This window comes from Perna viridis, chromosome 2, assembly GCF_037379345.1.
Source record: "Perna viridis isolate PV_CMFRI_1.1 ecotype Kerala chromosome 2, ASM3737934v1, whole genome shotgun sequence".
NCBI lineage: Eukaryota > Metazoa > Mollusca > Bivalvia > Mytilida > Mytilidae > Perna > Perna viridis.
Genome location: NC_142446.1, coordinates 33,996,058 through 34,124,284, shown reverse-complemented (window position 1 = coordinate 34,124,284; position 128,227 = coordinate 33,996,058). Strand labels below are relative to the sequence as shown.

The following is a 128,227-nucleotide window of genomic DNA, read 5'->3' as shown; positions in this document are numbered from 1 at the left end:
TTGGCCGTGGACTAAGTCTAAAATTATTACAATGTAGTTGTTTAGTCTTTATATATTTGGTTTTCATTGTATTCTGAGCTTGGTTTATTTAACCGAATGAATGAACGTGGTCACGTAACTACTATGATTTCCCCGAAAACACCACGACCCACATTCACAGGTATATGACTATGCCCGGGGACTGTGTAAACGCTTCGATGCTTTACACCGTCCGTGAGAGACACCAAATGATAGCAAAGGGCGTTAAGAAACCCCTCAGTCCGTCATGTATACAAGTACCACATTTGAGTGTAAACCGGGTCTAACAGTATTGAGTATATATGTTGGCACGAAAACAAAAATTAAACCAAGTATAGAAATAGTCAGCTGATGGTCAGCGTCTCTCATATCGTGCAAATGATTGGCTAAAACTTTGTTACGAAAGATTTTTTGGGGGATTTTAGTGGTTTATATCCACAAAGACAGTCGAATTATCAACTCAATTATCTGCTAGAAGTAACGATGTTCTAGCTTTATAATGCACGAAATGAAGGGTGCAACGGATATACGGAAAGTGCTATCGTTTTCAACTTTATTGTTATAGTGTTATTTAATTACATGTAAACTATGTACGATCGTTTTAATATTCATTAGCAAATGAGATTCCTCACTTTTCGAGTTTTTTCTCCTGCTACAAAATACATTTTTAGTGATGCATTAAAATCTAGACTGCTTGTTGGAACCATATACTAATAAGCTTGTTTCCACATTTCATACTCTTTTAATGTTTGATATTCATTAACAACAGAGTTTACTCGTGTTTTTTTTTTTTTTTTTGTTTTTTTTTTTAGATTTTTCCTCTATATATTTTGTGCAGTGGCAGTATTATCATTTCCTCTGGATAGTATCTCGCTCAAAGTAACTGTCGTGTTCGACAATAAAAAAAAAATAAATGAATAATAAAAAATAGATAAAAAAAACTTATATGATAATAATTCAAATTAAGACCTAACTAAGAGTACCACAAGTCTGTTTGAATCTTGTAGATGCTAAACCCTGAAAATATCGATTTTATTCGATTTTATTATTTTATCTTCTTAATGTACATATTAGATAATCCCCATAAACAGTCTGGCAATATGTGTGTATAATTAAACATGCGATAAAATTAATATTCTTTATGCGTCATTATAATGTTCTTCAACTTCATACATCTTGCATCTACATAAAGAAGATTCGACCATACAAGAATAGCAATGGACTGTCTAGCCTTGTAAGAACTCAACAAACTAATCAATACCTTTTAACTGTTTAATACTGGATAAAAGGAGAAATTCACTGACTCTAAACACGTGCAAAAGAAATACAACAGAAATGTGGGTTTCAAGTGATAAGTACATCTTGGCTTTGTGTTGTACCGTACGCACAACTGACCCCTCTAAAAATGTGTGGGCGAAACGCTTAAAGTAGTTGATTTTATACATTGCATTGTACTTTTCCTGATGTGATGCATCTAATTGTAAATAATTGTAATTCAAGGTTAAAGACCACATATTGCATCAATTTGGAACGTACGCTAAAAAAGTCCCAATCCAAGGTACAAAGTAGTCCCTTCAGCATGCTATCATAAAAAAAGTTGACAATATTTTTAAATGAATGAACTTTCAAAAAGGGAATTTTATTCTGATAATTTTGAGCCCAAAGTATGCTGCCTCAAACTTAAATAAACTAATTTGGAGGATCTATAAATAAAGATGGTCTAAATAAAGAATTTTTAGGTTTCCTCAGGCTATTTTTAAGTTAGATGAATTTCGAGTGTCAGTGCTGCACTGCAAGGTAGTAAACCCCTTGTGAAATTTTGAGTGACATACAGTACATGTTTATGTTTCAGGTGATATATGGTTTTGGTTAGGTTAAACTTAATGTAAACTACTGAGGATCCCCTGAAAATTAGCAAATTACTCCTTCATCACTTGTCTCCAAAAACACATTCCTTAACTACATAAAATAAATCCAATCTCACGTTCAGTTTGCAACCGTATATTCCTAAACATCAAATCTCCAATCTTCCCTTCGCTTCTTTTCTTCTTTCCTTTTTCCTCCCTCCTTTTTGGCCACCTATCCGATTTTATTCCACTACTAAATTTCAATCTCCAATCTTTTTTTTTAAAACTGAAAATCAAAGCCCTTATATACTTTTCAACACAAATTTTACACTAACTATTTAAATTATCATATCGTACATAACTGACCTAAATTAAGCACCAATTCAACACCAACTTAGCACCAATTTCCAATAAATCAAAAACTTTGACAACTACTTAGAACAACATCCAACATGGGTAACATGATACTGTACTTCATCACCTTTCCTATAGTAAACCACTTAAAATCATAATAAAGATAAACTTCTGGATATAAGACTAACGGTACAATTACTAAATCAAAATATGCTTATCTAGACATGCAACTAATAATCATGAAAATATACATCTCTACACTTTTAAACTTATTCTTTATTCAATACGAAGTAAATTAATACATAGTTATCAACATGTAACCCAATGTTTTCAGAAAAAACATGAAAACCCTACCCCTACTCGAATGAAAAATCGCTTAAATTGACATATTTTTCAAATGCCAAAACTCCTATAGTTCTAAAAATCACGCAAAAAATCAAGGAGTCGTCCGACAATTTCGACTCATTAGGTCTTTTACAGGCCTTCTCATAAAGATTATTTCCTTATTTTTGTATGCCACATCAGCAAAATCGAGTAAGTTTTAAAAGTAGACACTCTATCATATCTACGTTTAATACACTGCGTGGTTTAAGAGGAGATACTTATTTTTAGAAAATATTACCAACGACGACGATTTTGGATGTAGGAGAGCTGCATTTTTAAAACTTACAAAGATAAGTTACACACACACACACAAAAAAACATCCAAAAACAAACAAAAAGAACAAAACAAAACAAAACAAAAACAAACAAAAAAAAAACCCTCATGAAAAATATGAATTATACATGTACGGTAGTGCACTCTCAGTAAAATGACAATGATTGTTGACATATTTGAAAAAAGTAGGTCAAAATTGCATAACTTATTTGTGTATTTAATAGTAAAATATCGTAGTATGATTCATAGACTCGTAGTTTGCTTTGCGTGGCGCTATTGTTCGTGTGAGGTAAATAAAACAAAAACAAATACAAACATGCACACAAAACTTACTGTGCATACTGATGAGACGACTTTTATTGGCAGCTTGAATAACGGGACAAAAAAGGAAAATACCCATTTCTTTTTCTGACGATTTCTTGTATTATATTCTCACAAACCCTCGAAAATACAACATGTTTGACAAACGTATGTGGAGACATTCGGTTTATCGTACCTAACTATTCCAAATAACGCTGTGATAGAATGACTATGTTAGAGTCATTTGAACTAAAGGCGAAAATTTCGTCTGCCTAAACCACTGTTAAAGCACTTTTTTATTTTTGGGCGTGAAGCTTTTCTCTGTGAAATAACAATTACTCTCCTCTCTTACAGATGACGCGTAGTGTAAAAAAAAGCCCGGGAAATGGCTGTTTCGCGTATGTTTGCTTGATTCCGTATGTTTCTGTAGCATGTTTCTTAGGTAATTTTCTTCGAAAATATCTTTAAACGTTAAATAGGTGTTGTTTTTAGAATTGACACCGGGCATTCATGCGAGGCTAACGATATACGTCCAGCAAACCGGAATAGGTATCAGATAGTTCCGCAGAAATAGGTCAGAGAATTGAATTCAAAGTGAAAGCAACTTTTGAATTGATTTTAAATGTAAAATATGCAGTTTTAAACATTTAAAAAAAATATTTTGCAGTATCTTCATCCGGTACACTTAATTATTTTTTTTGTCTAGGAAGGCTATTTGTAGCCTGAACTTGACTTAGAGATCGTCGGCAAGTGGGATTCAACCGGAAATGGATATTGCCACATGGAACTGCCTAAATATTCCGCGGTCTGTTCTCTTTACCCTCCCACTTTTCCACCTTGCAAATTTACGTTAGTATATCGCTCCGCCGCCGATCATTATGTGATGCTTTATTTTTCGTGAGAGATGGAAATATTATGATATCAAAGCTTTTGTAATATTTGTTAAAATGCAAAATTTCTATGATTATGTGCCTATCTTTACTATTTGAATTTTGTCTAAGCGAGCAGGACTATTTTTTCTAATTGATCTGACGCAGGTCAAACACGGTACCTCCAATAACCGAAAACAATATAGCGTCGGAAGGCGGGTGACTAATTTCAAAGTACTGACGCCATATTGATTATTACAGACTTTCGTTAGGTATCTAGAAAGTGCTGGAATACTAATAAAAAACTTATTTGCAAGTGTGTTTAAATAAATAACGCAGTGAGCAATTATACCACCCAAAAACGTGTTTTATTGAGATTTTCGGATTTTCAATCTGGTTTTCGACATTTTTGGTTATTCGAGCAACCCGGTCAAACATTCACAAGAAGATGTCGGAAGTTTTTAATGACGGATTTTTTTCCCTGCAAGTCGCACTCTTTGAGTTGTTAGTATATTGTTAATGTCTACCATTACAAGATGGACCCTGTAGGTTTGAAAGTGTTAATTGTTTGTCAATCTTACCAATGAGTTAAATATAGACTACCATCATGACTGTAAAAATCTATTGGGAATGTCGGGAGCTTCTAATAATGGATTTTCGGAGCTGCAATGTACGTTTTATTTGTGATGTATAAAAAACGTAAGTGTAGTTCTTAATGTTTATGATTACAGTGAGGGTGCGGGGGGGGAGGGGGGGTTGGCATCTCTCCTTTTTATGGGAAAATTATAATTTTCATGTGTAAAATTGACAAAAATGGCAAATAATCTCCTAGCACCCCCTTTTTCTGAGGAACCCAAGCTGCCATCCCTCATTTTCAAGTGTGTGGATCCGCCTCTGCCAGATGGGTCCTGAAGGTTTGAGAAAGTCTTCTAGTGTTTGTAAATTACAGATATTTTTGTGAACAATTTTGATAAAAAAAAATATTTTTACATATGCTAAGAGTTTTCAAGTTGTTCTATATTTTATACACATTGTACTGTTAAATACATGTAAATCCTACATATATCACGTGTGTTTGATTTGATGCCAGGAATTTAAAATGCAAGCAATGTGTACATGTACATGAATAAACATACAAATGTACATGTAGCAAACAATATGAAATATTTAAACAAGAAAATAAACATTTGAATCATGAAATTGTTAAATTAATATGATTTCGAAAGCAGAAACATAAGCAATGTCTGTTTCAAAGGTAAGATTGAAAGGCAATGTAATTAAAATTAGATCTTAATTGCTCCCCCTTTTTTTCTATGTCACATGAAGTAATGCGACAAAGGAAAAGGGGGGAGCAATTAAAATCTAATCTGAATTAGATTGGGATGAAATGAAGCCATGTGGCATATGTATCACATTCAGTAGTTGATCTTGATCTATCAAAAAGGGGGATATCTAGTAAAAATTAGGTATTTATATGCAGTCAAACAAACTTTTAGAGCATAAAGAGTCCCCGCTTATGAAATTACTGCTGAAAATTTCCCTAAATACGTTAAAAACGATTTGATTACATTTTTATTGTATTAAAAATTGCCCCATTCTCAAATTTTCAATCAAGTATATATCATACACCTAGACCTATATGGCATACTGTATATCTCACCCTTAGACCTACATGTATATTGCATACCCTATATCACACCGCTGGTCTATATCGTACCCTTAGTCATACATAATATGCACATCATATAATGCATATCACCCCCTAGACCTACATATATATGGCATACCATATATCACACCCCTAGACCTATATGGCATACCATATATCACACCCCTAGACCTATTTGGCATACCATATACCACACCCTTAAACCTACCAGGTATATGGCATACCATATATCACACCCCTAGACCTATATGGCATACCATATATCACACCCCTAGAATTATACGGCATACCCTGTATTACACCCCTAGACCTATACGCATACCCTGTTTCACACCCCTAGACCTATATTGCATACCTTATATCACACCCTACACAGAACACACTTGAAGTATAATAATTAAAATATATGTATTGATGAACATGACATGCCAAAATCTGTATCTGATGTGGTATCAATCCTCGACCTATATCACCCCACGACCATTAGCCCTAAGTGGGTTGACAAAGGAGTCTTGTGTTGATATTGCATGTGATACAGATTTTGGCATGTAATATTCAGTATGGAATGTACATGTGTATTATATCAATATACATGTAAGTCAGAATTGATTATTAATGTGGTTCTTTTTTAGCGCATTGTCAAGATATAACATTTAGAATGCAGATCTTAAAGTTAGATACAGGATTTTCATAACACATGAAGGACACAGTCAATTAGGTTAGAAATTCTATGTCCATGAAAGTGGATTGAAAATATGATGGATATCAAGGCACCCAAAAGTAGACCTTTTCTAAGAGCTGATTTTCAGGGACATTCATAAATGTATAATGTATTAGGTAAGTGAAGGTATACGTAAGTTTGTTCATATACTTCCAATGTACACAATGATTTAAAATTTTCAGAACTGGTGATAGGTCTACTGTAAACATTGCCAGTATAGAACAGTTGTCATATCTCTTAGCAAAATTTGCAGTTTACATTTGTTTGTCTGTGAAGAGAAAATTTATACTGAAAACTTCAAAAATACATGTGCATGTACTATAACTATGGTTACTGGCATGTGCAGTACAGTATTCGTTAAAGATTTCATACATGAAATTTTGATATTTGTAATGTAATAATACATGTATCAAATTTGTTATTTACTTTACATCTTTTCCTTGATTTCTTTTCAGTGATAACCCTTTTAAAGTTTCACTAGATGTAGTGAGAAGAAAGCAAAAGCAAAATGGACTATTTTTGTGCTGGGACACTATTTAGGCATGAAACACAGTTCATGATTCTCAAGTGCTGGTACATGTCAACATCTCTTAATAAAAACTAGTAATATGAAGTCTGATTTGTTAGCACTAATTTGTTGGCAAAACATAAGAGTTACTTTTATTTTAATATAATACATATCGGTGAAACAATCATGCAGAAAGAAATAAAAGAAATGCACATACATTATTGAAGGCAGACAGGTATAAAACACTCTGCTTAAGCGCAATAATCATTTATCATAAAAAGTGGTACTCATGGGACATGGTTCTTTCCTGTATTTACTACATCCCTTTATCCTTGACTTTCCATCCTGATTGCAATCTTAAATTGCTAAAATATATATGGTACAACCAAAGTTTTTCTTTAGTTTAAAGATTTTTAAACTACATAGTAGTTTTGATAACAAGATCTTGTATCCTTGTTTGAATTGAAAAATTCCTAGAGAGTGGTATTTATTGGACCACCCGACCAGCTAGGCTATATAAGATCCTCATGAAAATCCCTGAATGTGTTTTTCTATCAGATTTACATCTTTGACGGTTTTATAGTCTTTGATAAGCACCATTAAAGCAAGCTTTTTTTCACGTTTAATATAATTTCTTGTTTTGTGCCACAATTTATCCAAGTAAGTTGTTGTGTGCAACATGAACTGTAAGTCCCTATGCTTAATGCGTCAAAACTATCATTGTATCCACATTTGCTCCAGGTGAATATAGTTCATTTGCCGTCGTGTCATGCTGTGCTGTGCTTAGCTCTTTATTTTACAAATGTATGATTTATAGGACATACTAGTCGTTTGCAATTGTTTTGCAATTTTAAAATTTAAAACTTGAATAATTGATTGATTGTTGAGGTTTAACGCCCGAGCAGCAATATTTTAGCTATATTCAGGCGATGATCATGAAATGGGTGATAAAATGAATATGAAATGATGAAGATATAATGAAAAAAGGGATGGGACACAAGGATAATAGGGACGACAAATTTTGAATGCCACAAGAAAAAGGGAGGAGTGGGTAGGTTCGGGCAATTTAGCCTCCTGTGGCGGAGCGCAAAGGTTCCTACTCCTATCGAATACCACGGCAGGGTTTTTAACGAGCGAGGGACGTGGCATCTTTCCCAACACGGTGCACCATTATGGTTTGCGGTCATGTTTTGCGTATTATAGCCTGACAACCCCTGCATGTAATACGCCAGGGGTACCCCATTCCATCACCTGGGGCACATAACCCAGTTGCTTTGTGGGCAGAGCGCCTAGCCCCCGGCTAGATTTCTGAGCACTATTTAGTCGCCTATTACGACAAGCTTAGCGCTGCTGCAGGCCTATTCTTTTGACAACCGGACCTGCACGGGGCAAAACAAACTTAAATGGTTAGAAATTAGAAATCATGGGTTAAGTAAAAAGTTATTATGATAGGCATAAAAACAGGGACTCATCGGGTAAAATGTGCTGCTAGGAGTGAAGTTAAAGTATGTTAATAAAGTTACAATAGTAAAGGCACTTTAACTTTGCATGGATTTATTTGGAACGTTTATTCTGTTCATATTCTATTCAAAGTTCTTATTATCAAGTTTTTTTTTACAGATCCAGTAGATTGCCGGTGGTTTTGACATTTCGTTATAAAAAGAGGTTACTTTCTTGCTTTTTGGGAAAAAACCCTTAAAATTTCCCAAAGTATACATATTGACCCGTAAATTTTACGTTTTGGTTGATTGGTCATATTTAACTCATAAATGTTGATAACAATTTCGCTAAAGGAATAGATAGTCAATCTCCCAATTGAATCATTTGATTTTCCGTATGCAGTCGTTCGACCGATATTCTATATAAAGTTTCTTTAAGCTTGGTAACAGAAAAATTTGTTATCTTACGGCAGTAAATTCTATGATGAACGTCCTAATAAATGTTTATAAAGATAACAAATAAATTGGTCTCTACATTTAAGAGTAGTCAAGATAAAGCATACACAAGTAGTTTGTTCTTTAAGAAAAAGGATTGTTATATACAAAGGCAGGAAACTATCATTTGTTTCATGAACTTCATGCACAGTTGATTATTGTAAGTATACAACTAGCATTATTGCAATCATATGTATAGTGTCAATCGGTGATTGAAAAAATGTTAAAAACAATTTGATAGACGTATAATATGTAGTCTCGTAAACTTCTGGCCTCAACGTTATCCCCGCAAGCAATTGATGTTTCTAAAATACCGAACATACTATATAGCTGTGTGAGATGACGATGGTTGCAGGATTGAAAACACATTGAAATCAAAGCAAGTTCTTAAATAATGAAAATCCCAACACTTTCAGCAGAACTAGAACACCATAGTAAATATCTAAATTTTCAATTGATTATAAAATATAATACCTATTTTTTCGGATTCAATTTTCATTGGTCTCATCTAAGTAAACTGAAGTTTCGTAATGCCAATTAGTAAAACGTCTTGTTAAATGAGGTTTGGGGTTCATTTATTTATTTTTGTTCCTCGTATTTATGTTTTTTCTCTTTGATCTGTTTCTTTTCAGATCTTGTTTTTTGTCACTTTTTGCTTTGCCTCTTTGTTTGTCTGTTTCTTTCTTCCTTTTCTTTCTTTTTTAATGCGTTCCAATTAAAAACTCTATTCTAAACTTTATGTTAATGAATTAAGTCTAATCTTGAATGTTATTATCACAAAGCATGCAATACCACACTTAATCAGTCTGTTTCATGCGTTTTGGTTGTAAATAGAAAAGACAGCTGAATTATACACATGCAATATGTGATTCATATACCCAATCTAATAATTCCATAACATCAGAGTGAGTATCAGGCTCATTAAGGATCATGCAGGGCTAATTAGTTTATGCTCAGATATTTACATGTACACGCAAGAGCTAAGAAATGGAAGCAAATATATCAATTATAGGTACATGTAGTTTGCAAATGTGTATTCCTGATTTGCATCCATATCCAATAGAAAATAGAAAAATGTTAATATAAAAGCGATTCGTAATTTGACTGATTAAACTGATAAATATAATTATGATGAAAAACCTGGCGTTTTCTGACTCCTCTAATCTAAGAGGCAATGCTACATGTGCATGTTTAGAAATGTGAAGGGGTATTTCCAACCATCATCAACATATGCAGGTCACTCAGGTTTTATTAATTATCATGTAGACATACATGCATTGTATGTCCTTTATGTAATCATCGTAAACATTGTTTGTTATCTAGATACCCGTCAATGACCCCATGATTTGAATGTAGCTTCTTCTTTTACTTCTTGTAGTATAACCTTGTCAATTGTCTATAAAGGTCACGATTTTGTTTAACCTTTACCCTTGAAATAGATCATTTAGAAAAAACTTTCTGTTTCTGTTAATACTAACAGGTCATGCGATCTCTAACGTAGATTTTCTGCATGATTTATAGGAAGCGTGATGTCAATAACTTGTTCACTTATATACCAAATCTTATATATATGTAAATCATTATACATGCGCCCATTTTTCTTATAGGGAGAGAGATGATGGTCATTGTATTGACTATTGTTTATCTTGGAATATTTTCAGCTGTCTCCGGTAAGTCAAATATGCTATTCACATTCCATAATTGTTATGATCCGCTAAGCTAAAAAGTAACGCGGAAGGGTAAACATCACTGAACTCTAGCTCTTTCGGCTAAAAGGTTTCGACCTATTCATTTACAAGTAACAGATTTTACACTGGTTTTACCGCATTTTATCTTCAGATAGTTCAAAAACAAATTAACTGCAATCATTGCCAAAATAAGGATATGGACTGCATAATGCGTAATTGAACTCCTTTTGTTTTGATATTAGTTCTGCAAGATATCTTCTAAAAGTAAAGTAACCATATTAAGGATCAACATATATTGATATTATATTCTAGTGTCGCTTAAATCAAACTGGATATACATTTTTCCCAAGTTTTGATTAATCGAAACAATTAAACATCTATGATAGCGGTTATTCAAATTGTCCATTATACAGCAATGCGTTTATACATTAAAATCATTTTTAATAATATTTTTCTTCACTTTAACATACAGATGAGATCAGTTCTAACCTCTCTGTGGAACTGTCAGAAGAGCCAGCTCTAGGACAGTTCTACTAGCAGAACCGGCTCTACGAGACCAGTTCTAGTATAATAGTAGAACCAGCTCTGTGAGAACAGTTCTAGTCTAGTAGAACCAACTGTGTGTGAACAGTTCTAATAGGTAGATTTTTACACACTGTTCTGATATTGCACTAGTTCAAGTAAAGTGTGCAATATGAAAATCAACGTTCGGAACGTCGAGCAAGAAATGATGTTAAAAATCGGCGCATATTGTATGTTGAAATTAAGTAGGCTAAAATGTATATAACTATATGATTAAATCTAATCAATCGCATATTTAATATTGGATAAGAATTGTAATGTTAACAAATCAAATTGTCATTAATGGTGCTTATTTTCAAGTATTGCTTGTATTGGTCCACAGGAACGAGAGAAACAGACCTTGATGTGCTGCAGCAGGACTTTTTCAATTGGTTTATGTTGGAAAACCCACAGTACGCCACTTCTATAAATATTCACAAATACGACGACCGCCTGGATGACTATTCTACGTATACATTTGATAGATGGAAAGTATGTTGTGTCTAGAAATTTTACAAATATATCAAATTTATTTAAACAAAAAACAGATTGGGTCAACCTTTCAATAGACAATCCTAATTTCGGGGATTTGATACATCGCATCTACCCCAAGTAACTTGAGATAAACGATACTACAGACACTGTGAAGTCAGCTTCATATCTTGACATACACTTAGAAATCAATGGTTAAGGAAACTATTGACCAAACGTGATGACTTTTCATTAAGAATTGTCAACTTTCCTTTCATTTGTGGCAACATCCCTTTATCACCTACGTATGGAATGTTCATATCACAACTCATACGTTATGCCAGAGCTTACAGAAACTACGCAGACTTTTTGAATCGTGCTAGAATTCTAACAAATAGGCTTCTGTAACAGGATTATGTTGCTTCAAGATTAAAGTCATCACTACACAAGTTTTATTGTCGTCATCATGAATTGTGGATCATTACGGTGTACATTTTTGTATCCATCTGCGCCATGAAAACTGATTTGTTCAACGTAACGTGTCATATTTTTCTTTTTCTCTTTCGTTCTTTTCCGACTTGACTTTATATGAGCAACTCGGGGAGTGTTTCTAGAAAAGCAGAGGACGCTTACCCTACAGGTGCGTCTGGTCCATGCTCCCAGTTTTAGCGAGTCCGGGTTGTTCATTTGCTTGTGTTACTTCGTATGAAATGTATGATTTTAGTTACTTTATGTTCTTTTTGTGTATGTATGTTTTCCATGTCTGGTCTGTCCCTGGATTACATTCTTTTGATTACCGCTATAACCTTGGTAACCTTGATTATTCTTTCATTTAGTTTGAGTCAGTCCAGGATGTTCCATTTTCCTATATATTCGAAATAAAATTTAAAAACTTAATATATGTGAACTGAAATTTGATTTCAAAATTCGAAATTAAAATCATTTCGAAGTCTAAAAAAACTTAGCAGATTTTGATAAACATTGAAGCGTAGCCTCGTTTTGTATAATGTCCATTACTGATATTTAATGTTTATACGAGAAAGGGAGATAAAAATGTGAAATACATTTACAATGTGACAGATAAGTGTAAGTTTTAAAAACCGTTCATATGTGTGAATAGCCAGGATCATGGACATACGGACAGTCGATCTACATTTACGATGATGTAAATGAATAGGCCTTTATTGTTCAAACAACAACAAAAACATCTAACAATCTGATAATTCGAACTAATATATAATATCTTTAATAACATCAAACTTAATGGAACGGGGATAGGTTTACATTAAAGTATAATGACCTACTTAATCCTCAATCAAAAAAAAATGTAGTACATGTATTTCGTGAATAGTTTTGTAGGACTTTGGAAAGGTTACGTTCGTCTTTCCTTGTTCTGTCACCAGGTAGTTGATTTGTGTTGAAAGGACAACTGAAAATTTAAAGTTTTAAATTTGATGGTAAAGTTTATCTTTTGTTGACAATTTATTGTCATTAAACTTATACACCAGAAGTTAAAGGTCATTCGAGCACAAACCGGTGCATGTAGTTACAGAAACATTCAGTACACGTAGTTTGCTTCTCTGTAAAGAACTTAATATAATTAACATAAGGTAGATTGTGTATGCGAGCAGTTTCGATGTAAATAGTGTACCCTATTCGTAGTCCACGACGTCTGTCTTCTTGTGACGACCATTTACAGTTGCACGTGAGCCGAACAGGCTAGTTGACCTTGAACATCCTGTTAATTCAATTTCAGAAACAATGTTCAATAACAACTTATGTTAGGAAACATTACTACGAATGTACACATTTTTTATTTTTTTATTTTTTTCAAATTAAAGGAGAATAGTTTAACTATTTTCAATAAATTAGAAGTTTACTATTTAAATAAACAACTAAAAATTATTCTGGACAAATATACATACAGTATATGCTCCTATTATTCTAGGCTGCAGTTGACAACTTTCTGAAACAGTTGAGAGCCATACCAAGAGATTTACTATCTGATAAGTACAAAGTGGACTATGATGTTTTTGAAAATTTTCTAATGACATACCACATTGGTTATGAATGGAAAGAGTAAGTAAAAGCTTAACACGAGTGAAATTGTGATGACGTCATAGAACTTAAAATACAACGGTAACAAATCTAAAAAAAAAAAAAAAAATCAGCAACGCTACACATAGCCTGTGCTTAAATACACCTACAATCAATTCAATCAATCAATCTTCATTGACGGAAAAAAATAGAACAGTCATTCCTAAATGCTTTACATACTTTCATGTTTCCACAGTAAGACAGTAAGATGTTAACACGTCTTTCTTGGGAACTTTACCAATACAAATGAATTGTTTTTGGAAATTTATGTTATTTTATAATGTTAAGGGAAACGGTAAATTTGGGATTTTTGAGGACATATATTCCTTGCAATTTTTTTCCATTTGCGCATGTAGATTATGGCACAATTGTTATCCTTTTAGGCGCATTTAAACTTCGGAGAAAATAAGTTTGGCGCAATAAACTTTATTGTATTTCTATTATTCAATTGGTGCAAAAGGACGAGACCCGTTCTTAAATTGAACAGTTTTCTTTAACGGATCAAATTGAATTAAGGAAGGATCCCATTTTTTGAATAAAATACATCCTCTCGGTAATGTTGTTTTCTGTCACACGCAAATCATGACCATTAATCCAAGAATAAATCCTCTGAATTCTTATTTCAGTTTCAACTCTTTGAATCCTCTCAACTTTCTAGAGGGACCCCATATTGACCCTGATTATCTTGTTGGCATCACACCCAAAAATACAAGAGGAGATTTTGAAAATTTTCTTGCCCGACTTGAAGGCTTTCCACAGCAGGTGAGATTGAACCTACTCAATTCATATAACAGCTGTGTTTTAAACTACATTATTATATAACATGGAATAATTTGTAAACTGTAGTACGATAGGCTTTCAAACAAATTATGTACCAAATACATTCTGTCCTGCGCACTTACGTTGAGAATAATGTCCAATTGTATTCATGTCTTCTACCGTGGTAAGATTTGCCGTGCTTTATAATATAGACAGGCGGAAAAAGAAATGACGAATGCAATTCAAAATGTTGACACATGCATAACAATCATGACTGTGAGTGGAATGCCTGTTGCTATCGGCTCATGGTGTCAGTATTGATAGTATTTAAGCGACTGGAGTGTTTAAAAAGTCCTTGAATTCAAGTGTATCTAAAAACATACTTAATCTTTTATCATATCTTTATCAATAAGGCAAATAATTTTGGGATGGGTTAGCTTTTCATCGTTCTACTAAAAGCGATTGATGTTTTATACGTTTGATCAAATTGGGTTTTTAAGAGTAATCAAGGGAACCAAGATTATAGCGGTAATCAAAGAGTAATCAAGGGAACCAAGGTTATAGCGGTAATCAAAAGAATGTAATCCAGGGACAAAGACAAGTTCTGGAAAACAGACATACACAACAAAGAACATAAAGTAACTAAAATCATACATACAAAGTAACAAAAGCAAATGAGCAACTCGGACTCCACTAAAAACTGGGAGCATGGACCAGGTGCATCGGGGAAAAGTTATATAGTACTATTAAACCTCTACAACATTTTCTTCAGAAAATTCCTATTTGACATTTATATAATCCTCATTGTATTTCCTTGAAGGCACCTCATCATGAAGTAACAATAAATAATTAATCAAATTCATTGTTTGTCAGAATATCTTTTTGGTACAATAAATTATGCATTTCCAACCGAACTCACCCTTTTTAATTACCATTTTTTTCTTCTTCATACACCATTCCTACATCTGTTATTCTTGTACAAAATTCCCTATTCTCAATTCAATATTCACCACAACCCCCTCCGCATACCGTGTGAACATAATTAAAATTATGCCCTATTTCATGAGTGTACCTCTTATCGAGACATTTAATGTCATAACCAGTTCATGCAAAATACTGTCGACAGGTTTTGTTAGAAGGGCAAAATTCTAAAGTAAACGGCAGATCTGTATCCTACACCCAAAGTTGGAAGGTATTTACAGAAAAAAAAATCTGACTATATAGTTCGATACTAGTTTTTACTTTCCATCTATGTTTAAATTGTTCAGTTAAACTGTGAACATTTGGATTTTGAATTACTGAAAGATAAATGATATTTCTTTTAAATTCCAGATCAGTCAGATAAAATCCCGATTCCAGAAAGCAGTAGAAGTGGGTAGAACCTATCACAATGTTTCCATTGTAAGTATAATGAAAAAGTAACTGGTAAAAAGTGTGACTTAAATTATTTAATTTGCACGACGAGTCGTACCAAGCTGCTTCTTTTCAATCATTGAAGTGATTTTTGTTTAATTATGCTACGTTGGTAGTGCCTATTTAATAAGACACTCCTCATTTTAAAGATAATGGTTAAGCCTATTCGCTACATTTGAAATACTTTTACATGTGAAAATATTAATTTTTATCAGATATGATAATGAATTCTCTTTGTTAAGTACTTTCTTTCAAAAAGAACTAACAATCTACACAAATCATGGTTACATTCATATTTAAATTACACGAAGACATAACAGTATGAAGTTCAATCCAATACGGTCCCAAGTCTGTTAGCATTCTTCCTATGACAAATAATGTCTTTTATATTTTGTGAATTTGTCACAGTTTGTCAGATTGGCGACTTTTGTTTTTATTACATTTTAAGATCTTCTCATAAATCTACAATGGATTCGTTAAAAATGACGCTCTGAAATATATCATAATAATATATGTTTTCTATACCAAGTTCAAGGTACAAAGCCAAATTGCTGGAAGTATACCATCGAATCTAGAAAACCACAGTTTTTATGGACCTTTCAAGGAATATCTTGATAACGCCACAACTATTACAGAAAACGTCAAGTAATAAGTTAAAAGTTACTCAAAGAAACAATAATCTGTTATTTCTCAGGTTGTGTTTTGCGTTGATACAGTGTGGTGTTCCCCTGTTTTTTTTTAATTTGTTTTATTCTTTTTGTTATATGTTTTGTTTTGTTTGTTTTTTTTTTGCATAATTTTGTTCATTTCTGTACATTAACGACAAAACAATAAACTACACATTTTTAGCCCTTCTAGGCAATTACAGCAACACCAGCATTCTTAAAGTAAAACACACACACACAAAACTGATAATATAACATCATCATTGAATGTAACGTTTATTTTATAGTCTGCAACATTTAAGAATTTCATGTATCATTTTTGATATTTCATGGGTGTGTAGAAACTTGAACCAAGATAGAGCAAAACCATTTCACTTTCTTTTTGATAAAATCGTGTCAGTGCTATCATCTAGATTTAATGAGTTATTTTCCTTTTAGAACTGAACTGCGGAATCAGGCAAAATCTTACGTTGAAGGCTATTTAAGTTCTTTGCAAAACTTAAGCTCCTACCTGCATAATGTAAGTTGTATTTGTTAAGAAGTGATTCGTTTATATGAATATGCATGTTAAGAAAACGAAGTGAAGAAAACACATGCTATTATTTTCCCCTTTAATGCGTATGATAACAATTAATAATGACACAACATTGCAAACAACTTTTAAATTAGTTTTACTATAACTACTAAAAACATTTTAGAACTATTCCTACCACCTTCGACAAGGATATGGTGTAAGCGCCTGGGACAACGGTTCAGATTTCTACCAAGCTGTGCTCCAGTGGCATATATCATTACCTTTAACACCTGATGAGGTTCATCAGAAAGGATTAGATGAAGTAGAAAGAATCTCAAAACAAATGAAAAAGGTAGTGCTCGATGTTGAATGTTTTACTTCTTTGTTTTTCCAATTTATATGTTTTTGTCTTTTACATACTATTAGTTATGCAGTCAGTTACTGGGCGATATAGAAATTTTGTATATAGCGAGCTTGAGTCGTACGAGGTCCAACACAATTTTTTTCGGGCCTCCTATATAATCGTTTATTGAATGAATTTATCACGGCAACAAAATATTCGAATATAGTGTACTTCTTGCAGCGGCCATTGTTGTCTTTCGTCAGTGGTGGCGTTAAACGAATCGGCGCTTGTTGTACATCACGTATTTCAGGAAAAGGACAATTGTTGTTGCTATGCACTGTAAAGTTTATTTTGTTTTTTCCTTACTGATTGTCCTAATGCTCGTGCCATTATATATATATATATATATATATATATATATATATATATATATATATATATATATATATATATATATATATATCTGTGTGTGTGTGTGTGTGTGTGTTCTTTAAAATAATAACTAGGCAACATGTTTTCCGTTTAAAACATCCAATCAAACGTTGTTATTCAATGAAGTAATTCTCATAAGTATTCATTGGGGTAAATGGTGAACGAAAATTCGGGTAAGAATATTTTTCTGAAATAAAGTTGTCTATTCAAGTTATTCAACAAAATAAATATGGCAAATAGTCATTCATACATGCTTGGTATTTGAAGCGGGAGAATATGGCTAAAATGTATGAATAATGAGAAATTACAACGTAAAAATATCGATCGGGATGACCGTAACGAAGAGTCTTCTTTTTCTAAGCATGACCGTAACATACGACTAGAGATGTCCATAACACGAGAAACATAAATTTATATAAGAGAAATGACACAAAGGTTAACATTTGTTCATATAAAATAATATGAAAATATTAAGTGGTAGAATTTTAGGTGATTCAACAGATTCAAATGATTTTACCTACATATCAATTTTTTTTCATCTTTTAAAAAACCTTAAACAGACGTGTTTTTTTTCTTGGCCTTAAAACAGAATAATATATATGACAGTGATCGGGAAGGGGGCAGTTAAGGTTTCTATGAATCGTGAGCCATTTACTTGACTAAGCCCCCAACGACATTAGATATATTAAGCACCAGTGAAATACAGCTTAAGAGTAATCAACGAAAATAATACATACAAAGTAACAAAAGCAAATGAGCAACTCGACTCCACTAAAAAACTGGGACCATTGCCCAGGTGCACCGATAGGTTAAGCATCCTTTGCTTTTCTAGAAACACCCGCCGAGTTGCTCATGAAAAATCAAGTCCGAGGTAGACGAAAAAGGAAATGGAAACTATAACACGTTGAACAAATCAGTTTTCATGACGCATATGGATACACCGTAACGATTCACGAGTTCGTGATGACGATCATAAAACTTCTGTAGTGTTGTCTCCAATCTTGTAGCAACATAACCCTGTTCCAGAAGCCTACTTGTTAAGCATATATTATTGTAATACATCTTCTCTATTTTATGACATAAATTATTACAAAATTATAATATGCATTAATATCTTCAGTTTTATTTTATGTAGACCTATTGTCTACATTAACTGTATTTTATTGTATATAGACCTATTGTCTACACTAACTGTATTTTATTTTATTAGCTAAAGTGAATATGTACAAAATGTATGTCTCTATTTCCTGCTTTTACAGTGGCGGATCCAGGAGGAGAATGCATGGTGTTGGCACTCCTATTTTTTATTTGAAAATTTGTCATTTCCATGTGAAAAATCGACAAAAACGGCAAATAATGTCCTAATACCCCCTTTTTCTGTGGAACCTTATGTGGCACCTCTCCTTTTCAAAGAGTAATCAAGGGAACCAAGGTTATAGCGGTAATCAAAAGAATGTAATCCAGGGACAAAGACCAGACATGGAAAACAGACATACACAACAAAGAACATAAAGTAACTGAAATCATACATACAAAGTAGCGAAAGTAAATGAGCAACTCCACTAAAAACTGGGAGCATGGACCCGGTGCCCCGGTTAGGTAAGCGTCCTCTGCTTTTCTAGAAACACCCGCCGAGTTGCTCATAAAAAGTCAAGTCCGGGGTAGACAAACGAGGAAAGGAAAACTATGATCCGTTGAATAAATCAGTTTTCTTGTCAGGATCAGCCCCTGTTTTACGTTATAGCCATGAATTTGATTTTGATATATTTGAATTGTCTTTCTATGTTGATGCTTCGGTATATTGTTTGCCAACATTTCGTATTTCTGGTATTTCGTATTAAATAAACCCGTTACGGTCATCCCGATCTTTAGTCTCTTGTTCTGTTACAGTCATCCAAACATTCTTCGGTACGGTCATCCCGACCGATATTTCTACGTTATAATTTCTCATCATTCATACATTTTGCCCATATGCCTCCCGCTTCAAATATCAAGCATTGATAAATAACTAACTATTCGTCATATTTATTTTGTTGAATAACTTGAATAGACAACTTTGTTAAAGATAAATATTCTTTTTCAGAATTTCCATTCTCCATCTTGGGATGACCGTGACGGCCGTGACGGTCATCCACTTTACCCCTGTGAATATTGTATATGTGGCAATATTGTCGGTAATCTAATGTTCGTATTATTTCGTGGTTACTAAGAGGTCTTGAAAATAGAAATTGTAAAGTATACTTCCAATTTATCTACTTCCGTTGATAACCAAATTGCAAAAAACATCGTATCATAAATACCCAGTTAAACAACAAAACATAACATGCATATTAATGATTAAATATTTGTGTCGTTATTTCCAGATAATGAGAGGCTTAGGACTCAATGGAACTGTAAAGGAAGCGTTCGATGTCATTAGGAATGATTCTGGATTTTATTATGATACTGGGGTAAAGTATGGTAAAATGTTTATACGAAAATGACAGTATAGGAAAATAAATGATACAAATACAACATACATGATTTATAATATAATGATGTAATACTATTGTTTTCTGTTCCTCACACAAACATAACATAAAAGATTTATAATATAATGATGTAATACTATTGTTTTCTGTTCCGCACTTGAAAAAAAATATTTTAGCCGAGAGTTAGCTTTATTTAATTTGAATAAATTTCACAATTTTTGCAACTTTGATTGAAGACGACAGAAATACGATTTAAAATAAATCAAAACGACAAACATTAATTCGGGAACACATTAATTAAGACTACTGTAGAAAATACACACAAAAAAGAATAAGATGAAAAAAAGATCTTAAGATTCTTTAAGGTTTTACTAGAATCAGCAGTACAAATCTTCATATTATTAATTCTTTTTGACATTTTATAAAAAGTAGTAAAGGAGAAACACATTCGTATTGAAATCTTAACCAAATCACAGCATGTTTTAAAATTTCATTTAGAGTTAGTCATCACAGTTTCATTCATGTTTAGTATTTCTAATGTTTTGTTTTAAAACTGTGCATTTGTTAAAACATTGCATATTATCATTATAATTGAGTTTTCGTCTGATCAGGTCTACTGCTTTTATTTAAACATATTACAGGAAAAGATTTTACGAAGATTCAACGAGATAATTCATCAAGAAATAGAACCAAAACTACCCTTGGTCTTCAAAAACTTACCAAATCTTCCTGTTGAGTAAGTGATGACATATTTAAACATTTTGCCCCAACATCTCTTACTCGCTGATGTTTGTTTTGTCATGATAAATATGAAACATTTTTTCCAATAACTGTTACTCGCTGATATATTTTATCAAAAACGTAGGACAAGAAGCTTAAAATTAACTAAAAGCTCTTGCATTAAATATTATGGAATATACTTGAAAACAAATTACAACCTCTTCATCATGTACATATTTCATAAATTCTCCCTAAGAACAAATAGAATAATAAGACACATTTTGGACTTTCATATAAAAACAGTTAGTTTTTCTATTTGAATAAATTCATTTGTACCCTCTACTTTTAAAATTAATAAATTTTGAAACCAAAGTAAATTGGTAGCAAACGAGGATTACAATAGTAAGAATCAAAATTCTTTTCGTTCAGAGTACAGCCAATGCCGAACGACGGACCTGGTGGCCAATACTTGAACGGTGCTGCAGATGGATCCAGACCTGGCATCTTCCAAGTTAATCTAAAGCATCCTAACGAAATGTAAGGTTATAACCCTTTCATTTTGACTGCTCTTTTTCTATGCGTCTGTTTTATTGTTTATGTTCTAGAAGTGTGTTAAACGAAGGATCTCTCCTTGCTTGTCAGTTTAATTTCAAAATGAATGATGGTGACGTAAATGAGTGCTAGAAGCTTTCAGTAAACAAAGAGTTATTTCTCATAAGAAAAATCTAAATTTATCAATTTGAAAACATTATATAAATCATCGCTATCTATGTAATAAATGTACATAACTTTATATCTAATTTTCTGTAGGTTGTCAATTGATTTTATTGCCTTAGCTCTCCATGAAACAAACCCTGGTCATCACTTACAAGTATGTTACACATATAAGCATTAACATTTTGACGATTTTTATGTTTATTATTAAATTTCAAATCTAGTACATGTAGTAATAACACTTTTATAAAAAGCAATAAAGGAGAAACACATTGAATAAAACATAAATAGTAAAATTAAACGTAAATATCATTCATTGATGGGAAAAATGTCTGGTTGTTAATTTAAAAAAATCAAACTTTACTTTAACTTCAAATTCAATATTTATTTGTATTAATTCTACCATGATCCTGGAGACACTTGTATAAACAATATTATGGTATTGTTGAAAAATACAGCCGTTTGTGTTTGAGGAAAAGAAGGATATATCAAAGAAGTTCTTCTGAAGATGATGAAAACTTATCAGTATATCTACCAAAAACTAGCCGCAGTAATGTCGAGATATGTTTACTAACAATATAACATGTATACATCGTTTTAAAATCAAAGGATTAAAACAATTTTAGCGCATATCAATGAGTATGCTTTGTATAGCAACGAATCTTCCCTTAAAAAATATGCATTCCATTTACATATATCAACAAAACCCAAGAATTTTAGATTTCTATCACCAACAATTTAAAAATATATTGTTTTTCTTCGAAATAGATAAGCATACAACAGTTAGCCAAACTTCCAGAGTTTCGGAAGAATGGAATTCTAGAGAAGTATTTCCAAGCACCAGCTCTTTTCCCTTTCTTTACAGCATACGTAGAGGTAATTGATGTAATATATTTTATTTTACTATGAACAACAAGTTAGGGTTTTGGATAACTAAAAGTATTTAAGGACTGATAAACACATAATGATACAGTTGTTAGAAAAAATGTGATGACAAAACTATTTATCAATAGCTATGGAAATTTCTGATAAAGTGTTTAAGTAAGACTATAATTCATAAAATTGACAAATTTCAGAATGATGACAAAGCTATCATAGTCAAAAAGTTAAGATGCAGAAAAATTGAGAATAACATTTACGAAATTGTGGGAAATAACGAAGTAATAAAGTTTGTAACGAGAAAGTCAATGAATATTGAGCATTTATATAAACACAAAAACAATACATCAATTACAAACTCACAGAAAACATATAAAACGTTTTGAAAATGGTGCAGATTGGACCCACAAAGAATAATGGACGTAAAGCACGTGCAGCTGAATCGTAAGCCTGTCCATGTTTTATCAGAATATCAACGAAGATTATAATTTCAATAACACGGTACATAAGTACAAGAAGAACATTAGCCCTTTTTATTTTACATTACAACCATATACTAGTAGATTGATAGCTTTAACATTAGATTGTAGATAAGGAAGCATTATTAAATAAATAAACAACTTACAGAAGAAAATGGACCTTGTATTAATTTGTAACCTACTAGGGTGAATATGAAATGAAATGAATAACAAAGTGCTATCATATACTTAGTGTTGCCAACATTTTGCCAAATTAACGAACTTTGCCAGCTTAGGGGATTTCAACACCCGTAACATCATTCCTTGATTGCTCTACTGACTTGATAATGATATTATAGCATAATCTTTCGTTTTCAAGATGACTGTATCAAATGCTTTAAAACTCAACTTAAGGTATTATTGTTTTCCAAGCACTCACTATCTTGGTAAGCTTATTAATGTTGTTCTTTGACAAATGTATATTAAACATTGGATTTCATCTACGCTCCATGTTTTTTCTTCTCTTCTGAACTTCGTCTTTTGACCTTCAAAATGCGACTTGCGTTCACAACATAGTACTGTGGTTTTAGTTATGTCATAGTCAATATAAATATCCTTTTTCTGCAGGGATGGGCATTGTATGCTGAGTCCCTGGGTGAAGAAATGGGTGTGTACAAGACGCAATATGACTTGTAGGTGCATTGTATTTCACAGTGACTAAAAAGTTTAAAATTATCATATCTGTTATCAATTTGATAAAAAAAACAACATAAAAACCGTGTCATAATTTAATAATGAAATACTTTTAAATTAAGCCAAGTTGGATAATTGACTTTTTACTTTTTACTGAATTGTAAGTAGCAATTTCTGAAATATATTTAAGATTAAAGACAATTTTTTACAGGCTTGGAAGATATGCATCAGAAATATTTCGTGCCTGCAGACTTGTTGTCGATACAGGACTTCATTATAAAAAGTAAGCATTGTTGCTGCTATATTATGACAGTTTGTTCATATAACATTTAATATCAATGACATTCATTGGCATAGTGTATGTAGCATACAGTTGTAGCATTTATAAACTTGGCTTTTCCCATTAAACTAAGTAAACCTTTTTTGGTTCAGTGCTAAAGTATTAAATCCAAACCATTGTCAAACTGTTGTTATTCACAGCTTATCATTCATAAATATATCATTTATGGATTTATTAAATTTCAAATGAAAATAAAGATTCAATGATAAATTGTTAAAGTGATACAATAGTTGCATTCAAATCATTTTCTTTTATTTATGTTTGTTTATTTATGTCACATTTAACTGCAATGGCCTATTGTGTTATAGTTGGACAAGGGAACGAGCAATTAACTTTATGCAAAATTATACAGCATTAGGAGAAAGTGACATCGCTACTGAAATTGACAGGTATATCACATGGCCTGGCCAAGCATGTGCATATAAAATTGGTGAACTAAAAATAAGAGAACTGAGGAACAAAGCAAACTTGGAACTTGGTGCGTAATTCATATCTGTTATGGCTTCAGTAATTTTTGCAAAAAGTGTCAAGATTCGAGAATTATATCCCAAGACAATACTTAAGCAATAAATTAAACAGATGTAAAATGAATTTAAGAGGAACCAAAACCCTTATTTTACCCCCAGAAAAGCGGGAGGTATGTAGAGTAGTCATGCTGTCCGTCCGTTTGCCCGTCCCATGATCTAAGTCCTAATGTGTATAATTAAACAAGGGTGTCACCGTTAATGCGCGACTTCCCTTAAACTAATGAATGTAATTTGATGAAACTTACAATTTGTATATAATATAATGCCATTGTGTATCTCTTATTTTTTCGATCTGAATAATTTTGGGGGTTTCCTATATTGCTTTTATTGTGCTGGTATCACCAACTGAGCTATGCTCACAGTTTTTTTTCTATTCTATTCCCTGAATATTTAGGATGTGATATTTGGGAGATAAATACTGCATGTTTTGTTTGTCAGAACTATGCTTCTGGTCATGAATAAGGGACTTATAACACGAATAAAATACCGACTAGATAAACTTTTATCCCTTGAAATACAAGCTGTGTCTGTGGATAATAAATATCATAACAAAATCTGAAAAGTAAATGCTGTTCGGTTTTAATAAAAGTTTTTGTTAAATGTTTATCTTTTTCCTTTTGTAGGAGATAAATTCGATTTGAAAGATTTTCATTCCGTCGTGCTAGAGAATGGTCCAGTACCCCTATCTACTCTGGAAACAATAGTTGATGCTTGGATAGAAAAAACGAAAACATCAAACGCTAGGACGTCAGGTTTTAAGCAATTTTATCAATAAGAACATATGTACATGTATTATATCATTTTATTGCATAATTTCAATGCAACCTTTTGTTTTTTTATGGTTAAAGTTTTGAATGTTTTTATACAGCTGTAAATTCGGTGCAGTTAGAAAGTCTATTACTATTGTATGGCAAGATGGCTACCTGTTTTCATGGAGATTTAAATCATAATTTTAATGCATGTTCTGATTCTTTTTCTCAATGTACAAAATGCTTCATACTGATTAAAAACATTTTTCTCTTCTTTTTGCATTTGAAACTGATCAATTTCAGAATATCCTGAAGATGATCTAAAGAATCTTCAAAGCGACTATGCAGATTGGTTACTTTCAAAGAACCCAGAATCTGCTCGATACATGAATATCCGTACATACGACACAGAGATTGAAGACTTTTCCTTGGGTTATTTTGATGATTTGAAGGTAATAGAGTATAATATCCAAGTTATAACACTTACCTACAAATCGAATACATGGGCAACAGTATATACACATTTTGCGCAAGTCGTTTTTTTTGCATTAAAAACACTAATACTGGAACAATGTTTAAGTTAAACGAGAAATGATTAATTATATATAGTACGTAAAAAAGAATTCATTTGATATTCTTTGAGATAAAAGCAAAGTATAACGGTTATTTTGATTCGTATTCTTACAGGCTTGGGTTTTGTTTATTTTGTGTTGTTTGAGAGCGATAAAAGCAGTTTCTATCAAGTAATAGTTATTTAATTAATAAAATCCAATGACGTGAACATCATGTGAACTTGTATGAAATTCACAATGATTAATTTGTTATTTATCTTTTTGTAATTTGTAATTTGTAATTTATGATGTAGGATGGGGTTGACGACTTCCTTATTAAACTAGATAATATACCCAGAAGTTTGCTAAACGCCAAAAGCAAGGTTGACTTTGATATTTTTAAAGATACTCTAACGACGTATAGAGATGGTTATCAATGGCGATGGTAAGTCGAAACATCAGTAAGTTAATTTTTGAATTGTTGAAAAATGTTCGGAATGTTTGGTGTTATTGAAAGAGTATTTAGAGGCACAAATATTCTAGCGGAAAGGAAAGGAACGTAAGATGACAAAGACCATGCATAGAAAAAAGCAAAGAACATTGTAATAATAATAATAATTACAAAGTAACAAACCTAAATAACTCAACTAAAACTGGGAGCATTTACCAAAGGCACCGGTAGGGTAAGCTGCCTATGCTTTTCTAGAAACACCCGCCGACTTTCTCATAAAAATTCGATACCGCGAAAGAGGAAAAGAAAACTATGACACGTTCAACAAATCAGTTTTCATGGTCCAGATGGATACACCGGAACGATGCACGAATTAATGATGACGGCCATAAAACTTCTGTAGAGATGACTTTAATCTTGTAGCAACATAACCCTGTTCCAGTAACTTAATTGTAAGAATTATAACGGGATACAAATAGTTTGCCTAGTTAGCTACGGCAAGCTCTGTCATAACATATGATTTCTGATATGAAAAGTTCAGGTGCTGAAGGGATGTTGCCACTGATGAAAGGAAAATTGACAATACGGAATGAAAAGTAATTGCGTTTGTCGTATACTCTAGTCAGTAGTTTTCCTTTACAATCGAAATCTAAGTATAGGTCAAGATATATTAACATTAACAACAGATTTTAATCAAGTGAAGGAAAAGAATCTGTGCAAAGTAGGTAGACGTAAATTTTGCAGAAATAATATTTTTCTCTTGTTAATATAAACAGAAGGCTTTATGTTAAAAAATCACTGTACATTGTTGACTATTTGGTAGCCTTGCGTAGAGGGTAAAAAATTAAGGCTATACCTAATTTAAAAGTTGATCATGTACAAAATTAAAAAGTAATATTCCCGTAATAGTAGAACTAACCGTTAGTTTACGGGCAGACATGTTTTATTAGGATAGATAATTTTTAAATTGTTATATTCCATTTAAATTATGTACAAACCTATTTGTAAATAGAGTATTATCTGCCTCGTTGTACTTGCACGATTGGTATACGTCTCCAAAGTGTGACAAGTCCAGTCATATCACTTTCCATATGCTAATGCTATGACCAACATTTAAGTGTCAGTCTCTGTAAGAATCAGGCAAAATGGGGGAAAATAGACAGATGCAGGTCATTAAAAAATGCTTTCTCTATTTGAAAAGACCACTATTTGATCTATGAATCTCTGGAATTTTCAATTGAATATTGGAAACTTGGGGGTTTTGACAGAGATATCTGCCCTTGAAATGTTCATTGTCAGTGTATTTCAATGAATTGTAACCCGCTTCAGTATAATTATATAGAAAATCTTTTTTTTTCTTGATTGTGATGGTGCAAATAGTCAGATTAAACATTCAAAATGGTGTTTTTTTATACCATGTTTCCCCCTCTGCATGATCTTACAGATACTGACACTTAATTACAATAAAACAGTTACGGACGAAATAGGTTTCACTTAACATTTAACAATGGCAATTTTTGTTTGATTTTGAAATATACATATAGACGGGTTTCCTGGAATATTGTAACTTGGTTAAATGTAATCATAAATAAAATGTAAAAAAATGTCTTTAATGGTCTTGTTAAGGGAGGTTTTGTCAGTGAACATATTTGTAAATGTTTATGATACAGAATGAGGTAGAAGCAATACCACTATAAAACAAATGAATTAATTTGTCAAACACTACTTACTATTTTATACACGAATGATATCACGCTGCGTGAATACAACATGTACATTTACCGACTTGATAGATTCTACTAGATGATATGCTTTTTAAACAGGTATACACCTTTAAACCCAGTAAATTTTCTGGATGGTCCACAAATCGATCCAGGAAGTCTTCTGTCCGTCTTACCGAGAAATATGACGCTAAAAGATTTTGAGAATTATGTTGTCAGGCTGGAAAAACGTCCAAAACAGGTAAATCTACATAACAATCAAATCAAAATATAATAAAGAAATAATTCAACGACTTGATGAAACCATTTTGACATGTTTGTAATAAATATGATGAGACTTCAATATACTCCATTTTAGCTCATCTGGAACAAACGTCTATAAAAATTTAAAAGACTTTGCTTGAAGAGCCCTACAAAGCCTCAGATAGGTCGAAGATGTAAAACGCCTCCTTTTTCAAACAATTGCAATTGAATGCATCGGCTCTAACAATGGCGATTTTTTAGACTCTTTGCCAATGTTTTTGAATTCAAAATGAATAGAGGAACCTTGCAATTGATATAAATATCATCATGATCACTTATATAAACGATTCAACTGAGTCGTGGTGATTTTTAATTTCTTGAATATTCTTGACATCAAATATTCAAATGACAAAATAGTGAGATTCAAGTAAGCAATGCAGGCGCTCTTCAGACTTCAGTTTTACGGTTCATACTCAATGATTTTATTGTTGTTTGTGTATACTTGTTAAGATACCTATCGTCTGTAGTTTCGTATGCATGGGGTAAAACCTTTTGTTGGGTTCAGGTCAAAGGAATAGAATAGCACTTTCAATATGAGTATCCCTCGAGTTAAAACGGAAAATGCATGTCTAATGTTTTGTTCACCATACTGAAATTTATACGGTTTAGTGTAAATCTTTGCCTTTAGAATAAAATTAGAAAGTACATGTAGATATATTTTGCTATATTTTAGATCTATCAATATATAGCATTGATGGAAAAAGCTATTGACGAAGGACATACAAACCATAATGTTTCTATGGTAAGTTCAATGATTATGCTGATTTTATAATAAACAAACAGTGTAACTTACTATCAAAAGAAATTCGAAAATTACAAGTACAACTTTTCAATGGAATAACTTCCCATTTAAACCAAATGCCACATCCACATTATTCTCTTCCCCATTTTCCCCATTTCAGTATCCAACAGAAATTTTCCCCATTACACAACATCAAATCTTGCCTCTTTAGTTCTTGACGTTACTTCTCCAATCTTGTCACCTGGAATTGTAGTGACCGATAATTTCTTATACTGGAAGTCATTCTTTAATGTGTTCTGCGCTAGCTTTCAGTAACTGTGAGCACCCTTAAAGGGATTACTTTTTTATGTCTATATGTTGTTTGTTGAGGTTTTCAAAGGAGAGAATTTGATGTCCTTTTGAGTGAATAAAGGTGTGTTTGTGTGTTGTTTCGATTCATGCGGTATGATTAAGGCCTTTAAAAACTAGTTTAAACCCAACCTCGGTTTTTTTATGCGCGTACCCACAGATAGGAGATGTTGATCAATATTGCGTTTTTTTTTGTCGATATATTACCCTTTAGTTTGTTATTGAAGAACGTGGTTTTTATTAACTTTTTGTCATAGCTTTTCAGGGCCTACTTAAATGTGTTTTTAAACTTGTTGAATGCTTTATTGGTCATCTCTGAAAGTATCTACTATTTTGACTTCAGGTTACACGCTTATTCATTTGTTGCTTTTCACTATATCCTTTCATTTTTTACCATTGACAATAGAATATCCCCATACCACACAAAAGCCCAGTACCGTATTCTACATTCCCCCATTTAAAAAATGAAACGTTTTACCACAAACAAATATTTTATAAAAAAGGGTGAGTTTCTAAGAATAATCAAGGGAACCAAGGTTATAGCGGTAATCAAAATAATGTAATCCAGTGACAAAGACCAGACATGGAAAACAGACATACACAACAAAGAACATAAAGTAACTAAAATTACACATACAAAGTAACAAAAGCAAATGAGCAACTCAGACTCCACTAAAAGCTGGGAGCATGGACCAGGTGCACCGGTAGGGTAAGCGTCCTCTGCTTTTCTAGAAACACCCGCCGAGTTGCTCATAAAAAGTCAAGTCCGGGGTAGACAAACGAGGAAAGGAAAACTATGACCCATTGAATAAATCAGTTTTCAGTTTTCTAACGATATCCTTTTACAAAACTTATTTGTTTTTTTCATGAGGCAGGGCTAGGTTTCACATTTCATCTCATAGATATTTGTTTCAAAATGTGAATAAATTCAAATTATATAATCTAATGATGTTTTGTATTAAATGGATTTAGTTTGCAGTTTACTGGAATCTTGGTGAATCCAATTCGTTATAACCACGAGCTCAAATGTTCATTTGATGATGATGGTTCTGTCATATACAGTTCATCAAAATTTCATAAACCATCACTTCGTCGACAATTTAACAATATTAGAGTATCAGTATTTTACCAAATCTACGATGAATGTCTTTATATCGGAATGATTCTCACAAAAGCAGCAAATGCTGTTTAAAATTTGCATTAAGTGGAAATGCGTTTTTTTTTGTCTTCAACGTCGCTCAGGAAACAGTAAAAAAAAATAAAAAAGATTGAAAATCAAATTCAAATTAACTCTTATATGCTCTACCCTCTATAAATGTGTGAAATAATGTTTCTTAGCACTGGAACATTTAACAGCTGATTTTGAGGTTTATTACTATTTATTTTAACGAAATAGAGAATTATTGTTGTGACGTGCTTTTATTTCTTTTTCTATTCAAAGAGTAGAGTGACTGGGCGATTTGACCAAATTATAACTAACACACCAGAAGAATTTCCATGGTACAAACCATTCAACGGAACATTGGATAATGCCACTGATATATCTGATCAAAAGAAGTAAGTGGATTTGATATCTTGACCATAGATTTTTATTTATATGTTGAACACATAACACTTTTAAATGACAAAAATGAAGCTCAGTTTGTTTTAATCTGTCACTGTATATTCTCATATTTACACAGGGGTTATGAACAGCTCTTATATCTTAAAATTTCAATGCAAGGTATATTTGTCACTTTTTGGAAGAAAGTGTAGAACAAGAACGCAATCGTTTAGGTTGTCGTCATAATGTAACTGCAAAATTCAACAATAAGACAGATATGTACATTTACAGATCAGATATAATGGAAAAAATAGTTCACACATGTCGGACATAACACAAAAAATACAACTACATATAGTGAGTCGTAGCATACCTTCATAATTTTAATCTATATTTTGAAAAAAAATCGCTTTTCTGTCAGCAAATAGAATGAGCCTCTGGTACACAATCAAATTTTCTTCACGTGAAGTTTATGTGAAATTAACGTGCAATTATTGCACGTGAAGTACACGTAAAAGATTTATACCAACTTCAATGCAACTTCTTTAATATGAATTTCACGTGAAGGCTTCTTTCACCCGAAGTTCACGTGAACTTCATGTGAATTTCACGTAAGACCTCGATTCAGACGAAATTCACGGGAAGAAAATTTGGCTGTGTATGCATAACAGCCAGTGGACTGACATCCATAAAACACCCACAATTGTCGAATCAATATCAAAACTTTCTTGTAGTTAAACATATGATAGACGGAATATGATATTGGTTTTTATATCTCAGTTATCACATCTCGAACAAGTTCACAGGTTAATACAGGTATATCAGGATTATTATTTGAGGTGATATTTCATATGTATCCTTATTTCATATATTTTTTATTTCTTTAAAGAGGAGACCTACGAACAAAAGCAAAGAACGCAATTGAAAATTACTTAAAATCATTAACGGACCTGAGAGACTACATTCAAAATGTATGTTGTTTTCTTATTTTTGATATTCCAGTCCTTGAATTTGTCACAACTTTAATCAAAATAATGCATAAATGTAAAAGAAAACACGATCTGAATACAGAAGAAATGTTATTATTACATTCATCTCTGTATTTCATTATTTCTGTATTGCCTTTTGTATTGTTGTATTGACCTTATAGATCAGCCATCTGATTTAATGGGGTTAAGGATGACATTTTTATTTCGGGGCAAAGATATATATATATATATTGACAATAAGAGATCTTCCTTTTTCATTTTTGTTTTGCCTCTCCTGCCATTTCTTTCTCAGGAATGATTGCATCTTTTTTATATAAGCTTTCTATACAAATTAAATGTTGATTAATATTCATATTATTGATGTTAGTTAGGTGAAGGTCATATACTTAGATTATCATCCACTAACAATTTAAGTTTCAGCAGGTCACCATCTACAACCTTCGTAACTAATGCGTATCTTTGCATTCTTTGTAGCAATATTCTAAACATTTGAGAACAGAGTTTGGAGTTAGTTCGTGGAACCGAGGACAAGAATTTTACAAAGCTTGTCTTAAGTGGCATCTTAGTCTTGACATAACGCCAGAGGAAGTTCATAGTAAGGGATTAAGCGAGGTCAAGCGAATTTCAACAGAAATACAAAAGGTTTGAGTTACTAATACTTCCTGTAGTGGCTATTTTGTCTGTTGATCACAGTCTTGCTGGACTGGCAAACGGGAACAACCATATGATCTTTTGTAATTGTACTTATTTCGCGAGTACATAGTCTCGCTATTATTTTCTATGAACATATTCGCGATACGTGATTAATGGTTGAAATTTTGCTTTCTTCTTTACTTATTTTCGCAGATAGTACATGTCTGCGACACTCATGAAAATAAATATTATGCAAAATAGGTACAATTACAGTATATGGAGCGATAAGGATGATTTATGACCTGCCTTTTTTCTAGGGTCAAAGAAGGAATAAGGGCAATAAGATATACTGCTTTTCCACTTCGAACTCCTTGAAATACAAGTGGATATCCATCTTGCAGAACTCTCCTATCTGAAGGAAGATCATAGCCAGATTTTATTGATTTTTACCGATAGCTTCCGATTGGCTCCTAACGTCACTAAGTCGGTTTGATACTGATACAAGTACTACAGATAATATGTAAACAAAGAATATTCCGTAAATATTTCTACGATCATGTTTATCTAATCACCAAAACACGATGACTTACGATTGCACGAATGATAAAAGAGAAATGTTTTAAAAGTTTTTTTTTACCAGGAACACGAACATTCTTCGGAAGTAGTCATAAGATTTTCCTTACAAATACTAGTCATCTGGCAGCAAATCCCGTTGTTCGTCCATGATATCTGACATTTGCTTACATGTTGTGCCTCAATCTCTTCTTCTTTTAATTTTGGGTTGAAATTATAGGGGAAAAGTCCCAAACTTGTCCCAAATTTGCGATTTCTTCGGACATTGTAATCAATTACCTATTTACTTTCACTTTACAAACCGACTTCGTGACGTCACAATTCAACCGATCATGGTGGCGCCCATAGGCGCGGGAAATTCAAATTTCCAAATTATAAATCTCGATTAATTAATTAAGAAAGGAAATTATTTTGTTTCAATTTAATTTTCGTGAACATTTAGCAGATTAGTTTCGATATTTATGACTTGCGCAATAACATGATCTTCTCCTTTAATCATTTTTTTCTAGATATCTTCGAGAATGCTTATTAGTCATCAAACTGATGGAAAAATCGATTTTATGTTAATACTTGAACCGGAAAGCACACATTTATGTTGCGGAAATTCATTTTAATTGCATATATAGTTCCAACTAACAAAATTATGGAATTAGTGCATCGTGTGCATCGTTTAAAGTAATATTTTATTAGATATGCTTCAGAGTGCCTATTAGGCAGTGTTTTTGTGTAAACTGAAAGCGTCAAAGGAAGTTGGATTTTGTAGATAATTGCAGCGAAACTTTAGTAAAACTCTACCATGAAAGGTACAAGGAAAGCTACGGTATTATGTACCTGATTTTACTCTAAAGTAAGTCTAGTATTATATTGCAGCTTTTCTATGGAAACAAATATGCCAGGGATTATAAAGCGCTTTTTAATTACATTTAAGCTACTTTAAGGATTACTTAGATGAATCAATACATGCATGAAACTTAATCAACACAATGAATTAACCAACTAATCGACGAGCCCTTCTTGATAAATCGAAACTTTTGTTTGTTTAAGTGTTTTACATTTGTATTTCAATTCGTTTGTTTTAGATTTTCAAAAAGTTAAACTTGACAGGAACAACAAAAGAGGTTTTCGATAAACTCAAACATGATCCACAGTTTCTGTTTAATGATAGCGTAAGTAGTAGCATTATGTCATGTTGTATTATTTTGAAAGGTGGAGACTTAGCTTTATGTGCAAATGCGGATAAAAGCTGTTTCAAATAAATTCGCAATATCTGTGCATCTTTTTTAAGTAATGTAGTAAGAGTAACATTGAGGCATTTGGTAATATTAAATGGGAAGAAGGAGACTGAATCGCTCACATAATTTCGAAGACAATACATTTAACCAGGAGTTGTCCAACGATTTTTTGCTCAACACGATTTTAGTAGGACTTATCTTAAAGATCATTTCAGCATTAAAAGTTTCTTTGTATCTGTTATAGTTTGCAAGATATTAGCTGAAAACTGTAAAAAAAAAAACCGTAATTTTCTATCTTTCAAGTGCAATAACTCTTACAAGAAGTCATCTGACAACTTTGATCCATTTGAGGCTTTTGTAAGTCTTGTAATAGGGATCATTGCAGCAATTAGAAGAATTTAGTTAAACCTAACGGTTTTGAAGATATAATATGCGAAAAAATACTGTCTGATCCCTTTGTTATATTTTAGTAGAGGCAGCCATGTTTTTCGACGGATACAAATTCCCCACATTAATTCTATGCGGAATTCTACTAATTTTGGAAAAATGGGACGATATTAATTTTGATGCAGTTTATTTCATAAATAAATACAATACAGACTTATTGTTTCTATTTGCATCCGGGTTCAAGTTTACATGTTAAGTGTTGTTTTTTAACAGATATCAGACAATTCTTGCATGAAGTATTACCGATTCATGTTAACAGATGTCAAAATATTTTGAACTATTATCAATTTTTCAGAGCAAAATATTGGACAAATATAAAGAAATAATATTTGGAAGAATCAAACCTAAGCTGCCAATGCTTTTCAAGGAACTTCCTGACTTGCCGTTAGAGTGAGTTTTTTTATGATAATGATAAATACACAAGTAAATTGCTAATGACCAATGTCGAATTTTACATCGAATGTATCGTCTCAATGTCAACATTAAAAGAAATAAAGTAGACATTTCATCTTTTACACACTCTTATCAATATTATTTCCTCTGTTGATTTGTGTTAAATAATCAAGTACTTACAAATGAATAATCAATCCCATCTAGTTCTCGTTGCTACCTGTATGATTAATTCAAATGTTTTACTTATACTTTCAATTCAAATGTTTTTACTTATATTATCAATTCAAATTAACCTTGGGTTGAGTTATTTTGTGGGGCGACATCGTTAAGGTATCTTTTCTCTCAATACAATCCCCTTTCCAAACTAACCTCAAGTACGAAAAATGGTGTTTTAAACTGTTACATAAGATTTCATCTTCCAAAACGTATACGAGAATTGACAAACATGTTATTGAGGTACAAGTCAATTGCAATACAATAAATACGCAACTTGATGGTAAAATATTCATATATGTTTTTTTTTCTATTTCTAAGATATCGTCTATGTTTACATTGGCAACCAATTGAATGATTTTTGGAACATATTATCTAATCAGGTTGAATAGATATTGTCGGATTACAACTGAACCACTATAGGTTAATAAGTTTCATTTTGTCATTCAAAAAGGGGATTTATCACAAATGATCAATAAAGAAATTCACATCAACAATGTTTCAGCCATAAACCTAGAACATAGGCTAATTTGAATAGATTTGAGAATTAATATTGAAGGACCACATAGTCTTTGAAGGGGCTAAGGTTAATAGGGTTTTCATGGGTTGGTTCAGATGTGTGGTCCAAATAGGTCTACTTTTTTATGGTCAAAATATGAAAAGAGGGTTTGAATTTCAGATGTTATTTAAATAATATAGAACCTTACTTTCATCAATGATATACACATCAAATTCAGTATGACCATACTTGATTTCATATCCACAAGACATGAATGAAGTTTCTTTTTAGTCACATGGATAGTGTGCATACATGACCAATTTACATAATGCATAAGTTGAATACGGACGTAACTTTGGCATTTTCAGTATGTGATATTTCAGAGAGGTAGTTAAACAATTTCTGGGCCAATTACCTGTACCCTTAAATATTTGATTACCAACACGCTCGTGAGCCGATATTATTTAAGTTATTCACATGGCCAAAAAGTCGTGATTGATATAAGGAAACAATACTGTATGTACGTTATTCTATTACTTTATTTTAAACACTTAAAATCAACGTTTTTCAATTTATCTTTGTCCTTTAAACATATGTTATCCTGTTATATATATTCATACCTTAGGGTCAAGATCATGTTGGGCGCTTCCGTTTTGGTTTAATTTCAAAATTGCATTCATGTTTACGTGGGATGACGTCAGATTAGAGAAATTGCCATAGAAACAAATGTAAAAATCAGAATGAAACATTTAAACCAAACAAATGAAATATGAAAGTTATTTAATACAAGCTGCAGGTGTTTGTAAGGGCTTGCAAGTTGTGATTTAAGTAATTATGTATCAAATGCAGTTATCATATTATGATTTTTCAGGTACTTAGTATAATCTTTTTCAGAGTACAGCCTTCTCCGACAGATGGACCCGGTGGTATGTACATGCAGGGATCTTCTGATGGATCAAGACCAGGAATATTCTATGCTAACCTATTCCATCCGGATGAAAGGTAATCGGCTCCTGGCTAATCGATCAAAAGCATTGACATTTACTCCACGATAAAACAGTATAATGAGTTATGAGTTACGAGTTAAACATACCTTAAACTATAAGAAAAAAAATGTAGGATGTTAATTGTGTACATATAATAAAAATTCTTCAATACAAATTGATAATCTAGAATGAAATTGTTTCTGGAATGAAAATCGTGAATGATTAAAGAGTATATAAGTTGTAATAATGATAATTTCCATATATTTTAGTCCTACCTTTAATTTTGCGGATCTCGCATTACACGAGGCTCTTCCAGGACACCATCTTCAGGTAAATGTTAATAAACTGTGTAATGGGTTTAGAGGTTTTTTTAACCAGAATAATTTCTCGTCATTTGTTTTCTTCTATTATGCAATTTTACCGAACATTAACATGAATCAATATGACTATAATCGGATAACTGATTTGTACATCATATTTACCCGTTTGTTACTAATAACCGTATTTTCCTCTTTCGATTTAATGCTTAAAAAGCCGTATAGATTCTCTTCTGTGCTTTCGTTCACTTAGCAGTCACATCACGAATATTATCTTACAAATGTTTCTCATGGAATAAACCTTTATAACGTCATGTTATTATTACTACAGTAAAAAGCCCAGACAGGCGTAAAGGCATTTTTGTTTTACGTCAAACATTTTAGATTACAGTGCGCGGCAATGCCAATTTTAATCTCGGCGGTTAGCGAACGCTGTAAAAATTTGGAATAGAAATTTACTAGTTTTGTGGTACTAGTAGCTATTTCAGAAAACTTAAAGGAAGTAACAATGAAACGTTATCAAATAGAATTCATTTATTACAGTTGTATTTGCCAGAATGTTTGCATGTCTATCATGCAGTGCAGAAAGTTAATTATTTTAAATGTGGTATTAATCTAGCAACTTTTTTCCTGATCCAAATATTGATAAATCTTGTTAAATTGTCATTATTGATTCGAAAATGTACATCTTAAATATATCAACATCACCGTATCTGTCTGTTCGTCGGAGAATATTTTTGGTAAGCCCAACTCCTCAAAGGATTTTTATAAAATTTGAGAAAATGGTTCAACATAATATGTGTGTGTGTGTGTGTGTGTGTGTGTGTGTGTGTGTGTGATATAACTTTAACGTAGTTGGAGGAATCAAATAATTTTTGTAAAGTTTTTACATTTAACATAAATCTCATTTTGAAGCGGAATATTCCTTTTTGTGATATTGCGTACAGTATTTCTAATTATTCGTTGTTTTAATTTCAATTATCTCTGATCTTTCCACAGCTGAGCTATCAAATTACATCCGACATACCACTGTACAGAACCGCCTTTGTGGGTCAATTGTACATGGCCCCTGCAACTTTTCCATCGTATACAGCCTATATCGAGGTTAGATTAATACTTTGTAGGTCAAAAGTACATGGTTCCTTCTCTTTTCCCATAGTTTACAGCAAATATCTAGGTTAGATGTATTATTTTTGTCAAACATACAAAGGACCTGTCCCTTTCCCATCTTAAATTCCCTATATCGAGGCAATATGTGTACTTTGTTTGTCTAACATACATGGTACCTACCTTTACCTATCATGTACAGCCTATACCGAAGCAGTTGTATCATACAGCCTCTGTAGAAAAAAAAATATGCTTCTTCTTCAAGGCATGTGCCATTTTGTTGTCTATATGTGTGTATGACTGCTTTCATAAAATACATATATTGGTTTCTTCTCCCAAATTAAAAATAAGACGAACACTTATACTTATTATATTTGCATTAGCAAGTATTATGGATTGGCTATTTTGGATACTAGTATATGGTTTAGTTATGCTATGTTTACGAGAGAATGTTATCATATTTGTTAAGTTTAATTGAATACTTTTTTTATGATTTAATATGATGCTGTTATAACAACCATTCAATTTTAGCATTTTAGGATATTGTTTCTTTCGTAGGGTTGGGCACTTTATGCTGAAGCTTTAGGAGAAGAAATGAAAGTTTTTAATGACGATTATGAGTTGTAAGTTTTTGTTTCATAAAAAGCAGCAACTGCCATCACTTTTGTCACTTGTTTTATTTAATTTCAGTAAACACATCAGGCAACATTTTTTGTTTAGTTCTTACAGGTATCTAAGGCATATCACCATCACGACACAATACAGACCGAGTAGTCAATAGGCAGATAGCTGTTTTCTAGATTAATGAAAAATACGTTTCAGAAAAAGAAACTATTTCATACAACAGAGTAGTTAAATACGTGTCATAAAATGAAGATAAATAAGTACAATTCTTAAAAACTTAAATACTCAAGCTAAATATGTGATATATTTTGTCACACGATTACCAATATATATTATTGTTTTGACAAAAGAGACTATCGAAACAAAATTTTGGGACGAGATGTCACTTATTTTTTTATGTTTACAGGAGCGGAGGTTAAGATACACACGTGTGATCTGTTACTCTTACTTGCGTCATGAATGGTTCGCTTTTTGAAAAGCACTCTAATTAATAGTATGACTTCCTTTTTGTATTGTTAACAGGCTTGGTCGATACAGTGCTGAAATATTCAGGGCATGTCGTCTTGTCGTAGATACTGGGTTGCATTACTTTAAGTAAGTTTCTTCAGATTTTTTCTAAACTGACTTTGTAACATTACCTCTGTAGAACCATTTGTTATGGTAAAACTTTAAAGGATTATAAAAATCAAAACATTTTTTTGTAACTTTAAATTAATATGCCATTAGAAGAAGAAATGCATTGTAATGCAACGACTATAAGGCTTAACAAAATTGATTTTCTAAATGCAGTTGATTTGTATAAGAGAATAATGTCACAAGTGTGATAATCATGAAAAAACTATTAGATATTTTTTTTTCAAAAACAAAATGCTCTGGGTAGACGCATTTTATTTGTTAAGTGTTCTAAATGGGGGAAGAATGATACATGCTGCTTTTAAGCGCTTACTTCATGGAATTACTTCTTCTGATTCAATTTACATTCATATATATATATATATATATATATATATATATATATATATATATATATATATATATATATATATATATATATATATATATATATATATATTCGGGATGGGTCGCATCAATTCTGAACATTTGTTCTCAAAGTTGTATTCTTTGGTTATTATATTAAGTGCATCCGATCATGATTGATGGAAAGCTGCATTTGTTTTATTTTGTATATAATTTGATAAATATATAAATGTGTTATTTAGTTGGACTGATGAAAAGGCAATCAACTACATGCTTAATTACACTGCTTATGGCAAGAGTGATATAACAAACGAAGTACATAGATATATAACATGGCCTGGACAAGCATGTGCTTATAAAATTGGAGAATTGAAAATTAGAGAACTGAGACACAAGGCTGAAACGGAATTAGGTGTGGTATTGTTTAGATAATAATATAGTAAATATAAATCTCTATTTTCCGTAAGTGTTTCTCAGAGCAAATAAATGTATAAATAGTTCAGGAAATTGTTGAATAAAATTCTTCCCGAGAATTGCACTTTTCTGATGAAAAATGATTGTATTTCTGTTTTTTATTTATATTTTGTCATTTCGTAAATGCCTTCTCGTGAACAATAATAACTTTTGTTTCCTATCAACCTGATGTTGATATTCTCGAATGCTTATTTTACTTAGGTGATAAATTCAATATTGCCGATTTCCATCTGGTCATCCTGAAGAATGGTGCCATGCCTTTAACAACGATGGAAACAATAGTAGATACCTGGATAAATGATGTGAAAAATTCAGGAAATGAAGGAGGTATAGATATTCGTTAGAATTAAAACCCTTTGTGAATTGATTGATTTTTAATTTTCACTTTAAACAACGTCTCGAAAGCAAGGATCTGTTTCATTCCTATTTCAAAGTCATTTTGTTAACACCCTTGTCAAATTTAGTGGTAAACAACGTATCTGTTTACGAATTAAACCGTACATTTTTAACACCTCTGCTAATAGTCTTGAGCGATGTCCATGCCTTGTGGTAGATTTTACATCCTGTAAAGCAGGATTTATTATATAAGTTGGCTAAGTGATACCTAGAAATTCGAAATGGTCGTATGTCTGCGGAGGGAGTTAACTTTGAAGTAGTAAATGGTAATTCTTGTAACAGATGATAGTTATATAGTGATAAAATCGGTCTGGGGTAAAACAATCATGAAAATACAATAATGCTATTATATAATTTTCATAAATCGTTCTGTCTCCTGAAATCCCCACGCTTGTTGTCCTTAATAGTTTTAAAGGTGTAAGCAAGACAATAATAGAATTACTATCCTTACGATTAATGACATTCCAAAGGGATATGTGCTCTGGAAATAACCTAGGTTTTAAATGACGTGTTATCCTAAACAGTTTCAAAGTTGTCCGTAGGACAATTATCGAATTGCCATCATGACAATGAATATCAATTCAAAGGACAACTGCGCTATTGAAATTACCTAGGTTTTAAATGAAATAACCTTATATTCGAATTAATTTGTACTAGAACATAATTCATTTTTGATACATACATTATTGATTTATGGTATTTATGTTCTTCGGTATTTCAAATGCGATATATGTGCATTTCATGTTTTATTCTTTTTCTGATGCAAAATCAAAGACACAATATTATTCAGAAATTTAATGTTCTTGATTAACTTGTGTACATTTCTATTAACATTTATTTGTTTTAGAAACCCCTGGAGACATACTTACGAGATTACAAAACTCATTCAGCGACTGGCTTTTATATGAAAATCCCGAATTTACCACAATACTTAATGATCCTCGATATAACGACAGACTTGACGACTATTCAATTAATCTATTTGACAGATGGAAGGTAAAATTATTTTTATCCTGTAACACATCAAAAGTTTAAACATACACTGCATACTTTTAGAGAAAAACAAACATTTAATAAGGACCAATATGTAAAGAAGGGTCCTTTGAATATAAAACACATGAAAACATACAATGTATGTTTTGAAAAATTACAAAAGCGGTGCTGAAAAGGAAGCCCTATTTCAAACATATAATCTTCTTATGAATTTGCTTACATGTTTTTCTTGAATTGAATTTTTCATGTGTATTAATATGCGATGGTCCTTAACATATAAAACCGATATTGCAATTTTTATGTGCATATGCATGTCGTGGAGTAGACCTCTTTTCTCACGTACTGTTTGACAGCAAGAATTTATGCTGTTCCCCAATCTAAGAAACTTACAGATACCATAGATACCTTTGTCTGTTGAGTCATTGATCAAAATTGTAAGAAAATATAACAATCAGTAAACACATGCACGATATCTATGTCTTACTATCTGGGAAAAATAAAACAATAAGGGTTGATTTATGGTTAAAAGTTCGGTCTTTGGCATTACTTTTTGTCGTATATAGACTCAAACATGCATTGGTAGTGGTCGTTTATTATGGTGCGAGTGGAAAACGTTAGAGTTGATAGGTGAAAGGGAAAACCGTTACTGACGTTCGTTTGTGACGTAACCCGCGAAAACGTTGCATTACATATAATACACTTTTCAACGCGCTTATTTGTCATTCGGCGAATATGGTCCCTATATCCAGTATTTTGTTTCAAGGAAATTAGATGTCCTAAAATGACTGTGTTGTTGTATTCTTATTATGCTTTGTGTTTGTGTTTTACAATATGTTTTCTCCCTCTTGTGACTTGTTAGATTTTTTTTTATATTCTGGTTTTCCTATGTGTTTGATGTGTTATTCCTCTTTTTCATGTTCCTTCTTTGTATCCGTGTAATTTTTCATGCTTACTTTTGAGGTATTTTAGCACACAAAGTCATTGTTATATATGACTCGTACTCTTTGTATGTTTTATCAGTGTAAGCGTTAAAAAGAGTAATCAAGGGAATCAAGGTTTTAGCGGTAATCAAATGAATGCAATCCAGAGACAAAGACCAGCCATGGAAAACAGACACAACAAAGAACATAAAGTAACTAAAATCATACATACACAGTAACAAAAGCAAATGAGCAACTCGGACTCCACTAAAAACTGGACCAGGTGCAAGGGAAGGGTAAGCGTCCTCTGCTTTTCTAGAAGCACCCGCCGAGTTGCTCATAAAAAGTCAAGTCCGGGGTAGACGAACGAGGAAAGGAAAATTATGACCCGTTAAAAGTTGTTAATAAGATATTTGTTAGTGGATGCTTCTTAATTCTTGAATATTATCCAACGTTCATACCTTTTGCTTTTTAGAATAAAGTAGATTATTTCCTTGATGAATTAAGAAAGGTTAACAAGGACCAACTATCACAGAAGCAAAAAACGGATTTTGATATATTTGATGATTTCTTGAAGACTTATCAAGATGGATACAAATGGAGAATGTAAGAACTATTTGTTTCCTATATTGATAGAACTGTAAAACCTGCAGAAATAGCGGCGTCTTAAAGTGAAAAGGATACATACTTTAACGATGCATGTTAACCGTATTCAATGTTTTAATTCAGTCTTCTGTGTAGCTTTATGTAATACTTCCTGTCTGTAAATTTGTTAACATCATACTCAAATTTTAAATGTCTTTACTTATCTTAGTCAATATTCGGTTGGCAAGTCTTACCATTCGTTGATCTACGTAAACCAGAAGATTAAAACTGCTTGGCTTCCTGCTTCGATCAAATCATGTTACTAACGCTTATAGTTTTATGTTCCGTTTCGTTTTTTTGTTGGAAATGTTTTTGTATACTTGCATTTCAGCTGAAAAAGAAAAACTCTTCTATTAGAATAGAATTGTATTTTTAATATCCTTAGTGTTTAAGGTTTACCCAATGTTCTCGATATGTTTACTATCAGTATGAGTGTGTGGCTTTTATTGCAAACTTTACCCTCAGGTACAATGCACTGAACCCGATTAATTTCCTAGAGGGGCCACAATCTGATCCAGATGCATTTGCAAAGATAATTCCGAAAAATACAAAAGGAGATTTCGATAATTTTATCACTAGGATAGAAAATATGCCGATTCAGGTATGTACGTTATGATTAAGACAAGTCTAATAGTTGAAACGTTTTAAGTCTTTTGAAATGCAAATTGATAGTTAACCTCTGTTATGTATTTAACATGACATAAAAATCTAGTAGGCATTAAAGACAAAAAAAAATCATAATGTAAGAATTAACATTTGATAAAATTGGTATAAATCGTTTAACACAGAACCGTGTAAGATTAAATATAAAATCAAGGCTTCACATGAACAATATCCGAATTTCGAATTGATGAGAAAAGGGGGCAGCAAATTCATGCTGTTTTTATTCCTTCAAGCTTTGGAAGAACAAAACCAAATGTACTGGTAGTGTAAAAATATACTAGGCGATCATCGTTTAAAGCAAACATGGTAAAGCATAACACAAAAACCCTGTGTGTATTCAAACTTAATATATATGGAACATTTGAAAGTAAAAATGTTTTATTTGTAGTTAAAACAAATGAAGGAAAGATTCATGAAGGCAATGGAACTTAACCATACCTATAATAAAGTTTCTATAGTATGTATGAGTTTACGAATGGTCAATAACACGATCAATTTCAGAGTTATATCATACCTTCGATCTGTGCGTTCTAACTGCACAAACATCCGATCGTTTTATTCTAACTGCAAAGACACCGATCGTTTCGTTCTTATTGCACAAAAATCTGATCATTTCCTAGAATCAGGAACAGTCTGTATCACACTGAAAAAAAAGACATAATATTCCTATATCAAACTTTGATGAAGGGGCTCAATATTTATATGCATATTATTTCTGAATCGAAACAATTGCATCCCACTAGTTAAAAGTGTGATAAATCTTAGACAGTTTAGTTCGATGTTATACGGTCGATGATATTGAAATATTGTTTAGGAATTTTAGAAACATCTATGGTCAAAATGTTTGTTTATAACAGATTAGTTTACGATACAGATTTTAAAAAAGTTAAACTAACCTCTGTAGTATGCAGACAAACACAACATCTTTTTCAAAATACAATAATAGAACTTTGCAAAAAACACTACCAACAGTGGTCATGTCTATAAAATACGAATTATAGGTTCTTAATCTTACGGTCTGCATAATATATATTTTATATTCTTAAATATGCGTATAGTCTTCCCATTGTACGCACGTGGTCTGTGAAATTAACTGACCATGAAAATCAGTATCAAAGTATTCTTTAAATCCTGTAGAAAATGTCAACAGTTTAACATTTCAAAAAGAAGAATTTATGGGTATCTAAATGTACAATGTATTATATTAAACTGGGTTTGAAGCACACTAAGCATATAAACTAAATACTTTAATTAATCAACTCTCAATCTGTTATCAGGAATCAGTACCAGGAGATATACTTAAACTGTTAACCAACAGTCCTGAGGATTTTGCCTGGTATTCACCATTCAAGGATGATCTAGATAGAGTTTCTACTATAAAACACGTAGAGAAGTATGCCCAAAAATCTTTATCATGATATTTTCAATTATGAAAACAGCATTGGAATATGTTAATAGCCAAGTATCATTCGTAATAATATTTTTGCTTAATGACATTTAAAATGTTTAATGATACAAAAAAAGCTATCCATATCTCTCATGCTCTCACTATTGCTTTAACAAAAAAATCCGTACTTAGATATTTTTTGTAAACAGTTATTTGTTAATTTGCTCTTTTCTTTGTCCATTGTTATCATCATATAGTAGTTACATGTTATAAAATTTTTGTGCATACGTAAAAATAAGTTTGTTTTTTTTTTTATTGACAGGCGGAGAACGTATCCTGTTTAAATGTTTAAACAGTAAGAACATATTTTCTTCTTTTTATATTCCTTATTTGTAAAGTATTATGTAAAATATATCCTTCAATATTTTTACATATATTAATTTTCTTTTCAGAATCAACATACGTGAGAGAGCGAAAGTAGCGATTAATGATTATATGACGGCATTAAAAGATCTTAGTGACTTTATAAACGGAGTAAGAACATATATAATTTACATTAAATGGCACGGCTTATTTTTAAAACGGTTTTTTTCAGCAATGCATTTTTTCTTTATTGCTATTTTATGGGGAAAAATGATTTTCTTTTATTTTTCTATTCTATCTCACTAACGAAACAAGATTACATCATATGCATATTTACGTAGTGTGGTGTCTTCAGAAATGTATATAGCCCCGTGCAGATCCGGGTGTTAAAAGAATAGGCCTGCAGCAGCGCTAAGCTTGTCGTAAAGGCGACTAAATAGTGCTCAGAAACCTAGCCGGGGGCTAGGCGCTCTGCCCAAAGAGCAACTGGGATGTGTGCCCCAGGTGGTGGAATGGGATATCTCTGGCGTGTTACATGCTGGGGTTGTCAGTCTATAATACGGAAAACCTGACCGCAAACCATAGTGGTGCACCGTGTTGGGAAAGATGCCATGTTCCTCGCACGTTAAAGAACCCTGCTGTGGTATTCGATAGGAGTAGGAACCTTTGCGCTCCGCCACAGGAGGCTAAATTGCCCTACCTTACCCATCCCTCCCTTTTGCTAGTGGCAATCAAAATTTGTCGACCCTACTATCCTTGTGTCCCATCCCGTTTTTCATTTCATCATCATTTCATGTTCATTTTATCATCCGTTTTATGTTCATCGTCTGAATATAGCTGAAATATTGCTGCTCGGACGTTAAACCCCAACAATCAATCAATCAATCAGAAATGTATAATTTATTCTTTTGTTTAAGAGTAATCAAGGGAAGCAAGGTTATTTATAGCGGTAATCACAAGAATGTAATCCAGGGACAAAGACCAGACATGGAAAACAGACATACACAACAAAGAACACAAAGTAACTAAAATCATACATACAAAGTAACAAAAGCAAATGAGCACCTCGAACTCCACTAAAAACTGGGAGCATGGACCAGGTGCACCGGTAGGGTAAGCGTCCTCTGCTTTTCTAGAAAAAGAAGACGTAAGTAATAACTTCATCGGTTTCTTATTTTACAGTGATATCACCCGTATACATTTTAAAACGTCATGCACTACATTAGGGAAATTGTTTTAACATCATATCCTTACTTTTTGGTGCAATTGAAATTCAATTCATTTTTTCTAGACTTATTTGAATCATGCACGTACCGGATCTGGTGTTAGATCATGGGATAACGGAGTCGAGTACTATAAAGCGTGCTTAAAATGGCATACATCATTATCTATAACACCAGAGGAGGTTCACAGAAAAGGATTGGAAGAGGTGTCACGTATTTCTGGACAGATGAAAAAAGTATGGAGAAGCGAGCTATTCGTGAACACACTCGCCAAATTTGTTCTGTTGGTGATAAAGTTAAATGATCCCCTAGTCCGAAAACAGTTACAATAAAATTTATTTTTTATATCTTTCTTGGAGAGTTTGCCTGCATATTTAAGGGGCATTTTGAATAAAACATATTCAAACTTGTAACACCATGTGAGAAAACAATATTCCTTGAAAAAAGTCGAACCAATTTATTTTCTAACAGCTCTGTATCTTTAACATGTATTTATTCTTCTGAAGTCACGGACACATTCGAATATGCACTAGCTCAGGAGTTATGATCAAACACATTTACCATGAAGAGGCGCTAAAATATAGTACATAATAAAATGTACAAATTTTACCCACCGTTTTGTATATCACTAGATTCTTAGATCGCGAAAGGTACTGTATAATAATTCATTGTATACTTTCTATTTGTGTTTTAGATATTTAACAAACTTGGTATGTCTGGTAGTGTTAAAGATGGTTTTAACTCACTGAAAAATGATTCCTCGTTCTTCCTAAAATCAGGCGTAAGTGATGAATATGTAAACCAAAATGCATTGCTTTATATAGTACTAGTATTACATGTAATGCTTATATACTTAACGCCTTTATATAAATTTGTCAAAATGTATGGAACTTTAGATGAAAGAAAATAACTCGTAGTGAATATGAAGTTTCTGATGGTAAAAAAAAAATATTTCAGAATTTTCTTAGTATATTTCATTTCAGTCGGTTGCAACACTTTAAAGATAAAAATAATTGTAATGCATATAAAAGGTACACTTGTGATAAAAATGTGACATTATATGCGTTTTTATAATGTTTTAGGATGAAGTTGTTGCAACATTTGAAGACATTGTGTTTAAACAGATAACACCAAAGTTAGGAACAATGTTTAAGGATATTCCTGATTTACCATTAGTGTGAGTAGAATAATCTCATTGAAATTATATCGATATGTTTAAGTTCATAAAAGTCTCAATGCCAGTTGCTTGCAAATTACGCTATATTTCAATGCTTTAAGCTCAATGGTAGAGGAATTGATGTCATATTAAACGTGCATGAATCAGTTAATTTCACAATAGGTTGAAGTAGTAAACATAACCATACTTCTCACCGGTACATTTGATATTATGCAATCCATATTTTTTCTTACGTTTTCAAATAATATTCAAAGGTAAATACTAGTATATGGTTTAATTTCTCTAATGTTAAGAGTCACACAAAATTTTAAATTTTAAGCTGCTTTCATTCTTAACCATCTACACTTTATTTGTTCATATAAAGCAGGTTTGAATAGAAGAGGGCGAGGTTTTTTTGCTACAGTGACCCTTCTTGATCCTTCTTCTAAGCCATTTCTATCTTGATTGTTCTTCTCACTTCCCGACGCTACTTGACACTCCTTTTTGCTACTTTGTGAGACCGGTATATTACCAAGTGTTCGTAGTTCGGATAATTTTGTTTTCTGGACTACTCTTATGATATGCCTTATACCAAACCAAAGAAGTATCTGAATTTAATTAACTATTGAAGACCATATAATAAGCTCTTTTAGTGAAGAAGATACAAAGATACCGAATTATGTATGGGGAGTCCGAAAGGTGTGACTTCCTGTCAGACTGAAATCAGGCTCTCAGTTCTTCTAAGCTATGACTTTATTTCGCATCAAACACCATTATGGTGGCTTCGTCCTCTATCATTTCTTTTCTTTTTGATTCATATTTTATGAATATTTTCGATTAAAACGTTTAGTTAATTTGTTTGCACTTTCAACATTAATGTCATATGTTTCTATAGAATTGAGGCGATGTCATTTGATGGACCTGGTGGTATGTATTCGTCTGGATCTCCTGATGGTACCAAACCAGGAAGGTTCCTTGTAAATGCCATGCATCCTGATGAAATGTGAGATTATTGATTTACATCAAAACAGAGGATAAATAATATCAACGAGATCATAGCACAAAGTGGGGGAAATTAATTAGGGGGAACAGGGATTGAATCGGATATATACCCGATGAAAAAACATTTTTGCTGACATTTTTTTTTCACAATTACAGGCTGGTTTAAGTCCATTTCATTATGAATGGGAAAAATGACATCACATAAAAACAAGGACTGTTTATTAAGATTGTTTGTATTATCATGCAAACATTTAAATATTACGCTTCTTAGTTAATTGATACCGCTAGTTTGTTTCGTACTCGAATAATCATAATGGCGTTAAAATTAATATTTTCACAGTTATTTCAGTTTTTAAAAAAAACATGTCAACGAAAATAATGTTTAATTGCAGACCAAGTTTTAGCTTTAAGTCCTTAGCACTACATGAAACTGTTCCTGGACATCATCTTCAGGTATGACAATGTCTCTCATTTGAATTAATTCTAAAAATAATTGAAGTAAAACATACATACTGTTCCATTTAGTTCATCCAGTCATTATATAAATGATCTAACAACACTCCATTCATTCTACTTTCTGTTCAAATTATTTTTTTTATCAGTCGATCAAAATTCAGGCTTCATTTTTTGAGATATCATATTTTGATGGCAAAACCAAAGTAATCGTGATAGACTTTGGTATTGTAATAATTACATTTTATTTGTTTCAAAACTTTGAACTTTATGATTTGAAAAACTATTACCTCAATTTTACACACGGGAAACAATCTTTATATGCAGAACTGATTTGAATACTGAAGCGGGAAATTTCATTCAGTGGGCTGTAAAATAAGTCTCAATATTTCAAAATGAAAAACCAAAAACTGTGCAGTGGATACAAAAACAAGCCGGTATGTTTTTAACCCTGCTTGGTAAAGGTAGATAGTTATCAGGGTATCCGCTCGTCCATCTCCAATGAGTTTCGTTATTTTTGCATCAATTATCATAGCCACTTAAACTTTTGACAGAGGCTTCATATTTCTATGCTTTCTCGTAAGATGCAATTAATATTATACTGAGTATATCAAGTTAATGTTTGACGCCTTAATTAAGGTTGGGAGCGGGATTATTTTAGAAATGTCCTCAACTTTTCATCTCGCCTGCTATGAATGTTGCGATGCCGGAAATAAAGTATTACTACTCCAGCATCGGCGTCCATGTTAAGCTTTTCATGTTTTAAAAGTTTTCTGTTTTCAGCTTATGCTAGGTCAACCACTTTAAGTATGCAGTTTCATTAGTAGCAATGTTGCACAATATCTGTATAATGGGTTTGGAAATTTCAAATACAGGGTAATAACAAAATTATCGAACTGTTAAATTATAGGTATTAGTCAGAAGAAATAATCAACATAAAAGCCCGTAAAAAATGATATTATCATGGGAAAAGTTAGAAAACACCGCAATAGTCCCGACATGTTACTGGCAATTCAAAATAAAAGATGGGTTAAAGCAGGTTTTACAGGGCACTGTTCAGATTTTATGTTAAATTTTCTTCTTAGGAAAGTTTAATATGAACCACTCATGCTAGGTCAATTATATTTGGTATACAGTTGCATTGACATCACTTTATAACAATAAAGTATCTGTTTCATGCATACACACCGCAGTCACATTGTATTGACTTTAAAATGTCTTATTAAGATTTTAACATGAATCATTCGTACGAAGTCAATTGTATTTGCTATCCAGTATGAGCATCATTACTTCACAGCGCCATATCTACTTCATGCATACGCCACCATTCAGTTTATTGACTTTGAAATTTTACGTTTCTGAATCACCACTTCATCACAGTTCCGTAATGCAAACAACTAATTATTCCTGATATGTCCAGTTTGTGGTATCTAATGGTTGTATGTCCATGATACATAAAGATAAGTTTCAATGTCACCATCAATCATGTTTTGAGTAACAGCAATGTTCGACTGGCAAGACATGTTTATGCGTTAACAATTTATTAGAATGTTTTTATCATTGACATTAAGGTGTAAAAATATAAATAATTATACAAGTTGTATTTATGAACAATTCGCCGTTTCAAGTTGTTTCTTTTATAGATAAGTGTCCAATCGTTGTCAGATAATGCCGGTTTTAGAAAGTATGGGTTAGACAGTAAATACTTTCAGCCACCAACATTATTCCCGTTCTACACTGCATTTGTTGAGGTAATTTCTGTACACCTACTTTTTTTCTCTCCGTATTGCCTTGAAATGTGTTTTAATGTTTCCACATTGTATTAGTGAAGGAATAGTTTCAGTAAATTGAATGAAAGAAAATAGACCTCCCATTTGAATGAGGAGAGCAGCCTGAACTTCTACGAAACTTTGTGTGTTTTCAGGGTTACCCCATTTCAGGATAGTGGCATCAGCTTTTACGAGAAAACATATTTTTTTAATTGATATAGTTTAACCCGTGGTGTAAAGGTTCACCATTTTAGAAATGTTAATATTATCATATGGAACTGATTTCAAAAAAAGAACTCATTGTTTGCAATGTAAGATATATACGAAAAACTAAGAAAAAAAATATTTATGTACCAGTACCAACGTTCAAGATTAAATATGACTTTACTTTTACCGCATATTTTCTTGACTACTAGTATCTATCAAATTAAATGTTCATTTTAGACGATTATCGATTTATGACGTGCTTTTGTACAGTTTAAACATATCTACTTCATTTTAAACTTCACTTTCGTGAATTGTCACAAATTTCCTAAAGACCATTAATTTCTCGTACCTTATTCTCCAAGTTGTTTTTTCTATATAAATTGAGCATTTAATAACAACATCAAACAATGGTTGGTGTATATAGGAAAGGGAAATAACTGTTTAGATTGGCTGGGTATATCGAAGAAAAATAATCATTGATGTGCAAATATTCCAATTCATGTTTTTATCATGTTAAAACCTCACAAATGGGACTGCTCCTTAAATAAAGAAATAAATGTAATGATATGGGAACATTAAGCATCATACGTTTTGTATTTAGACACGTAAAAACAAATTATTTCCAGAGCAATCCAAAAAGAATAAAATTTAGGGCTTTTAATTTGTCATATACCTCTGATTGTAGCGGATATATTCTTTCTGAGCTTGCTCACAAACATAAGTATGTTAAATTTTACAGGAATAGTTATTTCTAAACAATAATTGGATACAAACAATAAAAGACGAGATTTCATAGTATGTACTTTATTGACTTTAAATTACATGTGATGGCAAGTGTAACTTTTGTAAAAGCTTTTTGCATGCATTGATATCAGACACGATGTACCTGCATACATCTCTATTAGTTTTTAATCAATTTTATAAATAGGGTTGGGCTTTGTATTCAGAATATCTCGGAGAAGAACTTGGAATTTACAAAGATGATTACCAAATGTAAGTATGAAAAAGTAATCAAGGAAACCAAAGTTCTAGTGGTAATCAAAAGAATGTAATCATAATCCAGGGACAAAGACCAGACATGAATAACAGACATAGCAAAGAACATAAAGTAACAAAAATAGTACATACTAAGTAACAAAAGCAAATGAGCAACTCGGACTCCACTAAAAACTGGGAGCATGAACCAGGGGCAGCGGTATGGTAAGAGTCCTCTACTTTTCTAGAAACACCCACCGAGTTGCTCATGAAAAGTCAAGTCCAGGGAAGACGAAAAAGGAAAAATCTTCAAAAGTTACTGATGTCAATGAAACACTTCTAGTCGTGAAGGAAGAATCTGCTTTAACATTTTAAAAAAAAATATCGGTACCCCGGTTTGACATAACAATTTTAGTTACTTGTTGTAACTGCATTTGTATTGTGTTACTGTATCTTTGTATTTTACTCCAGTTTTTATCTTTGCATTAGGTTAGGCAGATATAGTGATGAGATATTTAGAGCTTGTCGCCTTGTTGTGGATACGGGTCTGCATTACATGGGGTATGATATTTATAGATAGAACAAATTTATGTAAAACAAATAAGATTGATAAAGTGAACTAATAGTGAGAATAGTTTACAGAACCACATATGTTTTATTTATGTTTAGTATATTAAACCGTTTACATAAAACTTCTTGTAAAACTATGCTGACACGTTCAAGCCATTACTAACCAAATACAGTTATTTATTAATGGAGCAACTTTGCGCCATAGAAACAATTATGCACTTCCAGATTAAAAACACCATATTCACTTACATTTTTTCAGATGGTCTCGCGAAAGAGCTATTAATTATATGAAGAATTACACAGCCAGTGGGGATAGTGAGTTAAGCACAGAAATTGATCGATATATAACTTGGCCTGGTCAGGCTTGTGCTTATAAAATGGGTGAGCTGAAAATAAAAGAACTCCGGAAGAAAGCGACCGATTCTCTTGGTACGCAATAGGATTTTTGTCTTTACTTTATTGACTGACGCTCGTATGTGATTTGAATTGTTGAAACTGTATTTACTTTATCATCTGTAGATTTAACCCCTTTCTTTAAAGGGCGTCATTCAAAATAATTCGTTTTCGCCGCAGCATAATACTGCCTTATTCTATAACTTCCTTTGACTAAATTTTCGTGTATATGTTTATTTATTTTAAACTTTGATACAATGAGAACATTTTACTTTTTATAATTTGATAACCAACCTAACTTTTTATTCATTATCACTGTATACATGTATAAGGAAGAATCATCGGTTACCTCGAATTCTATTTGCTTAGTTACGAATGATTTACATTTTATAAAAAGTTCTCTTTCGGTTTTATAATACTGACATCAAGATGTATGTTTCTCAGAAAGAATCTATATCATTTCTAAGCTTTTTTGCTACCACCACCAACATATTAAGAAACTGTCTTTGTAAGAATCATGCAAAACTGAAAAATGTGATACACCCCAAAAAAGGCTACATATTTTTTATTTTTGTAATTAAGTTGTCTTATGGGTCTATACTATGAAATGTGTAATTATTCATTTAAATCTGCCTGCTCTTAGGAGATAATCAACATTGAAGATCCAATAGATATTATTGTATTCGGGTGTCATTTACAGAGTTACATCCCTTTATTTTGAAATCTACAGTACATTCTATTTAATTTTTATCTCCTAAGAACACGGGTTATATGAAAAACTGAATGTTAATTTCTGTTTACTATGGCAATTCAAACAAAATATCAAAAATAAAATTTATGTAGGCTTTTTACCCATGAATCACATTCTTGCATTATTCTTAGCTGGAGTGCTACTTACTTGTTGACACGTTATTTGCTTCTATTGCAGGGAGTAATTTTGATATAAAAGATTTCCATTCAGTTCTACTACAAAACGGTCCAATGCCGCTATCTACATTAGAAACTATTGTTGACCAGTGGATCCAGGAAGTACAAAGCAATATTCCTAAACCGAAACGTAACAGTAATAATACGAACTCGGGTAGCTTTACAAAACCTTCAACGCATTTATACTTGTTATCCATTTTGGTTTTTACTGTTTTCAAACTTGATCGATCTTGACAAAAATAATAAATGATGGCTTTTTATACCGAATCATTACAGTATGACAATCATCTATCAATCGTAAATGTTTTTTGATCATACTAGAATTAGTTGCATGTGCAATACAGATGTTTAAGGGATTGTATAATCTATCTCCAACAGAAAAATTCAAACGTCGACTAAAAACATTGCATCAAGATATTTTTTTTCTTGTGGATTTTGTAAAATTGTATCATTTCCTTTATTAGAGTAGAATCCTCTCAATAGATGAATATGAAAGAATTTCTGTTTTACAAATGAATTTCGTTTATACTTAACGAATCATAAGTGCATATATTCAATAAATAATTGAAACAAGAATGTGTTGTTTTTTTTTCATAAATTCTTTATCATATCATTGATATTTTAAAACGTACTTTATTAGTTCGTACGCTTGAATCGTAAAAAAATTATTAAATAAATTAATTCACATAAACAACCCGAAATAATATCAACGTACGTTAACACAGAAAAAATAACTGCCTCATATACACCCTTTAGAATTGTTTTACGCGTGTAAATCGCACATTCTTTTCGCAGCTGTAGTCATATTTGAACGATTGGGGAGATATAGGTATATAATTGATTGATTGTTGGGGTTTAACGTCAGAGCAGCTATATTTCAGCTATATTCAGACGATGAACATGAAATGGATGATAAAATGAACATGAAATGATGATGAAATGAAAAAAAAGGGATGGGACACAAGGATAATAGGGTCGAAAAATTTTGATTGCCACCAGAAAAAGGGAGGGACGGGCAAGGTCGGGCAATTTAGCCTCCCGCGGCGGAGCGCAAAGGCTCCCACTCCTATCGAATACCACAGCAGGGCTCTTTAACGAGGAGGAACGTGACATCTTTCCCAACACGGTGCACCACTATGGTTTGCGGTCAGGTTTTCCGTATTATAGCCTGACAACCCCAGCATGTAACACACCAGGGGTACCCCATTCTACCACCTGGGGTACACATCCCAGTTGCTCTGTGGGCAGAGCGCCTAGCCCCCGGCTAGGTTTCTGAGCACTATTTAGTCGCCTTTTACGACAAGCTGCAGGCCTATTGTTTTAACACCCGGACCAGCACGGGCACAAATATGTATAAGTGAAAACTTAAAAAAAAAATAGTACAACATTTTTCCGCGATTTTTATTTCTCATTGAACCAATGAATATTACCTTTCTTCTATATGCTGTCTTAAGATTAAATTTCATATAATATGGACGAAGTGTTGGCGTCCTATATACGTAGAATAAAACTACGAATGGCTAAATAATATTCTGTTACAAGTCGCAAAATTTGTCGATACGGAAGGAGACAAGTGCGGATGCGTCGATACATACAATTTTATATTTACTTAGTTATAATTTAGAAATTATTTATTGAATTTTAGAAATGTTTAAAGCTTTTCCAGAAGAAGGTTTCACACATTCTTGTCACCGAACTAGACTAAAATCATTTAAGAATACTTCAGGTGTGTTTAAATTAATTCATACCAAAAAATTCTACGTGTATGATATATCACCACCTGCATGGTTCTGATGTTGAAGTGTAATTAATTATAAAACATAACTGACCAAATACATTGTAATACACTTTAAAGTCGTGTAAGCGACTAAAAAGACATCCATGCTGCTTTCGTAGACTGTTTCGTTTTAATGACATTTTCAATGATATTCTTATAAAGTACGCTTTAAAATTAAAAAAAAAAACAGTCAATGTATATATAAAAAAGAAAATGAGGAATAAATGTAAAACTAAGAGAGGTAAAATCGATACATAGCTTCAGACAACCACTAGAACAAGGGAAATTTCAATAATTACAAATACAAATCTTTGGAGTAGCATTAAGTATTACTGTCTCAAATTAGAAGATAATGAATGATAAAATAAATTCCATAAATAGTATACCTCCATTTTCGTTGCGAAAAATACAAAACAAATGTTGGATCATACACAACAAAGAACATAAAGTAACTAAAATAATAGATAGAAAGTAACAGAAGCAAATAATCAACTCTGACTCCACTAAAAAATGTGAACATTGACCAGGTGCACCGGTAGAACAATATAAATTTATCAATAAACTAAATTAAAAAAGAGAAATCAGGGAAAATTAACAAACAAAATATAAAAAAAACATAAATTCCTCGTTCAACAAATCTTGTGTTTCATGAAATCAGCGAATCTTTATAGACAACCGGAAAGTGAATCATGTAGTTCTTCTTTAATACGTGGTATTAATTGCTCATATGAATAATTAAAATTACACTTTAACAAAACTATACTATAAAACCATACCGCATTTATTGGCAATGGGTGCATAGACGGAAGACTTACATATAGATATATGCCGCACAAAATCCTAAGGCAACATATAAAAACATCTAGATCAACAAAACTTTGTTTACGTAACAATTGTCTCTTTTAACTGGATATCGTCTACGTGCACTTGTTTAACAGCAAATTGTTCGGTTTCTTTCTGCTTGAAAATCTGTATCAAGGCATCTTTCCTTTGTATAAACAACTGTGGATTCTTGAGAAGGGTATATGCCAGTTTCCATTTAAATCTTGCAACTGTATTTATCGCTCGTGTTTGTTTTGTCATGACAGTACCTAAAAATAAGAATGCTAAATATTATTTTTGGATATTACGCTTAGAAACTATAGATCAGATAGCTTTTGTTACGTTACTTTGTATGTATGATTTTAGTTACTGTATGTTCTTTGTTGTGTATGTCTGTTTTCCATGTCGGGTTTTTGTCCCTGGATTACATTCTTTTGATTACCGCTATAACCTTGGTTCCCTTGATTACTCTTTCAAAATAATTTAAGTCTGGGAAAATTCTTTTCTGTTTGTGACGCCATCAATTTCAGAGACTTTGATTAGAGTTACCATGGACGTTAAGAATACTCTCGTGGTTAATTATTTTTTTAAAGTTTTGTGGGGCCAGGTATTTTTAAAGAGAGTTTTTATAACAATTGTGTATTTTCCTTCTCTTTCACTGGACTCGATTTAAAATAATATACAGCACTTTAGGTACTTTAAAAAGGTACAGAAGCCACCCGATTTTTAGCGGATCGTGCTATTCATCTTTCTCTGCGTTCTCATTAAGTTTATTTGCTGTTCGACGATTTTCGGTATGTTGTATTTTTGATGTTCCCAGTATTGTTTTGCCCAAGGTCTTCCCTTCGTGCGCACGAACTTCCTATTGGAATTATCTAGTTTCGATCAATTGATTAAGCTTATGTCTATAAAATGGGATAAAAATTATTGAATACTGCAGGTTAAATTGAAGAAAAAACATAGTCGTACATTTAAGTTCATGTTTGTTATTAAAACAGACAAATTAAGCTTGTCGAATGAACATTGGATCTTCTAAGTATAAACGGATATATTGTGATTATCCAAAAACCCAGAAGTTTGTCTCATTGATTGTTTTTATCTAATGGAGAAAAATGATTACCATATTCAACTGTTTCAATCTTTTTTTCCTTCACTCGCTTCTTTTCTAGAATCTCTGCTTGAACTAAACTTATGAACGTCAATACAACTGGATGGGTATGAGCGTTTTCAACATGCATAAATCCACAAAATGCATCAAATCCTGAATAGAAATAAATGTCTTAATCTAAGAGTTCTAATGTACAATGTTATATACGCTGTTAAAGGTCTTACACTTTGGCCATACACATTAAGACGCATGAGATGACCAACGAACTGCAATGTTTTAAACGTATTGTTAAGGGTAAGCACATAATCGTTCGGACTTCACCCAGCATTTGATTTACTTCCATTCATATTCATTGGTATTTATCTTGAATTTTTTAATTAGTTCCGAACGGGAATGATTGCTAACGTTCCGCCCTTAAGCTTTCGAGAACTTTCAGTAAATGTTTGCACATTAACAAAAACTTTCTCTTCCAAGTATTCGTTTGGTTGTCGTTCTTGGAAAGTAGAGATAGTTAACAGAACGAACACTCTTAATAATATACGGGTTACTTTCTGTATCTTTATTCCCATATCCAGAATACCTTTTCTGAGTTGGAAGGGGGGTTACTTTACATTCAAGATCAAAAAACTATTTACTACATGTAGTACATATTTTTTGGTATGCTAAGACTTTATATTTGAATATCCTAATTCTTATGCAGAACCTTATTAACTTTAAAAAAATGATAAGTTTTTTTAATTCTTTATGGTTCGTTTTGTTAATAAGGCTAGATTTCTCAAGAATCATAATCGGGAATGGCATAGGAAAAGTGTTCGTAAATGTTCAAATATATCTTAAAAGGTTTAAAAATCAAGATACAAACGATCTAGAGAAACACTAGAAAAACTTTGAGCAATGCTAACTAAATAAATACCATCTCCTACATTTCCCAAAATCGATAACATGTTCATATTGGCTTTCAAACTTATTTATATCAAAATCTAAAGAAAGATTCCCAATGACAATATGCAATTAAAATTCTGTGAAATTGTTTTTTTTTTTTTTTTAATTTCTGGTTGTTCTTTTACCAAGCACTTTTCCTAAATTGTTTCTTCTGCGTGCAACTTTAGTATATACCACAAACAGGTCTAGCGGATGTTTAGGAAATAAGCTTCGATTTTATAACCTTTATAAATTTTATACAAAAATAATTATCACATTCAAAAAATTTAAAAAAGAAAATGAAAGAGAAATACTTAAAACATGTATAGCAAAAGGACGGAAATGATAAAACGCAACAAAAGCACCAGAGTATAAATGCAAACATAATAGTAAGTACTTGCAGAAATCACCAGAAGTTATACAAATGTAAGCACTGGAAGGCCCTGACAACAACAGCAACAAAATCCACGGTAAAAGAACGATGAGACTTTTTCTGAATAAATTTATAAGTCAAATAACGACACAAAGACAACTAAATGACCACCATCTCTTGACGTTGGACAGGTGCATAAAGTGGGGCTTAACTAGTTTTATAATGCCGTAACTATCCAATCTTTATGTGAGGTCAAAATGATCAGAAACAACAAACGCCCACCCACACCACTAAATTTACACAATAATATTTTTTTTTCATAGAAAACGTCATTATACACCATATAGAAAAAATCAGATATTCAATTAAAACACGCTTAGTTATTGGAAGCTAGCTTATAACATATTGAAGAATGACAATACCATCAAAACTACCAGCATAAGAAACAATGATTCACTACAAGTCGTTTCGACTGGATATGGAGTAGTAACGTCAAGTACCCAATAACGTTATAAAACGTATGTATTCATGTAGTTGAAATACCTGGATCAAATTCTTGGAACTTTCTTGGGAGTGTGCTGTGATCAAGTCTGGGTAAAAACAGAGCACCAAGCACCACTGCTTTAATAATCCTCAGTAGACATGATACAAGACCAAGGAAAATGTTGTAGAAAAACATGAAATAGGCAACCACAAAGAATATCCGTCTAGGAAAAAAAGTAAAAACATTATTAAGTATTTGTTATTGTCATGAGAAAGACAGCAGGAAAATGTAATCTAAATAGTGTAGCTCTGTTAGAAAAGAACTAATGTTGGTTATATTTTTGCTTTTATATTATGTAGGTGAATTTGATAGCCACAAATTTGCTTTTTAATGGCAACAATTTAATTGTAATACTAGTTTGCAATACACATAGACGGAATAATCTTCTCAACTCGTTCATACCCTAATTCAAATAGCTAATATTTAAATCTCATCGATTTATTTCTTCATCTTAAAGAATGAAAATACCAAAATAAGAAAGTGATCGTTAGAATAGAACGTACTTAAAGCACACCCTATAAACAAATTCATGAGAGTACCTAAACTAATATATAGTTACGGTAGGAAAGTTCTAATACTTTTAAAAGACAAAATAAATTTGACAAAAAACACTGCTTACCTATTATTTAATGCTAATATACTTCCGCGTTGTTGCAAAAATACAAATACGGCCATTACTTTCTGTCCAATATTCACTGCTAATGAAATCAGTAGGATAGGCCTACAAATGTAAATATTGTGTTATGTTAGTTGTTTTATTATCTTTGTTTTGTGTGTGTTTCTGTTTTCCCTGTCCGGTCTTTGTCTCTGGATTGCACTCTTGATTTCCGCTAGACTCTTGGTTCTCTTGATTACTTTTTTAAATTATAGACGTGAAATACCTGTGTCGTTAGTACGTTCAAGGAAATATAATCAGGGTTCCTTGAACATTACTACATATAACTTAAGTTCCTTTGTGCTGTGTATGGGTTGTCCGTCGCCTGTTGTCTTTTGAATGGTTCTGTTCGATTTTTGTTCAAAGAGATCCTTTCGTTAAAAACATCAATATTTCAGCCAGTCCTTTTGAATGATAGCCAAAGACATTTACAATTAAAGACATTAAAAGCAGGGCCTAATCTAGACGTAAATGACAATGATTCGTGTGACAAACGATTCAACAAGCGATGACAACGCTGAACCGATGTTTACTTCGGCAGTACTATCAGTAACAAAAACTGACAAACTGTGCCACACTAATTATACATGTGCTTACCATACATTCTGTAAGCTGATGAGCATCCAGTCAAAAATACCGTTCATCAACAGAATGATTACTACTGCCAGCACAATCGCAATGATGAAAAGTATCAAAAATTGGATCAGATAACCTACAAATAAATGCTGAATATCAAGACTACTATTAATGCTGATTCATAATGGATGGAATTTGTTACAAAGTGCAGAGTTCTCTATTTGTTTAAAGTAAAAATAGATTCAGCATCATAATTACACAGATTGGTATAACTCAGTTTGACTGACTATATGAAACCAGAAGCTCCCAGAAGCCGTAATCGCCCACCTGGTTGAATTTTGCCTTTCTAAGGCAATGAATTTAACAAGAAGTTGTCCAACAATTTTGACTCAAGAAGTCTTTGGTAGGGCTTATCATAAGGATCATTTAAACAATTGAAAGTTTCTTTTAATCTATCAAAGCTTTCATGATATTGACTGAAAACTGTTAAAAAAGTCATTTTTCCCCTTTCAAGGGCAATAACTCTTACAAGGAGTATTCTGACAACTTTTGTAGTCCTAATAATAAGGATCATTTCAGCTATTGAAAGAATTTGGAGATATATGCGAAAAACTACTGTCTGACCGTTATGTTATATTTTTAGTAACGGCCGCCAAGTTTTTGACGGATCAAAAATCCCCACATCAGTTCTATGCAAGATATCCCAAGAAACATTCACACCAGTTTGGTTTCAATTGGTCAAGTAGTGTCAGAGGAGAGGATTTTTGAAAATAAAATAACATTAAAAATAGCAAAAATCGTTGTAAAAGTGCAATAACTACAACATTGTTTAACGGATTAAAACAAAAACTTTGACAAGAAAATAGATCTCATCATGCTAAACACTTTTACCTGTGTAAGAATTCAGCTAAACCAAACGGTTTTGGAGATATATGCAAAAATCTGCCGTCTGACCCCTATGTTCCAATTTAGTAACGGCTACCATGTTTTTCCACGAATCAAAATCCCCACACCAGTTCTATGCAGGATACCCCAAGGAACATTTATAACAAGTTTGGTTCCAATTGGTCCAGTTGTGTCAGAGGAGAAGATTTTTGAAAGAAATAACATTAAAAATAGCAAAAATCGTTGAAAAAGGGCAATAACTCCGACATGGTTTAACGGATTAAAACCAAAATTTGACTAAAGATAGATCTCATCATGATAAACACTTTAATCTTGTCAAAATTGAGCTAAACCTAGCAAATTTGGAGATATATGTGAAAAACCAATGTCTGACCCTTTGTTCTATTTTTAGTAATGGCGGCCATGTTTTTCGACAAATCAAATATTCCCACATCAGTTCTATGCAGAATACCCCAAGGAACATTTATACCAAGTTTGCTTATAATCAGTCAAGTAGTTTCAGAGGAGAAGAGTTTTGTATAATTGTTAACGACGACGACGGACCACGACGACGGACCACGATGGATTCCAAGTGATGGCAATAGCTAACATGGCCTTACAAATCCTCTTCGAAAAAAGATAACAATTAGGTTGCCATCGGTTGCAATTTTATGTATGAATAAAAATACAAGTTCTTACCCCATGCTACATAAGCAACCTGATAACCAGCATAACGTAGACTTCCAACCTACCATTTAAAATAGTAAAGAAATTGAAATAACAAAACAGAAGCTTAAAAAAATACTAAAAACGACGGTTTAATTGGCTTTTTTAATTATAAAAAGTCTTATTAAATAATTCAAACATATTCTCATTTTTTTGTTCTTTTGTGTTGTATAATATGTTCAATATGTAGTGTCCTTTTTGTGTCTTCGGTATTGATTTGCTCACTCGTTTGTCCCTTTGTCCATAAATCATTACACAATAAATAAGTGAAAACATGGCATCCACCAATAATTGCATAGAAACATCTTATAACTTTAAAGTCAAAGTTACAGAAGACAGAAACAGATATTCCCTTTTTTCTATTCGTACAAAAGATTAGCAACTAACAATTACAATAAATTAGGTTTAAGGAGGAACTAAAGTTATATCTATAATATGTAAATACCGGAAAGAGAAACATAAAGTTTCATCTTCAAATAATCCAGTTTAAAACCTATCGAAGCAGGGTGCGATAACAAGTAGCAATAACAGACTTTATTTGCAATAGATAAAACCATCTAATGAATATACAAATAAATTACTGACGTTCAAAAAAGAGCAGCTCGTATTATTTTGAATATCAATGACTTTAAAATGTGCTTTTTATTCTGTTCAAATAAAAAGGCAATATTATTATTGTGATCTGTAGTCTTTTTTTTTAAAAACCGCATACTTACAAGCAGTGCTGAGTTTGACTTTTCTTGAGTTGTTGTCAAATGTCCATTGTCACCTCTGTACAACCCAAGCAGTAAATTTCTATAAAATATTTTATGTTGCAAATGAGAGATTTTGAAAAATTTATGAAAATGACTAATAAAATGTAATTGAAATAATTAAATATCACTTTAATTTACAATGTAAAAGTTCTACTGAAAAAACATGACATGATGATTTCTATGATTTATAGAACATTTTACATGAAAGAATAATTTGAGGTTTAAAAAGTTCATGGTATTTAAGAAAATTAATACGTATCCTGCGAAAATTATCCTCCCATGTGAAATTTCGGTGATTGTTGTGATACAAAAGCAATGTAACTGACATTCACATACCGTAAGTATTTTAAGGTTTTTAATATTTATACTCGTAAATCTGTATTTTAATTAAACTCCTAATTTGACCATAAACAATCATGTGCCTTTATTCCTAATACAATACTCTTAAATTGATTTTTTAATGTAACGTGTTGATCTTTATTATTCATTTCTAAATTATATTTTATCTATACCTATATGATGTGAGGGTATGTAGGACCATGAAGATACCAGCAATAAACCCAACAGTCAATGACACAATCAAGCTTACTAAAACACAAACGAATATCTATTTTATTATATATACAACAATTAAATTACCGAACTCATAACTACAAATTAAAAAGTAAGATTTACTCCATGTGGAGTAGCAAATTCAAGGATAAACACATGAATATGAATAAGAAACTGCGTTCCAGGTTTGATACAGATATTTCAAATGAAAATAGTCGGTTGAACCAGGTTTTACGACTCGCCAAATTTCCCGCTTCGATAGTGACCAATTCATGGATTCGGTTTAAAAGTTCATTGATAGAAAGAAAATTAATAAATGGTAATGATTCAACAAAAGCAAAGTTGTATTAGAATAATTAAAGACAAGTTGCATTCTTTCTGATATATTTTATACTTCTGATGCAGACTGATACTGTGGCAAAAATGCAGTTTATTTATTACAAATCATTTGAAGATTGTTAAAATGCTCAAATTTATAATAAGATATCCATTTGTTTGGTTTAGAGTCGGAACATTATTGGAAATTCATTGCAAAATTAGTTCACTTTGTTAGTTTAACAGCAGAGAAAGATTTGAAAGAATTATTACCAAAAGAATAGATACAGTTGAAACTTAAGGAAGCCAAGAATTAAGTTAACTAAAGCCTAGAAGTTTCGGTTTAATTTTGAAGCTTGTGGTGTAACTTACAAGCAAGCAGCTTCAAGAAGCTTTCAGGAAAGTCGCAAATTGCCGGGTTGTTCGATATTGTAATTTCTCTAGTTAGGGAATGGTCGCAGTCCCTCGAACAGGTGGTTTGTAACTATCTATGGGCTTGCTTAAAACAATGTGTTTCTAAGACAACATGTCTCGTAAGCTAGGTGTTCCGAGACTAAGTGTCTGGGAAGCAATTTGCTCCAAAACTAGGTGTCTCAGAAACAAGGTGTTCGGGACTAGGTGTCCCGGGAGCTAGGTGCTCCAGGAACTTGGGTTAAGGCTAAGTGGTTAGTTGATTTGCTTGGTATATGCGTTTGCTGCTTACTAACTAACCATAGATTGAGTAAAATCCATATGTCATCAAGGCAAGGTTTGTATGCTGTTCAGGTGGTAATACTGCGTATCCAAAGTCGAGGAAGTCAAAAACAACTTTTGCAAAGATGAGTATTAACGTCATAAAGTCCACGTACACCTTCCAATAAATGCAAATGTATTAAGGTTCGTCAGTTATATATATGTGAATATATTGCTATTTTTGTAAGAAGCTTTATGTAAATAGTGTTATTTAAATTAATATGGATTTTAACAGGCTAATAAACGTTTTGTAATTCAAAATTATATTAAAAACGTTTAAAACAATGTGTTAACTTTTGAATGTTGTTTTATTTCCGTCTTTTGAATAAACATTTCAGAAAAAAAACGCCTTAAACCCAATTAGTATAATTTCAAACGCAATTCCAAACTTTGTGTTGGATGTATTAACTGTATTTTTTTGTAATTTCACTGTAATACTTTTCTTTTTTTTATTTCTTGATAAATACCTCGTATAAAAGAATAAGAGAGATAACTGTTACTGATAACATTCGGGTAGAATATCTGAAATCTAAAATGTAATAAGTTAAAGAAAGCAATCAAGAAGAGGTTAATATACAGATGAAATATTAAAAAAGTTTCTTAAAGTAATGAAACTTTTTTTAAAGTTGTGCATCCTCACTGATAACTTTCAGTCTACATGTTTTCCAGCTCGGAGATATTTATGACTGGGCATAAGAGGGGAAAACCCATATAATAGTTTACGTATGTTATATTTTTACTTATATGTACGACTTTTATCAAATATTAGTTAATTAAAATGACAGTAAAAAATTTGGTGTAATTGCATGTCCTGACCGAGTTGCTTTTGTGTTACCGATACTGACTTATGCCATGACGTTGCCGTAATATATTCAACCAAATAAAAATATTTAAGCAGCAATATTTGTAAGAATTATGCAAATCTGTAAAATGTGATACACCTCAAAATGGGCTACACATTTCATTTTTTTTGTTATTAAGCTGCTTTTAGGGGCGGATCCAGGATATTAGATAAGGGGGGGGGGAGGACAGTTAAAATTTCGAAAAAAAATTTTATGTTAATTTTTTTAAATATTTTTCTAGAGTGGGTGCAAATTAGATATCTTTTGCGGTAAAATTAGCGGGGAATTAAAGTTTCAACCTAAAACCGCCTAAATCTACCCCTGACAACCCATGCTTTGCAAATTTTTGGGGGCGCACGCCCGCCACGCCCCCGCCTGAATCCGCTCCTGGCTTTATATGTCTATATGATGACATGTATTTTTATTCATTCCAATCTGTCTGCTCTTAAGAGACAATCCACATGGAAAATCCAATAGTTTCTATTGTATTTAAGTGTCATTTACATAGTTACATTGTATCTTCCTTAATTTTGAATTCTACAGTGCATTCTATTTAACTTTTATTACCAATGAACAAGCGTTATATGTAAAAATATGTAGGCTTTCCAACTATGAATCACATTTTGCATGATTCTTAAGTGGATTGCCACTTAACTTACTGTTGAGTCGTTGGTAGATAACCCTGTGGTAAATAGCACCAATCAGTGATACAACCTTTCTGCAAGATCCATTTGGTGGGCTGCAAGAAAAACGTGTTCGATAACTTATCGTAAAAAGTATTCCATTTCTTAATCCGTCTCATAACACCAAAATAGAAATTCTTGCCAATTTTTTTTTGTATGAATCATACAAATTTATTACGTAAATGACCATCAAATTTGAAAATTCACACATAACAAATGTATATTTTTTAAAGAAGTTAAACAATATTTATATGTTAAACTTACTCTATTGGAGGATCAGGTATTTTAAATAGTTTTCTAACATGGAGACCTTGATACGAAGATCTAATAGACTCAAAAATGTCATCCTCGTCCTCATAATCTACTGCCAGTTCTTGGAACTGTCGTTTTCTCCAGAGAGATCGGATAAATCTTGCAGGACAGCTTATGGATAAGTACAAATGACAGAACATTTCTGGAAGACTTCCTACAACAATTATAATAATGGCGTCCTGAAACACAAACTTTCCTTCCATATAGCATGGTTGTATATATGGGGACATCAGTTATCGTTCTGAACTTATGAAATAAATTATTCTTACCATCCAGTTCTAATGAAAACAACAATAAATGCAGTTTAAAATTCTGAATCTTCCCATCAAATATAGTCGATAAAGGAAAACATAGGATTTTTTTTTCATGTTTCACTATCCAGATCTTCCTACTAAAATCGGGTTTAAGAAAACACATTTCACTGACAGGAAATAAGTATAGTCATTTATTTCTGTTACTTAGTACTTTAAGTATTAAAAATCAAGCCTTATATCAGCTAGCGGTCACCAGATACTTTTCATATAAATTATTCCTAGATGTTTTCAAGATTGCTGGCGCACAGATAACTCAATTTCTGTTTGAGAACATACTCTAGTTTTATCAAAACTAAATTAACTTAAGTTACACCATTACTCAGCTTATTCCGATTTGATTGAAGTGCATTAGCGGCCAAATTTGTTCAGTTTTTATTCTACAGAATTTTTATGATTCAATGAAATAAGTTTGTAGTGATACAATTGAAGCAAAAAATTTCAATAATACCTACATAATATTGAGAAAAAACGTTGTTTTTTTTTCGATCAGAGAAGATCGATAGCTTTGATCTAATTATTTTTGGCCCTTACTTCCGAAGATTGCCAACAGTACATACACGTGGATTGAAAATATTTAACCTTGGTAAAAATAACAATCACGGATACGCAAGTAATACGTGTCTTGTTTTCATTTCATTTCATCTATTTCTTAATTTACGAAAATGACAGCTAATGCGTCTTTAAAAGTAAATTTTATCTAATGCAAAACCACATTATAAATAGATAAAAAAATATTAATCTAGTTATTAATTCATAATATCACTAAACTTACTCTAGTCAAACTATCACAGTAGAAACTTCTAACAGCTGTGATAGCTGTAAATCCCCAAGCGTACAAAGTTGCGATAAAATACCCTAACGAGGAGTTTGCCGTTAAAGCTGTAAATAAGGGCATGTAATCTAACCCATATATCAACATGGACAATAAAGCACCAAATACTGAAATAAATAGTGAGAAGGGTTTAAGTAAAGTTGAAAGGTGCAAAAGTAAAACATTACATTTAAGATAGTTCGTTGTTAAAACCATACTTTCATAGTAATGGGGAAGTTTAGAACATCATTTATTGACAACATATTTCGACTATGTTGACGATGTTCTTGTAGGCAAGACCAATTTCTTAATTAAAGTACACTTTTTAAATAAGAACAATTTTTTTCTGGTATATGATACTTTTTCCTGCATTCCTTTCTTTATCACAGCTGATACAGAATTAGTAAGTTTGCTTATAGAAACTTTTTGTTTGTTTGTTCGTTTGTTTTATTGGTTTAAAATAAAATCTAAAAAATCTACATGGCTTAACTTTTACCATATGATATTTAATTAAAAGGAACTAGAGGATGCCTGCGAAATCGCGGTCGATTGAGCAAAGTGAGGACACGGTACTAATTCGACGGACACAAACAAAATGAGTAATCGTTGTAAAGGATCTACGATCATCTACCATACATCAGTGGTGTACAGTTTTGTTCAAATTGCTTTAGTGGTTTAAGAGGAGATGATCATTAACCTTTCAGGGGGACTTGGTTTTCTTTTTGACTCATAATTGTTTTTGCGCGCAAAATTTACTTTTCTAACGCATGTAAGCGAATACTATTTTTTTTCTTTTTTTTATTCATATTACTTATTTTTTAAACTATCCTTACCAAATTATATTTCCTCCAGTCAGGATCAAAATTTTCTGAACAATCAAAGAAAAAAACTGAGCCCCCCACCCGAAGTTAAATGATACGTCCCTTAACAAATGGACTTCGGGTGGGATGGGAGGGAAGGGGGAGCTGGGTTGAACACCCTTTAATTTTCTAAACGTTCTGTTCCACCCAAGTAAAAGGTGCAAAAGAAATTCATAAATTACTGAAAATAATGGGTAAGGGAGTTACCAGTCATGTGAGTTCACACATAAAAAGTGGGAGAGGTCCAGACTTCGGGCGCAGATGTTTACACATAGAAGGGGGTTTACTCCGACACGTTCTACGCCTTTCCATGTCTGGACATGCATTTTGCATCCAAGAAAAATGGTGGATGTCGTTTAATTCAGCAAAATAATGAACTAACAATTCTCGTGTAACGAATGTACACATGATCCAGGCAGTACGCGGATTGAGCATTATAACACACAGACCAATGACGATCTCCAAATTTGGATATTTTCCGAAAAATTCGCGTTTTCCGCAGAATAGAAGATTGTTTCAAAGACAAATTTAGGAAGTACACAATTCCACATTTTTACCTCATATCATACATATATTCACCTTGTATGGTTTCAGAGGAGTTGCAGCTCAAAGAAATCGGTCTCTTCCTTTGGTAATATATATGATTTTTGTAAAATTATCCGTAATATCAATAGCTTTCACATGTCAGTTTTTTACGGTACAACATATTATTGAAGGTTTTTTTGGGGTTTTTCTTTTCACAGACAGAAAATAATATTAACAGTCATTCCTAAATCTAAAAATCAATCACGTGTTCGATTTGACAAAAGTTTAATGTGGTCTTTAATTAAAAAAACATCACATTCTGCATTTAATTTACCTGTTATATATTTAGGTCCAGTTAGAGTGACAGCAAATTTCTGTTCAAATATAACTCCCACACACAGTGAAGCGGTAGCACCAAACGCAGCCGCGTAAGAAAATCGATTTGATCTTCCCATAATGTCCATTGGGCTGGAAGTACGATTATGAACAACCGACGTTAAAGCAATGTCAAACATTCAAACGTCATCGATAAATACTCAAGTAAAAATTAGAGACACAAACAATAAATAACATACCGAAACTTGATAAAAAAAAAACAGTAAATAAGCTTTTTGGACCCTGTGTAAAACTTGGAGCACACCGTATGAAAGAGTCTCATTTACATACGACCGCTACAATAAGTAAAAAGTTAGATGTTCTCACATGAGTGAAGATTAAAGATCGGATTATCTTTCACGAGTTTGAGAAATCCAAGTACTTCTCACGAGTGAATCGTAGCGGATCGAGTGGAAAGATCAAGAATTTCTCGGACGGGTGAAAGATAACCCAAAGAGTATAAGTAATTTTTTCTTCAATGAAAACATACAATGTACTCCCTTGTTTACTACTCCTAGAAAATGCTGGAAACCTAGTACAAATTGTTTTCCTTTAATTTAATATGTCTATAACGCTGCCACTTCAAAGACGTTTTATTGTTTAAGATGGCAAGTTAAGACCAGCTCATGTGACCAAGTCTTACACTGGTCGTCTCTACTCGCAAACGTTTTTTTTTTCGGTCATCTCATAGACCATATTTTGTTATATGACTGGAATGTCATCAAACTTTTTTTATGTTTTAATACGTGAATTATAATAAAAATTATGGAATTATAAGAAATGACTGTTATATTTGTTTCTGTCTATTAGAAATAATGCCCTGGTGGTACTATGATTGAGGTTATTTCTTCATAGACGGAAAAAAAAACAGTCACTCCTTAGATAAGCATTTAATGTTCAAATGATGAAAACAAAATGCTCAAATCATCGTAATTCATACACTGTATATTGTAATATGCTGAAAATTAAACTTGGATAAAATCTGCATTATATAAAAAAAAAGATCAAAACAAGTGTGCTTAGTTTGATAAAAAAAAATAACCTCTTCAGTCACGAACTGAATATCACCTGGGAGGACAAATGATATTGTTTTAAATAAACACGACGATTTTATTCTGTCTAAAATTGAAGTTATGGAGAAAATGTCGATAAGACCCATTGAAACACAAGCACTTTTAAAATTAATTTGAGGAAGAACCATGCTTGTCAGCATGCTATGCAGTGTTAAGTAAAATGAATTGATGTACATGTACATACTATACCACTCCTGGTCTTCCAGCAAGGCATTGGAGAAACAAATTAACTCTTTTCTCAGCAAACGCTAGAATAACTGTAAAAACAATCTGTTCAAAACAAAAAAAATATCTTTTTAGTATCATTGAAAATTGAATTTTATTCATTTTTACGCATCTGGTAAATGTAAATTATCAACATAGTTTACCGGTAAGTTATACAAAACCTGAAGAACATTTACATGCTTTGGAAGCAAGAAGAGTTTATATTATCTTGGATAGTGTTATTTTTATATAAAGTGAAGACTATCTCATTATTTTAAGCACATTAAGGATTCTTTTCAGTTTTATTTTTTGAGACATACTTGTAGACTCCCAATGCATTTTTATCAAGTTCAACTTAAAAAAAAGACCATATATTTGGGGCGCTGGTGGACGTATCTGCTCTTTAATAAGGAGTAATTTCATCAGAGACCAAAAAGCAATTGACAAACAAAGTATATAATCCATAAGTCTTATCTAAACTATAAGCAGGTCTAAGACATGTCAGCTGCAAAATATTGGGATTGTATGACGGCACATACATGTAATTTATTTAAAAAAAACAAAACTACGACTTACCGCTGGAATAAGTAAATACTGATACAACAGGTCGTGTGGAATAACAATTTGGCACGTGGGTCTGCAAAACATATTTTTAGAATATTTGTGTGATTCTACATGTTAATATCAGTTACTTTAATGGTTTATTTCTATTTCTGTTTCTTTTGTTGTAGCATTTGCTATTTGGAATTTTTTCTTCATGTACAATGAATAAACAACAACTAAATGTAATGTCTTTGATAGTTGCATTAAGTTGTAGACTTGAAACATTAGTTATATAATTCATGTGAAATTTAACCTGTTTCTCTGAAGACTACTCAACGTATATAATTCATAATATTATTCACATACAGCCAACTTGAAGACGACGAGTTGCCATCATTCTGGAAATCATTTAGGGTGGAAAGAATCGGTCCTAAATCAAATGACATTTTCTTTTCACCTGTTGAAATGCAAAAAAAAACATATAAAAATGTTAAAATCATCCCTCACTCATTTGCTAATGTTCTCGTGCAAAGAGTACCGACTACAAAGATATGAAACACTAGTTTAATCCGAAATCGCTTATAAAAATAAATGATTCTTTTCACCGATGTACTGAAAAAAAAAACATGAAAGTTTCAATAAATAATGTTCATGTATACTCACCACGATAGATGTACACAAAATGTCTGTTATTATTATTCCTGAGTTCTATTAGTATCCCTTTAACGGAAGAATAATCAAGGTAACCAAGATTATATCGGCAATCAAAAGAATATAATCCAGGGACAAAGACCAGACATGAAAAACAGATATGCTCAACAAAGAACATAAAGTAATTAAAGTCATACATACAAAGTAACAAAAGCAAATAAGCAACTCGGACTCCACTAAAAACTGGGAGCATGGATCAGGTGCACCGGTAGGGTAAGCGTCTTCTGCTTTTCTAGAAACACCCGCCGAGTTGTTCATAAAAAGTCAAGTCCAGGGTAGACGAAAGAGGAAAGGAAAACTATGACACGTTGAACAAATCAGTTTTCATGGTGCAGATGGATACACCGTAACAAAAGTTGCATACTATTTATGGAGATCATCCTTGTAAAGGTACTAAACTAAAAACAAAGATAACAAAATAAAATTATATTTAACTCGGTCTCTGTACTACAAAATATTTAAATCCTTGTATTCTACAGCAGTAATGTGTAAATTTCTTTTACATATGATATTTAGATTCACTTTCTGGGAGCAAATGGTATTCTGTATAGCCTTTCACTAGTTTAAAATGTACACTGATTTCCAGGTTGTCTTACTTCATAACAAATTAAATTTTGGTTATTAGGTACTTGTAATTTGTCCACAATTCAATTTTTACGTCGCCAATATTGTTAGATACTTCTTGCACTCGTACTTTCAGTACTTACCATTCAGATTGTAGAATCATGTTAAAATTTTGCAAATAAAGTCAACAAAAACTTTTTCCGCCATAAATAAGATGTTCGTTTAAGAGGTGACCGGGTCCTGGTGCCTTTCCCGCATGCAATGTTTTAACATTATATCATACCTCCTCCAAAGTAATAGGACAGTCTAATATCGGGTTTAGGAGGCTACGATCGGATTCAAAGATTAATTAAGGGAACCAAGGTTATATCGGTAATCAAAAGAATATAATCCAGGGACAAAGACCAGACACGGAAAACAGATATACACAAAAAAGAACATAAAGTAAATAAAATCATACATACAAAGTAACAAAGGCAAATGAGCAACTCGGACTCCACTAAAACCTGGGAGCATGGACCACGTGCACCGGTAGAGTAAGCGTCCTCTGCTTTTCTAGAAACACCTGCCGAGTTGCTCATGAAAAGTAAAGTCCGGGGTAGACGAAAGAGGAAAGATAAACTATGACACGTTGAACAAATCAGTTTTCATGGTGCAGATGGATAGACCGTAACGATCCACGAGTTCATGATGACGACCATAAAACTTTTGTAGTGATGACTTCAATCTTGTAGCAACATAACCCTGCTCCAGAAGCCTATCTGTTAGAATTCTAGCGCGATACAAAAAGTCTTCGTAGTCCCGGCAAGCTCTGACATAACGTATGAGTTGTGATATGAACACTCCATACGCAGATGCTGAAGGGATGTTGCCACAGATGAAAGGAAAGTTGATAATTTTGAATGAAAAGTCATCACATTTGTCGTAAAGTTTGGTCAATTGTTTTCCTTTACCATCGATTTCTAAGTGTAGGTCAAGATATGAGGCTGACTTCACAGTGTCTGTAGTATCTTTTATCTCAAGTTCTTTTGGGTAGATGCGATGTATCAAATCCCCAAAATTAGGATTGTTTAAAGATAATACGTAATCTATATAGCGGAAACTAAGATCAAAGGATCAAGCTAAACGATATTCTTTCTTTCGGATCAGATCAGGTATAAAGTCAGCGTCATAAGAGTGAAGGAATAGGTCAGCAATTAGAGGAGCACAATTTGTTTCCATTGGAATGCCGACCGTTTGTTGAAAAACGCGTCCACCACACTGGACAAGTATGTTGTCGATTAAAAATTCCAACATTTTGTAAACATCTTCTTCTGTATATTTGGAAGATGACTTGGAATTATTTCTTACAAAGTATGAGGAATCTCTACCAAGAACTATATATTAAATCTTGTATCTAGGTGTACCATCTTTTTTGGAAAAACAACGGTGTATAATGTTTTTGAGTCGGGATTTTAACTGAGTATGTGGAATAGAAGTATACAGTTGAAAAATCGTAGGTTTTAATGCTATTATATTCTGATAATAGTCTTAATACAGATTGTAATGTTATGATAAATATTATTGTCGAATGAGTCTTCCGACTCGGCATCGTTAGTAAATAAAATAAAAGTGGAAATAATCACCCAAAAGTTTGCAAATGTTCGCGTCGTCTGTTGCAGTTGTATCACTCTAAACAAGTTTTAATACTGTCGAGCTCTTCTGTTTCATTCGTCTTACACGATTTCAGCTGCTTTTTGTATTTCGTTAAATTTTTCGTCATCCCACTGCCTTTTTGCTGATCGTTTCTCTTTTCTGAATTCTCTTTCATGAAATTTGTACGCATTTTAACTATTGCTCTGATGCCTTCTCGGGCTCTCGGCATGATTTTCACACGAATTTCACATGATTTTCACCCGGATTGATCAAATAAATTTTGTGACAGAGTTCACGTGGAGTTAGGGTGAATCGAGCCTTAACATGAAAGTCATGTAAATTGTTCACGTGCATGGATTTCATTTGAAGTTCACGTGATTTTCATGTGAAGCTCGTTTAACATGAATTTCACGTGAAAATTATTTTCCTGTGTTGAACCAATTTTTAAATAAAAGATTTCTTGTTACATGTACATATTGATGGTATACTTAGTTACAAAACTAAACATTAAAAATTAAATATACATATTGAGCTGAACTTCTTTCATCTTTCACTTAATTAGTAGAAGTCTAAATTCTGATTCTTTATATTTATATAATCAAATACAAATTTGGGCGTATATTACAGATTTCTTCATAGCATGGCTAATTTACCTCTCCTTTCAAATGTGTTCATAAAATTATTGAGTTTCTCAACTTATGCAAAAGTCTTTTATAAATATTTAAATTACGGTTACAATAGCTCCAATAAATCAATAAATCACTAGTTTGTAAGCTATCGGTAAATGTATCTTTACCTTTTATCACGTATATCTGTATCACGTATCTATAGATACGTATAATAAAAAATAAAATAATCGAATATTCTAAAATAAAAATGCCACACATTGCCATGCCTACATTAATTTTAAAGTACATATTGTACTATAATAAAGAATTTTTCCTGCTATGTTTCAGTTGCTTAGTTAACCCGAAGATTTAGCAAAATGAAAAAATACAAAAAGGGTATATAAAAAAAATTACTTTATAGTGTATGAATCTGTGTACAAAGTTACAGTAATCCCAGCAGGTGTGTAGTAGTAATTACATGATCCTCCAGCAACGCTTTTATCCCTTGACCTACCTAACTGGACTCGTATTTAAAGTCCACTGAATTGAAAAAAGGTCGGTCACTTTTTTACATATTTTCTTTGTTCTCTATGGACTAATGATTTCTCTCTCTTTGTTTCTTTTACTTAAGTGAAATTGTATCTGAGTTCTCTGTTCGAACAAAACGAAAACGATCTTCTTGTTACTCTTCTCCGTGGCGTAATCAACTTCGGTAACGAACTTAACTCAGACACATGGAAGCAAATGATATTCTGTATAGCTTTTCACTTGTTTAAAATGTACAATGACTTCCAGGTTGTCTTACTTAATAATAAATTAAATTTTGGTCATTAGATACTTGTAATCCGCCCAAAATTCAATTTTTAAGTCGCCAATATTGTTAGATGCTTCTTGCACTAGTAATTTCAGTACTTACTATTCAGATTGTAGAATCATGTTAAAATTTTGCAAATTAAGTCAACAAAAATTTTTTCCGCCATAAATAAGATGTTCGTTTAAGAGGTGACCGGGTCCTGGTGCCTTTCCCGCATGCAAATTTTTAACTTTATATCACACCTCCTCAAAAGTAGTAGGACAGTCTAGTACCGGGTTTAGAGGGCTACGATCGGATTCAAAGTATGTCTTACCACACATTGTAATGTTAGGATAAATATTATTGTCGAATGAGTCTTCCGACGCGGTATCGTTAGTAAATAAAATGAAAGTGGAAATAATCACCCAAAAGTTCGCAGATGTTCGCGTCGTATGTAGCAGCTGTATCACAATATACAAGTTTTAATACTGGTGAGCTCTTCTGTTTCACTCGTCTTACACGATTTCAGCTGCTTTTTTGTATTTCGCCATATTTTTCATCATCCCACAGTTTTTTTGCTGATCGTAAATCTGTTTTCTGAATTCTCTTTTATGAAATTTGTATGCATTGTAACTATTGCTCTGATGCCCATTCGGGCTCTCGGCATTATTTTCACACGAATTTCACATGAATTTCGCCCGGATTGAGCAAATAAACTTTGTGACAGAGTTCACGTGGAATTAGGGTGAATCGAGCCTTAACATGAAAGTCATGTAAATTGTTCACGTGCATGGATTTCATTTGAAGTTCACGTGAAAAATATTTGCCTGTGTTGAACCAATTTTTTAAAAAAAGATTTCGTGTTACATGTACATATTGATGGTATACTTAGTTACAAAACTAAATATTAAAAATTAAATATACATATTGAGCTGAACTTCTTTCATCTTTCATAATCAGTACAAGTCTAAATTCTGATTCTTTATTATTTATAAATATCAAATACAAATTTGGGCGTATATTGCGACCCTTTACATAGCATGGCTAATGCATCTCCTTTCAAATGTGTTCATAAAATTATTGAGTTTCTCAACTTATGCAAAAGTTTTTTAAAAATATTTAAATGCAGTTACTATAGCTTCAATAAATAAATCAATAAATCACTAGTTTGTAAGCTATAGGTAAATGTATCTTTACCTTTTATCGCGTATATATATATATACCACGTATCTATAGATACGTATAATGAAAAATAAAATAACCGAATATTCCAAAAAAAATGTCACACATAGTTTTACAGTACGTATTGCATTATGATAAACATTTTTCCTTCTTTGTTTCAATTGCTTAGTTAACGAGAAGATGTAACAAACATAAAAAATTACAAAATAGAGTATATTTAAAAAAAAAACTTACTATTTAGTGTCTGAATCGTGTATATGTGTTTATATAGTGTACAAACACTTAATCCCAGCAGGTGTGTGATTATGAACCTATTTCTTGAACCTGTTTAAATGCCATTCTCCTATGGTTAACTACACAGAATACAAGTACAAATAAAACTGTTATGTTCGGAAATAACTGGGTCGATAAATGTGTAATTACTTCAGTATAGTTACCCACCTTTCCACACAGATTGTATAAAGGCGTGTTTTATAATTAATGGGGTGAAGAATTTTCTTCTACACCCATCCCCATCTATCATACCTGTGTTTCTGTGTCTCAGATATATATTTTCAATCAGATAAAAGTAAATTTATCGTGTATTTTAAAATGTTTCACACAAACCTCTTTCAATAATTAGTGCGTAAATGTTATGTAAGTCTTATTCTATTTTGAGCAAATACAAATGTACCAAAACAAAGAACTAAACAAAACCTTTCCTACTAGGCCTAATTTTAATTTTATATACTTCTATTATTTTTTGTATGCAGCTATTTGAATATTTAGCATTATTAACTGATGACTTAAAATACAATGTAAATTGCCCCTTTAATACAACAGGAGGTTTTAGCAACCATAATTTATACAGGGCAATTGCCCTGTATTAATTTAATACAGGGCACATGCCCTGTATTAATTCTGGCCCTGTATAAAAGTTAAAACTTGTCCGCCATTTTGTTTGAAACAGCTATAGAATTTTGTTTGCCAAAACTGACTATAAATTTGCAGTGTTATGTGGAATAGACCATGACTATCGCTTTTATCCGAAACACACAAAAAATCAAAACTGTATAATGATCTACACATTAATAAAATTCGTGGGAAAAGCTAAAGAATGCATTAAAAACCTAATTTGAGAAGGTATCAGCAAACTTGGTATATTAATATAGATCTATATAGAAAAGAACAGTTGGGGTGAATAAATGCATCAAGAGATCTGGAGTGTTACAGTCTTCACTAGGAAATATGTCATACTGAGCTGTATTTAAAGGTTTGTACAGATAACTCCTGTTATTTTAAGTCATCAGTTAATAAAGGTATCATAAAATGGTTATTTTCATATTAATCCTGTATTATGTCCAAGTACAGTCGTATTGGGTTTCGACCACTTGTATTGGCCCGAGGCGAAGCCTCGGGCCAATACAAGTGATCTCAACCCAATACGACTGTACTTGGACATAATACAGGATTAATATGAAAATAACCATTTAATAACCCTATAGAATAAAATGTCATAACTCATTTCAATATCTAAAGGTGTCAATTGACCACCAAAAAAACACCCTATCTAATACTGTATTGACACCATCTCATCACATATCTTCTTTATTCCTCGTGGAGCATAAGGCGAGGCACAGATCTACAACTTGATCGGTCTAAATGGCATTATTGTGTAACCCGACCACATGGCTTATTGATCAAATATTCAAACAGTTGTTCCAACATTCAAACAGATAAAATTACATTTAAACTAGAAGGTGCCCGCGAAATCGCGGTCGCTTGAAAAAAAGTGTGGACACAATACTTATTTGACGAATTCAAACAAAATGAGCAGTCGTTGTAAAGGATCTACGATCGTCTACCTTACATCAATTATATACAGTTTTGTTCAAGTTGCTTTAGTTGTTAAGAGGAGTTGACCAGTAACCTTTCAGGGGACCAATCTAATTAAAATACACGATCTGACATGTGCCAAGTCAACTTTTATGCAGGGTAGCGTAATCAAAGATTTAATTTTAATTAAATTCTCAGGAGACTTGGTTTTCTATTGTCGCAGCGCGCAAAAATATGTACTTTTCTAACGCATGTAAGAGAAATATATTTTTATCTTTTTGTATTCATATTACTTATTTTTAACTATTCCTTACCAAATCATTTTTCTCCGAAGTCAGGGTAAAAATATTTTTTAACAACCAAAGTAAAAAACGAGCCCCCACCTTCCAGAAGTTAAATAGTACGTCCCTAAGCAAAGTTTCATGTCTCGTGCCAATGGACTTTCCTGGAACAATTGGTTGAATCTAGGGCTAAGAAGCTGTATATTTTATTATTCTGCGAAATTTCCTGTTAGGTATTTAAGAATTACGCCCAATAATGCTTTCAAGTAGGTTATCAAAGTGGTCTCTTGATAAATCAAAAAATATTTTTTATCAAGCTCAAAATCGAACTTGCATGTATTTTTGTGCTTAACATCTGTACAAAGTTTTGTTTATCAAATGGAAAACGCCAGGAGACGAACGAACAGACAGACGGAAACTCAAATGAATGTTTATGCATAATAAAAAGTTTAGGCTTTATTCACACTTTATCCGAACCGTGCATTTTGCTCGAACAAAACTTTTTATCATACAATGTAAAAAAAGAAGGACAACTACATGTACACGATAAGCTTTTCAAACTTGGTACTACATTTTTTTTTTTTTTTGGCCATTTGGGGTGGGGTGGGGTGGGAGGGAAGGGGAGCTGGGTTGAAGATCCTTTAATTTTCGGAAAGTTCTGCTCCACCCATTTAAAAGATGCATAATAAATTCTTAAATTTTAAATTATTCAATATTTCACTCAAAACAATGGGGAGGGGGTTTACCAGTCATGCCAGTTTACACATAAAAAGAGGGAGAGGTCCGAACTTCGGGCGCAGATGTTTACAAATATATGTAGAAGGGAGAAGTTTTATTTTGACGCGTTCTACGCCTTTCCGTGTCTGGACAGGTTTGCACACAAGGAAAATTGTGAATGTCTTTTAATTCAGCAAGATTATGAATTAACAATACTCGTATATGTACACATCATCCGGACAGTGCGTCGATTGCGCATGCGCGAAAGCGTTTTATAACACACGGGCCAATGACGGTCTCCGAATTTGGATATTTTCCAAAAAAATCACGTTTTCCGTACAAAAAAAGATTGTTTCAAAGACAAATTTCTGGAATACAACAACATTACATTTACACCTCATATCACAAGTATATTTGACCTTGTATGGTTTCAGATCTAGAGGAGTTGCGGCTCATAGAAATCGGTCTCCTCCTTTAGTAGTATAGATGTTTAAAATCAAAACTGGACATAGCCTAATGAGAATTGCTCAGATCTGTTGAAATAAAATTCTGAAAAGATTTCTCAGAGTTTGCATGTCTGTAGAAACCAACTGCAGTTGAAAAGTTGAATTATTTCCAAAAATGACTTTATTCATATAAAGAATATTTTCCGAAGATTTGTAAAACTCAAAGGAACTATAGCCTCTTATCAGCAGCATTATAACCAAAAATTAAAATAAAGAAAGTTAGGCTCTTAGAAATGTGTTAAGTATGTAAAAAGTACTAAAAACAAAAATATCAAAACAGGGACGTCAAATTCAGCACCTACATAATTGTTTTTACTTTGTATTCTGATGTTTTTTTCTGTTAATTTTAAATCACTTTAAGCAAAACTATTTTGTTTTCGTGAATTATGATTGCGTTTACGCATTACTTATATTTATATGTGCCTATAACGAGTTACCCACTCTTTCGACTTTATGTATAAATTTCCATAATTTCAATACATGTACTACAGCCATGTACTTAATTTATTTCGCCCAAACGAACTCGAAAAAATAAAATAAAAACATCAACGAAAAAAACTAAAATAAGGAAAAGATGCGGTAAATGAGAAATAGTTGGCATCCGGTAAATGTCCGTATCCATTATAACAATTAAAAAACTACAACTAGTCGATTCGTGTGTTATCATATTCAAATTGTAAATTCAAACAAACTCAAAACCGGTTGTCTCAACAATGATCACGAGCACTGGCAGATTGTTCAACTTTTCCGCAGTCAGATTATCTAGTTGTATGAGTGTGTCTCACAGAAAACCATGCAATATTTTAAAAAATGGTCCAGGAGGTGGGTCAGAACATTTACGACAATAAATCAGCAGTGAATTGTGTCACCAACTTTGCTAGAAGATTCCAAGATAACACTCATTCTTCAAGCAAATACCGAACTGGCAACATTTCACATTGAAAAATTTCTCCTTCAAAATAGTAATTACAGTAGGGATATAAAGCTTTGATACATGTAACTACATGTGGTTTAACTAAAAATACCATAACTTTATTTATATCGCGTGTTTATTGCTCATATGTATTTCATATACCCAATGACACTTAATCATAATTTAATGAACTTTTGCTTTCGTACACAACAAAGAAAAATACAATCATTGACCAATTAACTTATATTAATGGATGTGAAAAAGATCTATAAAAAACTTCCAACAAATATGCACCAAATTTTAAAACTTGTAATTCTTAATGTGACAAAGTCTCCTTTGGAGAAGTTTGTGTTCTTCCCATTTCACTAACAGTCATGAATCTTTAACTTCAATCTACTTTTCGAAACCATGAAGAGGCTGGTGATGAATACGGCTTTTTTTATATTATTGATTGTTTAACACTTGAATTTGACGTGTTGTTGTGGAATGGTGATCTTTCGCTGTTGCTACTTTCTGTCTGGCGACTTATAGTTGATTTTTTTTCTACTAAAAGATTAATATTGCAGTTTGACTTGAAGCATTAGTTTTATAAGATGTTTCTTCAATAACAGTTCTTTTATCAATGATTTGGCAGTGGTGTTTAGATTTTTTATTTTAAAAAGAAAAAATTCTGATACTCTCTTCCTTTTAAGTTTGTTGTTATGTTTTCCTAAATCTAATATGAATCACAAAGAGCAGTTTATCGATGTGCCAGGACTTGGTACAAACAGAAATTTATTTTTAATAAGAATATAATGTCAGATCACGTGCAGTCATAAAACAAAATGGCAGCTGTATGATACGTTTAAGTTCACATTAAAATTAAACATTTTTTGCACAATTTGGTAAGATATGACCTCTGAACTTTTGACAGTCTGCATGTTTTGTTTACAATGTTCAAGCAACTAGAAAGTGCTGCATAAACATCACAGAAGCATGTATCTCAAATAGTTTCAAATTAGATGAAATGTTGAATTGATAAAAACAGATTGAATACCGATGGTTACATGAATAAAACAGGTCAAATCTTGCAGTTTTCAATTCTTGTATAACACAAACATTGCCTATAATCTTATTATAAAAGAAAACACTCCTAAGCTGTCAATTCACTGTGTAGCAATTAAGGTAGTGCCTCTTTAATATTATCCCTAAGTCATTACCTACGTTAATATCTTCTTTTTCAAATTTGGCAGTACACAATTAATTAAAGTCTTATCTCTGGGTGACTCCTCCCTGCACTACAAAGGGTGTTTTGATGCCACATACAATACTAATGCCATAATCTTGGTAAATGCTGGTAGAGGATGTCAAACTCCTGTATAACGTTTATCATTGTACATGTAATTATAGCCAATGGATAAATGCAACATGTCCTTATTGATTATGACTACAACTGTAACTACATGTAGATGGTATGACTATGAAAGTAGGAAAAAAAGCCTAAAAGTAAGCCAATTAGTGTATTATTAAAGGAAAACACTTTCCAATCTGCAGTAATGAAAATAGTGCATTTTTGTGTGTAAATGTGCGCATCAAAAAGTGTTGATCTGTTTTTAGCAACACCCTAATGACTGCGTTAGTGGTATTGAAGAATAAATATGTTGTAAATTATTACACACTAAACCCGTATTCCATCAAGATGCAGGATTTATTGTCCATTTTTGTACAAAGCATTGTTGAAAGGTTACATGTATGTGTATGTTTAAGGAAATTAGAAAAAAAATGTTTAACGATTTTAACGGTGTTGATTTTCATTGAAGCTGTTGATATCCGTGTTTTCTTTCTTAAAAAAAAGAGAGGGACAAACTAGAAGTTTGTAGTTCAATTATTCAGTATGTCTTAGAGTCTTGTGTTCATTCATCTAGGTGCTTAATGTTCTAGTAGTAAACCGATATCGAACCAGAACGTTACAAAAATTGGCGCACTGCTACGATTCCACGTGAATTTTAGTAAATTGAATGTCCTTTGTTATCAGTGTGGCGAATATAAATAAGAGTTTGATATTAACCATTTCCAACAATAAGCTTGTGCCTAAAAACATTTCAAGCCGATCTCCGTTTTTTACTTTTATCCCTTTTTTTGCAATTTGACGATTACAAGAGTCGTAAAAAATCAGACGATCGATAAAAATTGATTCAGTACATGAGTACTTTGATTGTAATCAAAATCGATTTTGTGTACACCAAATCAAATTCCGTCAAAATCATACATACACTATGACTTGTTTCATGATCACTTAATTTTTGTAATGACAAAATTCATTTTTGTAGACAAAAGTCTATTTTTGTGTCACAAAACTTTTGTGACCCAAAATTCTATTTTGTAAGACAAATTCCATTTTGTGAGACAAAAGTCGATTTTGTGTCACAAAAGTCAATTCTGTGTCACAAAAGTCTATTTTGTGTCACAAAGTCGTGACAAAATTCAATTTTTGAGTACAAAACCACAAGAGTCCCATTTGTCGCACCATACCATCGTGGTAATGATATTGAAGTTATAATAGGTTTTAACAAATCATTAACTATAGAACGGATGAGGAATAAGTAACCAACTTTATGCACCGTATTACATAAGGTTTGAATTGATATACAGTAGATTTATCAATAGTTTCGGACATGTCTTTGTACGTCAGATATTCTAAGTGTAGGTCCATCGCGATGAATTGAATGTAAAACATGACAACACAGCGACAACGATCTTTAAAATTATCAGTGCACATGTACATGTACATGTACAGTGAGAAGCCCTTAGAAAGGGGAACATGTGGTGAAACGCAGAAATTGCACCATCGTACATGCTTAACCCATATAAAAAAGTATATACTTAAAAATCACTAAATTGTCTCCACACTTTGATGTAAGCTCTGAAAGCCCCGACAACAAATGTAATAAAATCCACGATAACAGAACGATGACAGCCTCTCAAAATTAACATATATGTTCGATAACGACACGAAGACAGTTGACATTATTGCGAAATCTTTCATTTCTAACCAAGTATCATACTGCAGGCGCAGCAGACAACTTGGAAATAGTGAATAAACATCCGAAATCGACAAAATTTAATTTAACCAAGAAAACAACCAACAAAAATTAAACATTCTTTATTCATAAATTATTTGTTAAAAATTGAGAATAATAGCCGAACCTGTGTAAGAATATTTCGTGTAGCTCAATATACATGTAGGGTGTATATTTTAAGAGCATTGTATTTAGTTAAGTACAGACTTAAAACCAAAATAAAATGTGTTTTAAAGAGTCAATCTTTGGGATAGACACAAGAGCAAAGTTTTTTAAATATTGAAGTGTGAAATGATTGAAAATCGTATCCTTTACGAATAAATCTATTAAGGGCGTTGATGAATCCATAATAATGTCTTATAGATATTTTTTCATTAAGAACTGGATGAGCAGCGCCATTTTCAATTAAGAATCTGCCAGGGATATTATATTTTGTATCAAACTTTATTAACCGTGATAAAAGTTAGTAAATGTTTGTGAAATCAGTATCCCAAGTGAAGAAGCGTTTCTGTAATGAATCTGCTGCGATCATTTAAAATCTGACATTTTATTACAAATACGATTAAAACGGAAAATTTGTGAAATGTAAACTTGATTTAACAATTTTCTTATTCTAGAAATTGAAAAAAAATGTCGAATGATGCATGTGCATAGTTCCTTTCGTGATGTTTAAATCTTATATCTATGATGGTAATCAATTCATTAGTGATATTGTCCAGGGATGTTTTTTCTGCCTTTTCTCTTCTAATCCATTGTTTGCAATAAACATTCAATGAATCTATCATGATGGATTGCGACACTCCTTCCGGGCAATTTTACCCGGAGGACGATATATGGGTCATTTTTAAGTCGCTAATAGTGTTAGCGACTTCTTGCACTCGTAATTTCTGTATTAAATATTCGCATATCGTTAGTCATACACCACATAATCCAACAGATCTTCGCCGTGTTCACCACCAAAGTGTTGTAGTTCCAGATTCATACGAGATAAAAAAAATGTACCTCTTAAATATCATACACGTGTGTTCTACATGTGTTTCTTGCTTGTATGAGAACGTGAAGATTTCATGAAATGACCAGTAAGCTCTAGACATCACCCGGTTTCCGATTCAGGCACTGCGGCTAGCTACAAGACTATAAAGGTCATATACATTAGAACGCCCCGATATTTATATAAATATTCATTGGCAGCTGCTAAATCTAGTTCAAAAACTTGTTCCCGCTAATTATCATAAGCGACCCAAACATCAGTACAACGTACCTTTTTTATAACATATCATAAACCTGTCTATGCGTGGTCAAAAGATAAAATAATCAGTAACCATTGAATTATGTAATATTAACCAGTTTCAAATTCAAACAAAGGCGTTCGTTACAATTGATTATATAAAGTTCATACATGTATATATTATCAGTACACCGATATCTATATATAGCCATTCGGGTAGTACGCAATAATATCAAGGGAACCAAAATTTCAGAGGAAGTCCCTCGATGTTAGAGCTTAACGCATTTGTACCATTTTCGGATGTTTAAAGTATGGCAAAATCAGTGACAGTGAATATTTGACGATTAGCGACTTTGAAGACTTCAGTCTTTGATTTTTTTCTCGGTCTTCAACGATGTTTATGTCTCCGGTAATAACATTGCCACCTGGTGTATATCAAATTGTAGAACAGGCACAACATCAGGATGGTGGGCATTTTGTATTGATGTCCGTATCAGTAGAGGCAAAAGTGTAAACTGTATATTTCTTGTAGGTTTCTTATAGGAATAAAATAGAATGGGAGGTTTTAGATTTTCAAAACAACCATGTACACGTACATGTACAGATTCAATAACATTAGACCCCTCAAACATACTAGCCAAATCTAATAAATCAATACCCTTGTTAATTAAAGGCAGTTTAGGACAATGTCATTTAATATTTTCAGGATAGTCAATTTCAGTTTATAGTAACATTAAGAAAATGATTATAAACGCTACTTCATATCGATGGCTAGAATGTGAAATAACATTGCATTCACTCAACAATGCATGAAGTTTTATGACTGGAATAGAAGAAATTTTACACAGAAGATTGAAGGGAAACTGATTGACGATGAAATTTTCGTTTGTTGCGGTTAAAACCTTTGTCATGATGTCGTATGTTCTTAGTATTTTTGGCAACAAGTTATATAACATTTGTTCCTGAAGATGTCGACATGTATCATGTGCCATGATATTATTATTTAGACCGAGAGGATAAGCAGTTTGAAGTTTCTTTATCCATGAAAGTAAGCAAATTTAAACTTTTGAACTTTAAAATTGGTTTGGTTTAGACAGGTGTTCGGTTGACCGAGGCTCAAAATACGTTTTAAATATTGATAAAGTGGCTGTCTTAGACAGGTTTTCGAATTATTCGTGGTTCGCTTACGACAGATTTCAATATATTTTACAATAAGACAATTTTCAATTAATGTATATCATTCATTTGTTACATGTCTAAATTTCACTCAAGCAGTTTGTTCCGGAACTTTAATCATTCATTTCCGCGTCAACTACGACATAACAATCCCATTTCGGCATTACATCTTTCTCAGTGACCGATTAATGGATTGGAGTTATTATTTTTGTACTTAATTAGAAAAGTTAGGTAAGTCAGATATTGCATAATTTATTTTTAATGCACTAATTATTTCACGTTTTACGTTAACAATACACTGCAATTCACTTCACTTCATGAATTAATTAATTTAGTGTCCAGTTTTAAAATTAATCAAAATAAGATAGTACTTGTAGTCAGTGGCAGTTATAGGGGGGTTGGGTTTCGGGGTTGGACCACTTGTAAATTTCGTGCAAATGTTCTGCAAAAAAAGAGCAATTAAAAACCTGGAACCCCTGTTTTTTTTTCAGGATCCTTTCTAATCACTTCATAATTAACATAATACACTATACACTTTATCGAAATGAATATGTTGAGATCGGAGACAATGCATTTTCAAATACCTACACATTAGTAAATAAAACCTATATTGAATAGCAAATGTTTGTTTTTAATATGTGCTTAGTTAATAATATTTTACAACTACAATTATAATATATAATATAAAATCCAGGAGAAGGTGACCAATAAAGAACAGACTGAAACAACAATAACCTTTACGTTTCATTTAAACCTTTATCAAATAAATGTAAACCAGGATAAAATCCTACATTTTATTAGTTTTGATAAAATATAACTGTATACATGCCTTGTAACACTTATTGAAATAGGTCAAGGGGAATTCTACATTCAAACTTCTAAGAAAAATGTATAAAAATGTAAAATTAAATAGTAAAAGCACTACACAAAAAACCTTTTAAACAATGGATTTCCTCGATTTGGCACTCCGTTTCGTAGTCATTAAAATAAAGGTGTAAATTAAAACTAAATTGTTACGGTATGCATTTTTCAAGTTCAATGCGCTGACTGTGACATCTAGTTAGAAGTAAGGTAAGATATTCATACGAATAACTAACTTTTTTTACAAAACAGGACATTTTTAAAACATATGGTTGGGAGGGGATTGTTTTAGAACTAAGCACTGTTTTTGAAGAACTTATCGATATGTAAAATCCGACCATTTACATGTTATATCCATAATCTATGTATGAGTGAATGGTCCAATATTTAACATCGATAACGCCTGGCAAAACAGCGTTTAATTACGAAAAAAATAATCTGTTTCCTTTTCTTCTTTGTTGTTGTTGTTGTTCTTCTTCTTCTTCTAAAAGCTCTTCACCATTGTATGACATTGACATTTTAAATGATGACATCCATCCAACAATGTGGCGTACCTGTCAATTTCAATATTCGGAGATAATATGGGCTACTGGTTTGTTAACCATATTTCTTTTAAATGGTGTGCTGGAAAGAAAAGAATAAAGTGCTAGTTGGCTCTATTCCTTTTATCGAAGCGATGGCATTGGTGTTTGTTTACGATAGCTACATTTTGCACATGAATTTACATAGTTGTAAAAAGCGTCACGGACCACGGAAAATGAATAACATGATAATCATAATGCACGAAAATATATTGCAACTGTCATGTAGAACGTTAGATTTTGCAAATGAGCACGAGCGTATGAGTGGCCGTTCGTGTCAAAATAGCGTTATTTTCATCTAGATATTATTTTGTATCTAGATACTTCTAACATGTATCTAGATACTTCTCACAACTATCTAGATACTTCGCATAACTATCTCGATGCTTCATAAAAGTATCTAGATGCTTCATACAAGTATCTAGATGCTTCATACAAGTATCTAGATGCTCCATACAAGTATCTAGATGCTTCTTATAAGTATCTAGATACACAAAACTCCTCGCGAATATCTTGATACTTTATAAAAGCATCTAGATGCTTCTAACAACTATCTAGATACTTCTCATAAACATCTAGATAGAAAATAACATCTAGATGGAAATAACGCTATTTTGACATGAACGGCCATTCATACGAGCGTTACCCATTTTCAAACATGTATAAAGTATCATGACTTTTTTAAACTGCTTAAATTGACATTTACCCACAAAACATGTCTTAAGCATGTTTTAAAAACGTGTTTTGTTTATCTCAATCGTCATTTGATATTCCATTCAACGCATAGGAATACTAGATAATGTCATTGATGTAAATCCTAAGTTTTATGATCAACGAAAAAATTATAGCTTGTTGATTTTGATTAATCATTGTTTACACTTTTGCTGTTAGTATAAAACAGCTAGTATGATTTTATCAAAACATGACATAAGTATTTATGAGTTTAAGGAGATCTAAAAATGCATTTGTCAGCATATTATTTATCCGAGTCCTACGTGTGTACCGTTACCATAACAATTGTTCAAATCGTCTAACCATAACCTTTGTACTGACCTCATACATTAGCTGTTAGCAAGGTCTCGTTGGATATCTTGCAAGACACAGAAAATTTCACCCTTTTCGAAAACCAGTTCTTCAACTGCAGTTAAGTTTTATGCTGCTTCTTTGTTTACTTCTCAAATAATTCCGTTCTTCTGCGTAGGTTGATTTGATTTTTTTTCGGCTGTTGTCTAAGATCAAGACATGGCACAGCATAGAGACTTGAGTTCCAGATCGCGGTGCAGCATATTATACTTCCATGGTTAAATATTTACCTGGAATTTTTGTCGTTAACAGGCCATTTTTCATGCATAATTTACCATACGATAGAACGTTAAATTTTTACCTAGAATGTCTATTCTTATCAACCATAAAACTATTATGAATATTCAATATTTGTCATACGATAGAAAATGGTATTGCCGATCATACTTCTTTAGTCAAAATATATCTTCAATAAGCAATCATAAAAAAAAAATCATTACATCAAATCACATTTGGAATTCAATTTCTCCGACTTTAAAAAAACTTAATGCCTAAACTTCACTCTCTAATAATGTCAATTACAAAGAATTCAGACAAAAGAATATTTCCTTTTACTGTAACTATGTCATTTTATCTTTCTTCGCTTTTGTTACTTTGTATGTATTATTTTAATTACTTTATGTTCTTTGTTGTGTATGTCTGTTTTCCGTGTCTGGTCTTTGTCCCTGGATTACATTCTTTTGATTACCGCTAGAACCTTGGTTCCCTTGATACCTCCTTCAAAAATCGCTGATTAGCACTTTTTTCGTGTTACTACATTTCTGTTATTTGGAATGAGTATTTCCCGTATTAGATATAATAATTATGTTATTATATCATTATTTTTATTATCATTATCATTATCATATCAACTATTAACCTACCAAACAATTCATTATGTATAGGAGCGGATCCTGAAACATAGGGTGCAACTCCAAGAAATTTATTTTTTAACCCCAAGCTATTATTTACTCTGTTTTCGCCTGCATTGACCATATTTTCAAAAAAAAATAATCAAACAAAAAAACAAACAAAAAAACAAAAAAAAACAATGGTAAAGTATAACCACCGGAACGCTCCTTCTGGATCCTCATATGGCGTTAAGTTAAAAATGGTCTTGTTTATAGATATCGCCGGAAATTCCGCTCATTGTATGTAGATCTAAGGTTGTTTCTGAGCTGTATTAATACAAGTCTCATCTTCCTGTTAGTTTCCCGCAAGTAAGTACACTTGGTGGTATTTCATGTTTCTTCCGTTTTCGTTGTTTTTCTATGACAGACAGCCCATGACAGACAGGTACATGCGACCGTGTCGGTCATGGGTAAAAGAGCCAATCGCAACACGCAAAGTAAAAGTAGTGCAGTAATATTCAGAGGAATGAATTAATCCAACCTTTTGTACGCAGGTCTACATCTTTTTATGACAATGTACTTTGATACATTCAAATTATACAAAAACTTAAGAATTGGCGCCCATTAATACGACACATAACTCATTGACCTCCATTGTAATTCCACAGCTGTTGGTTGTTAAACGGAAGAAATACATTCTAAGAACCTACTAGTCGCCAATAGGAAAATATTATGTTAATTGATGTCAAAGGTTTAAATATTTTTTGGCTTCTTTATTTGCTTTTTGTTAAGTATTTTTTTGTTGTTGTTGGAGAATATATAAAGTATATAAATAGTTTATTTCAGGGAATTATGTTTAGGATTCTGCGCTAGACTCAGAAAAATAGTCAAGAATGTTAAAAAATAGGCTTTATTCCGTATTCATTAATTCAATCCTCCAAGTTATTTTATAACAACAGCAGATGAAAGAGCATTGTGTTAACTAAATGAATTAATGAAATATCGAAATGTTCTGAAAGTAAACTTATGATCTAATGATGTAATAAAGGTACATGCATCTCCTTGCTTATGTGAAGCAGTGGCCTTGCTAAAACACCGACGAAATCGTCTAAGAGATGGTACTGCTATGTGTCTTTTGAGTCGATTCTTTCAAAATTTTTTTCTGGTTATTTTTTCTTTCTGTTGGGTAAGATTTCTTTTTCATCAGCCAGTCATTCTTAATTAAAAAAGCCACATTGTTGAGTACTGGTGGGAATATTGAATCATATTTTTTCCCGTTCATGGCTGATAAATTTTGTTTTGCTAAAATTTGAAATATATTTGTTATTATAATCTCCTTCCCTCACTAATAAAGTCACAACAATTGTATCGATTGCCTGCATCTGCTGTCCAGTATTGTTCATAAGTACAACTGCTTTCTTTTTAGGTCAAATGTTGAAACTACTTCTTCGTCTTTAAAGAAGTAGTTTCAACGTTTGACCTAAAAGACATCTAGTTATGTCAACGACTACAGAGTGTCATCATGTGATTGGTGTTTTAATTGGTTTAATTGTATAAATGTGAATGCATGACATACTCTTAGAACAATTCATGCAATTGTGTTGGTTTATTTATGGATTTTAAATGCATCAATTGCCATTATTATATTTTTTTTTTGTAAAGAATATACAATTTTCAAATGAAAATTGTTTTCGCAGAATCTGATACAGATATACTACCCTGATTGCAAAAAACAGTTTTTTTATTATTATTACACTTACTACAATAATTGTTGTCTATTTAGCATTTGACGTTGCTACTCCAAACGTTTCCGAATATTTCTAATGCTGGTAGTTCTGAGCATTCCTGAAGTGGATATCTCTGTCTATCTATATGTTGCATGTCGAGGTATTTCATGGAGGGAATTGGAATGTATTAATGATTGAGCGAGTTCTATTGTTTGTTCGTTTTTTGTTTGAGTTCATTTGAGACCTTACATTGAAGAGAGTAAAACTAGTTGACATGCACGTGTCCACAGTCAGAAGATGTTGGTCATCAATGTGTCGTTGTGTTGTTACTTTTTAGTTTGATTATTAGGAATTGTCAACGAGATCTGTTACCATGGATTTATTACTCTTGTTGTCGGTGCCTTTCAAAGCTTGCTTGAATCTGTGTTCATACTCGTTGTTGACCTTGTGGTGACTACTGAAGGTATTTAGTTTGATTTTAATGGTAATTCTGAATTTTATTTAAATATAACTATCACTGACGTCATGAAAGTGGCCATTACTGCGTCAAACCTGGACAGTAACGTCAACTACAGTCTGTAATGACAACAAAATGCGAACCGGATGAATCCATAATAATTAAATTTGACGACAATAACACGAATACCTACCGTCGAATATATTTAATTTAAAGCTTGGCAAAAAATTAATTTAAAGTTAGTTTGAAGTGATTTTGTTTGAAGAAATGCGTTAGTTGATCGACATTCAGTATTTAAAGTTCCGCTTTATACATTGGCTTCTGTAATTATACGATATTATGTGATTGCATCTTCTTTTAAAGAACATGGATGGATACTCGAAGACAATTGAACGTAACTCTAAGCGTCCGGAGACTTTAAATCTAAACGCCAGTAGAGTGAAGAGGCGAAATACTGTACACTTTTCCACCCGTAGACCACGGTTATATTCAGCACCTTTAAAAAGAGCTCAGAGTGCACTAAATACACAATCAAGGTATGTGATTATAGTCTATAGTTCTTAAATCAGATATAATTTGTAGTAGTATGTCCTTTAGACCTAACAGCTACATTATTTCCTTTAATGGTTCCAAAAAGTGTTAAATGCATATCAAAGAAATGGTAACCACTGACAAATCATCAGACCGTTCGGGAGAATCGAGGAGATGATACGAATATGGACCAATAAAAACGAAACAATTAAATGTAAATGAGCAAACCATACATGTAACAACTCATTAAACATCATGAACATGGAACAAAAGGACCGATAGTCATCTTAGAGCACTGTAGAAATATTCTTACCCTACCGATGCACTTGGTCAATGATCCCAGTTTTTAGTGAAATTCGAGTTGTTCAATTACTTTTTTCCCTTGTATGCGCTATTTTGATTAGTTTGTTGTTCTTTGTTGTGCGTGTGTTTTCCCTGTATACATTGTACGGTAGCTATTATTGGATTATAGTCTTTTGATTACCGTTCGAATCCTGGTACCCTTGATTTTCCTTTCATGGTTTTTGTTAAAAACATCAGTTTTTTTTCTTCAAACGTACGTGTAAAATGTTCCCATGATTTTTTACGTGAATTTCACAGATTAAACTAGCCTGAATTGAGCATATATACTTTTTGTAACGGAATCAGCGTGGAGATATTTAACTCGAACCTTTTGACGAACTTGTTGATTTAATTACAAGTACATGTATTTGCTACATGTATGCCAAACATATGTTGCACATTCTTCACTGTTTCCATCTAGTAAGATATCATAATACTCCTTTTCCATTCTTATTTTCAGGTGGATAAGAGTTAAATATAAGGTAAGATTAGCAGCTACTTTAAACAAAGTCATGTTATTCCATTGCATTATATATACGATAAAACAGCTATTTTCGGTCGTTCATGCATGTTACTACTACAACGTAAGAGGTCGGAATTCTGTTCCTCCATACCCTAACCTCTTACTTCCGAGCGCCATATTGCATAACGCTCGTCCCGCCGTTCCTTGAAATCGGCAGAATTATAGTAAACTATTTTCCATTTAAAACATTTTATACAGTTTCTTTACCATTACACGGGAGAAGGTGACTAAACTAAAGACCTACCTGATGAGAAAAATCCAGCAATCTTGGAAATCCTTTGTAAAAGCAGTTAAAATGAACTTCATATTTTGTTTTTAGCTTTTTTGGGCGTGTAATTCCGGTTGATAAAAGTACAGATTTAAAATTTGCGAAACGAACATATCAAATTAACCAACGAATTGCCTTTACCAACTTTAAGTTCGTTTTGTCAAAAATATATTGTATTCCGTAATATTAGTGACATAATTCAAAATTGCTGGTCATTTTGACAACTGTCTTCATTACAAATGTTTTCTAAGTATTTAACAAATATTTAGGATTTTTATCGTGCGATTTCCGGTAGGTTAAATTTATTTTATGTAAATAAAAGACATGAAGTATTTTAAAACACATGTTTAGCGAATTAACATTTGCGGTGGCTTTCAACATTTCAGATGCTAGAGATTAGGATGACACCAAGTCAGGAAATAGCTGGCCAGACAACCTCTAGCATTGCTGGAGTATCATGCATAGATGAACGGATCTCGGAGCTCCCAATGGCCAAACTCAATGAACGACCAAAGTCCGTTAATGTAATGTTTGGGAGCGGAGAGATACGTTCATACATGCAAGAACGACCGAAAATAGCTGTTTAATCTTTTTAATTCTATCCGTCAATCAAAGTTACTCTCTGAGAACCTCAGTCAGATATATTGATATACTGTGTTTATGTTTACGCTTCAATACAGGATACAAACCACTAATGTCACTTCCCGTAGGCTTCAATGCTAATTTCACTAAGTTCAATGAGTTGTGGAGCTTCTACCTTAAGTCTAACCTGAAGATGACTATAATCATCTAAAAGCTGCATGTGTACATTAATAGCCCTGAAAATATTATATGGGGTTTACTACCTAGCAGTGCGACACCGTCACCTAGAACGCATTGAGCTAAAAAAAAATAGAATGGGAATTCCCCTATATTTCACAAAACGGGGTCTTCATGAAGAACTCATAAATGGTATTTAATTCAGTAAGTTATAGTGACCATTTTATGTAGAAATAAAGAAAATATAACTCCCTTCCAAACACAAGCTCACTTGTGCAGATTTGATGTGCACTTTTTCCACAGCAACCCAGACAACATGTCTCCGTTTAACAAATGCTTAAACACGACGTTTTGAAATTTCAAATACTTTCATATCATAAAAGGTTCTACGTTGGCCCAGCTATATTCAGAACAACCGTTGCATTTTATTTTTCTCTTTAATAACTTGTTTTAGAAGCTATTTGTACTTGAGAGTATTGTTAACTTTCAATTTAACATCAAAACCATAATAATATTATTTGCATTACTCTACATTTGTCCTACCCAGAGCCAACATTGAACCAACGTCGAAACAATTTCGGTTACAAACATATTAAAGCAGGCTTAATGTTATTATTGGTGCAAAAATGTATGTAGATCTCAACAAATATTGTGTTGCATCTAAACTGCGATACTAAGTTGGGCCAACGTTGGCCCAACGTTGAAACAGCCAAAAAATATATATTTATTAATATAATTTTATTTCTATCAAAACAAGTTTTGTTTTCTTTTCACAAATTCTGTTACTTGCATGTTTAATATTTATGCAACAAGTATCCGCGTTTAATAGTTAGAACTAAATAACACCACAAATTATTATGAATAACCGAATCTAACTTATGATAACAATAATATACATGATTATCTTCCCCTTACGCTGTTTTGTAACTGAGAGCATAATACACTTTTTACAAAACAGAAGTTTCATTTTGAACAAATGTATACATATTTTCAAAGTAAATTTTTCCGAAACACAAAACAGTGACAGGCATTATCATTTGTCTATTAAATTCAAAACAAAATTGCAAACTATCAATATGTAAGTGTACCAATGCATGTAGTACCTGCTAATTTTATAATAGACTTTCTTGTTATGAACTTGTAAACCGTCCGTACGACATCCGACAGGGTAGCCAAGGACGTTAAAACCCCCTTAAAAGTAATCTTGTGAACTACAATCAGCTTATCATTGGTATATACTAACCGTACAGAATTTATAAGATAAACCGAGGGGAATCTTGACCGCTTAAACTCTGAAGGAAGAGCGGGTAGAATCAGCACTCTGCGACATAAGGAGGAAACAAAATATGAAATTCTGTTCTAATATCTCAAGAAATTCCATCGTCAAACCACATTATTGGGTTAACGTTGGGCTTATGTTGGGTCAACATTAGGTCAATGTGGGCATTACGTTGGGCCAACTATTGGTTGCTTCCGTTGGGCCAACGTTGGCTCTCTCTGCACTCACAACGTTGGGCCCACATTGGGTACCATACATTGGCCCAACATAAATGACTCCGTTGAACCAACGTAGGAGTGCTGTTTGGGAACACAACACAAGTGCACTAAAACTTGTGCAGGACTATTTTTACGTACGTTCTAAAAGCTTATTGGTTGAATTAGTGGTATGTAACCTACACACATTCCCTTGCACACGTATGTTGTTTACATTAGCTACAAAGAAAATAGTTCCGGTAGTAAGTGGAAAGTGTTCATTTAATATATAGAATATTTAAATTTTTTTTTTTTCATCTTTTTAATTCGTTTTTAAAAGTAATCATTCCAATACTACAAGGTGACCATAATGGTTTCAATCTGACCGGCGTTCATGCATGTATGAACGATCTGAAGAAGTTCATGCAAGTATGAACATTCTGGCAAAGACGTTCTCGACCAATCAAAAATGGCTATAAGCATGAAGAATCATGATTAGACTTATTTAGATATTAAGTTAAAGAGGATACATGTAGGTGTAATAGCTCATTAAATGTATTATGTCAGAATAAAACTTTCAGTTCTTAAAGCAACTATTTGACGTATCAAAAGAGATATGATGTGAAATCAATTGAGAAACATAGGGAGTTAAAGGAGGAGACCATGCTATTGTGCAAGTCATAAATATCGAAACTAATCCTTAAATGTGCATGAAAATTTAATTTAAACAAAATAATTTCCTTTTCTTAAATAATTAATCAAGATTTATAATTAGGGAATTTGAATTCCCCGTGCCTGCGGGCGCCACCATGATTGGTTGAACTGTGACGTCACGAAGTCGGTTTGTAAAGTGAAAGTAAAAAGGTAATTAATTCATGACGATGACCGAAGAAATCGCAAATTTGGGGCTTTTCCCATATAATGTCAACCCAAAATAAACAGAAGAAGAGATTGAGGCACAACATGTAAGCACATGTCAGACATCAATGAGGAACAACAGGATTTGCAGTCAGATGACTAGTATTTGTTTAAGGAAAATCTTATGGCTACTTCCGAAGAATGTTCGTGTTGCTGGTAAAAAAAAAACTAGAATTTAGAACATTTTTCTTGTTCGTTGGTGCAATCGTAAGCTTGATAAGTCATCATGTTTTGGTGATTAGATAAACAGAATCATAGAAACATGTACGGAATATTCTTTGTTTACATATTATGCGCAGTACTTGTATCAGTACCAAACGGACTTGGTGACGTCACGAGCCAATCGGAAGCTGTCAGTAAAAAATCAATCAAATCTGACTATGATCTTCCTTCAGATAGGAGAGTTCTGCAAGATGGCTATCCACTTATATTTCAAGGATTTCGAACTTTGCATCGCCTTGAGCATTTTATACAAGTTAATTTTGCATTAAAGGTTATTCATTTTTGTTTACGTGGGTATCATTTATCATAAGAGCCTGCTTTTGCTTGCACTTAATTTAGCTGCCTCGTGTAAGTCCGGGTGTTAAAAGAATAGGCCTGCAGTAGCGCTAAGCTTGTCGTAAAAGGCGACTAAATAGTGCTCAGAACCCTAGCCGGGGGCTAAGGCGCTTTGCCCTCAGAGCAACTGGGATGTGTACCCCAGGTGGTGGAAGGGGTACCCCTGGCGTGTTACATGCTGGGGTTGTCAGGCTATAATACGGAAAACCTGACCGCAAACCATAGTGGTGCACCGCGTTGGGAAAGATGCCACGTTCCTCGCACGTTAAAGAACCCTACTGTGGTATTCTCCCGGAGTAGGAACCATAGGACTCCGCCACAGGAGGCTAAATTGTCCGACCCTACCCACCTCTCCCTATTTCCAGTTGTAATAAAAATTAGTCGACCCCATTGTCCTTGTGTCCCATCCCTTTTTCATTTCATCATTATTTCATGTTCATTTTATTATCAATTTCATGTTCATCGTCTGAATATAGCTGAAATATTGCTGCTCGGACGTTAAACCCAACAAACAATCAATCAAACTTAAATTTTTTTGGAGATAAAATACATCCAGGAGAGGCATAAATGATGCTCTAAAACGCTATCTCCTTGGAGCTTCGGGGTGGGGAGCTTCGCCCTCCTGGACTCCCTTACCAGGGCTCCGCCCTGGACCTGCTGGGGGCCTTAAGAAGCCCCCAGACCCCCTGCCGTAATTTTGCCTACACTTCAATTTGGCCTCATCTACGCGCGTGGCCTGAGATAATGTAAAGGTGGTCTTTGCCTTTAAATTTTACCATCAATAAATAATTTAATTTGAGAAGTAGCACGGTTTCCGATTGTATCAAAAATTTCGTGAATTATATCATAGACCAAATTTTGTAATGACTGTGACGTCATCAAACTTTTTTTAATGATTTACTAGTTGAAAAAAAATACAGAGATCAAATAAGCAAGTAACAAAATTAAAAGAAACGCGTGAACATATTTGTGGCGGATATCCCCTTCCATAGTGCACCACGTGATTGAGGTTATCTCTTCATAGACCTAATAATTATAACAGTCATTCCTTAAAAGTCCAACTTGAAATAAGAAGGAAAAAAATCAATAAGAAGGAGCTGTAAGTTCCAGGGGCGGATCCAGGATTTGAGTTTAGAGGGGAACGTAAATTGAATTAAATGCCGTACAAAGCAAGGCAAAAAATATTATGGGGTGAAACTTGTGGTGAATTTTTTTTTTTACCAATTTAGGGGGGGCGTACGCCTGAGTTCTGTTACAAAATGCTTATATAATGGAAGATTATTGAATACCGAGGTGACGGGCACAAAATAAATAGCCTAATTTTCTACCTGGCAAAAATATTAAATGAAAAATCCCTTATTCTCCCATTCTAAGCCGATGAATAAAAATGCACGTGACTTTTTAATCTCCGGGAATGAGTTTTCCCGCCATTTTACATTTCCGAGTGTTCTATAGATTTCATGAGAGAAACAGATTCTCCCCCAGTGTTCTCGGGAATTACAAGATTCCACCACTCTCGATAGTTATATCTTTGAATGAACCACTCGCTGAAGCTAGTGAGTTGAAATCTAAAATTTAACTATCCCTAGTAGAGAAATCTTGTAATCCTCTCGAGACTGAAGGAGAATCTATATTTCTAATGCATTAATACACTCAGACGGATTTATTTAAACATCTCCGAAAATTCGTAATCGCTTCATGATATGCCACGTTTCACTCCGACTATACAGGATGGGAAATTTTTCACAAGGCAAAATCAATACTCGGCGGGTGTTTCTAGAAAAACAGAGGACGCTTACTCTACCGGTACACCTGGTCCATGCTCCCAGTGTTTGGTGGAGTTTGAGTTGCTCATTTACTTTATATGTATCATTTTGGTTATTTTATGTTCTTTGTTGTGTTTGTATGTTTTCTATTACTGATCTTTGTCCGTGGATTTCATTCTTTTGATTTCCGCTAGATTCCTGGTTCCCTTGATTACTTTTTCATTACAAATCCATTGTACTGTGATTATTTTCCCCAAAGAATCGAGGTTTAATTCCTGAGTATAGGTAAGCAAAGGTGTGCACAGTTTGTTATGTATTAAACACATTTAGCAGGGATTTGATTTCCATTTCCTTTGCAACTTTATCAAATGAAATGAATAATTATATTTATTAAACAATTTCAAACGAATCTTTTCACAGGCAAGAAGTAAAACCTATATGAAAGTGACATTGTCTCCAGATAAATGCCCGAAAGGTATTGTATTAAAGCGAGCTACATGTACAATTATTCAATATTATATATCATATGAAACAATTAAACTATTTGAATAACCAAAGTACTTATGCACTGTGTCAATCAATATCGAATAAGAAACCGTTAAAATTATACTTTAATCTTTCACTATTCGAATAAAGAATACCTCTAGCTATACGCAAACTGCAAGAAGGTACAAGTAGGTACAAGTAGGAGAAGTGGCAGCTTGTTATAGTGGAGACGATTTCCTAGGCATTCATTTCTTTACATTAGGGTTTTGATCTCCTTACAGTATATGGAAATAGTCACTTCTATTTATGAATGAAACACGTTTTCTTATTTGGAAATCAAGTCCAACTAAAACAAACCAAGACTGAAATTAGTGATGGAAGCAAATAATCCACACATAAACATGTTCATGTTGATATCATACATTTCTCGTTTGAAAGGTTGAACAAACGTCTACATGTGTATATTAATCTCTTGGACTTCTATGACTAAAACTTGTGAATGTCGGTAGAACTATTTTCCGCAAAAGGTGCTACGCTGAAGAAATCTCACCACTGATGCGACTACTGCCAATTCTGATCTTTTGTCTTCAGTTTGTTCTATAGCTACTGAAGATAACTTGTGCGTTTTGTAAAAATAAAATTCGAGTGTCAATCCTTTCGTAACAACGTTGCTATGGTAACATGCTTTAAAATGAAACTTATGTCCTGAAACATTTTACGATGTTCCGACTGAATTTTTATCTAGAAAAAGGTGGTGTTTTTTACTCTTTGATAGCATTATACTAACTTTTTTGTCACGTTACATGAAGTTAGAGGTAATCGTTATCTACTTAACATTGACCTTCTCAGCTCTTCGTGTCATTTCAAATTCATTGCTAGTAGATGCCTTTACTTGGTTAATGATTATTTATATGCAATTCAGAATGATATAAAGTATTTTCTCTAAACATAAACTGACGAAAATCAGTACATTTGCTTCGATATTTTAATCAAAACTTTAAACGTCCCGAAATATATAAAAATAGGGGAAACGAACAATATAAAGGAATTGACGTCAAACATGTTTTTCATAAACACACAAAATTTAGATAAAAAAGACTACTTCGAATAATGATTTTATTACTATTATTATGATGATAGATACAGACTTTGAATTGGGAGTATTGGGGAGTGAGGAACTGTTACGTTCACCCGAAGACCGTATGACATTTTATATTGATGAAACCGACTCATCGGAGAAACCAGTGCTTGTAGGTAAGAATAGCAGTCCGAAACTATATACTCTCAAGGATTCAGACCTTGTCACCTGTAAGTTGTATAATATTTAGTCTGACAAATGCTAATGATTAACGTTAAGCTTACTGACTAAACAATTAATATAAAAATGGCTCCACTTTTTAGCATGGCAATGACATAAAAGAAACAAAGAACAAAAGGTAACTAAATCATACATACAAAGTAACAAAAGCAAATGAGCAACTCGGACTCCACTAAGAACTGGGTGCACCGGTAAATCATAAAAAAACGTCAATGCACTATGAAAAACACCAAACTGACACAGATAAAACCATAGGTAAATTTACATGTATGTCCCTTCTGTTTTTTAGATTTAATTATTAAAGAAGACAAAAAAGAAGTCCAGAGGATTCCAATTCAGAATATCAAACAAAAACAGGAATTGACGTACAACGAGGTGAGCAAGTATTACTTTAACAACCTTTCATATCATATCTTGGACGTTCAATTCAATTTTCATTTGACTCTGTCGCAATGTTCCATAGTCATGAGTAATGTTAATTATGTTTACCATTAGTCATTCACCTTGTAATAATGATGCATTGTCATGGACAGTGAAATAGTGATCTTCGTAATAATTGTCTATAGTCATTGAATTTTTTAATAGTGATCTGTAGTCGTGGATCTTGTAATTTTCCTTAGTCATGGATTTGGTTAAAATTGCACATATTTATGGATTCTGTAATAATGATCCACAATCATTGACTTTGCAATAATAATTTATTGTCATGAACTATTGAATAATAATTCATAGCCATTGACTTTGTAATATTAGTCTATAGTCAGGGACTTTGTAATAATAGTACATATTCATAAGCTACGAAATAATGACTCATAATCAAGGACTTTGCTATAATATGTCATTAATTTTGTGATAATGGTCCATAATTGTGAACTTTGTTGCAATAATCCATACCATTGCCTTTGTTGCAATAATCCATACCATTGCCTTTGTTGCAATAATCAATACCATTGACTTCGTCAAATAATCGAAAGTCATTATCTTTGTTATAATCAAGGACTTTGCTATAATATGTCATTAATTTTGTGATAATGGTCCATAATTGTGAACTTTGTTGAAATAATCCATACCATTGACTTTGTTGCAATAATCCATACCATTGACTTCGTTGTAATAATCGAAAGTCATTATCTTTGTTATGAAGGTTCAAAGTTGTGATTTTATTAATAATAATCCATAGACATGGACTACAAACATGATCCATACTCACTGACATTGTAATGATGATCAATAGTCATGGAATTTGTTACAATGACCTAAATTCATTCATTTTGTAATGATGATCCATATTCATAGACTTCGTAATAATAATTTGTAGGCATGACGTATGTATAGGTTACACTAGGGTTAATCATGGTATAGGTAGAGAATCATCGAGGCGATGCCCATATGATTTCTTTTTAATATCCATGATAAGCCATTGTATAATCAAATTTAGCTTAATATGAAGAATTAATAAAAAAAAATTCTGCGTGGCACGAGACAAAAGAAATATAAGCTAATTAATAACGGTCTTTGTAATAATGGTCTATAGCTACGTCACAATGAACCTAAGTCTTGGAATTTGTAATAATTCATTGAGTTTGAAACAATTATCTTAACAATGACCTTATTATAATAAGCCATAGTCATGAATCTTTTAATAATTATCCATAGATATGGACTTTGCAATAATGATTCAAAATAATAATCGATTGTCTTGGATTTTGTATTAATGATTTGTAGTTACGGACCTTGTAAATATATTTCTTATTCAACTTTCAAAAAAAAAATCAATGACCTGAAGTCATTTTAGTCATCATTTTGAATTGTCATTTTTCAATTGTCTCATTATAATGAATATAAAAGAGTAAATATTCCAAAATAAATTTCCACTTTACTCGCGCCCAGACCGTTTCGTTCTATCTGAAATAACTGATATTGTTAATATGATTAATTAATTTGTAAATCACGAAGACTAAGTACATTTGCTATTAAGACAATTTAATTCTTAGGTTTTCTAACGAAGCCTCGTTCGAGAACGATTCAATCTTAACCTCGGATGTATCCGATCTCCCCCATCTTTCACTTACACTTTTTTTTAATATTTTTAATTTATAACGAACGCCTTGTTAAGTTAAGCCCATATGTCTGTGTTTGAAATGACTCTTTATTGAATTATTTTTCCTCCCTAGATAGCAGTTACAGTGTCGCCTGATGAGGTGTAAGTGTACTGAAAAAAATATCTGTTTTAACTGTTTTAGGTTTCTTATTTTCGAGAAATCTGTCAAAAGCAAATATTTGTAGGTATAATTTTCTGCAATATAAAATAAAGTACTGTTTTGTAATGATAAATGGACTGAACGTATAAAATTTTGCGCCAGTTTGGGCTTATGTGAAAAATAGAAAAAAAGTGAAATGCGAAAACCGAAAATATGTATGCATTAACATTTATACGTTAATATTTTTGTACATGTTAGTTGAGCAAATATGTTGCAACTACCTTGAAATGATTGGCTATCTAGAAAAGTAGAGTAGACTATCACAATCTGGTCAATTAAAAACTGAATACTTCTGCTCATTTTATAAATAAAACAATCAGATGATAGTGTATAACAAGTTGTAATACATTTTTTTTCAATTCTGATTTGGATGCTTCAATCAATCATAAAAAAAATGTTTTTGACATTTGTTCTATGTAAACACTGAAAAAAATACACATTTATTATATTATAGTTGAAAAGGCTTGAATTGTACAAATTAAATGCGACCGTACATGAAATCCTTACTACATTTAACATAGCGAGTTAATTTACTGTCATGTTTAACTTTTTTCAGGAAAATGCCCGAATTAAGGGCATACAAAACAGACACATTTCTCTGTGATGGAGAAAAAAAATTTATTGAAAAACGCAAAGTATTTATCCAGAAGGCTATTGGAAACCTACTGAACGAAGAAATACAAAAAACAGAGGTATAAGTATATACATATATGTACTTTCTTAACTTATTGTTTGTATTTTCGTTTGTGTGTGATCGTTTTGTGTGTACAAGATAAAATATTATTTTATGTATTTTTCACCATTTATCTTTCACACTTATTGTATGTTGTTTTTTCTTGATTGTTTTTTTCTTTAGTCAATATCAGTTCATTGTTTTCAACTCAACCAAAAACAATTAGTTGAATGACTCTGAAATTTTCCTACTTGATAAAAAAATTACCCGTCTTACATCTCATATACATCATCAACAACGTGCCAGTTACGTCATTAAAGAATTATGACAATTTACTCGTTTTAATTTTCCATGCTTACAGTATGTAGTGTGTAAGAATGACTTAAGTATTATTTTCGGTGTATGTAATTCGAAATAACGCCAATGCCTATGGTTACATTTTCTTGATAGAAATAAAAAAATATATACAATAATTCCTAAATGTATTTGATATTTTTCATACCCGAAAATAAAGTATTATAAAATAAAAGTTTCCCAAAATATCTGTTTCCTCTTCTGACAAACACATTTAGGTTGAATGACTATTATGTCCCAACAGTTAATGAATCAATAATTGTCTCATTATAATTTTCACAGGTACCAAATATTGCTCTCATGGGATCAGGAGGGGGATATCGGGCAATGATAGCCATGTCAGGGGTAATGAACGCCTTGAATGATACCAGAATTCTTGACTCCATATTATACACAGCTGCTTTGTCAGGCTCCTCTTGGTAAGAACTACACTTCTTTGTTAACTCTGTCAGGTTGGTCTTGGTGAATATTTACAATGTATTTTATGTTTTGTTTTAATATGTTAAATTGTACACAACTGGTGTGGTTGGTTCTTCTTGCTCACATGTAATATTTGTGATTTTCAAATTTTCATTTTTTGATTAATCGAAATTTGAGTTGTGGAAAATCTCAATATTAGCTCAATATTAGATTCTTTAAAAACTTGACCCAGACGTCATGTCATGTATTGTAGCTCTAACAGGTTCCGCTTCTTATGATCATGATCTCATGTTATACATATCAGCACTATTAATTCTTTCATGGTGAACAATATATATATATATATATATGTCCCCAAATTTCATTAATCATATAGACATTTTATATTTAAAGCTTTATTAAACATATTGAACACAGAAGATCGTGGGTTGTGCTGTTATTTTCGTGGAAATGAAGTCAATTATATAGCCCATGTCATTGTACTGAAAATCCAAATTGTTTTTAACTAAACATCGAAGTAAATCAAAATAGCAGGTGCACAGTGGCATGACCAAATAGGCTTTCCCTGAATGTTTTATTATAATACATAAATATGACAGACAAACGAGCAGCAGGACGAGCGAAACAACCACACATCCTGATTACTATATACAGCCACTTTTAAAGTTGAAAGTGTGATGAAATATGAAAGGCTGAAGTCTTCAAAGAGTAATCAAAGGAACAAAGGTTATAGCGGTAATCAAAAAAATGCAATCCAGGGACAAAGACCAGACATTGAAAACAGACATACACAACAAAGAACATAAAGTAACTAAAATTAAACATACAAAGTAACAAAAGCAAATGAGCAACTCGGACTCCACTAAAAACTAGGAGCATGGACCAGGTGCACCGGTAGGGTAAGCGTCCTCTGCTTTTCTAGAAACAACCGCCGAATTGCTCATAAAAAGTCGAGGAAAGCAAAACTATTACTCGTTGAATAAATTAGTTTTCATGGTGCAGATGGATACACCATAACGATCCACGAGTTCATGATGACGATCATAAAACGTCTGTAGTGATGACTTCAATCTTGTAGCAACATAACCCTGTTCCAGAAGCCTATTTGTTAGAGTTCTAGCGCGATACAAAAAGTCTGCGTAGTTTCGGCAAGCTCTGGCATAACGTATGAGTTGTGATATTCCATACGCAGGTGCTGAAGGGATGTTGCCGCAAATGAAAGGAAAATTGACAATTTTGAATGAAAATCATCACATTTGTCGTAAAGTTTGGTCAATAGTTTTCCTTTACCATCGATTTCTAAGTGTAGGTCAAGATATGAGGCTGACTTCACAATGTCTGTAGTATCCTTTATCTCAAGTTCTTTGAGGTAGATGCGATGTATCAAATCCCCGAAATTTGGATTGTTTAAAGATAATACGTCATCTATATAGCGGAAACTGAGATTAAAGGATCTAGCCAAACAATATTCTTTCTTTCGGATCAGATCAGCTATAAAGTCTCATAAGAGTGAAGGAATAGGTCAGCAAGTAAAGGAGCACAATAAAGTCGCTATTCGTCAAATATTCTCTGCAACTTATTTTTATCTTACTTTCAAAATCCGAAATGGCAAGAATGCAATATGCTCTAAAATCGGTCAGAGACATATAAATTAAATTATTATTAATCTTTTGTAACCAACATATAACCAATGATAAAAGGATAGCCATCGTCTGTCTTTTCTATAAAACACAGGAGGATACTTCACTGCAGAAGTTTACAAATGTACAGTCCGTTTATGTCGTTTATAATGTTTAGGTCCGTTAAATTGCGACTTGTAAATTGTGAAACACTGCTTTTTGTCTTCGCTGTTTTAGTTTGAATGTAAAGAAGCTCAATATATTGTATTTCATCTTCTGTTTCGATGGTAGAATGACGGTAGTAAACATGCGATTAGGACCATCTGTTAATTATATTGTTAGACTACCTTAATTTTTATTTTATTGATATAGGTATTTAGCAGTTTTATATTCTCATTTGAATTGGCCAGAAATTGATCCAAGAGATGTGCAAAACATACTAAAAAGAAATGTGACTACAAAGAAGCATAGCATGGCGATGGCATTTACGAAAGCTTTTATAAATTACGTTACAAAGCAGAACTTGACTACTGAATATTTTGGACCTCTGCTTGGGGACTCACTTATTCCAGATGTAAGAAGAAAATGCATTTATAACGCCGTGTTCACTAGATAATGTTATTACATATCGCAAATATTCTATGCAGATATCTTTCATATTTATTTTTACCTTACAATAGGAAGTTTTAAAGCTACCATTAGAAATCACGTTGTGCACACTGGGTATTGAGATTGTATACAGACAGAAAGAAATAGTATAATTATTTTCAAAACTTTAACATACCCAGCCAATATCATGATAAGTTTGATGACGATACATCACATGGCAAAAACAATAGTTTTATGCGATGATAAACACATTTCCTCTGTCGAAGCAGAAAACATGTAAGCATGTGAGTTCATAATATACATTGTTGACAATATTGAATGAAGATAATAGAGTGTTTTATACATTTACAGAGAATTAAATGCAGATGGAGCGAACAAGCTACAAAACTTAATGAGGGAACAGTTCCTTTACCTCTATTGGCAGCAATTCATGCCAAACCAGAGATAAATGTAGAGAAATTTCATGGTTTGTTTTACACTAAAAGGACTATTTCGCGAAATAGCCTGATGAAATAAATAAATATACAACTTTGTAACAAAAATAAATTATCAAAATTGTCATTTTTCGTAGTTCATTGAATTTGAATAATGAATGAATAATCAAGGGAACCAAAACCCCAAAACAAATGGCAATTAAAAGAAAGTAATCCAGGGTGAAAGACCAGACGTAGAAAACGGACAACAAAGAACATAAAGTAACTAAAATCATACATACAAAGTAACAAAAGCAATTGACCGACTCGGACTCCAGTAAACAAAGATGGTTTTTTTTTATATTAACGAGAATGTGAACCGTATGATAGTCCATTCAGAATGATTTCTTAGTACTGTATGTAATTATGCCAACTCTGAAAAAATAAACCACTTCATACTCGATTCTTTGCATCTTTTAAGTATACCAACTGTTTTATATACGTATTTTATATACCCAGTTTAACAGCATTTGGTCCTACATGGATTCAAAATAGCTTCTTTAATTTGAAATGTTTACTATTTGGTTTAATTACTTTTCGACTGAAACTTTCAACATGTATAAAGCTTTAAATTTTTAAAATCAAATTTCAGACTGGGTAGAGTTTTCACCATATGAGGTGAATTTATCGAAATATGGGACAGCTATTAAAATGGAGCATTTCGGAAGAAAATTTCAGAAAGGACACGTGCAAAGCAGCGATAAAGAATTGCCATTATATCAGATTATGGGTAAAACAAATAACTCTAATTTGCTTATTTTATGGAGAAAATAAAAATGCAACACCTGCACACGTAGGGTAGGGAAAACTCAGTTCACCGATGGTAAGATATAAATGTTCACTGACGGGCTTTGTCGAGTAAAATAAATATTGTAATAAATACCTAAGGGTGCCTAGGATTTCTCAATCTTGTATGAGGATGGCTAATGCTAGATTCACCTTCTCAGAGTTGTTTTTTAACTAAAAGTTTTGATTTGAAAAGACCTATATTTGACATCTGATCATGACACATCATCCTGACCAATGATATAGGACTAAGTATTTATCAGAAAAAAACAAAATGTTCACAGCATGTCTTAATGTTTATTTAAGCAAGACACCTGTATCGGACCAATTTCATCAACTTTAGAACAGGATTGAGACAAATTAGATTATGCAGAGTAATAATGAAACGTATAAAAACTTTAATTTAAAAACCAAGTGATGACGCGATGACGCGATTAGGCAAATGCTGTACAATAATTCACATGTGAATAATCAATTAGGTCTTACTCTTTTATAAAGAATAAAATTTACATCAACAATTTATTCCATTCCATTTTATAATAATATCTGATGTCGCAATACTTCTTTCCAGTTGAATATATTGATATATCAAGCCTTTTAAAGTGAACTTTCTTCAACATCATAATTACATAAAAAAAAAAACAATCACATCTTATATGTTACTTCAAAACAGTCATTGGACAAAAATATGCAATGAAATATATTGTGCTATTTCTGCCTTTAAACTTTGGTATATAAATTAGAAACAAAATGCATATAATATCCTGTTCACTTATTAAAAATATAAACCGTTTATAGGGATTGACAACGCTTGACATATACATGAGTGGATTTTGTTTTGCATTTTAGGGATATGTGGTAGTGCCTACACTTTAACGTTTGAGGAACTACACAATAAAGGTAAAATGAAACATGTTTAAGAAATAAATCCCGGAAATAACTTGGGTTTAAATAACGACATAAATGTCCAGCCCGTGGTAACACAAATAATGAAATGAAGTTTCTGTGATATATTTCGATTCTAATAGGACAAGTTTTTTTATGTTTTTTAATAGACGCAGCCTATTTGTTACACGATTAATTTCTTTCTTTTTTTTTTTTGCTTGGACGCAGCCTATCTGTTGCACGAAATGTTGTTTCCTTTTTTATCATGTCTAAAGAATTAAGAAGCACGTCATGTTAGAATATTCATTATAAATTTTCTGCCTTGTGTTAGCAAATACTGTGACAATTAATCGACAATTATAGCTGGATCTGCAAAATGTACCACCAAACCTCTTTCAAAACATTTAACTTCTATACTCACGACTGTCAAAGAGGGTCTGCAGTCCTACCACAACACTTGTTACTCCCATAGTGGTATTAATTCAATGTGGATCCTGAAAAATTCGAAAGATCTTTTGGAGACAATCAGTTCAAGACTATTATCAGAATATAATAGCATTAAAACCTATGATTTTTCAACACTGTATGCTTTTATTCCCCATACTCAGTTAAAATCCTGACTTAAAAACATTATACATCGTTGTTTTTCCAAAAAAAGATGGTATACCTAGATACAAATATATAGTTCTTGATAGAGATTCCTCATACTTTGTAAGAAATAATTCCAAATCATCTTCCAAATAAAAACAACGAGGATGTTTACAAAATGCTGGAATTTTTAATCGACAACATATTTGTCAAGTGTGGTGGACGTGTTTTTCAACAATCGGTCGGCATTCCAATGGGAACAAATTGTGCTCCTCTACTTGCTGTTCTATTCTTACACTCTTATGAGGCTGACTTGATAGCTGATCTGATCCGAACGAAAGAATATCGTTTAGCTAGATCCTTTAATCTCAATTTCCGCTATACAGATTACGTATTATCTTTAAACAATCCTAATTTTGGGGATTTGACACATCGCGCCTACCCCAAAGAACTTGAGATTAAGGATACTAGAAGAATGAAGTCTTCACTACAGACGTTTTATGGTCGTCAACATGAACTCGTGGATCGTTATGTTGTATCCATCTTCCAATATTTCAAACCATCGTACAGAAACTACTTCCGATTCATTGTTGTTTATAATGACCATACCCTCAAGTTTCATTATTTACAGGACATATTTTTATACCCACTTTAACCAAACAAAGTATTTTGGATCTGATCGGATTCAAAATAATTTTTTGGATTAATAAATGTTTAGAATTTGGCTCAACTGGTTTGCGTTTTACTTTCAACATGTATTGAATAATCCAAACGAAATAATAATCTCAATTACCTGCAGGTTGTGACTAGTTTATACGTTTCTTAAACTGCCTAATCTGTAGAAAAAGTTCATACCTTAAATGTGTCAACTACTTTTCAAATGGTTCTATTTAGAAAATGTATATTGGAAGGGATTTTCATTGTGGTTATTTTTAATTTTCAGGTACAAATGTTGAAAAGCGAAAAAATGTTAAAACGAAATCTAAATTATCGAAAAACAAACGTAGCAACACATGCAATGGAGGCACCAATCATGAAGTTTCTCAAAATGGGTCAAAAATGGATGGTCCTTGTGACCAACAAAACAGCTCTTTTAACAGGTCTCAGATTGACGGTTCCTGTAACAAACAGGACGGTCCTAAAAACGGACATCGTCGGCAGTCGCAGCTGGAAGGTTCTTGTGATGAATTAGACGGTCATCGTCGAGAGTTACAGGAGGAAACTTCTTGTGATAAATTTGACGGTCACCATCGAGAGTTGCAGATGGAAGGTTCTTGTGACGAATTAGACGGTCATCGACGAGAAATGCAGGAGGAAACTTCTTGTGATGAATTTGACGGTCATCATCGAGAGTTGTGGGTGGAAGGGTCTTGTGATAAGTTAGAAAGTCATCGTCAACATGTGCAGAAAAAAGGTTCTTGTGTTGGATTAGACGGTCTCTGTCAAACAATGTCAAACACCATACTAGAAACAGAGAGTGATAACAGACAAGAAAAATCATTCAACGACAAGGAAAGTAAAAGATATTTAAATGATATTTCAATCAGAGGGTGCATTGACACCAACACTGATGGTCCTCATATTGTTCCTCATGCATGCATGGTTGATGAAACATCTGAATTGTATGAAGATGAAGTTTTTGGTTGTGATGAAATAGACCTTAACGAACCAAACGAGGAGGACATTAAAAAACTCCTTGAAAAGCTAAGTACCATCGTTGCTGTCGACGCAAATTTGCCAGCAAATAACACAGGAATTGATGAATTAGATGGATTTTGCAACTACATTCCAGATTCTGTCAAGAAATGGTGAGTGATAATTTTTTTCTCATTTAGCCTTTCAAAGTGTAATGCGACTAGGTCCTTAGCATTTCTTTGCATTTTTTACCCCTCATTATAAATGATTCATAGTGGTCCGTCAGTCTGTTCGTCACTTCAAATATCGTTTGGTTATTACAAAAAAAAATGTTGATGGGTTTTACTTGATTTCATAAAACATACTTACCTTCGTGAAAGGATACTCTTTTTACTTGCATCAGACATGTTGCTATTCAGTGCAAAAGATCCTAACGGGCATTCCACGTGCATATACACGTTTCCCTATAATTCCTGTAACTTTAACGACCGTAGAATATTTGAAATAGGTTTTTTTTCTATTAAACATGTTTGAGGTGAGGTCTAGTTAAGAGACAGATTTCATGTCATCTATTGTTACCTTAATTTCTTTTCTGATAATATGAAGATTATAACAAAATTGTAGTGGTGAAACATCATCTTTAGGGCAGCAGCTGAAATTAAAGGACAATAGGTTTTTGAATAAGTTTGCCTCATACTTGTGTAAGTGCAGAGAAAAAATAAATATAATCAGCATGTAGAGGTGTATAATTGGTTCACCTAAGGATATCCACTCTGGCAGGAACTGTTCCGTATTCCACAGACCTTTAAGCAATTAATCGTATTGGGGGGGGGGGGGGTAGTGGAGGTTGGTGCTGTCCGTTTGTGTATACTTTTTAGGTTTTCTCATGTACGGTTTGCTCTTGTAAATTTGCATTTTGGTGTTACCGGCGTTGTCTAAGGATTCCCCTTTACTTCTTGTACATAAAATTGTTCAGAAATAAAGTAAGCGACAAGCTCATGCAATAATGTTTACTGATTTTTTTTTTGTAACAGCGATATCATTATCATACTTATGATTAACATGTATAGTTTTGATATCAGTATATTTAACTTATCAAGAATGATGTTTTTTAATTTTTCTATTTAAAATGAACTTAAAACCTGTGCTGCACACTGATTCACCGGTTATTCAGGGTGCACCATGTGATTTAGGTAATATCTTCGTAGACGGAAAATTATTACTAAAGCCTTAATTTGTGAAATCTGTAACATTCCTGTTGAAACCCACTAAGCCATTAGAATATAAACAAACACATGTGGTTTCATGTATTGTGGGTTCTGTTTTTTTGACAGGACTACCTGTCCCATAATTGATTAATCATTGCAGTGTGTTTGTCAAACAAAGTACTGTAAATTCAGAAATTATTGAGTGCTTTAACTATAATTTGTTGATAAGCGGAGAGCGTAAATTTATTTTGCTGTTGCGAGAAATATACAATATCTTTGATGCTAAAATATCCATTGCACCATTTTATTCATTTCGGATAAAAGCCAGTCCATTTTTTGCAATATTAAAAACACTAGTACTGCAACAGTTTCTGAATATGGTTAAATCAGTATTATGTAGCCCACTTGTGATTCAAAACAATACTTGTTCTTAAAATTAAATGGAAAACTCAATCAAGAGTGGCTTACGCACGTTTAATCGTTTTTAGTATTTCGATTCAGGTTTCTACAAAGCAGAACCGGGAAAGCAGCTGAAATTAACAATTTCTTGCGGAAATTATCATTTGAAGATCACATGGATTCTTCCTCGAAAAGTAAGCATTTCTTTACGCATCAATCTTATTGGATTTTTGAATTTTGAAGATTTATTCAAATATTCGGGTTTTTTTACCAAATCATGTTTTCAAAACTCTAGATCTACTCAGAGGTAGACATTTTTGTTTTCCCCAGGAATTTTATGGTCTTTCCAAACGTTCGAAACATACATTGTATGACTAACGTCGAGGACGTTTTTTTACTAATATCCTTGACTTACACGATTGTCTCGCAGGATGGTTCGGATAATATTCAATTGCTACTTATTTTTTTAAACACTGTCAGGAATAGATGTTCGTAAATAGATTATGGCGAGACAGTAAACAGTAAAAACTTGCATTCTCAAATGATTAATTTTGTATAATTTAATTAAGCATGTAATAAGTTTTCTTGTTGGTTGTTTTTTAGGCAACGTAGATTATTTTCTATTATTCCAGATCGGTTAAAATCTCATTTCTTATTGGATAAAAAGTGGTCATGTATGATTTTTAACTGTGTAGTAAATGTTTTTACAAGTCATTACCATGTTCTGATAATGACCAGAAAACCAGAAAAACATAAGCTGTTCTATCTGTAAAATTTAGTCTTATAAGGCTTTTCTACATTTTGTTTTTCAAAAAGTATTTTATAATTTTAATGCATTATGTACACAATAAGAAGTTGTTTTTATTATTTAGTTCTAAATTCTTTCAAACACTCTTTTGTTATAAAAAAAATGGACTACTCGTGTGTTATTTGCATAGTCCGTTTTACTCCATTTTGTTACGTTAAGATATCCATTATTTCATTATTATGAAAATATTGCGCCATTGCTTTTATGAAATTAATGAGATCTCTAAAGTTTATTCACTTTTACGTATAACTGCACTTAACTTCAACTTAATATATTTAATGCTTGAAAGCGCACAAATTTTACATTTTTTTCTAAAGCTAATACTTATCCCAAATTGTCTTTGTCATACTTTTTTATATGCTCAAGAATAACTTGATTTAACTTGAGGTCCCGTATTGGACTGATTAGAACCTGTCCAATATCGATATTTGACCAGTTATTCTGTGTTCGCCTTGCTTTACAATTTAGCTATATCATATGGACAATTTTTTTGTTACCTAAAGGAGAATAATAGCAATTGATAAATAAACTGCAATATGGACTTTTTCAGCACAATTTGAAAATATTCTGAAGCTGATGAAAGAAAATGAAAAATTACTCTTTATTGACGCCGGTCTTGCACTGAATTCGCCGTATCCATTGCTTTTCCAGCCTAGGAGAGACATCGATCTCATCCTGTCCTTTGACTTCACAGACCGGCATGAAGATTCTAATCCACCATTTAAGGTATTGTAGCAAAAGTTCTGTAATATCCAATTCCAACACAAAACCAAAACAATAATAACGCAGGTACCAACTTTTTGACATACACAATGGAAAAATATTGATAAAAAAATCGTAATTGGTACGTTTCTAAATCCGTAGCATATTTTTTTTATTTCATACGTAGCGGCAAATGCGTCTTGAGTTTTCACATCACGACTTATATGGTATGCCAGAGCTTGCCGTAACTACACATACTTTTTATATGGGGCTAGACTTCTTACAATTAGGCTTTCAGGGAACAGGGTGATGTTGCTACAAGATTGAAGTCATCCCTACTGAATTTTTTATGGTCATCATCATGAACTCGTGGGTCATTACTGTGTATCCATCTGCACCAAGAAAACTGATTTGTTCAACGCGTCAAAGTTTTCCTTTCCTCTTTCGTCTACCCCGGACTTGGCATTTTATGAGTAACTCGGCGGGTGTTTCCAGAAAAGCAGAAGACGCCTACCTTACCGGTACACCTGGTCCATGCTCCCAGTTTTTAGTGGAGTCCGAGTCGCTCATTTACATTATTACTTTGTATATATTATTTTAGTTACTTTATGCTCTTTGATGTGTTTGTCTGTTTTCCATGTCTTGAGTTTGTCCCTGGATTACATTCTTTTGATTTCCGCTAGAATCTTAGTTCCCTTAATTACTCTTTCTGTTTAGGTATTCATAAAATAAAAAGAGGTCGCCCATGTTATGTTATGACTTCGATTTTTATCGTACAGAAATTTGGTAGATGAGCTTTTGCAATCTCCACTTTAAATGCTTTATAGGTTATCACAAAGCTTTTGTAATCCTAGATACTAATCCCTTTCTCTTTATGTAAATTTTGCAGTACACCTTTAAATTGTAGTATATGTACTCATGTCTTTTGAAACTTTTTCACATCATGGATATAAGTACTGCTAATCAGCTAGCGGAGTAATACGTACTTAATTTAGGTAGCGTTTTTTGTTGTTGTTTTTTATCATCGACTTTAGATGGCAGATTTTAATATACAACGTCATAGTTTTCTCCTTTTAATATCAAACGGGTACGGATTAAAGCATGTGTTTACATCTGTTTGTGGATACGTTAAAATTATGTCTTTTAAATTGAAATAATATTGTTTTTTCTAAGGTCAAACGTTTGGCCTAACAAGAAATCATTTAACAAGCTAATGGTGGTAAATTCAGTATGCAACTGAACAGCGAATAGCCCTCGTGAAATAATGATTGATAAAAGCCAAATAAAAACTTCAATGGGTAGTCTTTGAATTGCATGTTGGAAAAAATGGCGGGAATATTGTCTCGCACTTTTTCCGTATATTAGCTGTAGAAAAGATGTACGTCACAGAGGCTTCAAGATTTTTAGTAGCTTGTCGGTTGTTTTCTAGATTAATTATTTTTGTCAAAAACGACCAAATTAAGAACAAATGAGATGCCACTCGTTGCCTGGATCTTTTCATATACAAGTACTATATTCACAAAAAAAGATATATCTTGGTGTCATTTTACGACCTTTGGTGAATACGACGACTGAACTCTAACTGTATAATGACATCAAAACTTACTTTGGCATTAAAAGTTATATTTTCACGGTTAGGTAATAATAATTTAAGGGAAAAATATTACTGTGTAGCAATTTGTAAAATAAATGCGTCATTTATTGCATTGAAGATGTTACTAAAGGCAAGTGAATGGGCAAAGCAGAACAACATCAAATTTCCTAATATAAACATCGGCAAGTTTGAGGGGAAGCCTATAGAAGAGGTTTACGTGTTTGGTGACGACGAAGACGTCTACTGTCCTACTATTATGCATTTTGTTCTAGTTAACAGAGACTTCTGGAAATATGAAAAGCCGACAGGTTTGTTCTATGAGATTAATAAAATGCTTAAACAGTAAAAATTACAACATATGCTCGTACAGCAGTCTTCCTTGTGCTGTGACGGTAACCTCTCATCGCTCATTGAAGACCCATTGGTGGCCTTGAGCTGATATGTTTCATTCTGGTAGGATTATTGTTTCTTGGGCATATTCATCATATCAATTCTCATTATATTTCATATAATATGTTTGGGTTGGGTATGTGAATATTTCATATACAACTTAAAGTTGGTTTACAGTATATTGTATGAAATAAATATTGGCTTTTCACTTATTATATATAAATAAAAAAACCACATTGGAATGATATTTTACCAAATAACTGCATTTAATGTGCATATCATTAAAGAGTATACAATCGATCGTCTATACTTGAACGTATATTAGACTCGGCCTTTTTTACATTTTTGTTACTGTTAGTCCGTGCTTTTGTCTGATTTGAGGCAGTTACGTCCATTTTCGTGACTTCGCTGTAGTATATCTAATTTTAGATTACCTCTCATAAACTTTTTTTCAGATCCTTGTATCAAAAAGGTTAACGAAATTAACCCGGAGAAGAGATTCAGGAAAAACGTATTTTTTAATTACCAGTCATATATATACTTTCTATCTATTTTAAGGAGAAGAGAGAAGTCCGGCTGAAAAAGAGCGTTTAAGGAACTTTAAAGTGTTTGATACAGGTAACTACAACTGCCGGGTCTTTAACTACACAGAACAGATGTTTGATGATTTAGCACAGCTGGCAGAGTTCATAGTGCTAAAAAATGTTGACAAGATTAAAGACTGTATACGGGAAGTAATAAAGAAGAAAAAGAAACAAAAACGGAAACGTCATTACACAGATCCAAGATGAGTTAATGTCACAGACAGAACATACCGTAAACGTATTTCTATTGCCCGTGTGCAGTGAGTCGTTTCTGAAATATAACAACAAAACTCACAAATCTAACATTGAAACCCTTGTAATGTTATACTTTTTTAAAGCCAGTTTTTGTTTATTGAATTATACTGTTTAAATTAACATTTGTATTTTAATTGTAATGTCAATTAGGCCAAAAGAAATATGTCTGTTTAGGGTTACATTCCTCCCAAAAATAGGGTACGTCGGTAGGCATTTTAATTTTTTTTTATTTTTATTTTTTCTCGACTACAGTTGAGCCTATATTTGTAAAATAGCATCATGTTTAAGTCATGAAAGTGTATGGTTTTAAGTAGAAAGTTTAATTTTTAACATACACACCTATTAATCATGCCTTTTATTACAATACACTTATTTTTTGTAGGAATTTTGAACAAAATATAAGTACACTGTATTTACGCTTGGATTTACATGATTTAAATAAGTCTCCTATTCAAACGCTATTGTGACCTGCTTTTTAACGTACTTTCGGTTTTACCTGAAATGATCCGTATTATACCGGAAATTGGCGGAAATTACCGATTTTGTCAATTGTATTAGGGTCGGGAGAAAAAATTAGGGTCGGTCGGGAAACCCGAAACAGAGATATTTTTTTTTTTTGGCCTTAGTTCAGATAAATGTAATTACTGTCCATAAGTTAGTCGTTAGAAACTTTTCATGTTCTCTTAATACTTTTGATAATCGATATCAATGAACATATAGTCGTGTGATTTTAATCTCTGTATGATTAAAATAGAGAAAAGGTCACAGAAACAGGTCTTGAATGGGGTCAACTTCCTGTTCTTTGGTATATAGCGGATGGGGAATGAAGATTTTTAATGGGAAAGAAAGGTGCATCTGTTTAAACGATAGCTTTGCATATGCTGCATTCAGTTGAACGGGTTCAAGTATTTTATCTTCTGAAAACAATTGCAAATTTTTATTATATATTTTCATGATCAAACAAATTTGTCATGAGCGCTTAACTCATGACTACCAGTACAGTTTAGGTCAGTTATAAATTCCCACTTTAGTTTTCTTATATATAAAGCCCAATTTGGTTTCTTTGATTTTACAGAAGGATCGTTAAATTAGTTGAGTTTGTGTAACATTTTAATCACATTTCACCAAGTTATTGCGAATTTAAGAATACAATAAAATTAAACTATTTTTTTTATACATTTTGAGGATGTTTTGTTTTATATTTTTGTTTGTTTTCTTATTGCTAATTTTGTGTGGAACATTCTACATTTTTGAAGTTTTGCTTACAAATACCTGTGTGAATATAGCAATATTATTTGACGTGAGATGCGTTAATTTTGTTTTTTTTTTAAATAAGTGTATCTGAAATGACAAGGTTGATATGTTGTTTCCCTTAAAAAAAATATGCCCCCTCCCCTTCGTTCGATAAAATTCAGAAAAGGTTATGCTGAGCTTCAATAAGTAATATTGTAACAACTGTTTATCCATGTAACACAAAATGTTATACCACGGCTACGTGCACTATTCCCCATACTGTGCTAACTTTTAAGTTCCATTCCTAGTTTCAAGAGAGTTTATTTTCACATATCGTATATTTCGGGAATTTTTAAGTTAATAGTAGCATTACTCCTCAAAATTAAATAGATCGAATTTCACCGGTAAAATGAACAACTGCATATATAGTGTGCTTGCAAGAATTTCAGTTTAGTAGTTTCAGAGAAGTTCCGAGGATGAGTTGTCTCAGTTGTAAATTTTAGAAAATTATTCTTAGATACATGTCTCCCACAAAAAATATTTTAAAAAATCGTGACAAAATGCACTACTTCATGTTGAGTTCTTAATACTTACAAAGTTTTATGAAAGTGCGTTCGGCAGTTTCCAAGAAAAATTACATTCAAAATCTGGGTTAGTGGTATATTTTATGAAATTTCAAAGGGTATTTATCCAACAAAACTCATTGGATGGAGAAAATCTAGTATTATGCATAAGGACAGTCGTATTAAATAATAAATGTTCATTTTCCTTAAAAATATCGTGACGAAAAAGTCAGTAAAAAATAGGAACCTAATCTAAAAATTTTCCGACTTTATCGAATCTGTGAACATTTAAAAAAAAAACGGTAAGAAAAGTTCAGCTCCATGGATTTTTGCTATATTCTTAAAAGTAAGTTGAGTGTGCAAGCAACTGGGATCTCTTACATGCCGATTAAGTATATATGGCGCTATATTGCTACTTGAATGAATTTACAAGCAGTGTTTGTATGGGTAACTCATCATTCTGTAATTTGTGGGGAATGGGGATTGTGAATGGAGAGGATAGGAATGGCATGGGAAATGGGAGGGGGGTATCTTTTTTATTTGATTTAAGATAATAATTTATTTTATTGCAACAATGGAATGGAAAAATACAACATGTGAAATAAACATTCGTATTAGCTTGGGCGATGTTATTAATTTTGGAGTCAAATACATTGAATTCTCATGTGTGGAAACCCGGATTGAATATTAATCGGTGAGGCATGCAAGGGCAAACAAATTTAATTTTATATTTTACCTTGTTTCATTTCTTCTGTTTTTAACGTTCTATAATTGTATGCCATTCATGGTACCTATTAAGGTGCGCATTATACTTCACATTGATTTAAGGATCGATTTGAAAGTGGTGCTTGAGATAAAAAATCAATTGAAAAAATGTATTTTCAACTTTAAAATGATCGGTTTTATGCAAGTTTATATTCTATCTGAAAATAAACTTTGAACAATACTATTTAGTACATTAAACTTATAATGCCCTCTTGTAAAGGTTTTGTTTATACAGACTCACATAGAAACTGAACAAAGGAAATCTGCCTGGCGTTCCATCAAATGCCTCTTCTTGGCCGAGCCAAACACTGGCAGAGGTTTGGTTGGCTTTCTCACTGGTGCTATCTCCGGGCTTGATGCTACCTCCGGAGTGGCTGACGTGATGTCGATCCAGGATGACGCAGTCGGTCTGTGACTAAACTGAATTTAATCTGAATTAGTATCACTTTCTGGCACAACTACTACAGATTTCTGGTGTTTCCTCTTGTTGTGCCTTCTGAGATCCCTTTCAAGAAGGGCTGTATAAGTGCATGCCGGTTCTTTGCAAATGAAAGAGGTGGACACCCGCTTCTCCTCGCAACATTTGACTATATGGTCACTCCACTGTTTTGCTGTGGAAAACCTATCCCCACAGACAGGACATCTGTGAATCTCCTCCGAGGACTTTTCTGACGTTGTCTTTGTATTTACCATATTTAGATCTACAATTATAAAACAAATACTTATTATTAAAAATTTATATTTACACAGTCTATTTACAACTCGAAACACACAATTTAACGTTCGTAGTGTTTCATCCAAGATGGTGGTTTTTTAAACCTCCTTGGCCTATCATTATATACATCCTCTTGATCATCTAGATCCAATAAGGGCAAAGAGCCAATGATAACTTCTTCCTGAATGTCTGCTTCTAACTCGCCTGTTTTCTCGGAGCTTTGTTCGTCGACAAGGTTCCCCCTCACTTAGTATTTGCTGGGGACAAGGGCGCATCCTATAAACATGTATGACTCGACCCGCTCCCTTACGATCACAATTGACGGTGTATGTGAAACTTGAGTTTATCTTAATCACCTTATATGGACCACGCCACTGATTAGTAAACTTTGGTGACAAACCCGGGGTCCTAAAGGGAAAATAGACATAAACCATGTTGCCAGGTTCAAATTTAGCCCAACTGACATTTTTGTTGTGGTTTTTCTTTTGCCTTATTATTTGGCTAGATGCATGTCTCTGAACAATCTGATGTGCCTCGTCCATGTGTTGTCTTTGTCACTGTCTGGGAGTTCCCCAAGGTTATCCATATCAATTCTCTCCATGGGATAACCTTTTAACTTGCAATGGGCCCTTATCTTAGGAATTGGTCTCTTTCTCTTATTACATATTGAACAACCAGCAATGTAACTCCAAGTATCACCTCTAACACCTGCCCAATATTTTTTTACCTAATCCTAGCCAAAGTTTTTTTAATGCCCAAATAAGCAGCTGTCCTATTATCATGAGCAAACTCAAGAATTTTACGTCTTTCCTTCATTAATACGACAACTTTTTTCAAATTTATTTCTGGGTGCCTTCCCTGTTGACTTCTTATCGGACAATATGATGAGGGTTTTCTTAACAATTTGAAAATCATGACGTTTTAACTGATTTGAGGCTCCTTCATCTTAGAAGACCTTTGGTCTTGCGCCAATACCTATATAATGTGGACCAACTGGGGTACTATGAATCGGGGCTGTTTTGTCAACAGACGTTTGGTCATTACGCTGTGTAGTAATAACCCCTGAGTCACTTGCAAACTCGGAAATGGGTATAGAATGTGAATGTCGACTCCTTGACAAGGTGTCCTGAAGATCTTTCTCAAGCCTAGACAATTGGGCAGAAAAATTTGCGGCTTTATCTATATTTATAAAGGAATCTGATGTCTGACTATATACTGACTGATATATCTAAATAACCAACTATACAGTGAACAAATTCAACCGCTGCCACCAAATTCTGTAAGGTGCAGGGGGGTCCTACACGCCAGATGGTACTTTATGTACCCGTGGATCCGTACCAGGGTTACCTCCCTCAATTTGTTGTGTATCGTTGGATAACCCTTACAAATGGTAACGTGTAACCCTAACTTAACTTAAATTTAGATATAAAGCCTTAAGAGAATAAACGACAGATTATTTCCGGTAAGTATGCTAAATGGAACCCTTAACCTAACAACACAAGGGACGCTTTATTGGAAGCGTGATTTAACCTTACTTCAAAATTAGATATATGATTGTTCACCTATTTGCCTTACAGTACTTTAGTTCTTTGATTCAAAATAATATATGAAAATATGGTTTCCAGTGCACCCCTGGTCTTTGTTCAGGGCCAAGGTGTCACTGGTCCAAAGGGACAGTATTACGTTGTCACCTATATTATATACCACAGGACAATATGTCACCACCTTATTCAGATAGTACAATTGGCTCTTGCTCATGTAAGCTTAACCCAAGGTCCTTGGTAAGCTTCTTCTTATCCAGAAATAGTTATAGTTACCTTTTATTTAGCTCTACGAGCTCTGACGACCGAACTGATTAACGTTGTGAGAAACTCTACATTTATACTAAAATAATCTCTAACCAAAATGCATATAATGTCTAAACAGAAATAAATATATTCCGTATTACTGTTACGTTTTAGTATAACGCCTTCAGTACATTAATGTCAAGCACTTAATTTTAACTAGAAATGATCGGAACCAGTACAAAAACTTCGGAAATTGTTTTCCGTATTACAACCGAAATGAGCTTACTGCATTAACAAACGAAAGTGAAACTAGAATTTGTTATGTGAACATTTAATGGGTTTAAACATTTGCCGACTCCCTAACAGATAAACTTAGAACTTCTTAACATAATTAAGGTAACTGAATAATTTTCGTCACACGAGTGCGCGCAAATTATTAGCTTGACTCGAGAGGACTCGACAAATCTGTTTGTGTTTTTCCTCGCTGATAACACTATAATGTCTAACTGACTGAAAACTATTATGTCCGGTTATCTTCCACATTACTGTCTCTAAGTTTTTGAACCAAATACTTGCGGGTTCTATGGTTTATCAAGCGTTAGTCTACATCTAAACCAGTTTCCACTTTCGTTGTTTTCATTATAATAGACGCCAACTTCTCCCCTAAAACGTTTTCGAATAAACCACGGCTTGCCTTTTGCCTTAGTAAGAGAAATTGTATGTGTACCAATGTGAATAGGAACATTAGTATATCTCATACAAGTTGGGGGTTTTATTGTATATTGTTCATACAATGCAACAGGGGTACGCTCACCGGGCCATTCATACATTTTTGGCATAACCTCAAGAATATCACTAATGTTTTCCACTGTTCGTGTTTAGGTTATCTCTCGTTTGATTCCAAATACATGTTGCCATCAGAGTCAGTATGCAGTGAAATATCGCACATTTGTAAGCAAAATACTCAATTTAATAAATAGTTCTGGGCATTATTTTTCAACAATGTGATACTGCAGCTTTTATACTTGACAAAAAACTTCGATATACGAATTCGGCTCGAACCGGAGAAAATGCCCGGCAGAGCCTCGCATTTTCCCACGGTTCTAAGTCTCATCCGTATATCAATTTTATGACCATGCATTGTCTACATATATTTCATGTACATTTATTTGTTTCTACTTTTATTTTATGAAGATAGTATTTCCCTTTTTATGTTTAAGTGTGTGTGTTTCTTTTTATTATAGTTTCATAGCAGTTTTATAGAATGATATACCAAGTGCTTTTACGTGTGGATGTACAAAAAATTCCATTTTGAGAACACCAAATAGACACAAATAAAATTAGATGAAGGCTCAAGCATAAAAGTTTGTGAAGATGTTTGGATACCAAATGATAAGATCTTGTAGTGTTTAATGGTCAATGTCATTTTTTTTTCTGTACTGTGTATATGCTGCCACGGAAATTAGCAATTTTATGAAAAATGTTGTGAAACACTTACATGGATAATTTACTAACTGGATAAGAAGTTACTGAGGACATGTTATCAAATGTATATGAATATTTCATTGATTGTGTATTTTAATCTTGCAAAATTTCATATAAATCTACTATCGCTCATTTACACAGAAAATTGCCTTATCTCATTATACTCTTAAGCCACACTTAGTGGAATTATTACACCACATTGTAGTTAACAATGCCTCTGGTGAGCCAACTCCCAACAAGTTCTGAATCTGTTAATGGATTAGCTCGATTGGGCTTGTTCCCTTTGCTTGTTTTTTCAACAACTTTATTTTTTTAGTGTTTCTTCGGTTTGAGGAAACTTTGTATTTTTTTCCATCACCTCCGATGTACAATCCATACTTGTGACGATGCATAATCATTAATTAGACGGAATTGTCAGTTACGTTGCTTCCATGGAATTTATTTAAAAAAACTTTCCACTTCATACAAGAACTTTAAAAACACCGGTGAGAGAAGACCCGAGACATAATTGTGAACGAGAAAGAGATCATTACTGTGCCGTTAATGATAAAAAAAGGCGTGTAGCGGGGGTTCGACTCCATATTTTGGTATTTAAAAAAAGTATATAGTGGAATCCAAGATGGCGGCCTGTTTTCTTTTTGTGTGTGTGTTTTGTTTTGTTTGTTTTAGTGTATGGCCATGGATAATAAAAAAGGAAAAAATATCATGACCTCAAGTCCCTGTGCTCAAAGACCCCGACAACAAAAAGTAATAATCCACGGTAACAAAACGATGACATTCCTTCAAAGTAGATTAAAAAGTCAAATATCGACACGAAGACACACATGTAATGTTTAATGTATAAACTTTAATGTATTGGCACAAATTCATTGACAAGAGATGGTTAAATTAAAAATTATATGAAGAGTTGTCACTAAATGCATTCTGGCGTATGCACATATAGTAAAACTATAAATCTTTGGAGCTCCCCAGAAATGTACTTACATGTAAAATGTACTTCTACGTGTACATAAACTGTATAAGTATGTATAATGTGTAGTCCCCCAGACTTCATTTTACAGTAGTAATCAGCTAATGGAACTACCCAAAATTAACAGATTCCTCAATGCCATATGTTGTGCAACAAAATGCCGAAATAACCTACAGTTGAAGCTAATATACATGATATACAAGTCATGAACGTGCATGGTACATAAAATCCTAATTGTGACGAATCCAAAGATATGTAAAGAGGATGCCTTATTTAACCTTGGACAAAGTTTTTTTTTTCTCCAGCACAATGTGAAGAAATATGGACCATATTCAACTATGGTACTTAATCAAATGCAATTTGAACAATCTGCCTACTTCATAGACTGCTTCGTGAGCATTTTACCCTTTAAAATATTTAACAATTTGGAAAAAAAACAATTTCAGACCTGCCTTTGAAGACCGAGAGTTCAAAACCCAAACCTCTTATTTATTTATGTAAACACCATCCCGTGAAGACATCCTAGTATTTATAAACGTTTTTTTTTTTTTAAATATGTCAACAACAGTCGTTTTTCATATTTACGGAATGCAAGTCATCTTAGCAAGTTTTTCAAAGGTACATAACCCACCAACACACGACAACCTGATTTTGGCCGTCTCTATTTGGAAAGGAAGAACAGTAAACAATTTCTTTAAAAAGGTGACTTTGAAACTAAAACTATTTCACTTTGATAAGTAACTAAATTGTTTGAAATGAATTATTTAAAAGTATTCAAGTACTTACCGTAGGTACAAGTAGTCAAATTTTGAATTTGAAGTCTACTGCTGTCCATTGCTCCAATAGGACAGTAAAACAACCTGTCGGGTTGGAGAGATACATCCATTTGCTCATTTTGTTTAAATGTGTGTTGTGAAAGATTTTTGCCTTATATTTACAAGGAGAGTCAAATTCTCTGCTAAAAGCAACGCTGTCTTAGATTAACTGAAAGAAATAAAGGGTGTAAGTGATATGGGGAAATTGCAAAGTTTTTCAACTTCATTGTTATGGTATCATATAATCATTTTTAATTTTATTATTATTATTATTATTATTATTATTATTATTATTATTATTGTAATTTCCAATTAAAGAAAAAAAAGAAGCCATTCTAAAAAAAGTTTTAAAGACAACGACGACATTTGAAAGAGTAATCAAGGGAACCAAGGTTATAACAGTAATCAAAAGAATGCAATCCAGGGACAAAGACCAGACATGGAAAACAGACATACACAACAAAGAACAGATAATTATGCTAAATGATTTAGCCGACAGAGTCCATACTGCTAAAAATACACATGTACCTGAATGATATGAAGTTCTGTATGAGAATAAAGCCACGGAAGCGAATTAGTGACATATAAATATATATATGTGTGAAACAAGGTTGGAGTAATTGAAATCGGTGATTGAAATCAATTACAATGAAATATATTTTTGGAAGTACAATGTAATTGCAATGTATTTGTAATTGATGGAATTTTCAATTACATGTATTTGAAAGTCTTTAAATACTTTATGAAAAAAAAGATTTTTTTTAATTCTTTTCAATTACATTTCTACGAAAGCTCATAAGGTTCATTTGAAAAAAAATAAATATGTCAAAATTACGATATAACATGTCGAAATTGCAACATATTATGTCAAAATTACAAAATATTATTTCGAAATAACAACATATCTATGAAGAAATTAGGACATAGCTAAGTCGAAATTACGACATGATCTGTCGAAATAACGACATAGTTTAGTCGAAATTACGACACATGATGTCGAAATTACAACATATGATGTCGAAATTACAACAAAACGATGTCGAAATTACGACATACTGTGTCGAAATTACGACTTGAGATGTCAAAATTACGACATACGATGTCGAAATTACGAGATTTTATGTCGTAATTTCGCCATATTTTATTTTTTTCAAATGATCCTTATGGGCTTCCGTACATTTCAAATACATTGATCTTTCCGATACTGTTTTCTAGATATAGTAATGTAAGCTAATAGGGTGAGATTGAACAAACAATATGAATAATACATAATAAAGACATAAATTAAAATAATTATATTTTGAACAAAAAACCAGTGTTGATTAATTTATATTTTCAATTATGTTTTTGAAAAGAGTGTATTGACAAAAATCAAAATAAATTGATTACACCTTTGATCCTTTGTTACAATTTAAACAATTTTGTTCATATCTTTGTTTAATATCTTTATCCACCTTTGACAGTCATTAACCTGGTCTCTCCCTGTATCCAGAGGTCATATTTAGACACCAAAATAACAACATTATTTGATTAATGATAAAATTGTTGCCACTGTTTCTGATCTTGGTCAACTGCTAACCGAATTTTTAAGCTATGGCTGTATGGCTAAAGCTGGTGAAGCATTATGTTCTTGATATCTAAATGTAAATATAACTAATGGTGGATTTCAATACTCTATATTTACAAAACTTTTTGATTCTGTTGTAATGTCTGTAATTAAGTATTTGAAAAGTAATTAATTACATTTTCAAAAATATTTGAAAAATAATTAAATACAAATTAAAAATCAAAATACCAGCAATGTAATGTATTTCACAAAAAATTCCAAAAATTGAAAGCATTTAATTACTTTTAAAAGTACTTGAACTCATCCCTGATATGAACATATATATAGATATACGTCTCAAAATGTGACGACTCTATTCGCTACACTGCTCCATCGGATCATTATTGATACAGGGAAGATAATATAAGCATAGAAGGGTCTGAAAAATTCCCAATGATGTTAGAAGTTTCAAATTTGCGAAGCAAATTTTTGGTTGTTCCATCCGCGGGACTCGAACTCGGACATCTATGGCAACACCGCCTGCACAAAGTCCAGCGCCCCAGGCTACTCGGCCAGCTAGGCTATATAAAAATACAGCTTTCACTGGCAGGGTCA

At 32.6% G+C, this 128,227-nt stretch overlaps 3 protein-coding genes, 2 long non-coding RNA genes and 1 pseudogene across 10 annotated transcripts; 2 read left to right on the top strand and 4 right to left on the bottom strand.

The window, feature by feature from the left end:
• Positions 1-8,884: 8,884 nt before the first annotated feature.
• Positions 8,885-55,114, top strand: LOC148624757 (uncharacterized). 3 transcript variants are annotated; one of them, XM_088567635.1, is made up of 51 exons: positions 8,942-9,038; positions 10,486-10,548; positions 11,039-11,206; positions 11,471-11,619; positions 13,547-13,677; positions 14,322-14,457; positions 15,787-15,855; positions 16,397-16,512; positions 16,971-17,052; positions 17,231-17,398; positions 20,185-20,271; positions 20,934-21,028; positions 21,442-21,549; positions 21,823-21,883; positions 22,495-22,602; positions 23,691-23,755; positions 23,968-24,039; positions 24,405-24,574; positions 25,247-25,375; positions 25,676-25,824; positions 26,238-26,368; positions 28,198-28,336; positions 29,072-29,140; positions 30,930-31,045; positions 31,921-32,002; positions 32,495-32,662; positions 34,306-34,392; positions 35,201-35,295; positions 36,905-37,012; positions 37,266-37,326; positions 38,313-38,417; positions 38,979-39,043; positions 39,567-39,638; positions 40,265-40,434; positions 40,698-40,823; positions 41,740-41,888; positions 43,281-43,411; positions 43,916-44,051; positions 44,502-44,570; positions 45,391-45,506; positions 45,953-46,034; positions 47,155-47,322; positions 47,781-47,867; positions 48,169-48,263; positions 49,138-49,245; positions 49,637-49,697; positions 51,341-51,448; positions 52,602-52,666; positions 53,138-53,209; positions 53,478-53,647; positions 54,540-55,114. In XM_088567635.1, the coding sequence occupies exons 4-51, from the start codon at positions 11,524-11,526 to the stop codon at positions 54,770-54,772; spliced, it is 5,286 nt and encodes a 1,761-aa protein (XP_088423761.1). In that variant the 5' UTR covers positions 8,942-9,038; positions 10,486-10,548; positions 11,039-11,206; positions 11,471-11,523; the 3' UTR covers positions 54,773-55,114. The 3 variants fall into 3 exon arrangements, 2 of the variants coding, with proteins under 2 accessions (XP_088423760.1, XP_088423761.1); XM_088567634.1 differs by lacking the exon at positions 11,039-11,206 and having other exon boundaries at positions 8,886-9,038; XR_015919762.1 differs by lacking the exons at positions 11,039-11,206; positions 52,602-52,666; positions 53,138-53,209; positions 53,478-53,647; positions 54,540-55,114 and adding an exon at positions 50,481-50,573 and having other exon boundaries at positions 8,885-9,038.
• Positions 55,115-56,422: 1,308 nt separating this feature from the next.
• On the bottom strand, positions 56,423-77,836 carry LOC148624755 (stimulated by retinoic acid gene 6 protein-like). Its single transcript, XM_088567636.1, has 18 exons — positions 77,756-77,836; positions 72,188-72,278; positions 71,855-71,915; positions 71,259-71,344; positions 69,961-70,094; positions 68,203-68,369; positions 67,069-67,295; positions 66,781-66,860; positions 65,747-65,808; positions 65,259-65,397; positions 64,193-64,268; positions 63,642-63,720; positions 62,899-62,947; positions 61,336-61,450; positions 60,703-60,804; positions 60,083-60,246; positions 58,258-58,398; positions 56,423-57,406 (listed from the first exon to the last, which is right to left on the bottom strand). The coding sequence occupies exons 2-18, from the start codon at positions 72,265-72,267 to the stop codon at positions 57,198-57,200; spliced, it is 1,971 nt and encodes a 656-aa protein (XP_088423762.1). The 5' UTR covers positions 72,268-72,278; positions 77,756-77,836; the 3' UTR covers positions 56,423-57,197.
• LOC148624756 (uncharacterized) lies at positions 72,481-77,746 on the bottom strand. The gene is made up of 2 exons (XR_015919764.1): positions 77,549-77,746; positions 72,481-72,541 (listed from the first exon to the last, which is right to left on the bottom strand). It is a non-coding gene; the product is annotated as an uncharacterized LOC148624756 (long non-coding RNA).
• A 544-nt stretch (positions 77,837-78,380) lies between the features above and the next one.
• LOC148624753 (cytosolic phospholipase A2-like) lies at positions 78,381-120,475 on the top strand. Of its 4 annotated transcripts, none has more exons than XM_088567631.1 (18): positions 78,381-78,566; positions 92,912-93,084; positions 93,882-93,903; positions 100,107-100,161; positions 101,313-101,426; positions 101,780-101,865; positions 103,665-103,693; positions 104,308-104,443; positions 105,061-105,197; positions 107,190-107,391; positions 107,778-107,892; positions 108,492-108,629; positions 109,535-109,585; positions 111,102-111,966; positions 113,503-113,594; positions 114,759-114,934; positions 116,623-116,812; positions 117,453-120,475. In XM_088567631.1, exons 2-18 carry the CDS (start codon positions 92,915-92,917, stop codon positions 117,683-117,685), a joined length of 2,811 nt encoding a protein of 936 aa, XP_088423757.1. In that variant the 5' UTR covers positions 78,381-78,566; positions 92,912-92,914; the 3' UTR covers positions 117,686-120,475. The 4 variants fall into 4 exon arrangements, with proteins under 4 accessions (XP_088423757.1, XP_088423755.1, XP_088423756.1 ...); XM_088567629.1 differs by lacking the exon at positions 78,381-78,566 and adding an exon at positions 86,859-86,881; XM_088567630.1 differs by lacking the exon at positions 78,381-78,566 and adding an exon at positions 87,122-87,240.
• LOC148624754 (uncharacterized) lies at positions 87,165-89,845 on the bottom strand. Its single transcript, XR_015919760.1, has 2 exons — positions 89,505-89,845; positions 87,165-88,494 (listed from the first exon to the last, which is right to left on the bottom strand). It is a non-coding gene; the product is annotated as an uncharacterized LOC148624754 (long non-coding RNA).
• A 56-nt stretch (positions 120,476-120,531) lies between the features above and the next one.
• Positions 120,532-120,987, bottom strand: LOC148624752 (uncharacterized; annotated as a pseudogene).
• Positions 120,988-128,227: the final 7,240 nt, after the last annotated feature.

Coding starts and splice junctions, on each gene's coding strand:
- LOC148624757 (XM_088567634.1), top strand. CDS start 10,494: ATGATGGTCATTGTATTGACTATTGTTTATCTTGGAATATTTTCAGCT. Junction 32,663..34,305: donor TTTCAACAGAAATACAAAAG/GTTTGAGTTACT, acceptor CGTTTGTTTTAG/ATTTTCAAAAAGTTAAACTT. Junction 49,698..51,340: donor TTCCTGGACATCATCTTCAG/GTATGACAATGT, acceptor TTTCTTTTATAG/ATAAGTGTCCAATCGTTGTC.
- LOC148624755 (XM_088567636.1), bottom strand. CDS start 72,267: ATGTCATTTGATTTAGGACCGATTCTTTCCACCCTAAATGATTTCCAG. Junction 68,370..69,960: donor TGGACCTAAATATATAACAG/GTAAATTAAATG, acceptor TATTTATTTCAG/TATTTGGTGCTTTATTGTCC. Junction 58,399..60,082: donor GTTCCAAGAATTTGATCCAG/GTATTTCAACTA, acceptor ATTTCTATTCAG/GATTTGATGCATTTTGTGGA.
- LOC148624753 (XM_088567629.1), top strand. Junction 93,085..93,881: donor GCACTAAATACACAATCAAG/GTATGTGATTAT, acceptor TCTTATTTTCAG/GTGGATAAGAGTTAAATATA. Junction 105,198..107,189: donor GCTTTGTCAGGCTCCTCTTG/GTAAGAACTACA, acceptor TTATTGATATAG/GTATTTAGCAGTTTTATATT.